We start from the raw sequence: 121,607 nt of genomic DNA, 5'->3' as shown, positions 1-121,607 counted from the left end.
CGTGAAGAACACACAAAAAAGTAAGAGAATGATAATTAATTGAAACACAAGCGCTAAAAATGAATTGCAATTTTTTCCCCTTGGCAGCCACTGTACATCATAGTCAACCCCTTGCATATAATTTTGATAAAGCGATACTATAGTTTACATCATATTCACTTCTATAAATTAGTCTTCAACATCCAGAGCAACAAAAATAACTTCCAGAAATGTATTGATAGCCCCAGAATCCCCACTTATCATCCAGTTTGGTGATTCTTGGAGCTGAGCCAGAGTTAGGAATTATAGGATATTTTGAATAAAACCCTTTTAAGCATAATTGTATGTAAGAAGAAAACAGCCTTATTTACACATTGCTTGGTGACCTACAAGGAAAACTATAATAATAAACAGATCTTTCGCTCATTTTAGTAGCACAGAAGACAAGCAGCTTCCACAAGGAAGCATAACCTCCTCCCCTGCCATCTTCTGCAGAGGTGTATGTACAGCAACAGGAACCTCAAAACTACAGAATAGTGCTGATAAAGAAAAATGAAAAGATCGATTCTTACTTCAATGTGGCTTTATATTCTATCCCAGTCTGGTATTAATTCAACAGTTCATTGCCTGTGTAATGTCTTCAATGTAACAAAAATGTGTACTTTCTCTTCAGGTACCCTTCCTGATATTTAATTCCATTGCACTCAAATATTTTCCACAACGCATTGTAGAAGTGCATCCATTGCTAAGACTCTACACGTTTCTCATTCAGTCAAAACAAAAGCAGTGAATGTATTTTAAACTTGCTGAAAGGAAAGTGTCGGTAAAGACCAGAAAAGGAGCTCTAATTAAAGAAAACAGTGTGAAGAAGGTCAAAACCATGCTTGTTTGTGTGATGTGTCTACATATGGCTTCTTGGGGATAATGATACATCTAATTGTCTTCAAATGTGTTTATTTTACAGGATATCCTTCTGTTTATGTGATAAATGTTTCTACTTCTGTGAAATCTTTTCTACATTATTTCTCAGATCCATATGGTTAATTTCTTTAGTGCTAGAATGTCTCCTGCTTTGGCAAGCCTCTCTAACAAGGAATGATGAGAAGGACAGGGCAGGGGCTGGGACTGATGGTGGGGAGAGAATTCCAAACCTTCCATCACTAAAACTTCAGACACAAACCCTTTCCCTGTTCATGGGCACTGCCAGCCCAGCTGCAAGCACAGAGCACACTGGCACTGCCCCCTCTGCTTTGGCACACTGAGCCTCCTGCTCCTCCTGGTGCCCTGGTGAGCTTGTGTGACATGTGACAGATCATACATAATCTCTGCTAATTATGACAAAATAGGTTTAATCCTTATTGAAGAATGGTTGGGTAAGAGTGCTGTATTTGTTTCTCATTACACCTGTTTCATTTGGCATCCTTTACATCATCTACTACTACACACTCCTCTGCAGTGCAGAGACAACACAGTGAAGAGCACAAGCTCTTCTATTTTGGATTCTGTTTTGGCTCATACACAATCAACCCATTTTCTATTCTGGAACTATTTCTTTCCAGTGATGTGAAATGAGCCAGAAAGAATACCACTTGCCTATCAGTTGCCAAAGAGAACTCAGAGGAATGACAATTAGAATGTTTCTTGATGTGTGAGAGCAGTTGATATGAAGCATAGAGAAATAACTGAAATGCAGCCTTTCAGTGTTATTTTTCCAATTGTTTTATAACCACACTTCAAAGTTTTTCCTCTAGCTGATGAAAAAAGAAGGCAGATGAAAGCAGGAAAAAGGCACAACAAGCCACCTTGCCAAGTTTATGCCTTGATGGTAGACTTTCCTTACTTCTGTGGATTTGCTTTTTCTACTTTATCTAATATAATGAAAATGATATACTAAATAACACAGTTATTAAAAGCTTAAAAGGAAAAAAAGTGTTGGAAGAATTACTGGTCATCTTTATGTAAGGCATTAGGTGTATCTATAATCATCTGGCAGTAAGTCATGTATTTTGCACATATCTGTGCACTGTGAATACTCCTTTTGATTTCAATGCAATCATCAACAATTAACCAAGCACAAGCCTGAGGGTTTGTACTCTATGAATTGTTTTACACACAGCATTTATTTATACACCACCTAAGGCAATGAGAAGGATTTAAGACTCTAGAACCATGAAAAATAAAATAAAAAAGTCAAAGCTAGAGTGTTTTGAGCATTTATCCAAGTTACATCAACTTTACCAGCAGCTTTTCCTATGCTTATTAAACTTACATTTTTGGTCACCAAAGCTTATGAGTTTTTCATGCTTCTACAGTGTAATGTGATGTTTTCACATGAGCAGTTCTTAACTGAGAATTTCTTAACCAACTCATTTTGTAAAGTGAACTTTAAAAACTACTTGCCCATATCTTTCATCTCAGCTTCACGGAAATACCCACTTTTAACACTTTTAAAAATAGTGATCTTTGTTTTTTCCTACTGAGATTTTCTCTTTTTCAGATAATAAATCAGTTTATAGCTTTGGAATCCAGCATGATTTTCTGTCTAGATGTATGTGGGAGATGGAGAGTTTCCACCTTTTAATTGGAAACACATTGCTTGGAAGGGATTATTTCAGTTTCTTCCCCACCCTTTCTAGAAAAACCCTCAAAATTACCTTTGAACTGAAATACAAGCTCCCTGGTGAAAACCTTCCCAGGGGGACAAAGCGCTACCAGGGTTGCAGGAATCACCTCAGGATCAGCCCTCTGGAAGCCTCTCAGCCACCACAGACCTCCTGATGTTCCCACCCGCAATTCAGGAATAGTATTTTTCATAATGGGAGGTTTAGATTGGACATTTGGAAGAATTTCTTCACAGAAAGGATTTTTAGATATTGGAATGGGCTGTCAGGGTGGTGAAGTCACCATCTCTGAAAGGGTTTAAGGAAAATTGGATGTAGCACTCAGTGTCTAGTTGACATGGTGGTGTTTGGTGAACTCAATGGTCTCTGAACCGAACCGCTTCCGTGCTAAGCGGCCACACGCTGCTCTTTCGAATCCCCCTGAAATGTCTTTGTTTCGAGATGCTGAAGGCAGGAGCCCCCTCCGGCCCGCTCGCTCAGGGCAGGGCTGCTGCGGACGGCTCCATACCCGCTCACTGCAGGCGCTGCCCTGCTCCGAACGCGGGGCTCCAGCTCCACCTCCCGGCCCAGCCGAGCCCGGGGCAGCGGCTCCGCCTCGCCCGGCTCTGCCGCCCCTCAGGGCCGGCCCCGCCTGCGGCCCCGCCCCGGAAAGGGCCGCCCGGGCCCGTCTCTTCCGGCAGCGCTGGGTCCGGCATGAGCGACGTGGTGGAGCGGACGCTCAGCGCCCTGCCCGGGCTGCTGGGGCAGCACGACCCGGGCGGCGCCGGCGGCCCCGGCAGGCTGTCCGCCTCCTCCCGGCTCGGGAGCCTCGTCCGGAGCATCACGGCGCTCACCTCCAAGCACGTACGGGCTGCGGGGCTGGGCTCCTCTCCCTTCCCGCTCCGGGGAAGCCGGCGCAGTGCTGGGCTGGGGGCCCGGGGCGCGGCGTCTCCCCTCGGCCGCGGGGCTGGGTCGGGCTGAGCTGGGGAGCCCAGGATAAACCCCCGATAAACTCGCCGTGTTTGTGGGTGGCCGCGTTCTGCCGCTCCGGGCCACGGGCTGGGCAAGCAGGGCCGCTGTGCTGGAGGCGAGCGGCCCCGCGGTGAGGTACACACTGCCTTACCGCCGCTTACTCCCCCGAGCCTTCTTTCACATGGTCCCTGTGAAATCTATGCCAGGTTAAAACAAGTTTAATTTTTCCAGGAAGAAGAAAAATTAATCCAGCAGGAACTAACCAGTTTGAAAGCAACAGTTTCAGCCCCCACCACAACACTTGTAAGTTCTGGTAGTGGCTGCAGGCTGTGGAGCAGCACACCGAAGGTGAAGGAAGCAGTGCTCTCACTCTTTATGACAGGTGGATGTGCAGGTTATCTGCATTGTAGATATTTAAAAATACCAATACACATGGTTTTGCAGCATAATTAAAGCAGTGAGACCACTGTGATTCTCTTTGATGTGAATAAGCTGTAACAATATAACCCTCCTGTCGTTCTGTAGTTTCTGAAATAATGCAGACAGCAAAGCTGAGTGATGAACTGCTGCCATCAAATAATGCTCTTTGCAGGCTGACATTTTTCTTACAATTAGTGTGTGCTCTTTAAGAAGCTGTGCTTCTTGTTGTATGCACTATTGTCATGTCTGAGTTTCAAGAGATGATGTATTCTGGTTTGAGTTAGTTAATACATATGTCAGTCCCAGTGAAGATTTTTGAAAGGGGAAAAATAAAGTTTTATCTTGCATGTAGTGAGAAACTATCCTAAGTCAGGGTAGTAAGTGGTAAAATAATCTGTATTAACAGTGTGATCATCATAATGCTTCAGATAAATAATATTTTCTATGTTGTCATAGTTAATCTACTGTTGATCACATGCATGCTAATCAAAATTAGAATGTTTTTAGGGGTGGAATAGGGGGAGTTCTGCCTTTTTAACAGAAATGTAATACTGCAGAAGAAGTTCATGGCAAAGAAAAATCTATGAATATTGAGATTTTAGAAAGTGTTTGAATAGATGTGTTTCTATTGTATTTCAGTGTGTTTTCTAGGTGTGTTTCTATGTGTTTTCCTCTATCAGAGAGATAAAGCTCTCTGTTCCAGTGGAGCAGTGAAGAAGAGCATAAAACATGTTGGACTTAAAATTTTTAATAATTTGTTTCTGGTATTTCAGAGATTGATGAAAGAGTGCATGGTGAGGCTCATCTATTGTGAAATGCTAGGCTATGAGTCTTCGTTTGGATACATCCATGCAATCAAACTTGCCCAGCAAGGGAATCTTCTGGAGAAGAGAGTTGGTATGTGCATGGAGCTGTAGGCTTTATAATGTTCTCAAACTCCCAGTTTTAAAGTTTTTTAGGATTTATAATTCATGTCAAATACAACCTACTCAAAATCTTCCTCTGCTTTCTTGATCTTGTTTCACAGTGTGTTTCTTTTTGAAATGATCTAAATCCTTGGCTTTTGAGGTGCTCTGTGTGTGCTTGCAGCACAAGGAAGGGGAAATGAATTTATTTTGAATCATTGGTTCTTTCATTGTTTTGAATTGTGACACCAGTAAACAAATAATTTAAGAGAATATTTGTTAACCACATCAAGCAGAAAATGAATTTCTGTCAAGATCTAATTTCTTTTCCAAGTACTGATGCAATATTAGACAAAGATGGTTCTGTCAGATAAATGTTTTCTGTTTTGGTGCTTGTAGGATTTTTGTCTTTATTTTAGAAAGAGTTGTAGGGAATAAGGCAAAGAGGGAGGCCCTTACAGCATAGGAGGCAGAAGTTCACAAAGAAGTCTTGGGGGCTGGTTCAGATTTATTTGAAATTTCATGGGATTGATTTGCTTTCCTGCTGGTGTGGCTATTACTTCAAACTACATCTGTTGGAAACAAGTTATCTGTCAGCCTATCTCATCCATAGAATTTCCTTGCAGTTGCTGATTCAGCTGCCTGGTGAAGACATTTCTTCTTGTTTGCAGAGAAAATGGTTTAACTCCAAGCAATACCATGTCTGCATGCACAGAAGGAAGGCAATATCTTGTGGGATATGATTGTTTGATATCCTTTGTTTGAATTTCATCTGGATCATCCACTCAAGTATTGGAGTTTCTGAAAGAATCCATTACAAGTGATGAATTAAAGTTGCTTTTCCCTGGGTAATGAAAGCCAGTGTGCAGATGCTGTGGTAGGGATTACAAAATCTTGTCTTCACCAAATCTGGGAAGGCAGGTGATCAGCTGTTCTGAAGAAAGCTTTGTGACTTCTGTAAGTGTCAAGAGCCAGTATGTCTTGTTATTAATCAGATTGAGACCTTTCCTTACTAGGGCTCTTTTTGAGAAAGGTTTGGTGAAGCAGCACTTTTTTGTTTTTGTTTTTAATGTAGGTTGCTAAAAGTTCTCTGGACACAAAGAGCCCTTAAGCTTTGATCTGATAAAAGGCTGTTATCAAGAGATGTGTGTGTGTGTTTTGGTTTCTTTTTTTGTTGTTGTTCTGCAATTATATGTGATACATGAGAGTGATCTTTTCAGTTCTTGGTGCAATATACCAGGATTTGTACTGAGGAATTGTCAGTTGAGCTGGTCAAGATGAGCAAGTCCTGTACCCAGTGTGAGGCTTGATTCAGGAGAGTGAGCTCTCCCTTTGTGTATGTGCTGAGCTGATCATGGCCATGAGCATAAGCAGATAGGTCAATCTGATAGCCCAGCCAATACAGTTATTTATTTTCAAGTTGTTCATTTTGATCCCCAAGCTCTGTATGAACCAAGAATTCTCTAAAATCTGTCTCTGAGGTACAGTTCTTGCTGTTTTAGCACACTCTCCCTACCCCCCAATTAAATCCCTTAGTTTAAAAGCAGAGAGGGGCCTTGGAGAAAAAAAGGTTTCTTTTCCTGGGTTCTGGAATGGTTTCCTCATTGTTAAGAAATAACAAAGGAGTTCTTTGCATAGGATGGTGGATTTACTTTTGTATATTCCAAGTTGAATATGAAGAGTAATTTTATTATTTGAAAAAGAAATAAAGTAACAGCTACAAGGAAGTGCACTTGAGTTGTGTAGTCTAAAAGTAATAGACTTTTCCTTGTTCAGAGAAGACATTAGTTTTCCAGGAAGTGATTTGTAATATAATGGTGCTCTTGACTGTTCTTTAGATGTAAAAGTATTATAATATCTCTTATTTCTCACAGCTTATGAATTCTTACCTGTTCCTTGTTGCAAGAGCTGTTATTATTTACTGCATGACTATATTATTAGATAATAATAATTATTATTAGCTGTTGCTATTTACTGCAACTTAAATGTAACTGATTTTCCTGGAAAAAGAGAGTCTTGATATTTCAAACGTGAGCAACTTATCCAACAAAGATTTTTCTGTTGGGTTTTTGTAACTGTTTGAGTTAACTCATGTGTTACAGACATTTCTTAAAGTTTCTGTCAGAAAGTTGTTATTGCTTGAAAACAGTAATGAAGGCTGCTTTCTTTTATAGGTTACTTGGCAGTTTCTCTATTTCTACATGAAAACCATGAATTGCTGCTGCTACTTGTGAACACAGTTGTGAAGGTATAGTGGTTTTGTAAAAAAAAAAAGAGATAAAATCTTACAGGCAGGAGAGGCTGTTTCCATGTGCCAGGAGATGAGCCAGTGGGGAAGAAAACCTGGTTGGACAGAGAGCTTTGGCTGGAACTTAGTGGCAGGGGCTGTGGGGTGAAGAACTTGGACCAATTTTTCCCATTTTGTCACGCAACATCTAATTCCTCCCTTAAAACTGCTGTTTCTCTCTCTTAGATATTCCTCTCTTAAATTTTCCTCTCTTAAAATTTATTCCTCTCTTAAAATTGCCGTTTCTTTGATTAGCAAAGACAATATGAAATGGTTTTCCCTGCCTTTTTAATTTTATCTTGATATTCTTGCTCTTGAAGCCATATTTTAAAAAGTTTTTTCAGAGGAGATATGCCATAAACTTCACTTTATAAATGTAATAATTGCATACATTCTCAACTCCAGGAGGAGCCATGCATGCATATTGCAGTGTTAGCTTTGGCTTTTAACTGATGACAAGTATCTGCTGCCATCTCTACGCTCATCTGATGACTTTGGCAGAAAGTGGAAATACATTTTGGAGTGCCAGTGAAAATCTATTACTGCTGTCTCTTACATGGAGCAATTTTGACTTACTATAACTCTTTCTGTATAATGTCTGCTTTTATATTGCAGTAGACCAAAGTCCCAGAAATTATAGATTGAAAATGATGCTTATTTTGTTGCTGTGACTGAAAACTGTTTTATGATATTTAAAAATATGGCTTGAAACTCACAAAGAACTAAGCCAAAATAAAGACTGAAACTTATCTGGGAGAGATGAACAAAGCAAGTTATATCAGCTGGATATCTCACACATATAATTAGTTTTGAAAAATAATTGTCGTCTTCATAAATTCATCCTTTTTTTTTGTTTAAAGTTACAGTGAGCTATACCTACTATATTTAGTTGTATTTAGGACAGACTGAGATTGTTAGTTTTGTAGAATGTTACTTGTAATGTGCATTTGCTTCTTAAGAAGTAGGTAGTATTTTAGTGTACAGATAGGTAATTGGCAGTATTATTGAGCTGCTCATTTTATTTTAAATTCTTTTGGCTAGATCAAAAGCAGTAGAGACAGTTCTGTAGAATTCTGTGGGAAGTGACTCATCTCCCTGATCCAGACAGGGACTCAACATATTTTTACAATCATTTCAATAAACAAAAATTGATTGTAGCTCTGCATGGAATGAAGTTCTGTAAGATGAGTGTGAGGAACTGCCTGTTCTCTCTTCCTGTGTAAGAGAAGAGCCTGATGAGCTCAGTGAGAGCTGGCTCCTCTCTAACACCAGCAGGATGCTGGCTGTGAGTGGGTTCTCTAGGGGACATAGGTCCAGCCTGCTTGTGAAAGATTTGGGGGATGTCTGTGCAGAATTTAAAAGTCTAAGAAAAAAAATTACTGTCTTTTATGTAACAGGACCTGCAGAGCACTAATCTTGTAGAGGTGTGCATGGCATTAACTGTTGTCAGCCAGATCTTCCCACGGGAAATGATTCCAGCTGTTCTGCCCCTAATAGAAGACAAGCTTCAGCATTCTAAGTATGTATTCATTGCAGAATTTCAAATGGCCTTGTGCAGCTGAATCACTTAATTTTGTAAATAGTTTTAGTAAACTAGTGTTTCTTCTCTCAGTTGGTCTTTTCTAATTATCACCTTTAGAAATTAATCCTCTCCTTGTGTTTTTTCTTGCATTCTTGTCTCATTTATTTGCAGCTTGACTGAGTATTGAATAGAGAGTTTTTTTCATAGCCAGTGTGGATAGGTAAATGTAATTGAATCTATTTGCTGGACTCCTTTTAACCAATATGCATGAAGAAATATTTGTAGAGTAGGTGGGGAAACAGATCCAGATCCTTGAATTTCACTGATACTTTTTTTCATAAAGCTCTTTAGAGAAAGTGATAAAGGTGTATCTGTGGATACCCTTGATTTGTTTAAATTGGAGTTTACTGTATCCTATAAATAGAGGAGAATCTGTAATTGTTGATTAGAAAGGGAGTTGCAGAATGAATTAATTCAGTAATTTTTAGACATGTAATTTCTGGAGCTGCATCTATGACCACAGCAGATGAGTCATGGCCCATCTCATTGTTTATTTGGTGGACATTTGTTTTAAATCATCACTCTGAATCCATTTGTCCTAGGCTTTAAAGTTGGCAAATCATGATATTCTGGGGTCTGGCAAGTTTTTTTGTAAAGTCAAGTACTTACAGTACACTTGTTTTGTTAAGTGTAAATCTCATTTCAGGGAAATTATCCGAAGAAAAGCTGTTCAAGCTTTGTATAAATTCTATCTCATTGCTCCTAATCAAGTTCAGCACATCCATGATAAGTTCCGGAAGGCTTTATGTGACAGGGATGCTGGAGTCATGGCTGCTTCTTTGCATATTTATCTGCAGATGATTAAGGTAGGCAAAGAATTAGAAGCACAACCAAATTTGGGAGATGTTTTTTATTTTCAATACACAGTGTGCTCTACAAAGGTTTTGCAGAAAGAACTCAATTGTAGTAGTTAGAAAAGTTAATTTATATGGTGATGGGTTACATTTGTTTCTGCCAGTTCTCTATTTAGCTGGAGAGATCCACTTGCAGGGCCTGAATGCTCAGAATTGCTGGGCCCTTGGCCAGAGGGTCTAACTCCTACAGGTGGTTAAAGGGAAATTTCCTTGTCAATGTGTTACACCCACTCCCTTTGCAGTTGTGTGAGAAGAGAGCATTGGCTTAAAGCAAAGAGTTTATGGCTGCTGAGGGTTGAGAGCAGAGGTCTTGATTTAAAGGAATGATGCCATCAGTGTAGGTATTTTGATCTTACTCAAGTTGTGGATTATTTTTACTTTCAAGTTGCTGTATTGAAATATTTGATTTGTATTTAATTTTGATTGTGTAGGAAAACTCATCTGGATACAAGGACTTGACTGGGAGTTTTGTAACCATCCTGAAGCAAGTAGTGGGAGGAAAGCTCTCTGCTGACTTCAACTATCACAGTGTGCCAGCACCATGGTTACAAATTCAGCTTTTAAGAATTTTGGGGCTGTTGGGAAAAGATGATCCAAGGTAACCAGATTTTTCTTTGTAATTAATAATTTGAGGGTACAAAGATTACAGTAACAACCTGCACCTCATAGACTGTAAGAGGCTTTCAGTGTCGAAATTCCTGCACATTTGTTTTTAACCAAGACAGTGAACAGATTAATTTCTGCAGAAGTAGTTTCTTAGCTTCTGGATTGTCTAAACAATTGATGGTTGTGGAATATGATTAAAATGTAATTTTACTGGGACTTCTATTACAATGTTACCAAATAGTAGTGAAAATCTGGAGTAAAGCTATTTTTAAAAAGTGCTGTCATTTTGTGAGGACTTAGTTGTCTGTTATCTTTTTCCTATTGACCATTTTATTTATGCAAGCAGCAAGGGAAGTGTTTTTTATTCTTATAATATGAAAAATGTTTCTTTTGCAAGCATCCTGTTAAATGCCATTTAGGATCATGTTACAGAACTCTGCTGTGTTAAAGCAAATTTATGGATATGAATAATGTTTTACAGATTTCAGTAATAGCTTTGAACTGCTTGGCAAAATAAGACTACATGCTTATTAGTGCTGCAATTAATTGTAAATATTTTCTTAAACAGGACAAGTGAACTGATGTATGATGTTCTAGATGAATCTTTAAGAAGAGCAGAGATTAATCATAACATTACATATGGTGGGTAAGGTTATTTAATGTAATTATCAATATTTGAAAAGTTGAAATAAGCAATAAAAGACAATCCTGCTGATGCATCTGTGTGTTAGAAATGCTTTGATCTTCTCTTCACTGCCCTGAGAAAGGCAGCAGTGTGTATGGACAGTGTCAGTTCTTTGCAGCTGTGTAGGGTTTCTCCTCTGGGCACAGTTAATAAACATTGCACCTCCAGAGTCCAGTGATAGTGAAAGGATGTCTTTGGCACATGTCTCAACTGAAAATTTCTAGAACATAGCAGAAGGTTCAATCTGGTAGAAGTTCATTATCTTTTTAGTAGAGAAAGCTACTTTTGTTGCTACTAGAAAGCAAAAGGAATAGTTGGATCGTTAATGTTTTTCCTACTAAAAAGTTGAGCAATTTGGTTTTTTAGTGTGTCTTCTTCTCCCTAGGTCCTAATATCTCCCCAAAATACCAGTTCTGATGCTCTAGAACCCTACTTTAAAAGCTGTTTCACTACTAAAAAAACCTACCACTCCAATTTCTTTATTATTAAATAAAGCCTTGCAGATGTGCCAAAGTCCCGGTGCTAATGGAATGGAAAGAAAATTGTGACTCTTAAAACAACAGTGAGGGGTAAAACAAAAAAGGAACATGGCCCAAAGCTGTAGATGTCTAACACCTACATCATACATATGTTACAGAGTATTGTGTAAGCTTCATTTCCATAAAAAGGGGAGCTTTGGGGAAGTATTTCCTCTTAGTAAATAATAAATGAGGAAACATCTGTCAGATGTTTAGAGTATTCAGCTGATTGCTTCTGTTCTTTTTTTATAAAAAGTCACTGTTTATGGCATGTTTCTTGCAGGCAGTTTTGTTGTGTGATATTTCTCAGATTTAGTTTGTAATGGCTAAGGAAGAGAGGGGTTGTCTATTGGACAGTTCAGTTAGTGACTGAATTACAAGAACAACTGAAAATTACATCATGATTTTAAGCCCTAATTAACTTGGGAGCATGACTTGGTCTGAATCTTTCCCAAATTGTTGCCATAAAGGAGTAATTGTATTGTTTTTGTATATTGTTCAGTTTACTTTTAGATTTTTCTCAAACTGTACAAAGCTGTTGGGTTTTTTTCTGGTTTTGTGTTTTGATTTTTTTTTTTTTTCTCAAGAGTGATCTTGGGATGAATTTGGCTGTTGGTAGTAGCTAAGAAATGTTATGAGTTATCAAAAATAATTTGTCTCAAATCCTTTATAGTTGCTTGTTGGCTTTCTGAAGACTGTCCCAGTCCAGTGCCTTGAGCAGCTGTAGGAGACTTCAAGGTTTGAAGAACTTTAAGGACAGAAAGTTGTATGCACAATGACAGGGGCTAATTAAAACAAGTATGTACTAAAGGAGATAGACTTTTACCTGCTTTTCCTTATGTCTGATGGTACTCTCTGGTTAGATTCAGTGGGAGTGGGCCAGCACTCCCAGTCCTTGAGGAACACTGAGCTCATTTGTTTGTTAAAAAATTTTGGATTATAGAAGTATTCAATACACATTAATTATGTGTCTTCTCTTCCTGCAGCCATCTTGTTTGAATGTGTCCAAACAATTTATACCATTTATCCCAAATCTGAATTACTTGAAAAAGCTGCCAAGTGCATTGGAAAATTTGTTTTGTCACCCAAAATTAACTTGAAATACTTGGGTAAGGATGCCTGATTTCATTACGCTGTCTTTAATTTGGCCATACTGGTAGCATTGCCTGATATCACTTGCAATCGTTTACATTCCAGGTTTAAAGGCTCTGACCTATGTTATCCAGCAGGATCCGAATCTGGCACTTCAGCACCAGATGACAATAATTGAATGTTTGGACCATCCAGATCCCATTATTAAAAGGGAGGTCAGTGAATTTCTAAATGTCAAAAATTAAGTTAATTGTTAAGGTGGGTGTTAAGTTTTGTAAAATGAGTAGTCTAAAAATGTTATGTTTCCATAATTGTGAGAGAGCAGTTACAGACAGTATTAATGTGACAAGCTGTGTAAATAAGCATTCTATTTCATTTAAGAATGGTTGCTCAGTTTGGTGTACTAAAGCTGCTGTTTGTCTGCTTCCTTTTTTGAGTCATCAGAACCAATTAATTTTTGTGCTTTCTCTTTCAGACTTTAGAGCTTCTCTATAGGATTACAAATGGGCAGAATGTAATTGTCATAGTCCAGAAGATGCTTGATTACTTAAAAGAAAGCAAAGAAGAATATGCTATCATCAACTTAGTTGGCAAAATAGCAGAACTAGCTGAGAAATATCCTTTTATTTTTCTGAAACTTTGAAGCCAGAGCTCAGGCACCTGTAGCATTGATACCTATCAAAGCATCTTTCCTGATCTTGTGAAGTAGGAAGTGTTAGGGCTGTGCTTTCCATCCTTTAAAATGAAAAGGAAGTATGCAAAAGGAAGCACATACAAAAATGACTACAGTGTTTCTTGTATTTCACTGACAGAAACTAATTGCACACAAATTTTGTCTTTGGAGTTTAGCGTTAAAACTTTGTGTTTTAAATTCAAACTTTGAAGCCTTATTCTACTGCATGGAGAGAGATGTCTCAGTGCTACTTGAAGTGCTGCTCTGTGCATGTGGGACTGATCTTCTCTGATAGAACTCTTCATTGGTATATGGATTTTAAAAGCAGCACATTTTGAGAGAAATAAAGAAAAAAAATGCCGTAAAAGATCAAAGTGATGATTAGGGATTTGGCTTATGATGGGGCATAACTGTTAGACCTTCCACTGCCTGATTTCTGTGTGTTTTTGTCCAACTCGAGTTGTAAGCTCTTGATAACAGAGAGCTGCCTCATCATCCTGTTTGTGCAGTGCTTGGCATGGAGTGATGTACTAAAAAAAGCACTTTTGTCCTGCAGCCCTGCATTATGCAAAAACTAATGCAATAATACTGAAATTTCTGTACTGTTAAAAACTTCCATACATTAACTCTGTGTTTTCAGGACTTGCCTGAGAGAAGGCAAAAGCCAACTTTCAAAGTTAGCAAAGGCTGATCAAAAGTTAAATATATTAAAAAAAAAGCAGTGAGGGTTTCTGTGGAGTGTTTTTGTAAAAGTGTTTTTGTAAATCAACAGCAAAGCATTGCTGAAAAGAACTATTTTTTTATCATTGATCAAGTGATGCTGATAAACAAATGATTATCTGAAAGCCTACCACAGGACAAGTGTGAGCTTAAAATAGAGTATGACAAATGTGGACATACCTGTTCCTAGTGAGTGAGGCCTGCATAAACTCAACTTTTTTAACAAAGCAGTAATTTAAGACTTTCCTAACTGAACACCAGTTTTCATGACATTTACAGGAAACACTTTCCAAAAGATACAGGAATATTTCATCTTTAGTTAGATGAAACTGATATTTGTCCATCGGATTCCCAACTTACTGAGGAGATCATGATGGGCATTCCTTAGGAAATTCTCTAAATAAGAAAGAAAGTTATGCCTTGGCATTTTATTCCTTAACATCTGGACACGTATGCCCCTAGCAATGAGTGGTTCATCCAGACAATGAATGCTGTGTTTTCAGTTGGAGGTGATGTTGTGCATTCTGATATCCCAAACAACTTTCTGAGGCTGTTGGCTGAAGGTAACTCCCCACATGCTCTGAAGAATTAGACATGTTCCTTAATAATCTGTGTTTGTTTTCTTTTCTTAAAACGTGCTTTGAAATATTTGGTAGGATATGTTATTTTTGTTTCAGAGAAACTGTGCTATTTTCTGTCTAGGATTTGATGATGGAAAAGAAGATTATCAGCTACGGATGTATGCAGTACAGTCTTATTTAGCATTACTTGAGGAGGAAGATAAATTATATCCACAGAAATTCCTTCAAGTTATGAGTTGGGTAAGGTAGACACGTGGTCAGAATTCCATACACAGATTTGAGGAAGCTGTCAAAGGTGATAATGTTTTTAATAAATATTTATTAAACTTTAATTTTTAGTCATTTTTACTTGAAGTCCAGCTGACATGCTGAAATCTATTTTAGTGACCTCTTTGGTGAGTGAGGACTATGAACTTGTGGTTTGTGGAAAAGCTTACTTGCTCCCTTTAAGGCAGGTGGATGTTGGAATGGCTTAGCAGGTACCTGAACCTGACTGCATTCTGAGAGCCTTTCTGTCTCCATCCAAATAAGCCAGATGTGGTTGTGAGCAGCTCTGGTAGCTCTGCAAATGACTGGCCAAGTGCTGTGCTGGTGTTATCTGGTGCCTGGGGAAGCTTCAGCTGCCACCCAAGGGAGAGGCTGCAGTTTGAGGAAATGGTGTTTTGTCAGAGCCTAGTTACGTTTAGCTTTCTTTTCAAGACAGTTATTTGATTTTTAAAAGGCCAAAAGTTGGAGTCTGTTGAGGTAAACACAAAGGTCACTTCAACCCTTTGACATATAAAACACAACATGGTAAAGAAATAACTTGGAATATGTTTAAGTAATAGTTTCTTGAATATGAGCTGGATTTTATTGTCTTGTTATTTAGTACTATATTGTAATTTCAAAACTGAAAGCAATGCTCTAAATGCATGTTTTGTCTGTTCTTTGTGCATAGGTGTTGGGAGAATATTTCAGTCTTGTTACAGATGTTGATCCAGAAGTTATTTTGATAAAGCTGCACAGCCTGCTGAAAAAGACTTTTGTTACTTCTGAAACTAAAGCGTGGATAATGGCTGCAGTCACCAAGATAGCATCACACACTTCCTGCTCGAAAACAGTGGATGAACTAATCCAAGAATTCAGCAGCTCTCTGGATACATGCCTGAGACAATATGCCTTTGAATTGAAGCATCTGTGTGAAGACAAAGCACTGATGAAAAGCTTGCTTCCATTTGATGCTAGTTGCAATGACCTGGTGGTAAGACACATGCCATGTGTGTTTTTCATGAACCTCTTTGTAGTTCAGGGGGATGATTGTTTTGGTGAAAAGGTGTTTTCAAAATTAATGGGGTTTGCAGTTCTTACTGGGTGCAAGTCTGTGCAAAGTGAGTTTTCAGGAACACTTTTTCAGACACAGTGTTCTGTGCTGAAAGATAAAGAACCATGGTGTTTTAGTTAAGCTGGAGTAGCTGTTAGCAAAATTATCATTTCATACACTGGTTTATTTTTAGTTGTCTTCTGTTTTTTCAAAGATGAGTTAGGCCTGCTTTAGTGATACAGTACAGCTTTTAAATTCAAAGGGTTTTCCTCCTATTTCAAAACTACTGATTTTGACCATGAAGTTTCAACAGTAAAGGATGGAAAAAATTCTGTCCGTGTAGCATCTTAATTGGTAGCTCTTGGAGATGTGAAGACCCTGATTTGTTGATAAGACACAATAGTCTTCTGGTAACATCAGGCTCACATAGAACAAATATTTTCTCTGCCTTTTCATTCTTTTCAATTCTATGTAGGTAGATGCTTCCTTATCTTTTCTGGATGGGTTTGTGGCTGAGGGACTTGGTCATGGTGCAGCACCATATAAGCCTCATCACCAGAGACAAGAGGAGAAACTTTCTCAGGAAAAAGGTGATGGTTTACTGCATTTATTTAATACTGGTAAATTACCTGATAAATATTGACAAATTAAGTGTACAGTTAATTTATCTTCTTAAAATAGTAGTATCTTAATGCAGCTCTTGTCTGTAGACAAGAGCTAAGTTCAACTTAAATTTTAGTTCCACCTCTGTCTAGTTGATGTATATAGATTGTTGTTCTGCAGGTGAGAAAGCCTTACTGTAATCATTGCTGGTCTTATTTGATTTGAAATTTACAGGGATTATTAAAGTGAAAGCCTGAGAAGTCCAGTAGTACAGGGATATCTATTTTCAGAAAATAGATTTCATTCTTACTTTTTTTTATGCCTGCTTGTAATTTTAAAATTGTCTGTCTTGCAGCTCTGAATTTTGAACCTTATGGATTGTCCTTTGCTTCAAGTGTGTCCTCATCCGGTGTCACAGGCAGACAGTCCCCCACGGGTTTATCTTTTGGCTCTGATACATCTGGGAATAGTCCTGAGATGGGGCACAAAGAGTGAGTTAATTTGTGTTTGAAGTGAACATTTAAGCTTCTGTTCTTGTCAGAACAGAACATGGGTCTTTGTTGCTTCATTTCATGAAGCTAAAAAGAATGCAGTTGAATTTGGAAACCTCTATTACATAAGAAGAAAATCAGGTGATGGCATCTGTATAGTAACTAGGAAAACAGCTGATGTGGCCCAACTCTTCCACTTTCTTCACAGTCTGCAGCTTAGGTGATAGTTAATGCAGTAAAATTGAGACAGGATTGCCTGATGATTACATTGTTTATTATTTTCCCTGCTTTCTTTTTCTCAAAGATAAAAGTGTAACATGCTCCTTTTATTTTTAGTGCACTACACATTAATTCCATATCCACGTTTCATACAAATTAATAATTTCATTTATACTCTGCTAAACAGGTATGCAGGAAACCTTTCCATAATCCTTATATTTTATGAGCATATATATCATCCATCAAAGTACCAAAGTAGTGTTTGAGTGTTGGCATGTTTCTATGAACATGTTCATATGGCTGATCCTGCTTTGTTTTGTTTGCCTTTTTAGGGCAAATACTCTGAAGCTTGAGGGAGTACGCAAGCTGTGGGGAAAAGAAGGTTACCTTCCAAAGAAAGAAAACAAAGTAGGGAAAGGAAACGAGCCAGAAGCAGCGCCCTGTGGCAGCTTATCAGCAGGGCAGGTGGGGGAGCCTCCTGCATTGCAGCCTGATCAAGGTGCCAGCCTGTCTGAGGAAGACAAAGAGAAGCAGCAGTTAGCATCAACCTTGTTCGTTGGGCTGGGATCAAGTGCTGGTGTCAGCCTGGTAAGTGATTCTTTTGAGGCTTAACAGGTTAAAGTTTACATATGATCTTTAAAATTACAGATACTTGTATGCAAATGGAGATCAAATTAGTGATAACACAAGCTCCCCCCCAAGTCATTGAAAAACTACTGAGAATTGCTTATGCAGTATGCTGTTTTATTGAAACCTGAAACAGCTTGATCAAGCAACCTGTGGGGCACATCTGGTTTGGTAACTAGAGCTTTCCTCTGTTTACATGTTGTGCTCTAAGTTTTAGTGTCAGTTTTCCTGAACCACTCTTCCTTGGGCTAGCCTTGCAGAGCTGTCACCATTCATTTGGATGTAAGGCTAGAACTGACACCCTATGGCAAGACCATTTTTTAATTTATGTATGGTAGTACATGGAACATTAAATAATTGAGTATGAGGTAGTATTTTTAAGACTGGCATCATATTAGCCAGCTCAAATCTTAGCACAGGTTAACTAGAAACTACCTTTGCTTAATCTTTAATAAGAGTTCTTAGTTTGTTACGAGAATCTAGTCATTCTTGCATTATAAGCTAATTTAGTACTCTGTAAGAGATACAGCAAACTCCTGGATCCATTAAAATGTTGGGAATCTTTGTATTTGTCATCTGTTTTGATTCCTTGGTCCTTCCTCACTGTTGCATGCTATTAATAGTAGCTCAGCTGGTTGCTAGGAACTTGTCCACCTTTTGTTTTTTTTCTCTTTTGTTTTCAGATGGGCAAAGCAGACACAGCTACTCAGAAGTTCAAAAGGAAATCAAAGATAAATGAAACTCAGCAGTTGAATGAGGAGGCATCAGACTTCCAAAACAGTGCTGCTTCAGATTTTGGTCCCTTACTTGATACAGTACCTATTAATATGGAAGACTCTGAAGGAAGTACGCACAGAAGTTTAAGGAAAGCCTCTCCTTGTTCTTCAGATATTGTAGAAGACAATTTAGCATTTGAAACACCTCAGTCCCTCAGAAAATCTGTGCTGGATGACAGACTTTCAGCTAACAGGCTGTCACAGTCATCTTTATTTGCTGATAGTAATATTGAAATTTTTCAGCCGTCTCCAAGTGCTCAATGTGACAGTGCCAGTGAAATACCATTGGTCCCTTCCTTATCAGAAGAACTTGAAGAGCTTCCTCACTCTGAAGTAGTGGGACTTTGTCAGAGTGATGCCTTAGCTCTGCATTTATGTAAGGTGTGGAGAGATGACTCTCTGTTGCTCATTATTTTTGTTTCAAATAAAACCACTTCTGCACTTCATGCTGTGAACTTAGTGTTTGAAGAGACAGAACACTTTCAGGTAAGAAACTTTGTTTCTATTGTATTTTAAATTCACTTGAACTTCTTGCTTTTTGCTTGCATTTAACTGTGCAGTGTTTGGTTTAATGGGATAGCCATGCCTTTTTCCAAAGTATTTCCTTAAAACCTATGGTGCAGCTGTTACACATATTTTTAAAAGGAGGTGAAAGAAATCTTACCATGAACTTACCGTCATTGGCTATAAAAGTTAGCCTCTCACTTTTTCAATTCACCTTGATTTTGTTTGCCTCTGTAAAACAAATATGTGTGATTTTTCCATTCTGAATACAAAGACTAAGCCAAGTGGAAACCTCTCTGGTCCTGCTTGGAGTGGTAAGACTTGAGTTCAGCTCAGTGTGTAGTTTTCTTTTGTCTGGTTGTGACTGTTGTGCTTGTGCATTCATTTGTATTTACCTGATAAGCAGCTGCAGTGCTTTCCTGACACCAAATTTGTGTAAGCTTCTTTCAATTAAAAAAAAAAAAAAAGTGAATGAACCAGTCATGGTTCACTGTCCTGCATTTAGTTGAGGTTGCAGAGGAGTTGATCGGTTTATTTTTGTACATTGGCTACATTAGGGATTTAAATATGATTGGTAAAAGCATGTTATAGTCATAATTAAAACTTCATTTAAATATTTGGAAACATACTTAGGATTTGCCAATTGGTATGACTGTCCACAGACTATGCTAAAAGAAGCATAGAATTATTATACAACTCAGCAAGTAATAATTGGATAAAAATAATTAAGCAGATTGTTTATTTTAGAATTGACTTAATCAAGGAACTGCTAATTGGTTATGGAGTCCTTTTCCTTTCCATTTCTGACTTGAATCAAACTCAACTTGCCATTGATAGAGAGTGACCATCTCCTGTCTAGATTTTTACTGTAATTCACTTAAATTCCCACCCAGACCACCACCACGGATAGAATTTCTGTTGCCAGTTTATTTGGAGAGCCAGGCACTGCTGAGTAATCTAGAAATCTTCCTTTTTATTACAGATGTTTTCTCAACTTCTTGCTTTTAGTGTATAGCTTGAGGTATGTTGTGATGCTTCTTGCTTGTGTATTAGTTTATGCTGGGACTGTGCTACAGAATTCAGGTTCTTGGTGCTGTTCTTTGGAGCTGGGAGAAGCCAGTTGTCAGAGATCAATTTCACTGGTGCTGTGCATCTCACAGAATGTTTGTAGGTGTTAATGATTGATTTATCCTTCAGGAGGGCTGAGAAATGGTAGCTCTGTTCACTTGTCAAACACTCCAGGAAACATCAACAGAAATAAAAGGCACTTACACAGTTTTATAGCTGTATCTGAATCACTTGCACAGCTTGACAGCAAGACTTATATTCTTTATTCCTTTTATGATATTATATAGATTTTGGAGAGTGCCACCTCCCAGTTTCCTGTAATTGAAGCTGAAAGCGTGGAACATTGCCAGAAATGCGTGAGGATGATCAAAGTCTGTACACAGGCAATTCTTCCTGGCTCTGTTGGTTACCAGTCAGAGATGGAAACTCGCCTTCAATTTTCAGTTACTTTATCATTGATGGACTTCATCAGGTAAATAAAATAAGCTGCAGTTTTTAAAAACACTTGAATTCAGCTCAGTATTAGACAAGGGTAGGATGATTTGAGTATTGACTAAGAAAATACAAAGCTTCACCTTAAAATCTGAGATGGCTGGTAAAGATAATAAAGGGTTATTTTACACTTGCAAAAATGGGGTAAAGTTCCAGCAAGGAGTACAAATGCAGGGAGAATGTTGACAGTAACTGTTTTTGAGGAGGCTAACAGAACAGAGAACAGAAGGACATGATGCTTTAAAACATGGCATAATGTAAACATGTCAAGAGGAAACAAGTGTTTTGAGTGCAGAGATGAGAACATTGTATGAAAAGGTTGACAGCTTTTGCAGAGAAAGAAGAAAGCTCATTCTTTTCATTTTTGAACACTGCATTTATTTTAGGAGTAGGAAAAAAAAAGTGTCATTTGTCCAACAGACTTTTCTTTTGAAGTGAAATCTGTTTTTTTTTTTTATTTAGAAATAAAAAGCAAGGAATAGATCTATTATTTAAATGTTATTCTGGAAAGAGGAGGGGTTTGATTAGACTAATATGTATTTATATATTGTGTGCTCTATTGTCCAGTTGCTTCCATGCGCAGGGTTTTTTTTTAAGACCAAAGATATTCTGATTTATATGTATATTATTTGGCTGAGAAATGTGGTGAACTTCCTTTCAGGCCAATGGAAATGACTACAGAAGACTTTGGGAAGCTATGGTTGTCCCTTTCCAATGATGTGAAACAGAATATAAAAATGTCATCTTGCCAAGATTCCCTTTCAGCAGCCCTGGATACACTGCAACAGAAGCTGAAACTCCACAGAGTTGACATTATAGGTAAGAGAAAGTATGTGTAGGGTTGCTCACAGGATAATTTGTCCCAGGAAAACAAGTGCATAGAAGAGAGTATCTTACAGGTTAAGGCAGGGAGTGTTTGGGAGCATGGTAAACAAGGGACTGGTGTCCCATGGACTTTGTTTGCTTCACTCAGGGATCTGTGGGAAGGTGATGTAAAGGTACAAGTGTTCAGCAAACAGTGGATTTTACAAGGAGGGAAACTTGCACTGTGAAGAGTTTTGGGTAAGACAAAAAGGGAATAAAGCTGTATGACAAATACAAAGCTGGGATTTTGGCATGATTTGTGGTGATGTGTTCTGTGAGTTAGGGGTGAGAGCAGGGGGAAACAGCACACATGGAGTGTGAAAGATGCATTTTCTGTGAGGTCTGCTATAGCAGTTGTTACTTGCTAATTGTTAGTTCATTTCTTCCTGTGGTCTCTTAGGTAATGAGGGAATCCTGGCCTGCCAGCTCCTTCCGTCTGTGCCCTGTTTGCTGCACTGCCGTACGCACTCAGGGCTGCTGGCCCTGTGGTTCAGATCCCCTTGTGCTGCTCTTCCAGATGGTTTGCTCTATCAGTGTCAGAAGGTGATGGAGGAATCCTAAGAACAATAGTGCCTGCCTTAATCTATTTGGTGTGTGAAAGTAAATCACAGATTTATACAGTTGCACAGATAATTACCAAAGCTAAACTAAGATACTGCTTCTTCAAGTATTAAAAGTTTCCTTCCAGCTGGCAATGTCCAAGTGGACTTGTGGGGGAAAACTGGTGACCTGAATTACCCCTACAAAAACATACTCAGGACTGTACAGTACATTAAAGTATTGTTACCTGTGTAAGTGAAATGTATATTAATTTTGTTGTAAATGACTGAAAGTATTTATTTTTATTACACAGCTTTTATAGATGCCAACACTTATTCTTCATGGCAACTACCTAAATATGATTTTGAAGAAAACATATTTCCATTATGAAGTCAGACTTGATCAGTTATCTAATTTTATTTTGATAATTTTTCTAAAGCTATTTTTAAGCACTGCTGGCAACAAGACCCATATTGGTGGTTATATAAAATAACTTATGTAGCAACAAATGCATGGTTTTGAAACAGTTAAAAGATTCTAGGGAGCAAAACACTTCCCAGGATCTTAGATATTCATGGAAGGGATAACATCTAAATAGGTTTTTGATAGGAGTCAGGCATGTGAAATTGTTTGGAAGCACCTCCTGGGGAATGTCTAAAGCCTTCAGGTTAGTTCCTGCCTGCAGTTCTTCCTGCCCCATATTTCAGTCTCATTCCCTTTGCACAGGTGTCTGTGACAGTCACTGAGTATTTGTGCATGTCTAAGATAAAGTTCCACGTGGATCAAGTCTGAGGTGACTGAGCTGTGGGTGCTTGGCTGTGGACATGTTGACTCCTTGATTGTTTGGTAGTGAACATGTTGTATTCATTGCTTTCCAGTCCACCCTATAAATTTAATCTGGCCAAAGTCCTTGTGCAAGAAAATTCACAAGGGGAAAACTTCCATTTATTTTTACTTCTAATTATTTATAGCCTCAGTGTGACTCATCAAACCTCTGATTTGCAGAGATGTGGCTGTGTTGTGTGTGCATGGCTGGGAACTGCAGCAAGGCATGAGGGATTAAATCAGAGCAGCAAACGTGGAAAATGTGTCTGAGCAGATTGTCTCCTCTTCCTGAAGTAACCTCACAATCTTGAAAATCCAGCAATCTTAATTTATTTAGATGCTAAATGAAAAATAGTACTGGTTGGTATTATTTATAGCTGGTCATGTTTTCTATTTAAGCATCCAAGATTGTACACAAAGTTCAGACACGGTATAAAGGGATTTTGTGGTGGAATTCTCTCCTTCATGTGTTAATTAGTAGCAAGGAAATTCTTCTATTTCAGCATTACTGATTCTCACCTGATAAGCACTGGTTGTAAAGGAAAATAAAATATTCTTTTACTTTGCTGATGTTTGGTAAATGTTCATGAAATTGTTGTAAAGAATGTTAATGTGCTGATAGCAAGTTTTTTTTATGTCAAGCTACTTGTGTTATCACAAGTATAATCATCCAAGCAAAGTTCTTTTTTTATTGTTTCAGTACCCTCTTACTGAGGAATTTAAAGTGCACTGAATCTGTAAATATATTTAATGTTCTGCATACCTTAATGTTTACTTGGCACTTCAAGACAGTTTATATAAATGAAAACTGATTTAGAGTGGAATAATTTCCAGCAGATGATTTCCCTGCTGGTAAATCAGACTTGTGTTATGCAATTGGACTTCTGTAATCATAGGAACTCTAATACAAATATATGTTTGTGGCCTATGCATTTAAACCATTTCAGCAAGGAGATGTTCAGTGTCCTGGTGTTTAAAGAACTGCAAAGACAACAATGCCTTCTGTTGTTAATGTAATGTTCTCTGTAACCTTTTTCACTGTATGAATAGTGTATGTTAAGGTGTCAGTATTCTGATTGCTTTATGGTAACATCACTTAAGAAGTTTGCAGGGAATTGTACCCGTGTCAGTCTTTATTTTTGGATTGCCCAACAAATACTGTTCTGAATCTATCACCATATTTGCATTTCTTGCAGTTTAATAAAATCCAGTTTTATTTAGAAAAATCAGTTTGATACCTGTTAAATGTTCTTTTCCATCACATATTGCAGTGTTTCTGCCTATTAAGAACTAATTTCTATTTCAATTGTTTCTCTTTGCATCTGAACAGTGATAAAAGACTGTAACATTAGAGAAGTCTTGAATCCATTAATAATTGAAATGTCCTGTTTCTCAGTTGGAGGTATCAAAACAGTGAAGGACTACACTTCTTAAGCAGCATTGTGTGCCAGCTCACATTATCCAGTCCTTTCTCTGGAATACTGCCAGAGTGTGATTTTGTTTTTAGGCATCAGAGGACATTTCAGTATCTCTTGTTATTCACAGCTGACAGGAATAGCATATTTTTAAGTTCAGTGCAAACATAAGCCATTGCTGTGGAGTTGGGAGCTTGGGAAGTGTGACAGTGGCTGCATGGAAGGTGGCTGCAGGCCTGAGCTGAGCCAGGAGGTTGTTTGGTGTAACAAAGCTGTCACTGTGTACCAGGAGTCCTGGCTGGGGTGGGAGCTCAGGCCCTGGAGAGCCTCAGCTTTTCAGTGCTGGCAACCCTGATCTTGATCCAGCATCCAGAAACAGAGCTGCAGAGGTAACTGCAAAGGAATGTTATTCCATCTAGTTCTGTATTGAAAATTCTGTCATGAGTATCCTCATATTCCATAGTGGATATCCATATTCCACAATTACTTTTCTTTGTGACTTGGTCAATTTTGAAGGATAAGCCTGTTTTCCAGGAAGGGAAATAAGGTGCAGAGAAGCAGGCTGGAAGGAGGAGAGCACATAACCAGTTTACATGAAGGAGCTGGCTCAAGAGGCAACCAGAGGCCAGTCAGTCTATGGAGAGTGTGCTGAACTGGCAGGTGAACAGAGACTGGACCAAGCCCTTAGGTAGCAGGAGACCTCACTGTTCTACTGCTGTGTGCCCTGTGAGTTCTGGACATTTGGGAGTCAGCAGGGAAGTGATTGTATTGGATCCAGATTTCAACTGTTTTGTCAGCTTCTACCTCCTTACCCAAGTATTTTCAGGTATTCTTATCGAAACGAACACGTTGGTAGGAAAACTGGAAGAAGTGCAACATGGCAATATGAGGCAGGACATTTTCTTAGATACATACTAAATCTGTTGGATTATGTTGCTTTCTGCTAAGTCTTCCCAAATTCTCCTCATTCTGTAAGGACCCAAAAGAATAAATTTGTGTAATGGATGGCACTATCTTGAGGTCTTCCTGTACTTGCACGTAGCTCATAAATGACATTGATGGTTTCTAGGTATCAGAAAAATATTTCTCCATTCCTATAGAGACCCGCCGGTAGTTTTTCAGCATAAAAAGCTGAATTATCTTTTTCTGTGTGGGTAAGACTGTGCATGGTCTTTTTCTGGATTTATGTAAAAACAAAAATAGACCTGCTTAAGTCATCCACTTAAAACCTGCTTTTCTGTTGCTGTGGTGAAACTTAATTGTGCTTTGTTGCTTGGTTCTCTTCAGGGCCAGCTATTTATGTTCCTGTCTCTGAGAAGGTTTCTCTTGCACAAATCAGATCACATCTTCAGTATGATGTGCAGCTCTGTGGCACAGGCACCATTTCATTAACATGTCAGAAGTGGTCACTCCCATGAGAGTTTCTTGAACATTAACATTCTTGTATTTATTATAGAAATTTGGCAGTGATGAAGGAAAGAATATTGTGTCCTGCCATGATACGATTCATAAAAGTAACCTGACAGCAATGTTTTACCAGCAGGAAAGTTCAGAGCACCACTTAAGAAGATTGCTTTAAACTTTGATTTTAAGGTAACTGTCAGTTTTCTCTTTGTGCCAGTATTTCATTGCTTTCAGTATAATTGCCATGTGAGTTGTTTGCAAATCCTGAGCTCTTTCAGCCAAAACAGTTTGGCTTTTCTGGGAATAAGGAGAGGAGAATAAATGCTTGCTGTTAAAATGTTCTGGTAGGTTCCAGCATCTCCATGTTTAGGACAGGCCTGTGAAATCTGTCAGGAATGTGTCTTCCATCTACCTTAAATCACATCAAGCTAAACTGGGCTGAATTCATCATGGGAAACGTGCAAGAAAGTCTGAAGAGAGAGATTTTGGCTTGTGGTATCTGCCTTTTGCTGCTGACATGTGCTTGTGATACAATGGAGGTGGTAGGATAAATAAATCTAAAGGAAACAAAAAGGGCAGTAATCACACATTTTTAATCCACAAATGTGATAATACATAATATATTTAAGGTGACCTGAACATTGCCCATATTTTAGCAATGTTGTTACATACCAAGCTACAAGTACAAAAGTAAACAATGAATATACAGGATATGCAAGTATGAGAAATACTTGAAAACATATCTTTCCTTAAGGCTACTCAGATTATTTTTAAATAAAACAACAGATGTTCAGCTGGTGTGTTTAAAATACCAGAATCTGAATATTGATACTTGAAACACACAAAAACTCACGAATACAGAATATCCCTTTCCTTTAGACATCTTGAATGTTGAATAATTTTTTCTGGCTTTAAAAGAAGAACTTAAATTTGTTTGCCACAAATGAAACACACAAAATCTGACATGTGCACTGGGACAGGAGCGTTGGATACAAGAAATACTGTTCAAAAGCATCAGTTGACAAGTACATGCCTGGAAGAAATGCAGGTAATGATGCAGGTAAATATGGCTCTGCAACTGGCTGCTTGCAACCCCAAATGTTGCTGTTTCATTTCTGCGTTGCAAAGGAGTTTTCCATTTTCATTTTGACTAAATCTACTTTTAATGGCTAAAGAAAATATGTAGGAGAAATTTACACCATTAAAAACTGTTCTGCTAATGTCTCATTTTTACTGTGCTTCAAATGAGTTCTCCTGGGGACAGGTAAAAATCCACCTAGGACAACCCAAGTGAATACATGACCTGGGTCTGTGTAGTCTCACCTGTATAAAGGTATGATAGTAAAAACTGTTGCAAGAGATAAAATATAGTTATTCTGGGGTGAGGAAAGACAAGGATAATAAGAATTTTGAACAGTTTTCTCTTAATACCATAGTATTCAAGAATTTATTTAAATGAGAAACATTTTTTTTTCTTTTCCTAAAGTAATGAGTGATCAATGTGTAAGCTTCCCTTAGAAAGGAATGGCTTTCAAATATATTTTCTTGTCTTTGTCAGCTTTCAGATACATGCATCTCTCTATTATAGCACACATGATATGGAAGGTATTACCCCCAGATGATGGCACTGTCTGCTCTCTATGTCAGCTGAAAGGAGAGGGCTCCTGATACTGCAGTGTCAGGAGATAGAGATGACTCTGGAGGATAAGATGGAGAGGACAAGAAGAGAGATTTCTGAACATGTTTTTCACTCTGGGTCACTCTGTACCTACCCAGGTTCTGCAAGTGGCAGGCAGAGAATCCACTCTGCTCCCACACTCCCTGTGTCCAGCCAAGACTGTACAAAACCTTCTTGGTAGAATGTTTTCATTTGAAGACATCACTATATTTTGTTTCAAAAAACCCTGGAAAATTCACTGAAAACATTCTGAGCAAAAACTCACTCCATAAACTCACCAGAGTCACTAAGGCTGTTCTCTTTTGACTACTGTGGATATGCTACACTCGGAGGCACTGCACAAATAGTGGATGGGGTTCCTTTGTATCCCACCTCTGATTTACTGTAGGCACAAATGTCATGGGTACATTAAACCAAGAGTATTATCTAGGCTGAGTATTTTGAGGATCAGGGATGTAAATGTTGGTGTCTCAGGCATGCTGCTCCTCACAAGGGCAATTTCAAAATCTTCACAGAGTGTTTTGTTCTGTCAGGCAGAACAGTAAGAGCAGCACAACCTTCAGTCTGAACTCACCTGATGTTACTCAATACACACGCCCTGAGAGCGGGGGAACTGCTGTACTACTTTATCTACCTTTGAGCTTGAACCACTGAGCTGCTTTTCAAATTAAATTTGTTGTTAGCAGGTATAAAACTAAACTGATGGTACTGTTGCTTCATAGAGCAGCTCTTTAGATTTTCTCCCGCTTCAGTTTGTATGATTTGTTACTCTCTTATTAAATTTATATACCACGTAAAATCAGAGATGTTTTCTCATATTGATTCCTGATCCTTTTGAAAGGAGTGAACTTAATCCATTACAGCCCTACTTTCTGTCAAAGCTTTTTCAGTTAGCATGGAAATAATAAAAATATATGCACCAAGGGCCTTGGGGGTAAATTCCATGCATTGCTCTTGCCTTCATCTGTCTATCTTTACGTAGCCATGCATCTGAGTTTACTTTCTGTTCACATGTTCAGCCTTGAACACAAAGCTAGCACGATCATGGTGAATAGCAATCTGTGTCTGAACAATATATATCAGCAGCCTTGTTCACTCTGCTCCTTGAAAAAGACTGAATTATCTGAACAAAACATTGAAATCGGTAGCTTTCTGATTTAAGTTTTCCACTTCATCATGGGCCTGGTGAGCACCTTCTGGGCCCTGCTGGGGACTGGAGTAAGACTGATGGGAAGGAAGCTTGCTTGCCTACCATGGCTTATGAAGGGTGGCCAGTTCTAGAGAGAGGATTTTGGTCGGTTTCTTGCCTTTGAGCGCGCTTTCAAAGAACCTTCTCATCAAGTAGTTTGTTGATGCCGTTGCAGATCTTTTTGAGGTATGGCCGACAATCCCCATCCAGGCTGTACAGGGCAGACAGAAACTCCACATCTGCAAAGTGGTTGAAGACGTGGTTGATGCGCCCGTGGGACCGCGCTGTCAGGTGTCGCCCTACGAGTTCATGCACGAGGTCTTTGCACTCATTCAGCAGTTCTGCGAGCACATTCCTGTCAAAAGTGTACTCCACCTCGTAGAAGCTGACGATTGTCATGGCAGTTTGGTTCAGCTTCTTCCTGAACTTGTCTACGATCTCCAGCTCTTCCTGGTTGAACTGATTATTTCGATAGAGGATGCCGATTTTTATTGCCACTTTGATCAGGTCTTTCATGATTTTATGGGCTTCCTTTTTGTTTCTGGTGTGTTCCTTTGTTACTTTGTAGAGCTCATCGAAGATTTCACTGCTTGTGTCGTCGATTAGCATGTTAGCCATGGTTTTGGTTGCCATTTTACTCAGGATCTTTTTCTGAGCTTGCAGTGCAAGATTCTTGGAGCTGAAATAATCGGGACCTGGTTTGGGGTAGAAAAAAGGGGAGATGTTAACTTAATTTGGTGAATTATTTTTGCAATCAGTTAAGAAAAGTTGTACCTGCATGCTTAACTGAGACCTTGCACGTGTCACTGACCAGATCAGTCACAACTGCAGGAACACTCCCAGCACACGACTGCCAGGTATCCTTGGGGTTCCACACATCCATGTTTCTGGTCTTGCTGCCACTGAGGGCTTTTGCTTGCAAATAAAGAACAGAGTATTCTGGCAGGGGATATATATGCTGATTCTGTGATAGTCTTTTAATTTTGTAGTTCAATATAAAAGCTTTCTTGGCAGAGAGATCTGCTGAGATGTTGTGGTTGAAATAATACGTGAAGTATCGGAGACAAGCAAAAAGATATAGTGACAAGCAATATAAGAACCTTCAGAGTTACACTCTGGTCATTGGGAGGCACTGCTGTTCCATGGTTAGGCTAAACAGATTCACAAGCATGGGTTTATTTTGCCTTAATCTGTAGTATCAATGCTTTCCCCTTTTGTTATCAATTTGCAAAATTATAGAATACAACTTATATACAATGTTGGTGCTTCAGTGCATACGGTTCCTGCCAGACAAAAATATCTGAGCTATTTGCTCTACATTTATCAAACCAGTATTTTGGATTTTTTATCTTTTACTCATATCTGCACATTTCACTCAGCAGAGCACCCGAACACATGGCTATTGCTGGGCTTTATCTCATGAGCTTCTGCGATTCTTGGTTGAGATTAATTTGACCTTCCTTTGTTCTTTACATTAATGTTTGCTTCTAACTGACCCTCTGTGGACAAAGCAAAGGAAATACGGATATGAAATAACATCCAGGTTAATACTGGGGGAGCAAAGCCTCTGTTGGATCAAAGGGCACTTTATCACTGTAACCAGGTGGTGATGAGGGTGTGCATCTAGGGAGGACAGCCAGTGAGCTCTGAGTGATAGCAGAGTGGGCTCTTTGTTCCCAGACACCTTCCTTGCCTTCCCCTCACATCTCCCCTCAGTCTGTGCCCCTGCAAAGGAGGTGTCCGTGTGTCCCTGCCAGCTGGGACCTCGCTCTGCTCACTGGGACACCAGAGCCTTGGCTGCTCCCAGGGGGATGGAGGGAACCACGTCCTTCACCAGCTGCTGGGAAATCAAACCACTAAGTGATTAAAAATGACAATAAAAATCAAATCTTCCAGCACTTATTTGATTGTGGAGTCTGAGTGAGTCTTTAAGCTGGTGGGGTAAGCTCCAAGGCCCTTTTCAGCCTTCAGCACACGAGTGTTGTCACTTCCCCTGCGCTCCTTACACCCTCACGCCAGGAAAAAGGGATGCTGGCTGCCAGTGCTCACTTGGAGTAAGTAACACTGAATTTAAAGTCCTCTTTTTAATTCTGATTTTCAAGTTGGCTGGAATATGAAAGTTGTCATCTTTATGTGCCACAGCTGTACTGCTGAGCAATGTTAAAGAGTGCCATTTAATTTCAACTGAACCACCACCTGGAAAAAATAATTCAATGTGCTTAAAAGAATTGCCTGTCATTTGGAGAGAAAATTGTGGGGCTGAGCTGCTGTCTGGAGGAAATAGGAAAACTGTGATTTAATCTAGAAATGATAAAACCAGGATGAAAGCATTCTTTCACTTAGCAGTACGTGGGTATATAAATAGTATCTGTGATGAGTAATTATGTGCATTTGACACACTGAAATGGTAGATTGTTAGTGTCTGTTTCTGTAGTAAGTGCTTGCTATTAATGAAGTGGATGTAGTTGATCAGTACCCTGTTTGATCAAAAACTGAAAATAATTGCTAGTAGATTTTTAGAATATTAATTTTACTGAAGTTCAGGACACTTCAGCCTCGTGTCCCTTTGCCCAGGTGAGAGCCCAGCTGAATCCTGGCTCTGCTGCAGGGACAGCTCTGCAGAGCTGCTGCAATTCAGTGGCCCGAAGCAAATCTAGCAGCTGGGGTGAGAGAAACATCCCATTCCCACCACACACCCTGGGCGGGTCTGGGACCAGCAGAGCCACCAGCACCTCAAATACAGACACAGGCAGCTGCCCTCCCACCCATGTGATCCCTGACACAAAGCTGGATGCTAAATTAGCACATAAAAGCTTCTAATGAACTTTTCAGAAGGGAGGGTTGTCTGGCACAGAAAAAAAAGTGTGATACATGTTCATGTGTCCAAAGTCCTGTCTCTTATCCACAAAACTGAGAGTGTGACATTTGAATGTGTGTCTCTTTCCCAGGACACTCCTGGGCTGGTAGCTCAGGCAATGATACCAGAGCTCCCCGTGAAAGGTGCAGGCTGTGAAAGGGGCAGCACAGCTGGAAACCATCAGGCCAAGTTTAACTGAATGTTAAGGCTGGAATGCTTTTCCATGGCGAGTCCCAAGTGTGGGATCTACTATTTAACAGCTTGAGACTGAGCTCCTCCTCATCTTTCAAAAAGTAAAATAAAGAAATGTATTACTGCATTGCTGCTGCGGCTCCCTGCCCCCTTTGTGCTCCTGCCTCTCCAGCCGATCCCTCTATGGCATCTGTGGCCCCCAGCCATGCCAGCCTCAGGAAGCAGGCAGACCCAAACCCCTTGTGCTCGCTCCTTTCCCCTGACTCCCTCCATGGCCTGTGCTGCTCTCTGAACTGCACAGTCTGTAGGAGCTGGTAATTAGTTTGGTAATTAGTTTCACCACCATGTGCTTTATCCCAGGCAGAAGAGGTTCCAGTGGGCACGGGCAGAGCCTGGTGGACACAGATTGTTGGGTATTGTGATGTCTGTTAAAGACAGAAGCTGCAGCTGCTGCCAGGGTCCCTCCACCATGTCAGGAAAGTGCTGCCAAGCTCAGGAGGAGGTGAAGGGCAGTGTTCCACCTGCCCAGCAAGCTGCCTGCCTGGGCCCTGGGACACGGCCCCCACTGCCGAGCTCCTGCTGCTGGAGCCAGCCAAGGTGTGTGGGATGGGAAGGAGGCAGACAGCAGCCATCAGCCCACTTGTGCATCCAGACAGTGGCGTGGGGGCTGCTCACAAAGCGCTGGGCTCGGCTCTGCTTTGATTCAGGGTGTGCACAGCCTTGCAGCAGCGTGTGCTGGAGAGAGATGTTTGGACTGATTGTTTGGATTCCTGCCTCCAAAATCACACTGTGCTCAGACACCCAGGTGACGCCTTGCCTTTCAAAGATCACAAGTGGTTAGCCACATGATTACATTCAGGCTTTCGTGGGGACAGGGTGTTTACCGTGGCAGCCTTTTCTTACTGCAGCACATTGCTCACTACACAAAATACATCTTCACCTCCTACATACAGCAATTCTATTTTCTGCTTTCTTTCATACAGCAAAACAAATCAGCAACGACATTTTAGATGCTATTAGCTTTCAGGAACATTTCACCAAGGCTAAAAGTGAAAAACCACCCTCTAAGCATACTGCTTTGTTGGGTGGTGATTAGCTTCCATTATAGAAAATCTGCCATCTTAGTTTTTACTAAAGAAAAGGGCCAGTTCTGCTTCAGATCTGCTCTCACCTTTTCTCTGTCATCTAGAGAGCCGTGTATGATAAAAGCTGCTTAAAAAGCTCCTTGTGATGGGATTGATCCCACAGCAATCTCCATCCTTCTGGAAGAGCAGCTCTCCAGCCCTGTCTCCCCAGCTGTGGTGCCCACGGAGGGGAGGCGAGTGCCCAGGGCAGGAGGATGGGCAGAGGCTCCCTGTGCCCAGGGAGTCCCATGGTCAGGGCAGGACATCCTTCCCCACCAGGGAGCACCCAGCTCCTGGCACGTGGTGCTGAACATGACAAAGATGTCTCACATCCGCTAAACTTAATAACACGATTGCTTAATAACAGACTGGCTTAATAACAGAAGTGCAGAAAAAGTTTGGCAACTCTAGCGAGCGGATGTAAGAGTTTTATATTTTAGGAGTTTTTGAGACTAAAATTCAAGAACATCTGTAATATTCTCCAAATATTTTGATTGCAGATGGCTGTACCAAGTACAAAATGGTCAGAACTAAATGCTCAGCAATACTATTTTTATGTAAATCCACATTCAGCTGCTCTGTACAAAACACATGGCAAATCCAGTCAACCAGAAGATGCTCCCACTACGGTGGGGAGGGAGAATGGTCAACATTTGCTGGAAGCAGTCATGAGGATATGGAAACCAGCCTCCTGAGCAATGAATCCATTTCCCTCCCAGTTAGCCACTTAGTCAAAGCCATAACACCATTTTGCAGCCAGGATATTTTCTCCTCTGGCTAATGGCTGAAAGTTGAGTTGAAGTGAACTCCGGAGGGAGCGTGGCTTCACCACAAAAATGGGGAGAGGAGGGGTTGATCTGAAGGGTTGCTGTGGAGGTTGTCCAGTGCATTTTAATTGTATCAGCAGGCTGGCTGGAATTTCACCTGACACTGGGAGCTGTCACCCCAGTGCCTGCTGCAGCTTGTCCTGGACAATCATTTACCTCAGCCACTGGCTCCACCTGCCCCAAAGTGAGACACACGTGGAGCCTTTGCCTGATTTGCCACTACACTGAGTGTAACCCCAGCTCCCAGCAGTCGGGCTGGCTGTGTTTTCCAGCCAAGGAGTGCACATGGTGGAGCTACTGAGTAGACTTGAGAGCATCCTGGAAAGGTGAGTTGAGCTGTTTTAAATTAAAGGTCTGAGCTAAGATCATGCAGAGGCCGCAGGTCTGAAGAGGGCTCTTGCAGCTTGGCAGGAATGGGAAGTGATGGGAACCAGAAAAGGTTCCCTGTATCTGTGTCCCAGCTGCACTGGAAGTAAGCAAAGGGCTGAGTCTTAACAAGATGGAAATGCATAAGAAAGTAATGATGAAGAGGGTGAAATATTTTTAATACTCCTGAATCTTCACTTTTAAAATGCAGCACAGCTTCTGCAGCAAAAGACAGGCTTTAAGGAGTCAGCAATGCTGCTGGAAACGTGGGCATTCCTCCAGCTGCTCACAGCTGTGGGAGATGGACCAAGCCAAGGGCCAGGCACACTCTCAGAGTCTGCTACAGTGTGAGATAGCTGGGGTGTGAAAATCATTGTAGAAATTGTGCTGGTGTGCTGTTTTAATGACTTGTGTGACCCAGTTTGAATGCATCTGTGTACTTTAACTTAGTGATATACCTGCCCCTGAGCCTGGAGAGTCTGGGAATGGCAGTGAGGCAGTTGGATTGTAAAGCTCTTGCAGTCAATATCTGAATGGTTAATCCAGAGTTATTGCTGGTGTTGATAATTTAGTGTGGCAGCTTGTTTCTTTATAACCTAAAGATTTGCCTGTAATGGCTCCTTTTCTTGACAGAAATACAGAAAATCTAGTTGCTTCATTTCCATCATACAGGCAAAATGTTACAGGAAATGAGCTGCAAACGCGTATGTTTTATTTATCCATAAAATATCACTTACATGTTATAGGATTGACTAGAAATGTGAACTGCAGGATTTAGGATTTCAAAGTAGCTTTAAAAGCAGACAGGAAAAAAAGTCCACTAAAGCCACTTGTCCTGCAGTGTTTTAGTCCTGAGCAGCCCAGGCACGAGCTCTGAGTGTGTGTATTACTCTTGGACAGCTACAGGATCACTGCAGAAGAAACATTCAGTGTTTCCAGTAACTTTAAGCCAAGAAATCCAATAGAGCAGATGGAATACATCAGCTTTCAGGGAGGGCCAATTTAAACACATGTAAGCACCAGGGGCCCAGTGCTCAAACTTTAACACTTCTAAATTGTTACTGTGAGCATAAAAGGGTTGCTCATATCCGCAGTGGAACAGGAGATTACAGACTGATAATTATATGATCCTGGGAGAATGTACCAGTACCCAAGTGTCTGAAAGCAGAACTTGGACATGCTGGAAAAAGCAGCACCAGCCCTGTACAGAGGAAATATGACTGAATGGAAAAAAAGACCATTTTTCCTTTCAGTGCTTTAGATGAGCAGCAACTGTGCCACAAAAAAAGCTCTGTCTGGGAACCTGGGGACTGGAGATTCCAATGGATAGTCTTATTTCTGCTGCTGATTTGTATCTGGCATTCATTTTTCTAGTACTGTATTGTTGCTACATACTGGAGTTGCATTTCAATACCTGGAGGAGGTGGTGGAAGGCTGGGGGGCCCTTCTGTGAAGAGGGGCAGTGCAGTGTGAGCAGGTAGAATGCTGTCCCCTGGGTAATGCCTCCAGGAGCCTGTCCAGGGGAGAGGAGCTCAGCTGCAGTTTCCATCAGCTCTGATGGAGGTGCCAAAATGGTGTCTGGCTGAGTTTTGCTCCTGCTGCCCCTGGTAGCTGGCTGGGAACTGAACTGCACCACTGCTCCTCTCCTGGGTCTGAAAGCAGGAGTGGCAAGGGCTGTGTGGATGACAGCACTGTCCCAGAGCTGAGCCTGGCTCACAGGGTGGAAACCCTCCCAGGCACTCCCTTGAATATATGGCACAGCTGACACCATGCTGGGATTTTGTATGGCTGCTATTTGACATTACAAATGAGACATTACGCTTGGTCATATCCTGCAAACTTCATCCAGCTTGTGGGAGAGGAAACCACTCCCTGCCAAAGGGCTCAGCGAGAATCATCTCTGCCACTGTGTCCCACAGCCCAAAGGTGCAGCAGGCAGCAGCTGCTTTGGTCAGGAGCTGGTCCAGCCTGCCAGGGACCAGCTGGGCACATGCAAGCAGCAGACACCTCCCTGAAAGTGGCCACTAAAGCTTTTGATTTTATTAACCTGATAACGTAAATCAGAACCAAAGCCTGAAGAGGCTGCAGCTCAGGGAATGGCATCTTTGCAGGGTGTTTCAAGAGTTCATTTTCAACTTTTCACCTTCTATTTTGTGGCATGGGGGAAGCTGTGCCGAGGCAGCAAACACATCTGGTCAGGTCCTGGCAGCGAGCAAAAGCGATGCAGAGCTTGCCGAGCCCCCTGAGCTACACCCAGAGTGTGAGCAAGGCTTTGCTCTTCAGTGAACTGCTCAGGAGTTAAAGTCTGTCTGCCAGGAATGACAGCAAAACACTGGGGTGTTTGGGTTTCTAAGCTTTACTGTACAACTAAGAGAGGTTTTGATAAACTGACCACTGTATTTTATAAACAGGTTTAAAGTCTCTTGATGTCAGTTTATGTTCATGGCAAAACACACTGAAAAGAGTGAACACCCCTATCCCAGAAAAAGCTGTTTAGCTCTGCCTGACACTGCCAGACAAAAAGGTTTCCCACTGACAGCAGAATTTTGACAAGGGAAGATTGGTTATTACCCCTTGCAATGACCTATTGACCCTGTTCTTGTATTTTGAGGCAGGTCTTTATGACTATATTAATGTGGGGATTTTTTAAAAGCTAGTTTTACTCTAAAAGACTCTTTTGACCAAAGAGGCATGGTGGCATACCCAAAACACTACAACCAGATCTTATTAAACATGGAAAGCTCACCAACCCCAGCAGCCCATCCCCTGGTGGCACTTGGGGACATCTTTAATTGGCAAGGAGTTTTTTGCCTTCAAATTGTCTGTCAAGTTTTTTTTCCCCAATATAAGCTCTACAGAAAATCTTGGGCAGGAATGATTGAAGAATTTAACTTCAGTCTGAAACATTTTGTGTTTCACATCCTTTGCCATTTCCACGATTACCACATTTAATACACTGTCCTTTCTAGAAGACATAGCAGGGAAAAAAGAAGCTATCATGGGAACTGTGTGGCAAAAATACCCAATTAGTCAAATAACTATTATCTCTATAGGAAAATTATGCTTGTTTTAATGTCTGGCCATGTAATTTTCACAACAGGATTGTAATGAGTTCTTTGATACGTGCTAAGGGGTTGTTTATTGCTTAGAAGGGACAGAGGCTTTTGGGAATATCAGGCATATAATGAATGATAAAAAATTATCTTGTTAAGGAATGAAGGCTTGTAGTCTTCTTTGAAAGGATTCAACCATCATGTTCTTCCACACTAAAGTAACAATTATCCAGGAACGAAAGGATCATCTTGCCAAAGTATTGTTTGTCACAAAGACTTAAAAGCCATGAGAAACCTTTGAAGATCCTGCAGCTGTCCTGTTTTATCCAGATGCAATTGTTGTAGCAGTTTCTCTTTGTCAATGATCTGTAGAACTTGCTTGCAGTGGTTCCAAACTGGTAGATTTGTTCTGAACAAAAACTTGAAAAGTTGTTTGAACCTTGTGACACTTACACAGGTCTTGGGGGCTTTCAGTCCAGTTCCATGAATGACTTGAATTCTTGATCAGGATGTGTAAGGTGTTCATGCATTCTTTTATCCTCTCCTCTGGCAGGGTGAGGGAGAGAGGAAGGCTGTGGAGGCATCTGTGCTTTTGTGGGCTTGGTGCTTGGCAGTTACCACAGGCAGCACTCCTGGTTAACGGGAGGGTCAGATTTCCCTGTGATTCTGCAGCTCAAATGCTTTCTATTCCTTCCAAAGAAGTCTCTTTAGCATGCAGGAGCTGGCTGTTCCCAGTAGGAACAAAATAATATGCTGTTAGTAAAGCGAGGCCCATCAATATCAGCCCTAAATATTAAACAAGGCCTCCGTGCAATGTGTGTGCTTTAAATAGTTAACGTGCAGCTATGAAACAGGCTACTGGGTACTGCTTCACCAATTTCTATTTTTTCCCCCACCCATTTCTCATCCTTTCAGGAAGAAAATTTTGAGGGTTTATTTTTGTGCCTTCAAATTGCTTGCTGTTGCACTACACTGCTCTTTCTCCAGAGATAAAATGTCCTTGCCTTTTACATAGAATAATTCTATTTTTGACTCTAATATATTAAGAATGGCATGAAAAATAACCATGTCTATGCTCTAGGGATGTACAAAATTCCATGAGAAAGCAAGCAATTGGGACCCCAAGAGTAACTGGTCTGAAGATGCTGTGAAACTGAGATGGAATTTCTCTGTAGGTTATCGTGAGGCTGAAGGAAATGGGAAGGGAGAACCAGGTCAAGGTGAATAAACTGGAAAGAACCCACACCAGGATGCAGCTGCAGCAGGTGTCCAGCTGCTGCTGACCAAGTGGCTGTGTGAGCTGAGCTCTGCCACGTCCAGAGGGAGAGGATGGGGCAGCAGCTCCATCCCTGCAGGGCTATCCCTGCTCCCCTCTGTGGGACAAGGCAGGCTGTTTGGGGTGTGAGAAGCACAACTGTAATTCACTCTGGTTGTGTAGTCTTGGGTTTTAAAAACAGGCAAACCCCCTGTCAGCAGCACTGTGTCCTCTCTCTTGCAGCGCTGCGAGTGCAGACACGGCGCTGGGTGACACCTGCCAGGGTGTGTGGAAATGGGAAGAGGCCAAGGGAAAGGGAGTGCAGGGGACAGACAGGCTGCTGGAGCCTGGTAGGAGTTAATGGCAGCAAAAGAGGGAGATACTTCTTTATGGACACCGTGTGCTGTTTTCCTAATTTGGTACTTGGTTGCTTGACCACTTGGTTTTGAATTAAGAAGGTGATGGAAGGAAGGGGAATAAAGCAATGCCAGATATGAGGTGCAGCTGGAAAACATATTGTTGGTCCCTAAATAAAAACACCAGAGGAGCTGTTAATTTCCACATTTAATTCCAGCCATGCTTCCAAACTTTGTTTATACCAGAGAACAAAGTCAAATGAGGGGAAGGTGAAGAGGACAATAATGGCGAGAAATGTCTGACAGCAGCTCACTTTCCTAAGTCAGGAGCAGACACTGTACACTGATCACAACATGTTTAAAACTATTAATGAAAGAAGGTTTCCTTAACCTTTTGCAGGGACTATTTATTGTCTAATTTTTATTCTCAGTGTATGTTTTGGGGGAGTCAATTCAAAAAAAGAAATAAAAATTGAAGATGCTGATTAGCACTCACAGCTCTGGAAGATGAGGGCTTACAGGTTATAACCCATTTGGAGCTGCTGTTTGACAGTGCACAGAGAGGCCCAGCTGTGGCCATCTTACAGCTGGAAGGGTGATGTGTTTGCTCACTGTGATGTGAGCAAACAAAGGGTGTCAAACCTGCTCCAACATGACAGCCTGGCAGGGGCATAAGGGAGCTTCAAGTGAGGCTTATCCTACGATGGACTGAAAAACACCCAAGAAAAACCCCAAACCCCAACCCCCACCTCAACAAAACAAACAAAAATCCTTAACCAAACAGAAAATCCCACTCAGAACCCCAACCCAAAGCTGCTGCTAGAAGAGGCTCTGCAGATGTGTATGACTATTACTAAAGGAATAGTTTTCTGAACCCTCCCTTTAGTTATATTGTCTATGTCACAGAATCATTACTTACAAGGTATGTGGGTGCACTTGTCTCTGTATTTATAACAGTTTTCACTCCCTCCATGAATGCAAAGGCCTGGATTTGTAACGGCATCTCATTTATCACTGACTGTCATCCAAAATTTTAGCTCCTATTCCAAGAATGTGCAGGAGGCAAAAAAGGACTTAAAAAGATCTGGAAGAGTTTTTGCAGCTTATGAAGTCTTTTGGGGTCAAGGAAATGCTCTGGATTAATTCATGCTCCCGCTGCCAGTGACCCTCCTCGTGCCTCCAGAGCATCCCTTGCTCCCTGTGCCCCCGTGCTGTGTCCCACTGCAGGTGGGAGCAGCATTTCGGAGCCAGGTGTTGAACTGCTGCACTTACAGCAGGTTTCAGGTGCAGATCTGAGCTCCAACGTGGCAGGGAGGGTTTTGCTGCTGCTCAAAGCAGTTTTGTTCCATCCAGCCCAATTAGTTGTTGATTGTGCTGCAGCTTTATGAGCCCAGCACAATACCAGATGGAAATGCAGCTTGTGCAAGTTCATAAAAGACCTAAGGGTACCCTTCCTTTCTGAGGAAGAGCTGCTGATAATATCAGTTTCTGAATAATGCTCTGGCTTCTTTTAACTTATTTGAAGTTTTTGTGGGTTTTTTTTAACCATTTCCTTACATACTTCTAACAGACAATCCCATTGTGGCCTTGCTGAAACAAACCCTGCTTGCTGTTTGATTATAACCATCAGGACTGATATTGTAGAATCCACCTACAGTGAGTTAGTTCAATGGGATAGTTATAAATGAACTAGTGGTGCTACAAATTTAAAAGAGAAAATTTATTTTTAAATGTCACTGACTTCTCCTTGCTGACAGGCAAATAAGTAAATTCCTTTTCCTTCTAGTTTAGGTCTTTTTCCCCTTCTTCAACAGAGAGGAGATTAAGCCTGTGCTATACTGAAACAGCTGCCCACATATGAGCACTGGAGCTCTGCACACCTTTACAAGAAAATCTGGCTTCAACATCTCAATATCCTCGATGCAGGGTGAAACCAATGCCTTGTTTTCTGTCTGAAAGTGCTAGAAAAGTATTTGTTAACAACATTAAAGCTGAAACTGAAAAGACAGAAGATGTGAATACTTAGAGGAAGAGTTTGCTGTTTAGTGTTGTTCCCCAAAGAGGACAACAAAACTAGAAGTCTCCATTTACTTATTGTTTTGAACAATGCTTTACTGTTTCCCTGGTTATTCAAAAGAAAAGGAAAGACATTTTTACAGTTGCAGAACATTAGGCTGTGTAAAATCCTTGAGTAACTTTATTTTCCTTTTTTTTTTTCCTTCTTCCCCCTGTCCCTGGAGAAGGATTAATTGCTGGGGAGAACGCCAACCCAGATTCTCCAGATTCTGAATGGAAAACTCTTGACCAAAGGAAAAATTAAAGCTGGTCAATGCAGCTGGGATTCATCACACTCTCCATCTTACAAGTTTTTGTGCATCTGATTGTAGATTTATTGGTAGGAACACGTTGCCTTATGCCTCAGATGTGATCTATAACTTTGTTTTCCTTTAAAATCAAGTCTGATTTGGACTTTAATGTATCCTTTGGGTGATCTGCTCTGCACTGTTTGTCTACAGTGTCAGGTCAAGAATCTGATCAAGATGCACAAAGCACTAGGAATGAATATGTGATGAATTCCATCCCTGTGGAAAAAAAAGACAGAGGTTAATATATCTATCTATCTATTTCACATGAACCAGACCACCTGCTCCATACTTGTCCTCTGCAACCCTGCCATAAGGAATGACCACTGAGGAAAACTTAGTCTAGGCTAATGTGAGCTGAGCCTTACAGTACAAGTGGAAAATTATTTCCTTTGGAAGGACAGAAAACCTGGGAAGGTAGAATTGCAGGTCAATTCTGTTCTTCCTTGGTTCAAAATCTGAATTAATATTATCTGCCAAAACTTACAGTGTCTTAGAGTCTTACACTAATGAATGAAAAAATCCTGAATTTATACTGGGAATAAAAAAGGAGGACAAACACAACTACTTATGATGGTTTCCTTGTTATGGGTTGAAACTAAACTGCTAAGCATGGTATCAGTATCTTCACAGTGAGGTAACTGACCCACGCAGCATAAATAACACCTGACAGTCAGAGCTCCTGCAGAGGATAAACACTAATGGAGATAATCTGGTTTTGCACTTTTACCTTGTTTGTTGTGTGTGTACATACTGCAGAGCACATCATGCCAGGAGGGGAATACTGATAACAGGGATGCTTTTGCTGTCATCAGTCTGTAATAACGCTGTAACAGCAGTGGCTGCAACCACCCATGGTGCTCAAGTTCACTCGGAGTACAACTCTTTATTTCAGGAAAGCAGAAATGGAGAAGATGCTGGAAAAGTACTGAAATGGTCAAGACAGTTCCTAGAAGGTCTGTTTCATTATTCTGAGGCATGTGAGTAACAGCAATGTGTTGTGTGGGGGTTTATATATATTTATATGTATGCACATGTATCCTCATTATATAACACTGCAGCTCCAAGGAGTCAGGGTAGAATTTGCATTGGGAAAAACCAAAAATCTCTGCCTTTGTATTATGCTTTTCTGTAAAAGCCTGACAGGACAAGCCTCAACAACACACACAGATAAACAGAATGTGCCATCCCTCATGGTTTCAATTCTGTGAAATCTCTGAGTACATACGCACAGAGCTGATTTGTGATGATGCCTACACGTGTACCGAGAGCATCCAGCTGGGGATGCAAAATGTAACCCCCGAATGCAGCAGTAACATCGGTCTCTGGAGAGAGGCTCCACGAGAACTGAATCTGGCCCAGCCTGATACTGAGAGAAAGAAGTGCAGCACAGCCCACACGCTGTTATCATCTCACTGCTCCAGCTGCCAGCAGAGCTGCTGCCTTTGGCTCTGCTAATGGAATAACAGACAGTCCCAGGGCTCTGAGGGAACGCTGTGCTCACCAACACAAACTCATCCCACCCAAACAGCTGACACTGCCGAAGGCTCTTGGGTCATTGTAGCCCTTTCTTGATCTCCAGCATGAATTTTTAGTGTCTGTGGTACCTGCTGGAGAAGCAGAGACAATGGCCTATCACTTCTCCTTCTGGAGCCATTCTAAGCGTAGGCAGCTTCTCAAGGCTGACCTAGGAAGCTTCCAAAAGTGAGTTTAGATCCATGTTATCTCTCCTGGAATTGACATGGCTTTCAAAGACTGAACACCCTGAACACAATGAAAGTGGAACTTTCTCAGACAGACCAGCAGCCACCTGAGGGAAAATACTGCTTACTTTCCTCTTGCTGCCTTGTAGGACTTGGTAAATCCTTCCTTCCTAGAGAACTAATCTTGCATAGTCCTGCCCGAGGACACTGGCTTCAAGGCTCTTTCTGCTTGAAGAAATGTGACAAAATCCACTTCTTGCTCCACTCTCATCAGTCTTGTAGGAAAAAACAGGGTTTTGTCTGATCCTATGTTTCCCATTCAACTTTTTATACAACGAAGAAAAGTGTTAATTCCTTTCATGAAGAGGGGTTTGAGCAGTTCTGGCGTGTACTGCAGCAGATGGGAAATCTCCAGAAAGGACTTTGTCAGGCAGGGATGGGCCAGATTGCTTGGAGCCCAGTTCTCATAACTGGTCCAATTCCCTTCAGTGAGGGGCTCTAACAACCCCTATCACACACTTGTCTAGGGAAATAAAATTCCCATGATCCTGCTTTTGTAGGGTTCAGATTTTCCTGCAACAAGGTCTATCTGTAGCTCCTGCTGGTGCTCCTGCCATTGCCATAGCATAACCAGGGACAGCCACATCTAAGAACACAAGGAATGAGCACGAAGCAGAGAGCCTTTGATCAAATGAGACATTTCTATGCTTTTAAAAGGAGCCTTAAAAAGGAATGTATATGTGTTATTCATTACTATTATTTCACAAATCAAAATAATCTTGAGATTCCTATGGGTTTGCACCAGAAAGCCTAGAGAGTGATAATCCAGTGTTTGTGCTCTGAATATAGGTATTGCTCATAGGGAATAAACTGCTGGCAGGAATGCTTCAATAAACTCTACCATCAAGCTGAACAATACTTTAAAATAATTGTTTAACTTTTACTAACAGTCATTATTAATTTAATGAAGTTTCCCAGGATGCTTTAAACCAAAAGAGAGAATGTTTGCAGTCCTCTGCATAGAGACATCACACATTAAATATTCAACAGGAAAGGTCTGGAAGAAGAGCCCTTTTGTTTATTCTTATTTCCTTTTAACCAATGCTAATCTCATGCTGCTAAGCCCTACACTTCAGTATAGCTGAAGCTTCCCTTGGCAAATAACTGAGCAGCAATTTAACCCAGTGGGCCTCACCTTAGTGAGCTGGATTGGCTGCCAAAGAGAGCTGGCCTGCTTTTCATTTTTAGTTTTTTTCCCCCTTTTCCCCACCCAAGTCTATTCAAATAGTTTCTTTTGCAGCAATCTGTTATCCTTCCCTGGGCCTGATGCTGTTGCTGAGATCCCCTTGGCATGGAGCTCTTCAGGCCTGCCTCTGCTCATCTGCATTTCCTCAGCTTCTGGCAGCGCTGCTCCCTCCCTGCCCACAGGTCTCTCAAGGTTTGTTCCAGGAGCAGCACCTCCCCATCAGTCAGCTGTCTGTCCCTTCTCCAAGCAGAAAGCCAGAAGCTGCTTCGCCACTTACCACTTTGCAGTATTTTCTCCCCAAATATCAAATACCCTCATGCTTACAGAGAAAGCTCATGCAGAAGCTTTACCCTTTTGGCTTGCTTAACAAATATGTCTGTGATAAAATTGCATTTTCTTACAGCAAATGGGCTCCCCAGTGAGCCTCTCAGACTCACTCCCCACTGTGTGAACTCTCACTAAGTGCAGCCCAGTGGTGGCAGGGTAATGTTGCTTCAGTGGACGCTTATTTGACTTTAATATACACCAAAATTGCTTGTGGAAAGCTTCTATCAAAGAAATAAAACTCCAGATAGCAGAAGACTGTCTCTTATCTAGTGAGAGATAGCCTATAAATCCAAGCAGCATGTTGAAGATTGCAAGATTTCTGACAAATGGAAAGAGAGGGGTAAAAATAAGAAAGTCAGCTGTCACTGTGTGTGTTCTGGTCCCATGTTGATGCTCGTGGCTGGCTGATGCATTTTCTTCTTGGAACTCACACAGAGGATTCATCCTAAGACAGCAGCTGAAGAGAGATTTGTATCCAGAGACTTTTGGTTAAGAGAGACCATTAATGCTCTGAACACAAGTCTATAAATGTGATGATATGTCACGATTTATTCAGGGAAGCTCTGAGTTTCTTAATCAAGATGGTTATAATAACAATACTGTTTTGTAGACTGGGAAAATAGAACCTGATGAATCTCCTTAACAATCTGATGGGAATGGTTTGTAAAATTCTAGAGATGCTTGATAATTGTACAGCAATCTGCTTTATTCCAGAATAAAACCGGTCCAACACTATAAAAAGAATGTAGCATACTTCAATATTCTAAAAGTGTACACTTGGATGTCTTTGTTTGGGTATTCCTGTAATGGCTTCTTCTAATATAGTTTAATTGCTTTCTTTTTTTACATTTACCCATAAAAGTTCTTTTATTTTACAATCAATGAAACGATACGCACTTGGAGGGAGCTTTTCTCCTTCATTTTCTTTCCAAAGAGAAATTTACAAAAATTGACATATATGGCCAAGATGCTGTGGTAAGAAAAAGTTATCCGCTCAGATAAGCTACAGAAAACAAACTATTTAAGGAAAATACTTGCCTTTTTTTTCTTCACGAAGGTGAAGAAATTACTGCCTTGTGGAGGAGCATTTGCTGTATGTGGATTTGCCTCTGAAATAGCTGGAGATCCCAAAGGTTGCGTATGAACAAGATTTAGGACTCCATTGTACTTCCTTTTGCATAGATAAGAATTATTTTGCTATATTCAGAGTTTTATGAAAGAAAGTCTTTACTGATATCAGTGGTAATGGCCTAAACTGGCCAGGTAAAATTATGATGTCATGTATGATGACACAGAGCTTTCTTTTTCCATGATGTAATTAGGTTTGACTCCAACCATTTTTCATCCAAAACTGTCTTCAGCTCCAGCAGGTCCTCTTTCCTAATTCTTTTAGAGGGAACTCACTGTTTAAAGGAGATGTATCCCAATCAACCATTGTATATTTCTGTGTGCATTTCACCACCTTTCTCAGGATGTGTTTTTGTACACGGTATTTGGTGTTATCGTTCTCATTTCCCACAGCCATCAGAGGATAACCCTGCATTGCACGATGGCTCCAGTCTGAATTAATGTCCTGAATTTAAACAGTAAATTTTGAGAGTCTCAGGCTTTCATCTTCCTCATGGGACTGAATCAGCAAATGAAGAGAAGGACTACTTTGAGTTCTTTTAGTTATGTTTATTTTTCACTACGATAACTTACTGTATCTGCTCTTGCCTTATTCTTCCTTTTTCTCACCACAAAATAACAGAAATCATCTGGAATATGGGGATATAAATTATTTATGTCAATAGCTAGATTTAGGAGTGACTTTTAATGGCATTGTCTTTGCTTCAGAAGTGAAGAGACCACATGCATAGGTCAGTAAAGCAGTAAATGAAATAAAGAGCTTCAGAGATAGGAATGGAGAAATGCGTGCAGTGGATGCTTTAAATCCCCCGGAGTTTTGAACTATTATAGGCTAATTCCACCAAACTCTAATGATTTTTAAGATCTCTGAAACTCTTAATTCTATGTCATTTCTTGGCTGTCATTTTTATCACGTAGGCTAGTTAATGTATTTTGGTTAAATATGGGCAACTATAATCTCACTCTATTCTTCCAGTCCTGCTTGTGTAGTCTTCCCCTTTCTTTCTTGTGCAAGGAAAATGGATTTTCATCTTCAAAGGTTCACGTGGGACCTTTAAAAGATTCCGTGAAGAAAGTTTGCCCCGATACCTTGCAGAGTTTGCAAGGTCCCATTGCAGCACTCATGATCAAGTTCCAGAGAGTAAAGCTGCTGGGTCTCCTTTCCCTAATCCAGATGTGCAGAAATGAAGTGGCACAAAGTAATCCTTTTGGGGTCCCACCACAGACTGCAAGGGGTTGGTAACACCAGCAAAGCCACCCCCGTGTAAAAATACAAAATCCCTATCCTTTGAACGGCTGCCACAAGGAGCCTTTTCTCCTCAGTTAGTCCTGACCAACCCAGTGAAGTGGGAAGGAGTGAATGAAAAGACATTTCATTCTCCTCTGCCAGAGAACAGCTCTCAGAACAGCGCTTTTCAGCAGTACCCTGATTAGAATGGCTGCAGGCTCAGGGGACTCCCTGTTGCCAGCCTTGGCACCTTGCTGATTCTCAGCACTATTTGTTACTTTTTTTAAACCCAAAGCCAGTTGAAACTAATGAAAACACGCTTCTTTAACAGCCAGAGATTTCACAGCCAAGCGCTGCTTAAACTTACTAATGTAAATAGCTTTGCCATTTTATAGGGTATGTTCTGAGTTAAATGAGCAGACCTTACTGGGAAATTGAATTTAAAGGTATTGATTTCCCCCCTTCCTCATATCTTTCCAAATATGTCCTAAATTTTTGCCAGTTCTAAGGTGACCCTGTTCATGCAATCTAATGTTTAATAGCTATATTGAATAATATCCCAAAGATGAGTCAGAGCATGGCTGAAATTTGCACTGAAGTCATAGAAAAACATAACCTCTGAATCAAAAATAATTTGTGGTCTTTCCTGTATCCTCTGTCCCAAGGTACAGAATCAGCCTCTGAAGCAGTTTGCTTTTCTTTAAAATAAGGTAAATCCTGTGGGGTACACCAGCACAGTTCCACCCGTGCTGGCAAACTGGTCCAGTTCTACACCCAGTGAGGGAGCACTCCCCTCACCAGATTTATTTTTCATAGGTTGACTGAAGAAAAATAACCACTCTGCACCTAATGAGACTTAAGACTGGACAAATACTATAGCTTTATCTACTTATGCAGTTGAGAAAAGGGAAAATCACAAGTTTTGGGCTGTCTCTAGCATTCATATAAGCTTGAAAGTTTAAGCTATTTTGTCAGAAAATGTTGGCTGGCTGAAATACTGATGGAAGTGCATGTATTTTTTCCAAAATTCCTAATGATTTCCTGTCAATCTCCCAGGTTTTCAGCCCTTTCTTCTTGAGTCTGCCATTTGAGTTAGCTTTGCTGCACCAATTTTGACTGAAAAAGTGAATTGTTCCCCCATGTAATAGGGAATTTAGCCCAGTGCTCCTCATCAGACTAACAGAGCTGATACTGACCTTGGTCATATAGACTTGGTGTTCTTGGAAAAAATCCCAAACAAAACCATCAAAACAAATAAAAAACCCCAGCAAATGTATATATATATATATATATATTTATGCAGAGATATGTTACACATATAAATATTTTTCTCAGGAAATTTTTCATTCTCAATGACAACACAGCACCACTAGATTTTGCAGTGCAAAGATTGCCTTTTAATCAAATCTAATCTTGCATACACTTATGTAGATCTCCCTAATGATAATTTCATCTCTGTGACACCATAGGACTGGTAATACTAATTGTTTCAGCATGTCATTATTGTTTCAGTTGTTATTGTTACCTACTGTCCAAAGCCTTTGTCACTTCATAGGACAGCAAATGCATTTATTGTGATATCCTACTTCTAAAATACACAACAGAAAAATTATTGTCATAAAATGTTCTGAATGTATGGAGCATGAAAGGAACAACCCTATTTCTCATAGGCATTGAAGGGTTAAATCACATACTTTGGGAGCACTGTTGCTTATTAAAAAATTATTTACGAGTTGAATTGTATCACTTCTAAATGTATGAAGAGTTGGGATGGCTTCCAATAATTACTAAAGAAGCCAGCCAAGTGATGCTTTCCAATTAAATCAGGCTGAGTTGCTGTTGTTTTTTTTTAACTTCCCAGTGTCCTGTGTTCTTGCTTCTGTTTTTTCACCATTCAAAGAGACAATGTATTAACCTCGTGCAAGTGAAGTCTCACACGTCTCCTCTTTGGTTTCCTTTCATGTGCTGGTGAGCAGTAGGAGTCTCTGTAGGTACTCACTACATGAAAGGTGTCTTTCTTGTCCATATAAGTGCTGCTGCTGGTGCTTCAGTCCTTGCTTTTATTTAGAGCCAGTTGTTATACAAAGCTTCAAAGCTTATAACATCTGGTAGCTTATTTATATTTGTAATGTTCAATCTTTGATAACAACTGTGTTAAAAAAACCTGAGGAAGGAGTGCAGAGCTGAAAGCATTGACTTCCATGGCTGTGTCTGTGCAGTTCAGGTTATACAAAGAGACAGATCAAAGTCCACTATGTCTAATTTATTAGCAGGGAAATAAAGAACAAATTAATTAAAAAAAAGAGCTGGAAAAAAATCATTAAGCCTTAAAGTACTCCCTTTCCTCCTTGAATTGGATGAAGCTCAGATGTTTACAGGGAGGTCATGCACCACTACTCACGTGTGCTATCGCACTGGTACCAGCTCTTGAGAGAGAAAAAAATCCACAATTCTCCAGAGGTTTATTTCCTGGATGAAGCATATTAATGAAAGTTACATTTTTATATCCAGGCTGAGTCCTAGACTGTAGACCTAGAGGATATCCCCAGACCCCAGCAGCCCATTAACTTTTCCGAGAGAGAGAGAAAGGTAATTATGAAAACCTCGTCAAGTCTTTATAAGCCTAAATTCACTGAAAGCACACTGGACTGAAAAATAGTTACATAATCTGCAAAATTAAATAGAACACTGAAAACACTGCAGTAGACTACTGAGTGCTTATTCCTTGGGAGTGCTTACTCCTTTCCATAACTAGCTATAGTCATCGCTGCTGCAGAGTTCACTTTGTTCTATGCTAAAGAAATATGTCAGCTCCAGAGTACATGGGGCCTGCCTTTATTGCTGGGACTGGAAGTTTGCCACTCAAAGATCTAATCAGAATTGTTTCTTTTTTTCAGCACTCTGGAGTAGATAAATTCATTTGTGTATCTGGCATATTTATTTAGCTCTGTTACAGGTTCATCTACTCACCCATGATGGTTTGCAAGATTTAAATAAAGGTTTCTCCTTGATTAGTGCTGGAAAATTAAACCAGCTTGTGTAACTTGGAAATATGATTTAAAATGATGGAAATTATTCTTCTACAAGGAAGACAGAAATAGCCCAACACAAGTGCATTCCACAGTTGCCAGTTGAAACAGCAGCCTATTTTTGCTGTGCCTTTTACTGATTCATTTCTAGGGTTGTTCTCTAAAAAGAATCTACAGTTAGTGGGGCTGAACTGCTGCTTTCTGTCAAGTGGAAACTGAGTGGCTGTTCCATTGCTTTTTTCCAAAAGCTTCCTTTGAAAGCTGAAACACTGGAGCACAGAGATCTGCCAGAGCCTGCCACTGGGAATGCAGGAATGCAGTCCTTGCCCAGGGTCTGTAGGTCCTGCCAGCTCCTCCCTTTCTGCTGTGACAATTCAGATGCTGCAAGAGTGGCTATTGCTGCCCATACCATACAGGAGCTTCAGCCAGAGGATTTGGGAAGCCAAATCCGTTTGTCACATGTCTGCATCTCCACCAGCCTCTGCAAGAGCATCCCTGCCCTTGTGCAGCAGCCCTGCAGGTAGAGCAGGGCTTGACACACTCTCCTTCCCAAGAGGGGAACTGCCCTGCCACACTGCCCATCGTTACAGGATGGGCACTTACAGACCTGCCTGCTGTTTTCAATAAAGATTTCTTTGAGCTGGTTTCAGGACCCCAAGTTTTCTGGGCACAGAAAACACCTATACCGATGCTGCAGCCATCTCTGTGTGGGAGACCCCACAATGGCAGTTCTTGCTGAGAATGTCTTCTGCTGACAGAATTCAGGTAGTGAGTGATGGGCCCTGGGCAGGATTCCTGACCATGTGCAGAATATCCCTGCTTTTCTTTTACACTGCACAGCTAGAACACCAGGGACTCCAGGGGAATGCAGTCCTGAGGAGCAAGCCAGAAGGGAGATGGTCTGAGAGGCATCAGCCAAAGAGCACTCACAAGACTGTGGATGAGTTTGTCCTTGCTGAAGTTGAGCTACTCCAACTTGTAGTTACTTTTACTCATAGACTAGTCCCAGTAAAAAAATGTAAATGCTAGGCCCAGGTAGGGCTGTCAGTCCCTCAAGTAACATGCCTTAAAATCAAATGATGCATCAGATTTGGGAATTGGCAACAAAACTCACCATCCCATTGAGTTGCACACCTCAGCACATTTTCACAATGACATTCAAAGAGTAACAAAATACTAAAATACTTATGTGCTTCAAACACAATGGCCTTAAACAGATTTCTGTGGAATGTCCCCTGTGCTTCTGAAAACTGTATTCTCACAACCAGCAAGCTTCTGTGAAACTCTTACCAGCCGTGATCCACCACAGACAATCTTTCACTGCTACAGTTGAAGAATTTTCTCAATACCATATTATCTGAGGGCAACAGGACAGATAATCCCTGAAGAGATCTTTAAATTGCTGAAGACCAACACAAGCCCCTAGCAACATACATTCTTTAGGTCCTTATTGAAGTGTATCTCATGGGTAACTTTTTACCCATATGAATTTCACAGTCTGAGCTGGGATCAACAGATGAAGGAGTGGGAGAAAGGGAAGTTTTATCCCACTTCCACCCCCAGTTCTGCTCAGTTCATTCATTTCATTATGTGCTCCTGCCTGCACAGTATATCCTCCTCTCCCGGGTCAGGCTGCATCCACCCCTGCTTTAACCTCTTTCTGCCCCAGTGACAATAGCTGGTTGTTCAGCACATATCCAAAATAGCACTGCGCTGCTCCAAAAATTACCATAGCTTCTCCTCTGAGGCACAGTCACTGTGGCCTCACTCAAACTATTTATTTACAATGCATCCTAAAAGCCCTCTGACATCCCAATCAGTAGGAAAATGAAATAAACGTTGATTTCTTACAAGATGTATGAATCTCTCTACCATCAGGAAGGGGAAAGAAAACAGAAGCTTTAGAGACAATCAGAGTAATAACTTTTGAATCCTAGTCTGGAAATAGAAACACACACAAAATAGACATATAAATATCGAAAACATATTTTCTATTTTTTTGCATTTTTTGTAATCTGAAAGCTCTCAAAACATAATGAACACAAGTATCTTTTTGTTTGCAGTGTATATCCTGCTTAACAAACCATCACACAAAGCATTTTGGCTCTTAAAAATAACTACTAAAATGAAGGCTGTCTAACAGAGCATAGATTGAGATGGTTATTAATGCTAACAGCACCTAGATAGTCTGTCAGAGTCTCTGCTCAGTAAGAACTGAGTTCATTGCACTTGGAAATGTCTCTCCATAACATCCATATTTGGAAAAGAAATAGGAAGAAACTGAAGCAAAATATAATTTTCCTCTCCAAGCAGCACTTAAGAAAATTGTGTATTATCTAAAATTGTACAAAGAAAAAAATGCTTTCACAGAAATCAGTTTCTGAGGTATTTAAAATTGTCTTACTTGACTTAGTTATAAAATGGTATCACTGATACCTCAAATTTGCTAGAAAGAGAATGACAGATCTGCCCCGAGTTTCAAGTATCAGGCACTTGTTCATTGTTCTTTCCTAACAAAGTAACAAAATTTCACTCCTGTTTGGAAATCAAATGACAAGATTGTCTGACTACAGCTATTTGCAACAAAGGCACTAATTAGAAAATTCCTTGGCAAATGACACAGCCAAGACTTATTTCTGCTCAAGACCACGATGTTTGCCCTTGTTTGGGTAAATGAGAAATACAGAAGACAAGGATAACCAGCTATTTTTCTGTGTCCTAAAAATTTTTAGTCACAAATAATTTCCACATAAAATTATACCTTCAATTCTAAAAAAATCCCAGTAGCATCTTTTACTTCCCACCTTCCCCTAAGCTGTAAACCTTGTCCTGCTGTATACGTTATCCATGTCAGAAAACAAATGCCTTTTATTTTAATTTATTCAATCACATCATCTTTGGTTTTGTACCTATTGGATTTCACACTCAAGCTGAGAATTTTCATTAAGGCCTGTGAAAGGACAGATTTTGGGACACAGCTGATCATGATTCCTTTATTCTACCCATGTATTACAAACCACTCCAGGAAATGTAAACTTTCCAAAGCTTTTTACCATTTGAACATTTTGATTGAGAACGAATCCTCAGCTTGTCGGTTGTGTTGGTTTTAAACATAAATGGTATCTCTTTCTTCTCATGGTAGGGATCCCACTTCACACATCAGCTAATTAACCACAATTTAGACTGAAGTACGAATGATTACTCTGCTGTAATGCTGCTGTTTCTTAGCAACCATGAAAGATACGGTAAAGGATGTGAGACAGAGACCCAAATAACATCATTTCCAGCTTGAGAACTTCCACCTAGACTAACCTATGAGTGGTACAGTAAATTAATTTTAAATTTCTCTTTCTCTACTTCAGTGCTATGTCCCTTGCAGGCTCTTGACAGTGTGATTTTCACAGTCCATGATGACACTTAAGCATTTAACTTCCCCAAAGCTGATGATACCTGCTAGCTACTCCAAAAAAACTTGTAAGGCTTAATTAGAAAAATATTTCCTGCATTCTTCCCACGTGATGACTTATGTCTAGTACTATTTCCTCACTTGATGGGAGTTCTACCAAATTAAAGCTGCAAGGTTAGGCCTTGCTTCAGTGTTACGCAATAAACAAAAATCTATTTTTTTAGTAGAAAACTGGCAATTATGCTTTTTCTCATAATCCTAGTAAGGTATTTTTAGCATTTAAATTGCCTTACTCTGATCTGAGGATACTTATTTTATGTATTAACCAAATTTATACTGCAAGACAATTCTGCCAATGCTTTTCAAAAATATTGACAGAATTAAAAAAGTCTGACCACTGAAAGTCCAATTAAAAATCAAATTCTTTTAATATTTGATGAATCTCTTTATGACTTGCTCTGTAGTTCTACTCTGTGATTGCTACTTGCGTATGACAGTGTCAATAGTGCAGATTTAATTTTTATTCTGGAAGAAATGGAAGATTGGTTTCTGTGATCCTATTTATATTCTGCTTTTGAACACAGGAACGACTGAAGTAGAAAACCAAAAAACAGACTTTGGAGTACCAAAATGAGGACAAAAGTTGATGGCTCAAAATCAGATGAGCCAGGTAGCCACATTTTGGATTATACATCTGAGGCACAGGGAACGTGCAGTCAGGGGAGACACACATGGTAACACGGCTTCTCCCAGCCCCTGGGAGCTGGGAAAGCTCCAGCTGGAAGGGAAGGAGCTTCATGTAAGTACTGGGGGTCTCATGGGACACCTGAGGGTCACAACCCCTACAGGATGCAAAACTTCAGCCAGGCAGTGCTGCAGCCTGTGATGGCAAATTCACCTGGCACCAAGGGCACAACAGGGGTGTCAGGAGACAACGTGGGCATCTGCCAGCCCTTCTGCAGTGGCACCTTCCTAGGAGAGAGCCTGGCCCAAGCAGGCTGGAGCTGCCTCCCCCAAGGCACCAGGTGCTCCTCAGCAGCAGAGCCAGGGCTGCACTGACCAGCTGCACCTGGGGCTTGGAATGTGGGAGAGAGAGAGGGGGTTACTCCTGCAGGGAAGGCTGGAGGAGAAGGTGGTTGTGGAAGGCTGGAACATGGCACTCATGACTTGCAAGGTGAGTGTGCAGCTCCTGTTGCTGCTGGCTCTTGGTATTCCTGCTTGGGGCTGTTTGTTGTGAGAAATTACTTTGCTGCTACCACAATGTACTCAGTTGTCTGGGGTTTTGCTGCTGTGGGACATCATGTGCTAGGCTGGAAGGAGCCCTGGTCCCACCTGGGGACTGCTCTGTCCAATAGTACTTGGGGCTTACAGGTGAAATCTCTGTGAGGGACGGTGCCTTTGTCACAGTGCCATGGGCCTGGGCAGGGGTTTGGGGTCCCTCTGCTGCTCTGGCAGCAGGTACAGGTGGAACCTGGGGCTGTCTGCACCGTTGCTGTAGTTTTGTTCCATTATCTCATAGAACTGAGAATGGATCCAACTACTTGTAGAAGTTTTTGATTGTTTTTGCTGAGAGAAGCTAAACATAAAAATCTGACATTACAGTTCTTTATTCATACTTTCATAGTGGTGTCTGGCAGGGCATTTGGCAAAGTTCTGCAGGATCCAAGGGGTCAATTCCATTGGCACTTTGTGTGGCACCACCTCCACCAGCCTGTCTGACTATGAGTTTAAAGGACACCTCTTCACTCTCTGTCTTTTAGTTTGGCAATCTTTGGACTTCTGCTTAGGTTGTGTGGTTTTCTTTTTTGTTGTGTTTGGTTTTGGCTTTTTGTTGGTGGTGGTTGGTTTGTTGCTTTTTAAAAGCAGAGATATTCATTAGCAGTCTGAAACAAAGAGAGGAAACTATTGCATTAATCAGTATAAATAAGTACATTCTCCATGCTCTAGAGGAGTTCACAGAAAGGGTATTTTTTTGTAGTTCAAGATTACATGGTCCATGGGAATACTGTTCTATTATAATTTTAGCTGCTTTCTGTTGAGGTATTTTATTTTCATTTAAAAGAGCAATGAATGTGTATCTCCTTTAATATTCAAATGAATATCATCAAGGCTTGGTAAGTTTATTTCTGGCAGCAGCATAGCTGAACATGATGCCAATCACTTTGTTATAGTAGTCTTGTTCGTGCATTGCACTTCAGTAATTTTGCTCTGATGTGCTTTTCTTGTACAGCTCAGAGCTGTAGCTCCCTCCCTGAGAGGAAAAACTACTTTCCCCCTTGTCTTCCCTCTAGGCAATAAAACTTAAGAAAACCATTTTTTTCTCCCCCTCTTTCAGTCTGTTTACATTTTCCAGGGGAAAGTTAGAGCACATTGAAAAAAGGACTAAGGCTAACTATAACTCATAGGTTCCAGCATTCCTTTTTATTTCTGGTTAAAAATCAGTTTCCTAAGACAGATGGTCTGTTTAGTCTATCTTAGGTCACTTCAGGAACAGTCCTACTTTAGTAAGACTCTTTTTTCCTGCTATATATAGCTTTGTTATAACAAGATTAAAATAAAAACTCCAGATGTTTCATGTTTGAAGTTACATTGTCCGGTCTGACAGAAAGTGTGTCTGCTCCTCAGCACCTACACTTGGTATTAATTTGTCTCCTGGCCTCCCTGCACTGCTGAGCTGTAAATCAATGTATAATCAGTTTGTAGGCTTGGAGTAGATGGTATATTTTTAATTAAAATCCACCTTCTTTTTTTTTTCCTGGTGTAACTTACACCCACAAAGTGTTTCTAGTAGGCATTAGTCAAGTTGCATCTACAGCTACCTATGGGTGATGCATTCTACTGTTAATTAAGAGGGGAAGTTTGTCATGAGGTGTCGAGAGTGGCTATAGGGCATGGAAGTATAAATATCATTGACAGACCACCAGGTATAATCTGCTGATGATTTGGACTGGCTCTTTTTCTGCTTCCAAAGCCTGCTGGCACAGAAGGTGGCTGCTCCTGGAGGAACACTGGTCTCCAGACAGGTGAGGCCAACCCAGTCTAGAGAGCAGTGCCTGCTGCAGCAATTAAGGGTCAGCAGTAGCAGAGGTGATGCTGGGAGGAACCAATCTGAGGTGAATCTGGGGAGATGAGAATGGACTGTTAAAGTGATCTGATAGCATGGGATACATGCAAGTGGTGCACCTGATCTTGTGGCTTAATGCAATCTTTGGTTTTTGGGCTTGCTGCGGGTTGGAAGATAAGAATATTCAATATGGTTTTTAAAATTTTTTTCAGCTGTCTTTATGAGTCTCTGCAATGAACTGTCTGCATTTACACCTTGGAAAGAAATGTTTGTGTTAAAAATCCCCTGCAATGTCTGATTAGGTAACTGATCAATGAACGAGGTGCAGCTGTTTGGCTGATAGGATGGGACGATGTACACAGGTATTAACTAAAGGAATTATACCCTCCATTGGAGGCTTTATCTAAAAGACTATCGGTGTTAGAATGAGATGGAATTAAGGACTGAGTTTTGGAGAAGGTTAGTCTGTCTGCTCACATGGAAAGAGGGTCAGGTTTGGTGTAATAAATGGTTGTGTACCTCACCAAGCTAAGCTTCGATCTGCTGTGTATTGTTTCAGTGCCATAGAAACCTGGGGCTGAAGGAAAAAAGCTTTCAGTCATCTAATCCATTCCTTTCTCTGAGATAAAACTAGCAAGCTGGAATAAGCCTGATCTGTTCCTAAAGACCAAGGTTCCTTCTCAGTGGTTGCAACTCTGATTTTCCTAATTTCAGGCTGAATCTCCTGGCTGCAAACATGCTGAGTGTCTCTTGTTGTCTTTCCAGCAGACATTGATCCCTCTGTGCATTAACAGGGTTCAGCATTCTTCCAGTATGTGTGAGTGTGGAAAATGTTGTCTTGCCACGATTTCATTTCTAGATTAAATAAACTGATCTTGAGAAGTGAGAGAATGAAAATAACATTATCCATTGCAGCTGTTTACTAGGAGGTCTTCAACCTGTGTTTCTACAGGCAAGGTGACTGTCAGAGCCCTATTAATTGAAAAGCTGTGTTTTGGCTGGACTTGATTTTGGAGTTTGCTGTATTTCAGGCCAGGTTTCATCTGTCTTTGTATAATTTGAGGGTTACCTGGTTACTAGACCTTGTCACCTTTCAACAGGATTTATTGTTTCTTCCACTAAGGCACTGCCTGAGATGAAGCAGTGCAGGGCAGATGGCTTTAAAGCACAAATTCACACCCTAGGAAGCCAGCTTCCTGCAGGGAAATCTTAACAGACAGGACTGGAAAATGTCCATATTCCTTGGCCTGTACACAAGTGAGCTTGGCAGCAAGCACCTCTTGAGCAGATTATGGTGTGGGTGGGTTATATATGTGAGGTCCACATAAACTCCTTTATGTGCAAGAACTGTCCAACCACCTGATCAGGATCTTTTTTTGCACTTGATCCCACCCTGCAGAAACTTGTATCAAAGAATATATCAGCAGTCATCAGCAGGTTAATTCTGCCAAACCCTTTCTGGTGAATTCTCTTTGGGTAAATGGCTTTCCTCATTTCAGTAAGAACATATTAAAGGGAAAAGCAAAACAAAGTAACACAGGATAATTTCAAACCGAGTGGTCTGTTTTGATTCCCTGCCAGAAAGGTAAACAGTTGGAATCAGAAACAAACGGAAAAATGGAGGAGAAAAATGTAATTGTGCTCTCTTTAGCTCAGTTGCTAAAAATATGAATTTTCTACTTTTGCTTGTAACATTCCTTTGTCTCATGATATGCAGTAGCACTGCTTGTTGAAAAAAATAATTTTAGTCATCTGATTAATGTGACAAAAAGTCAAGTGTGGTTAAGATAAAGTAGTGTAGGAACTGCAGTCTTTTTTTATGAAAAACTTCTGAAAGTCCTTATTGAATACATATGTTTCTTTCACATTTAAGATGATGTCTGAACTGAAGAAGTGCAGATTTTTTCTCTGGTATGGAAGCCCTCTGATAATATACCTAGAAAAGTACCATGAGGGACCATGCCCTGCATTGATATTAGTATTCACATGCTTTTCATAAAACACCTCAGGGTTCTCACAGCATAAGTGAAAGACATTCCTCACCTAAAAAGAGTGAAGGTAAAAACAGACAAAGACCAGGAATGGGAGGAGAAATAGATACAACTGAAAATCTTGCTTAAGGCTGTCATTAAGATCCTGCTGTCAGCCCAGTACTTTATCCACCAGATTTTGAAAAGTTATCATATGGGAGGTTGCACAAAGAAATCGGCCAGTATCCTTACAGTGTCCTTAAATTTTCAGTTTTATTTGTTTTCAGATTCAGGAAGGTGTTATTTAACAGAAATCTAAAGTTGTAAAGTGTATTTTGAAAGATATACAGATTACAGATGCCTTTTTCAATGTACTAAATTCGTTTAATATTAATAGTGTTCCCAGTGCACAAACCTAACTGGGACGTTGCACAAGGAAAGGATTCCTGCCACTGTAGTTTTTTGGTTTTATTTGTTTTTTTCTGGTTTTGTTTCTGTATGTATGTGGGTTTTTTTTATGAAGAAAAAACTTATTTGGATATTTTTTCCCCAATGAGCATGTGAAAACATGGCAAAGCTTCTTAAATACTGCTGTTCTCTGTTACCCTGCATGTCTGTCCCTGAGTACTGTTAGAACAGCTCTAAATTGCATAAACCCCAAATCAGCCTTCCATCTGTTGAAATCTGACACATCCTTGCACATCCTAGTCTCCTTCCTAAACCCTTTTAGTGCACCCATCTAACATTTCCACTGTGATGTCTGCTCTACCTAAATAACTGTGCTACTGCAGAATCAGCCTTCAATGGCTCAGGCAGCACTGTCCCAAGATTTTTATTTGCTGTAGAAAAGCTTCTGGTTCCCCCTTGTCATCATGAAAGCTGTGTGTCTGTGAGCCCAAGTATAAGTAACTTTAAATACCAGTTTTGTGTGTTTGTGTTCATATTAACACTTTTGTGGTGACTCTGCTAAAAAAAAAAATAGAGACAAGGCAAAAATCAAGCAAGAGGATCTAGTCCAACTCCTACCACAATCCAGGTCTGCCACCCTCAAGGTCTGAGAAAAAGCTGCAGGAGGTCTGCATGCAGGTTTTTTCCCCTTAGTAGCAGCAGCACTGTCCCCCTGGGGATGCAGTTTCATGACCATGGTGCTCCCTGGGCAGCTCTGGAGGGCACAGGCTGCTCTATCCCCACTGGCTCTGCCATTCTGATGGCACAATAATGCCCTGTAGCATTGTCTTCCCCAGAGCTGTTATAACACACTGTGCATCTCAAGAGCTGTGCAGGCTGCACCTTCTCTGGCTTATTCAGATTGTGCTATTTGTTAAAAATATTTAAAACTCAGTGTTACCTACTGATGTGTGTGCACCTCCCATTGATGGCAACAGAAAATGATGATTAGTAGAGTGAAAAATGTGAACCAACAGGAGAAATAACTTACACTCTGCACATCACTGTTCTCTTTACTAGGAGCTTCTGATCTGTATGTTCCTGTGAAGGAAATTGCTTTTTTATTGTTTGTCTTTCTGCCTCCCTGGGGATGGTGTTAACAAACCTACTGAAGTCTGTGACTTGAAAGTCTTCAGCGTTTCGTCTATATATAGCATTTCCTTACTTATGGAAAATCCTTTTTGTCCACTTTACATATGTATAGAAAAGCTTAGTTATATTCAATGACATGCTGTTTGTATAAAAAATGTTTTCAACTCAAAAAAATGCTAGACCAAGGCAAGTTTCAAGCCAAATGAATTCAAGTAGATAGCTGTAAAACTTCTTCAGCAACAAAATTACTGTAAGCTTTATGATCTCATATGTATTTTTATCACTTTATCATGGTAAAGAAACCACATTGCTTTAAAAGCAAGCTAAGTACTTATTTAAAGATTTGTTTTCAATCTCTTTAATGGCATATGAGCAGAGTTTGTATTTTAGTCAATGATGAAGTGACTAAGCACAGGCCTTAACTGTCCCTAAAATAATCCCCATTAAAAAGTGTAACTACTGCTTTAATGCCTGGAAAAGAGAGGAAAGAAGTGAGGTATTCCAGAATTGGTTGTTTAACATAATGGCACACATGCTATCTGAATTCCATCAGACAAGGCTACGAGGAAAAAGGAATTATAAATATAGAAAAGCTCCTTTGGTGACAAGTATGTAATTATTTTTTAAACAACCTCTTGCAGTCTGCATGGGTTATTTGGTATGTCTAGTCATGCTTTATTTCGGTGCTCAGCCAGAGGTATTTCACGTGCACACTTCTGCTTGTCATTGACTGCAGTAACTTCAAGGAAATTAAATTCTGTTACATGAAAATATGGAAAACACTGAATAATCTCTCCCCCACCATCGCCCTAAATTCTCTTCCTACACGTCACTTGTCTCCTCTTTAATACTACTCGGCTGTTGCTAGGGCAGCGCTTCCCTCCAAAGTTCTGAAAGGCAAATCCACAGAGCTCTGAGCAGTGAGGAGCAGCTGTTACTCATCCTCCCGATGTGGATGGGCAGGAGCAGACCCAGCTCCAGGGAATCTGGAGGATGCTGTGGCCGCAGAGCCGTGCAGCGGGAGCTGTCCTGCCGCACGGTGCCATGGCAGCGGAGCTGGACACGGCTGTGCTCCCCTGGCCGGGCAGGACCGCGTCCCCTCTCACAGCCAGGCTGGGCTCGTGCTGGTGCTGCTGGCCAGGGACACTGGGCTTGGCACATCAGCCACCCAGAGAGAGATGCTGGGGTGGAAAATGGGGACCCTGGCTCTGGGAACCTTGTTTCTCTTCCCCAGCGATGGAAGATGAAACCTGAGTGTCAGGGTGGCTGCTGACCCTCCAAAGGGCAGAATGGGCCCAATTTTGGGTTGATTCAGCTCAGGCCAGTCAGTAGCAGAGTGGGAGGGTGGATGTAGGCACTGTGCTGGTGTCCTGGTGAGTCTGTACCTACTTGGCAATTCCTGTGCTTAAAGCCTCCTTCCGTGAATTTCTGGCCTCTCATCCTTGCCTCATTGGCTGAAAAAAATTAAGAGACATTCTTGTCCCAGGTGAAGAAGAGTTTAATTTACAGAAGCATCTTTTGCCTTCACTGCCTTTTGAAGTTTAAAGCTTCTGATTGAATTCTAGAGGCATTTTCTGTGAATTCTCTTCTGATATTTTTTAACGGAAGTATATTGTCACTTTTTAGTAAATATATATTAGAAATTAATATATATTTAATAATAATAGATTTATAAAAATATTGATAATATGAAAATTAATAGAAATATTTTAAAATTAAATATATTAAATTGATATATTTAGTAAGTATATATGTGTGAGGGAGATCTGCATGCTGTGATTCAACACAATATTCTGGAAAATGGCAAGGCTCTGATTTTCTTTATTCCTTGTAGTTTAGCTATATCACTAGAAAACAGTGTCCTCCTCTGACCTTGTTTGATCAGGACAGTCACAGACTGCCATGTCTGGTGACAGATGCAATTCTCACCTGCATCTGCTATTCAAGCCCAATGATTTTAACTTATAGGGGTGAGGATATAGTGCTTCTTCAAGTAGTTGTTTGTTCAGGAATGCATTCTGCAAATAGCTGAGAAGCTCTTTTCATCTGTGAAGATGCTATTGTATTCTCACTTTCTGGCAAATATTGCATCTACCTGTTTCAGTATTTCAAAATCAAATAAGCTTTCCTGATCCCACTTGCAAGCCCACTGTCTGTATTTTTTGTTTGCCAGAGGAGGCAGGTTCGCTCCTGTCTCTAGAACCTTGAATTACAATGCCAAGTCAATATCTTACTTCCATCAATTTCTCCTTTCTTGAAATATAACCTAACAGCATTTACTCCCTTTTTTAGTGGTAGAAATCATAAACCCAAGAGCATTTGAGAAGAAATGAGTAAAGAAGAATCAGATCAGTACTGGAGGAACTGAGGCTGGAGGAGAACAGCACATTGGCTGGGGTACAGAGAAGTGAGATAATCAGTTAAATGCTAGAAAGAAGTGGGTATCTGGAGAAGGAACACAAATTATTAGTTTAAGATAGAACAGATAGGAAAAGAGAGACTTTAAAAGCGTTCTAGAGATCAGAAGACGGAGCCAAAATCTGGGTACCTGCCCTCTTGCAAGGGCCTCAGCCTCTTTGGTGGCGGGGCAGTCAAAGCAAGGGTGCAAGGAGACTTTAGACCTTCCTTGCCCTCTGCAGGTGCCTCTTCTCAAAGCAGGAGGAGTCTTCTGCCTGTCCCTGCAGGGTGCAGTGACACTGCTGCTGATGCAGTGCAGACATCCATTTATACCAGCACAAGGATGTGGCAACATAAAACTGAAAGTGGCTATTTTCTGGCTGTCCCCAGCTAGGCTTTCAAACACCTAGCACAGAGCAAAACCAACAAGTTCAAGAGAAAGTTGTTCAGAAGTGAGCGATACCAGCTAGTCAGGAGCCCCAGCTCACAGTTTGGCTTCAGAACTACAGGAGCTCTCCTGGTCTGGAGGATAACCGGATGGCAGCTGATTAACAGCTAAGTATCGGGACTGCTCTAAGCCCTGCAGCTTCTGATTTAATCCAAACTCTGAAGTTAAATCATGGAATTGTGGAAAACATTGGTATTCATCCATCCTTAAGACAATTTGTTCTTGGCTTTCCATCAGTTCTGTATGATTTCTGTAAGGGGAAGTGCTCTACAGAGAAATGCCACTGGTGACTGTTTCGGATGAGTGTACAGGTCTGAGTGTTTTGATGGTTGTTTTCCTTTCTTTGATGGTTGTTGCATTTGTGTTAGGTCGTGGGTTTTTGTTTTGGGGGAGAGGAATGGACAGGACTGCAGGCAAAAGTAAACTCTCAGCTATATCTGCCCCAAGGATGCAAAGTGTTATATCCTTCCTTCTTATGCAGGATAATCTGATACTGACCTTTAAGAACTGGTATAGAAATAGACTCTTAAAAACAAATGCAGGTAAGAGAGAAGCCAGAGAAACCTCAGCTGAGGTCAGGCTAGATTCATACAACAGAAGCTAGTTTCTGATACAGGTGAGGTTTAATCCCTGAACAGAAACTTCCTCTCTTAGTTATATAGGCCCTGGTGTATTTAAAGAGCACCAGTTGGTCCAGGGGGTAAGAAGGGCACGTATTGGCACTCTGCAAAGTTTGTGCAAGTGGTTTTTACATATACTTAGGTTTGAACTTTTTATCCCACTCTTAAACCTGTAATTCCAGTGAATATTTTTCCTCACCAATTCTTTATCACTTTCTAATGAATCCAGTAGCTGTGCATCATAATGATTGTACTGATTACTTTTGTATCTACTAGTAAACATTCTTCCTAGCAGTGGAGATGATTAATAATGTATAAAAATAGTAAGGAATCAACTATAACTTGCTTTGAAGTGAACATAAAGGTCACTCTTGATACCTTTAGCCTACTTCCTTCTCACTTCTGGGAGTTAGAGGGAAATGATGCACAAAAACACAAAGCTAAAATTAAATGCAAGTAAACAAGAGCTACAGACATTCACCTGGCATAACACTATATAGCACAGAGCTTTTGTTGAAAAAATCATCTGAAAGATGGTTATCTTAATTGAAAGAAAAAAATAAAAATACCCCTGACTTTGAAAAGTCTCTGAAACTTGTATTTGTTTGATCTGCATCTGTCAGTGATTTGACCATGTAAACTATAGGCTCTAAAAGTAAATGGAAAACTACTTGGAAAGGAAACGCTAACACAATATTGGTCTTAATACATTTCTTCAAAGAGAAAGAATTAGTTTTTCCTGCAGCACAAACTGCTTGGATAAACAAAGTTAATGCCAGGAATGAGATGGTGATAAGTGAGGTATTATGCTAACTTCTACTATTAGTTTTTATGCTAACTTCTACTATTAGTGTTTCAGAAGATTACCTTCCATATTAAACTAGCACTAGTGAGAAGACCTAAGAGAATGTCTCCATGGTGAGGTGTTTGTTTCATAGATGGCATAATCTTCCTGCCCTATTTTGTGCTGTTATATCAACAGATATCAGCCAGATCTACACCTGCACAGAGGGACTGGTCAGTCTGTTCCTCTGCAGGAAGGCTGAACAGAGCCAACTGCTAAAACTTGATATAAACCAGCATCTGTAACAAAGAGGGATTAGTGACCACTGAAAAGACATCATAGTGACTCTTGCTCTTTCTCAGCCTTTTTCGTTAAAGATGTCTGTGTTAAAGAGCAGAAAAACTCACTGGCCACCAGCCCATGTCTGAGCTCAGCTTGAGAAGCCAAGATGACGTTTGAGGCTTGGGTATAAAGTTGCAGTAACTGCAGCAAGTCTCAGCCTTCCATGAATCTCATCCAGCTGCACTTGTCAGCCCATGAAATGACCTCCCATAATTTAACTGGCAGAGAGTTTCTGCAGGCAAACAGCAAAGAACACACTTTTAACTGGGCAAGGCTCCAAACCCAGGTCTCAGCCCAGGGAAGCTGCCCTGAGTGGGGTCCCCAAGCAGCCCAACAGCCTGGACAGCCTTGAGCAGGCATCAGAAGCCACAGTAACAGTGGAGAACCTCTGCACCCTGCTCTGACCACAGGGTCTCTGTCTGTCAATAAACCACGACAGAACCTTCTGTCCGTGCATTGTGCTGCCATCTGGACACAGGCTCAATTCTTTCCCACACTCCAAATGTTGTTTAATTCATAGTGGCCACTGTTATCCTCCATCTCATGCCAGGATATTTAGTGGGAGGCTATCTGGCATGGGCTGAACCAGTGCCAGGAAGTGTATTAATAGATAAACAGTTTAGAGGATTGTGTACCACTGCTTGGGCTCACAGCCAGGTCCTGCTTAGTTTACCAGATAAAACAGTGAGGTCTCAAAAAATTACAGGGTTCTCCTACCTTCCTGGGAGGGGCTGCCACCCTAAGGCTGATGCTGTGGGCAGAATGCAAACACCAAGGTTTCTCAGGCCAGGTCTTCAGGTAAACTCTCTCATCTGTCTGGCCTACTGTTGTCCTTTTGACTGGGATTTATAGCTTGATTGTTCTACCAGCTAAATAAAGTGACTCTTCCCATCATGACTTTTTAGTCTATGCTGTAGAGGAGATGAAAGGCTAAAAGATTTATTTCTTCAAAGGGGAAGTGTGAGTGTTTTGAGGCAGTGCACTCGTTGCTTTGTACAGGTCATTCCTTACTGCCAAAATATCCCTTTAAATAGAACTCAGTCTCATCCCAGACCTTTGGAAAGGCAGACAGGAATGGCCAATAATTGCTGTGTGGCAGCAATTGCTTCATATTTCTACTTATGAATTTAATATGCCATCATAAATTCCTTGTCCATATCCACAGAGTAGAAAGAGTGGAGGCTTCCTGCTCACTGACTGCGGGCAGCATCACAATTTCAGGTGGGGGAACAGCTTGGTCATGATCTTGCACAGGCAGGTGAGTTTGGGCTTCCATCCAGTGCTTCGTGAAGTTCATATTTCCACTTGATTTTAAGAACAGGACCCTGAAAAAATTGACTTGTTCAACTAAATTATTGTTTGTCCAAAGTGTAGTCAATTTGACAAAAGTGGAATTATTTATGGTATTTATTATCCTTACAGAATTTTTTCCTTTAAAGTTTTTACTCTTTTCTCCCCTCTCTGGACAAGACTCCCTAGCTGACAGCTGTGTGCTAATGAGGGGGCTGCAGGCAAATCAGCAGCCCAGGTGATTCCTGCAGGGAACACTAAAACTAAAAACCCACCCAAGCAGGCTCTTGGCTCACATCCTTGGCCCGGCTGCTGCTGCCTGCTCATCCCCAAGTATCTCTTGCCCACTCTCTTGGCAGAGAGGCCTGGACCTGTGCTTGCCTCAGTTTGCAGCGTGATCCAGAGAGCCTGTAACAGTCTGGTGCACGGCTCCCACGGCATGTTGGTTCATGTCTGTTGTCTGTCCATCTCTTTTTTTTTTTTTAGCTAGCTTTGTTTTCCTTTGTTTTCCAGCAGAAAGGGAACGGAGAGCTCTTTATTTGACAGTTGCTAGAAAGAACTTCATAAAAATTCCTTGCTTTTAAAAATATTTTTCTAGTTTTCATACCTAGAACATGTTGTCTACTACTTCTTCTGGTTTGTCTGAAGTCTAATAAATATCATTCTCTATGTGATTTGGGAACTTTCTACATAGAATCAAAACAAGGCTTTGGTAAACCAAACCCCTCCTTCTTTACACAAGTATTCCTTGGGGAAAAGGATATGTTTTTCAAACGGTGTGATACTGCAAAAGGTTAAACAATGCCTACTTGCACTATATATCACATAAGCATGTTACTGATGCCTCAAATAATAATTCTTAACTGTCTTCATTATGCTTTCTAATTAATTTTGTATTTACAAGAATATATTAACTCTTGAGGCATTTAACTCTGTAAAACAGTGATTAAATATGTAACAGGCTTCAAAGATTAACATCACAAAACTACAGACAGTTCACATAACATGATAAATAATTTTCAGAAAAAATTACTTGCTAAGCATTGCAAATCAAATAATACTACAGTGCTAGAAAAAGATTAATGAATGTAGAGGTCATTTTACACCAGTAAATAATGTTTAAATACGTTGTTTTTTTTACTAAGTATATTATTTATTGTCCAGGGAAAAGCTCAGATAATTTATCAAATAATTTTAAATACTTTAGCATTTTTGTGCTAAGAGTTCCAGGGTAACATCTTGGCTCTGTTGAAAATATACTGAAGTCATAACGAGGCTCTGACTGCCCTTATGGCTACAAGCCTGGCCATAAGATCATCTTCATTTTGCTATCCCTGCCATTATACAAAGTTGTAAGCTTCACACTGTCAATTCTTAAAAAAACCCCAAAAATCAAAGCCCCTGTCACCAGTTTAGAGCTCTACTCGGAGAACAAGCTGCTCTTTCCTAGGCCAAACATCTTTTGACTTCTGTGGAAGGAAACCAAGAGAAGGGACCAGCAACAGCTGGTTCTCCACAGTGTGTTCAACTTCATGAGGATAATCTGTATTGTTTCAGAGACCATATAGGCAATTTAGCCTCTGGTTGTCATATGTTACTACTGTAACATAACAGTTCCATTAAAACAAACATGAAAATCTATGTTGTGACTTAGTGGCTTGTATAAAGGCTTAAATCAGTACACATAAAAGCTATGTGGCCGAATTCCTGCCTGTTTCAGCCATGGAACCTAGGACAAGGCACACCAAATTAAGGTCTCACTTTTTTTCTCCTACATGCAGAATTTCCAAACCCACTGTGAAATCATTTCTGTTGGTGATGACCTGAATTTTTGTGAAATGTTACTCTGAAAGATGACATGGAGGATCATTCTTTCATGTGGCAGGATGACTATGAAAGAGCTGAGGAAAAGGAGACCATCATTCTATTGAAAAGGGCTTTTTTAAAACCCAACCTCTCAATAGGTGGACATTAAAAAACCGAGAACAATGTTCTATTTTAAGATTACCTGTTCAGTTCTCAAAAGCTCTTCTGTAGGACAAGAAAAAGAATATGACTAGTTACCTCTAGAGTAAAACTAGAAATTTCACTAGTTAGTAAGCATGTAACTCTTCTTCTTTCGCACCACAATATATCATTTTTTCGGAATCATGAAGACCTGTTTAATACTCTTAATAGGAGTCTGTCTCATGAGTAACCTTTTTGGAAAACCAAAGCTTTTTGACCCAACAGACAGTCAAGTGCAAAGCAGTGTTAGATGGGCGTGGGAGACTTGTGGGAGCCAAGGCTGTAGAGCTGAGTGTTGTTAGAGGTGTGGTGGTTTTTGCTGTTTGTTTGCTTTAAAGTACAGCTAACATCTTGCACTGCTCACATACAAGGAGCTTTCTGTTTGTGCCAAAGGAATATGAAGATGCTATTGTGACAATGTGTTCGGAATAAATACAGAAAAAATATTTCTGCCTCCTTCGAGACTCAAGTTTGAAGTGGGCTATTAAAGCAAATGAGGCTGCTGGGATCCTGGAGCAGGATTCCAGCTGGTTCTTGGAAGCCACGTGTTATGGCAGATGTTGGGGGTGCACTAGGTAGCCTCCTGCACACCCATGTGAGTCCAGGAATGGCAGGGGTGCCACTCCCCTGGGGCAGAACAAAAGGCTGGGAGAGGATTGCACAGGTAATGCAATCCCTGAAACGGGCTATGCTTTAAACATCTGTGTTGTGTCAGCATTGTGGAGCCCTGGAGGTCCAGCAGACTGCACCCAGGGGCTGGAACACTGGCACGGCCTCGGCAGCAGGCAGTGGCTGCAGGGAGTTTGAACTGTGCCAGCCTGGGCAAGTGTGAGGACTGGCAATGAGGAGAGCAAGCGAAACCTTGGGGTTGCTATCAATTCCAGTGCACGATTGTAGCTGTACTAAAATCAATGTCCAAAATGAAACCATCACCAGGACTTCACCCCAAATTCTCCTCCAGGACACAGTGCTTGCCCCATGAGCTGTGGGTTGCTGGGATGTGTGGGGTGCACACTGCCCTGGGCAGGGTGGTGGCTGAATCCCAGTGCAGCCCCTCAGCTGCTGCCTGCAGCAGTGACTGACAGCCTGACTGCTGAACACCCACGTACACAGAGAGGCTGCACTATACATATGGCACAGTACAGAAAAAAGACCAAAGGAAATCTAGCAAAAAAAAAAAAAATCTATTTTCCAGAAGACGATGGGGAATACAAAGAACAAGTAATTCTTTAGTGCAGAACAAAGAATTGCAGCTGGGTAAGACAAAAAAAAAATCCAAGTTTTTCTCTCTATTCCAGTTTTATTCTACTGCATAGGCATCTGCCGTGTATGGCCAAAATACCAGATTTTTCTTCTCTTAAATAGTACAAAGAAGGAATAGAAAAGAGGAAAGAGACTGATAAACATCAACTCTTGGCAGCTAGCAAGTGATGACATGAAAAGCACTTATGGCAATCTCTTAAGCATGGTTATTTTAAATTTATTTAAGAGAAAATCCTATTCAGAACAAGAGTAAATTGTTGGCAGGAGCTCTATTATAATAATTTGTCTATAAATCTAATGTTTGTAACTTGCTCTTCATGCCTGGCTTGGAAGATTTGTTTGGATGAAAAATTATAGCTGTTGGTGGTCTTTGCAAGTAAGCTTAGCCTAACAGGGCTCTGTGAATATAAGGAGCTCTGTGACCTGTTGCTGGTCTTCTTTAATGCTCTAGATCTCAAGTAAGAAAATACAAAGCAAGATATCAAGAGTAAATACCCCTAGTATTTAAAACTGAATTAGATTTAAGGTTATGCTACAAAATGTTCTGCTGGGAGACTAGAAAACACATTTATCTTATGACTTCCTACTGTTGTTTATCACTGCTGTATTAATAGGACAGGTGAACCATTTCACAAAACATTAGGTGCTTTTCTGCCTTTGCAGTTAGAACATTGCTCGTTGTTCAGATCTTTCTGGGGATGCAGGAGGGTGGTAGCTGGGATGAAGTGTATGTTTAAATGGGACTGATTATGGTGAAAAGATTTTTCTCAAAGATCTAACAACATAACATGGCAACTTTCCATTTGAATTTATTTCGATCACTGGGACTATTTCAGGCTTCATTCCAATTGCACTTACTTGCATCTGATGCCAGTTAAATGGCTTCACAGAAAGATGTCTATGGCTTCCACTGTGGGAAGCTGGAGGTCAAACAGGTTCCCTTCTGCACCTGGTGTCAGTGACAGCCCAGCATCTGCCACATGCCAGCCGTATGTGACACCCCTGCAGCCCAGTCCCGTGTGTATCTGTGTGTGGCATCCCAGCTGCCCTGTCCTGTGTGTGTGTGTGTGACATCCCTGCTGCCCTGTCCTCTGTGTGTGTGTCTGACATCCCTGCTGCCCTGTCCTGTGTGTGTGTGACATCCCTGCTGCCCTGTCCTGTGTGTGTGTGTGTGACATCCCTGCTGCCCTGTCCTGTGTGTGTGTGACATCCCTGCTGCCCTGTCCTGTGTGTGTGTGTGTGACATCCCTGCTGCCCTGTCCTGTGTGTGTGTGACACCCTTGCAGCCCTGTCCTGTCCTATGTGTCCCCCCTGGTGACCCCTCCGCTGACCCAAGGGTCGGACACCCAGAGGTGTGGCCGTGCGGTGACAGCGCTTCTCTGCCACGTGCTGTGCCGGTACAGCGAACCTACCTCTGCGCCTTTCACACGAGTTTGCTGTCCCCGTTTTTACCGTGTGTGCAGGGCGGCCTCTGACTACGGCACAGCAGCCAGCATTTGCTTCGCATAAGACACGAGAACGTGAAGGTTTGGAAAGGGCAGGAGAGATTTTTATTTTTTTTTCCTTCTGTTTCATCCAAGAACTATGTGGGTTGCAGCAACCAGACAGCATGGTTCCTGGGGCCAAGTTAAGACTTGCAAACAAAAGCCCAGCAGCCCGGGGCTCTGCGTGCCCGCCCCGGAGCGGGCTCTCCCCTTCGGTACGCGCGCAGGAGCGGTGGTCCCGGAGCGACAGCGGAACAGCCACGACCTAAAACCCCAAAACTTTGTAGCCTCTCGGTATAAAGCATCGGCTTGCGCCAGCACTGCGATTTAAGGAGCTGTCACGTCACAGCCCTCGGGGCAGCTCTCCCGCAGCCCGGGCAGCAGCGGAGCGGGGCCGCACCCCCGAGCCCGCGGGCTCCGTCCCCGAGCGGGGCCGGGGCCGGTGCTCGGCTCTGCCGGGGCCGCGGGAGCGGGGACGGCGCTGCCCTGTGCCCGGAGCCGCCTCACAGCACGGGGACCCCACAGCAGGGGACGGGAAGGGACCCGACCCCTTCCTCGGCGCGGTCGCCCCGGACCCAGCGCCCGTCCGCCGCGCAGCCGCCGCTTACCTGCGGGCGAGACCAGCTCGCCTTCGCTGAGCTCGGCGGAGTCCGAGTCCATGCTGCAGGCAGCGGGGGCAGCTCGGGCCGCCGCTGGCAGGAGGAGCGGCGGAGCGCAGCCCGTGCCTTCCCCCGCGCTCGCCGCCGGGCGCCGGGGCCGCGCCACCACACGCGGCCGCCTCGCCGAGCGCCATTGGCTGCGGGGCCGGGCGGGAGCGCTGAGGGCGGAGGCAGCGGGGGCGCGGCCGAGGAGCCGCTCCTGCACAAGTTGGGCTGCACAAGTTGGGCTGCCCGGCCCCTCTGCCCCTCACGGATCGGGCCCGGCCCGAGGAAGCGCTGCCGAGCGCAGAAACACAGAAATGACAGTCCTGTACACCGCCGTCGCGTCTCCAGGCTGCCTTTTCTTCCGCTCTTCTTGCGGGCATCTCCCCTGAGCTTCAGTCGCCTTGTCTCTTTTTACCGGCTCCGTCTCCTTGATGATAAGCGTCCTCAAAGATTAGGAGAGAGGAGGCCAATGGAGAAGTGTCAGTTCTTATTGGGTGTTAGTGTCCAGAAGGGGCACTAATGAAGGTGTGAATTCTGTTGCGTCCCGGTTGTTTTTCTGAGGGAGACAGTGCACTATCTGGTAAATGGCCATGTCATTAGATTGTTTTGAAGTGAAAAATGTAGAAGTTAGATTCTGCAGCTTTTGCTTCTGTCCCATAAGCTACTACAGTCATGAGCCATCCCTTAATTCAGAGGGTTGAGGTCACTTACTCAGCTCTGCAGTTAAGTAGATCTCTCTTTTATTAGTTCTACCTTTTCTTGCTGTTATAGACCAAAAGGGATTTGGATTCTAGCACAAAAATCTCATGAAAGTAGTAGCAAAAAGTACTTTTCTAAGTGGGAGCCAAATGCCACCCTAAAACAGGCCTTGGAGGTCTGATGGATCCATGGATCTATCACATGTTAAAAGCCAGCCTTCAACGCTTTGCTGCAGCTTGCTGCAATCTCCAGCCAGGGGTTTATACCTGTAGCTGTAGAACACAGCTTTAGTCTGGAACTTCCTCCCCAAAACCATACACCCCTCTCGCTGGAAAAAGCAATGTCTGGTTACTGCTTTCAGGCTGCATATAACAAATTATGTATTGCATCAGATCAAGCTTGACACTCTTGACAAGCGTGAAGACTTTTTCTTAACATAGAGCATGAGATTAAAAAAAAAAAGTCTTTCTTTAACTCAGAGGGCTCTGTCAAATTATTTCCAGTGATGGCTTATTCTGTGAAATGCTACAATACTAAAAATTTGGCTTATATTCTAAGGTTCCTTCCCTGCTTTCAAACCAAGTTGAGCCTGAACAAAGAGAGAAAAGACCTCAAACTTTCTCACCCTGGAATGCACACATTGCTATGGTCAGTTTAGACACAAAAACCTTCAACCTCTGGAGTGAAAAGTTGGTTCTCAAGTAATTTGGGACATTGCTGTCAGAACATGAGCCCATACTGTTAAGACACTTACGGGTTTTATTCCATGAAAACAAATTCTGACTGTTGTTTGTAGATGTTTTCATTAATTTTAAAATGACATTCTAAATACTGCTGAATATAATCTCATAAATTTGCATAGTGTAAGGAAAAACATCTAAACCAAAGTGATTCTAGGATTCTGTTGTGAAAAGCCAATGCAAAATTTGACTGCAGAATATGTGGGGAATCTACAGTCGTGATATAAATAACGTAGCAACAGAAACAACGTAGCAACAGAGAAGTCCCAATATTAAGTTACAGAAATAATCCCAGATACCACGCCAAGTGGTAGAATCTGAGAGATGAAAGGATTTTAGGCTCTCTCTCATTCTGTTATTGTTGTTGTTTGCATTTATGCTTGTCAAAAGCAACCTAAATCACCTCCCTAATTAAGAGCACAATTTAGTAGGAAGAGCAAGTTTGCATTTGAGTACAATTAATTAATTTTGTGGACTGTCTTCAATTGCTAGAAACTAATGGTAATTTCTGATCTGGACAAATTCTGACTATTTAATGGCAAGGGCTGTAATCACACAAGCAAAGCAACATGATGGTTTTTTGAAGTGTCCAGCAGGACCCTTCCAGCTTCCTCAGTGGCAAAGAGGGCTGCCTCTGTGTTGAATTTTGGGTCATGGATGGGGCTGATACAATGCACCTTGGATGCCTCTCCAAGGTGTATTCTAGTCACTAGCCTTACCCTATTTTCTGTGTGCAGTTTTTTTCTTCTCTGAGTGTATAGCCTTTGCTATAATTGAAATTAAATGAAAGCTCTTGAATAGTACTCTGCTGATCATAGTTCAGTTAGTAGAAGGAAAAGTTATTTTTCATGATCCTCTGAAAAATGAAGGTCTTAGCATGGAATACTTAAAAGGAAAACCCAAGCCCCACTTATTTTAATTCCTGTCAGTGTTTTTATCCTTTTTATCCTATAACCACACTAATAAATATAATGATGGAAATGTTATAACTTAATCAATATTGAATTGCGTCATGCTTGCGATACATACATTGGGTATTCTCATTACTCTGCAGTAATTACTTGCTACTGACAGTAAATTCTGCCTCAAGATTACTTTCCCTTTTTTTTTATTGCTGCTAACCATAAAGCAGTTAGAAAAGTTTTCAGCTGTAATGAGCATATTGTTTAATTTCAAAACATATGGTTAGAATTCAGGATTTTTTTGCTCTCAATGTTCTCTGCCCAGCACAGTCCTGCACTTGGTTTAACATGTGACCTGGAAAATTCCATATGCTTAGAGCTCTGAACTTCATAGTTTCCACTCGTTACAATACTGGTGCAGAGAAAAGCACAAAAAGTTTATTAACAGCAATATATGCACTTATCTAGGTGCCTGTTAAATGAAACTCCACGTGAAGAAAGTTGGTATTTCATGATTTATTTTTTGCATTTGGTACAAATAGTGCAATTACATATTCATTGTTATAAACTGAATTTCTGTGACTGTAGCTCTGCAACTGTTTCCTTTATTCCTTCCTAAAGACTGGGATGTTTAGAATCTGGAATGTTTTTTCTCAAGCACCAGTTATTATATTTGTCTATAAATCTCTGCCAATAGGATGTAGCAGGGGAGCTGGTAACATTGGAACTGCCCCATGTAATTCCAGTTATAGCATGCTACATCTCTGTGTGGCTCCTCCATTCACATTTCGGCTGCATCTGGTCTTGATCTTCATTCCATATGGAACTTAGCTAAAACCCTCCTCTGCCCACTCATTGTGTGAGTGCTGGAGATCTGCCTATGACAGCTTCTAGGACTCAGAGCTTTGCAGTGTTCCATTGGCAAATCACGCCTGCGTGTTCACACAAATACAATTTCATTGTATTCTAAATGCTTAGGTAGCCCAGCTACCATTCCATCCCTGTCTTACATTCATCCTTACAGGCCTGCTGTGAAATCAAGATTGAAGTATTTCTCTGTTTTAGAGGGAAATGAGTTACTGAGAAGCTGCGATTTAAAGTCAAATGTGGAGCACAGAATTTGGCCTGAATCCCAAGAGCTGTACCTGAGCTGTTCAGTTATCCATTTCTGCTGAATAAAAGGCTGGTAAGCTGCCTCTGGTATGCTACTTGAGCTTCCCTCCTTGAAACTGAGCCTTCAAACCTCTAATGGAAAACAGTCTCTCTTTTCTTTCCATTGTTACATCTAACAGAACCCCCACTACCATCTTTGTGTTTGACTTGTCTCCTTTACACTGTCCAGGCAGGTAGGATTGTATCTTCCTCTCAGTTCTAAATGCAAAAAAGTAAGGTTATATCTTTTCCTCACAAATTATTTCTTTATTTAAATTCATCTACCCTAGGATTTACTGTTTCTAAACTTGTTGCATGATATTTTGTTACACTATTTATTTTATTATCTTACATATTTGTTAAGGAAACTTTCAAATCTGACCATTTATGAGGCTCTCTGGCAGTCACACTCTAGCCTAACAATACCAAGCATGATTGCTACTGAATATATTAAACAGAGCAGCATCTCCCACAGGCTGACAAACTCTTGAAATGTGCTGTAGCAGATTTTAGATTTTTTCCCCAATTTCTTTGTGGTGTATATGTATATATTTCATGAAGAAAACTACCATGCACCATTATTTCCAGGACATGAGTAATTGGTGTCAGTAGATTCTTTGTCAACAATTTTGTCATGTTGGCAACTTAGACTCTTGCTGGGGTTTGGAAGCCAATCAGCATGCATTGCATATGGACATTTTGTGTGCATTGCTAGGAGATTTTCATTGCAATAATGCATCTATTGTAATCTGAAAACAGATTTGATTTAGAGTTCAGATGATGAACAAGATGTCTTGTGTTACTTTAATTCTTTCTCATGGGCCAGTAGATATTCAAAGACTGAGATTTTTCTAACACATGATGTAGGCAGTGCTTGTACATCCTGTGTTGAGGGGATAAATATGGAAGAGTTCAGTATTTTCTGTTCCCTCCATTTTTAAGTAACTGTAAGAGACGGAGAGTATCAGTTCTGAATACCTACTGTAGCATGGACATATTTTTAGCCATTGGTCTTGCTGAATTATGTTCTGCCTTTGGTGCTGAGGAAGCAGTCACAGGCTGAGACTGTGGTGAACTGTCATGTTTGGAATACCAGATTTAAAGATTGAGGCTCAGTTTCAGTCCTATCACCTCAATGCCTTGTAAGCTGCTCTCAGGAGATTTTAATTCCAAGTGAAATAAAGTGAAAAAGCAAAGTAGTAACTTGTCCCATTTCCTCTTAGCTTGTAGAAACAAGGCTTCCATGGGAACTGAACAGCAAAAATGTTCATGTACACTTTTGGCCATGAGGATGTTGTTACTTTTCTGTGCAGTTTTAGTTTTAGGATTTTGCCTGTAGAATAAGGCTTTCTGTATTAAACTTCAAACTGGATTGCCTGGGCATTTCATTGTTTTCTACTACTTTAGTGATATTGGGTTTTATTTTCTTACAGATACTTTACCAGTCCTTTGTGTGAGATGGTGATTTGTCCTGTGCTTAGAAAGACATAACTCTTGTAAGTTATAGATGCAATTACCTGTATATTGGCAAACTCTTGAATACATAATCTTGCTTTCTAAGTGATTAAAGAAATGAAAGCTACTTTCCAAATTGAAAAAGCACCTGTTAATTCTGTTGGTGGGAAATTTCTTTTGAGGAATTTCTGCATGGAAATTTTATTTCTTAAATTATAACCTTTTCTTTCTTTTTCTTTTTTTATAAGGAGGAATTTAGGCATTATAAGTAACCATCAGGGCTTTAAAATAATTTTACTTGCTATTTAAATTTCATTACAGATGGGGTACTAATAATAGTAAAAGCTAAAACTGATTAGTAGAAATACATTTTTGCTTTCTCTGTTCTGGGGGTGGGTAAATAAATTTTAAGGGATTTTTCTCAAGGGAATCACTGTGAAATATAGGATAAACCAGGGGATTTTCTTCTGTTTTATTCTATTCTGATGCTGTTTAGGGAAAGCAAGGGGACAGCTGCCAGTCTAAACCTTTTTCCTTTCTGCCATTTTCTTTGGGAATTATTTTTAATTCTTGTGGTGTTCACTGAAGTTATTTTAAAATATGTCACATTCCTTACTTTTCACGTGTTATTGAGTTATGCCCTTCAATACAAGGGTTGATTACCCTATGGCTACACTTAAGCCTTTGACCTTGCCTAATATGCAAATTAAACACAGTTAATCCAGAAGTGCCTTTTACTGAGCTGCATTTCAGGATGGTTTGAGGCAGTTTTTATGCTTCCAGTCTGGAAGATGGGTCATCCTTGTTTTCATCCCTGATTTCAAATTGTGTGTAGGAGGATTCCACAACTTCACCATTCTCTGAGAAAGCAGAGAAAATTTTGTTGCTAGGAAACCATGGAGGACCTATACTGTACTGTCTTTCCAGAATGTTTATAGGTAGTATCAGTTATTTAATTAAGTTCTGTGCTCCTGTTCTTTATGCTAGCATCCACTTTTTTTATAACCACGGTGTTTTTACATGCTTCTGTATCCTAGAATGAATTTTCACTGTGGTTATTTCTGTGTAGCTTTATTCAGTACACAAAACCCAACTTCCCTAGCATTTCAAATTAGGTTGTGTTTGGAAAGCTGTTATTTATTCACATAATTGTGGTGCCTATGCATCCTGATTTATTAAAACAGGTAGGTCACGCTTTCTCACAAAAGACAAATGCTTTGATCCATAGACTTGCACATCTTGTGTAGAACTTCAATAAATTGGATATTATCAGGAAGAGTGTTAAGGAATTCAGTATTTTGCAGGTGACTGGGTCTGGATGCTTCTTTACATTTGGTGCTGTGACTCTGACTTTTACCTTTATAGTGCACAATTGGCAAGATGACAGAATCCATGATGTGGGTTTCAGCCCAGGAGTGGTACAGCTGTGACTGAAAGGGTGATGCAGCAGCTGGGATTGGTCTTGGGGTAGAGTTTCTGCCAAGAAGTATAGAATCCTTGGAACTAAAGAGAATCATGATCTCTGAGAGGCAATCAGAGAGACAGGAATCAATATTTTGTGGAGCAATTCACTAACATCCACAAATGGATTAGAATGCTCAAATGGCAGAATGTTAATATACTCATTTGTGGTTTCTGTAGAGCTTGAAGTGATTTTTGGAACAGCATGGAAACATCATCTTCATCTGACTGTGTGTGGGCATTACTTCATGACCAGCTCTAATAGCATGGCAAAAAGCACTCTGCTGCCCACCTATCTATAAATAACTAAATATCATCAACCCAGGAATAAAATTGCATTTTATGGGTAGTCTTGGGAACATGCAATGTGGGCAATTAGATTACATGTAGTCCTACAATAGTCCCACTAAAGGGAATGAAATTACTTAGAAACTTGCTGTCCAGGCCACTTTCAGGTGAACTATTTCTCTTGCACACATGGAGGGCATCAGAGTACCCATAAATACAATATATTAAGGACTTGAATTCAACTTGGACAATGCAAATTTGTCTTTAGATAAAGATCTAGAGCTTTTATTGTTTCTAACTAAATTTTTGGACTGTAGATCTTGGGTCCTTTTTACAGCTAAGACAAAAGACCATCTTCTATTAGTATTGCTGGGATCAGTACTGTGGGATGTGTCTGCCCAATATTATCTACTGAACAATTTTATGTGAATTCTACCTATTTCCAGTATAGAATCACAGAATCATTAAGACTGGAAAAGACCTCCAAGGCTGAGTCCAACCTTTGGTCAAACACCACCTTACAACTAAGCCTTAGCACTGTTTCCCTGCTGCTACAACTTTTTGTATGAGGGGTCACAGTTACTGTTTGTGCTCCTTCAGGAAAAAGAAATACTAATCTGAAGGAAGGAAAAAATACCTTGAATTTCTGACTTTCATTGCTGCTCCATGTCAAGGACCTAGAATAGAGTGGGGGTTTGGGATAGAGCTGTGGGGAGATGTAACATTGAAATGCTTGAAGTCTCAGATTGGCAAATAAAGCACTGGGAGAGCAAAGAGAGTCCATCGTGCAGTGAGAACAAAGATGTACAGAGAAAAGTAGCTGGAAAAAACAAGGTTATGCAATGCATAATGCAGTAGTGCTGCATTTGACTGGTGTAATGTGTATGGCTGCCAGTCAGGCTGTCAAAGTACTGGAGATCACAGGATAGCCCAGGCTGGAAGGCATCTTGGGGTGTTAACCAGTCTAACCTCAGAGGGTACAACACCAGTCTGCAGGGCACCTTCCCTCTTGGTTTGTTATGCACCTGTAAAATATGTGTAAGAATTAAAGAATTAAACCAAAAACTCTAGGCAAGAGAGAATCAAATCCATTCTCTGAAATCAGTTTAGAGCCAAAGACGATAGTCCAGCCATTCCTAAAACAACTGCTTCCAGCAAGGCTTTTGTTGTATTAAAATTGCAATGTCTGGTGTATTTGAAGAGAATGCCAAGTAAAGATCGAGTCATGAGGGAGGCTGAGCATTTCCCATTTTCAGACAAGCAGGTGGAAGTGGAGGCTCAGCCTCTCCCAGGAAGCACTGAGCACCACGAAGGATTGGAGAGTGACAGGGAAACTGAGAGCTGGTGTGAAGGGTGCTAGAGTGGGATGATCAGATCAGCAGCACGTGGTGCAGAACCTGAGGAGGAGACAGCACTAGGTGTTTTGGAATGTGAGAATCCAAACCCTCTGTGCATGGCTGAGAGGCCCAGTTCCTTCCTGAGAGCCAAAGTGAAGGAACAGATTTGTGATGGTGTCCATGGGTGGGTTGTGTAATGCCACTCAGCTCCCCATCAACAGTTCCAGGGAGCAGCTGAGTCACTGCAGAGACTCATTATGAGAGCACAAGCCCAAGGGCAGATCAGTGGCTGCAGCAGGTGTTATAATAAAAGAGTCTGAAGAAGCACAGAAAGTCATCCCAAAGTCAGTGAACTGAAATGCTGGAGATCATCAGGGCACTGAAGCAAGCATGCTTTCCTTCCTTAGATTAAAGTTTCCCACCGTTTTGAGGGACGATGAACCCTGACTGAACCCCGTAACTGACAAGAAATCACACCCAGCAAACACCAGTCTGACTAAATGAGACCACACAACCCTAAACAGACCTTTCAGAGCCTCATTAGAGCCAACCAGGTGCTGTGAAGTTATAAGTCTACTGAGAATTTAGAGAGAAGGATCTAAAGTAGTAGCTGATATCATTCTGGAGATAAAAATATCTTATCTGGGGTAAAACTGAGCCTGGCTACTCATGCTTTTACTGAAGGAGAGCATTCCTTGTTTTAATGAGCTCTAGGGATTTAAGAGGTCTGATAAATAAAGTTTAGCCCTGAAGGAGGCAAGGAGCCTGTGCTGTTGCTGTCATCTCAGAGCATTTGTACACTAGGAATGAGGGCTGAGTCAAATAGCCACAGCTGGGGTACAGTTGCAGCTAAATTTTGATATGAAGTACTGGAACTGTTAGGAGAGGAAATCCTTAGTTAACTGATTATGTAACTTGTAAAATTTTTTAAGTTATGCATAGATTTAAAAGGTAGAAATGAAAGTAAATGTAAGTAGTACAAAGATATCTACAATTATGGCTACAAAGTTGTAGTGTCCAGTATCACACTGACCACTAGGCAAACCTGCTTTGGGGTAACTGCCTCAGTTCAGAAATGGACTTTAATTGTTTAAAGTGAGATGCTGTTGATATTGAAAAGTACTATCTGAAAAGGCAATCTTACACAGCACTGGACAAAGCATATGTGGGTTGGATTTAAGCAGTCCATTTTTTGTGTCCCTCTAACATGCTATGATAAAATGAATCCTGAAATACCTTGTATTATGACTCATCTGATATTAAGATGTGTCAGTGTTCATAAACAATGCTGTTCATCTTCTGTGTGTGTGTGCATGTGTAAGAGGTGTAGGTGGAAGCTGAAGTTTTAGTTGTGATGACTCAGCCTTTATTCACTGTTTCTCTTATTTCTGATTTATGAAGAAATTCTCTTCTTTCCTGTGCACTTAGATGAGTGAGGTTCAAGGGCTCAATGAGGAATGCAATATGTTCATTTCCTGGAACAATCCTGAGATTTTCATGTCTCGGATATTTGTCTGTTAAAAATTCAATCTCCTGTCCCAAGCAGCGATTTGGATTTTTGGCCCTCATTTCTTCACTCCCTTTCTTTGTGATCCACTTGAGTTAATGGAGAAATTTCACCTACCCTCTTCTCTGTTGAATTCTATGTGTTACTGCTAAATTTGTTTTGTGGGTAAAGATTTTAAGAGAAACATGCCTTTTATGAATTTCATATTCTCAAAGCAATAATTCTCATTTTGCTGTCTTGCTGGACTATTTGATAAGCAGTGAGAAACTAGAATACAATGAGGAATTTTTATGCAAAAATTAGGGAAATAAAGTTTTGGTGGTGATTTAGGTCTTGGCTGGTACAGAAACAAAATAGTCTGTCCAACTTTCCACCATGCTGGGGTTTACTTGTTTTTGTTTTTAAATGAGAATTTGTATCATTATAAGTATTATATCCTGTAATTTGCATAATCCATCAGGTGATAAAATCTTGAATAAAGTATGAAAAAGGTGACTTGTAGCAGGACGAAGTTCAGGCAGTCTGGTTTGGTGCCAGTGCCTCGGGAGGCGCACGCACTCAGCGCAACCGGCAGATGGAGGGCTGGACCAGCTGCTTCAAACCCTTCTCACCTGACTGTGCCTGGCTGTGCCGTTCTTCAGACTGGAAAAAAGCTGTGGCACTCTCGATGCTTCGTATTTATTACAAAGCAAGAACCTGCGCTCCAAAAGATGGAGCCTATTATAATTATTGAAGCTATCTTTTATTCACACCTAGGATTTGCTCAATTTGTGACTTTTAAATCTTTGTGAATGGTGATGGCAAGTAGAAAGCAGGTGATCATTACAAAACCAGGACATAAATACATATATGGGTGTGTGTGTGGAGGGGTTGATAGCATTTCTTTTAGGCATCATGAGAACTCAAAGGTCCATAATAGAAATAGGCCCGCCAATGTCAATATATTGCAGTGATCTGTTAATGATAGGCTATGAGGCTGCAGGAGAGTTATAAGTACATAAATATACATGGTAGTTGCTGTTCTATGACTGTTGGGTGCATATGTTTTTCTGGAACCTCTCAAAATCTTGCTGCATCTGGTCAGATGGATGCAATATTGTTGATACAGTAATTCCTTTGTTTACCTCAGGTTCAACCTGAGACTTTCTCTTATACCTTTATTTTCTTACCTGCTTACTCCTTGGATGCCTAAAGCCATTTCAATACAAAACCTGATGGAAGCTGTGGTTCTTGTGGGAGTCACAAGAGCAGAAAGCAGAGAAGCAGTTGTGCCAGGGGGTTGGTATGGTATCACGTATTCTCTGCCAAGTTCTACTTCGTTCTGATCCCCTGCACTTCAGGGAATAGGGGCACCAGCAACAGAAGCAAGCTGTTTGTGATTCCCCCAAGTTTTGCCCTTGTCTGTTCCACAATGAGTTTGCTGGACCATCTTCCTCTGTTTCTTTTTAGCTGGTCAGCCAGCACAGCATGACTTTTCCCCGGCTGCCTACCATCTGCCTGTAGACTCTCTTCTCCTTTTGTTTCTCTTTAAAAGCTCACTCCTGTGAGGCACTGAGAGTCTGCCATGAAATCCTAAACAGTTGTGTTTCCTGCTGATGTTTAGGAAAAATCATTGCTGGCCATCAGTTAAGATGAGAGTTTAACATATTGAGAGAAGGGATGGTGACTTGTAAAGCCAGCAGTGGCAGCTCTGCTTGAGCCGTGTCTCTCTTAGCCTTGCAATGATGTCCTAATGAATATTTATCATTATTTGTGATACCCTATTTTCTGCAGTTGTGTATTATAGTAACAGCTGACAAAATGTTCGTTTTGGTTTGTAATGAAATTGTCTCTGCTTTAGCTGCTTATTATGGTGGGGTTGTCACTCCCCTACCATTGTGCCTGCCATTATAACCCAGCTGGATTATTGGCAGGCTAGCAAGGCTAAAGGCATATCTATCTGAGAAGTTTCTTGTCAGGATGAGGGTCTCTGAGTGGAAATGTTAACTCTTTGCACTGTGGGTTTTTGGGTTTTTTTTAGAAGTCTTCCAAAACTTCCCAAGCTTTTAAGTGGCAACCACTAGTATCAAACTCCTTCAGTAAGAAGCAACACAGAAGGGTTTGCTGATAAAGTGAATTAAATTGAGTTAGACTCTTAGCAATTTTGTGAGTTGAAGTTGTCAAAATTATAAGTATTACAGTAAGGAATGTTTGCTGGGTGTGTGCCACAAGAAAGCTGTGAATGCTGTTTGGCAAAGTGTAATTAGGTAGTGATTTATTTTGAACAATAACCAAGCCCTTGGCTCATGTGTCAGGCCTTGTACATCCTTTCCTGTATCTTTATTAATAGGCCAACACAGAAATCCAGGGACTGATTCCTGTAGCATGGACAAGGCATGTGGATGTGTTTTTGTGCATGTGTTCTTTCACTGCAAGCTGACACAGAAGCTGGGTATCTGAGTAATCCAAAGAAAGCCAGTTTGGAAGCCAGGACGTTCATTTTCTTTCCTGCCCAAGTCCCTTGACACGATGGTCCAAGTGATGCATTAATAATAAACCCTGAGCCTATTTAAAGTGGCACACTTTAAAACTTTGTGTTTCAGCTACCATGCAATTATTCCAGATCTCATAAGTGAAAATAATTTACAATTTTAACATTACATTTAGGAATCTGGTCCAAATGTTCCAAGTGTTTTTTTATTGTTTTCCCAGATTCCCAGTCTTAGAACAACTCATTTTGGTCTGGAAACCTTTTTTACACTGTCCTTTTTTCAGCTGTGAAACCTACGTGGAAATGCTCATTAGGCTGAAGAAAAACTTTTGCCAACAGAGAGAATGTATTTAAATAAACAGTATTTTGGGATTTCTTTTCTCTTTTCTCAAATAATGGTGCAGTCCTGAGGATGCTCAGTTGAGGCAAATTACTTTTTTGGATTAAAAATAACTTTATTAAAAATTGACATCCAGGTCTAACTTAATGCTGTATGATGGATTAAACCATAAGGTTGTCTTTGCACTGTTAATTTTGAAGATTTAGACAAATCTGGGCTTAGTCTTAATTACATAAACTGAAGTTCATTTACATTGGTGTGGAAAAGGAATCTGGATGATTGATTCTCCCTTTGGGAAATCTCCCTTCCACTAAAAATTGGTAACAAATGGGTCTGATTTTGTTGTAGAAAAGTGTTGGGTTTTCACTCTTATAAAGAAACTGGCATGATTTGGAGCTACATTGTTCACAAATTCCAAGGACTTAGCAGTAGAAAATATCTCCTCTTTGTACGGTGTAGCACAGACCATTAAGCAATAAGTTTGCCATGCAGTACATATCACACCACATCTGGTTTCTCCTTACATCCTCCACATGGAAATGGATGTTCAGCTGTTACCATAATGAGAGAGCTGTGCTGGAATTTTAATTTTTAAAATGCACATTCTAGAAGTCTTAAAGCAGGAACATCCTTTCAAGATTGTTGTCCAAGTTCTTGTAACAGAGTAGAAGGTGTTAATAATATAACACAGCACACAAGAACAGATGTCCCATGGCAAAGTTGAGATAAAATTGGAAGAAATGAGCACCCAGTTTGGTAATGCACAGCAATGGAAACTTTGTTCTGCATATAAGGGCTCAAGCTTAGATGCTTACAGCCCCTCCCCTTCATTATTGAACAAAGAGGAAAATAGGAACACAATAAAAATAGAAACTGATAAAAAAGCTCAATGCATTCATTTTTATCCTGTAGCAGAATTTAATTTGCTGATCCATTTTCTTCGCATAATTACCAATGAACTGAGCTCACCTTTAATCTCTGAAGCATAACTCTTAATTGCATAAATTCTGTCTATAAAATGCATGCAACTTTATCCCAGTTCCAGAACATTGTTTGATTTTTTCCTGAACCATCATGTCATGAAATTTTTACCCGTATGAAGCTGTTTGAATTCAACAAACTTGGAAATTTAAGGTGCTTAGATAAATGATTTCAGGTTTGACTTGTCAAATTTAAAGTGAAGATAAAGAAATACTGTGAATAAAGTTCACAGGATCCAGTTTCTGAAAAATTTTATGAGTGTTACATGTGGTAACTTTGTAAATTTACAGGTTTTTGTCTTCCTCACAGTTCAGAAATCTGTATACACATTTAATAGCCAAATCTCATTTTCCTTATTCAGTATTGAGCTCTTGGGACAGCAGTGTGTCAGGGCAATGCTCAAGAGAAGATGCCACAACCAGCCCCTTTTTATGCAGAGATCTTTGATAACTTTTTTTGTGGTTTGGTTTTGTTTTCTGGTTTCTTTTTGTTTTTTTATACTGTATATTATTCTGAAGAGATGATGAGCCAGTGACCACTTACAGGTGAGGACTGTCTGAAATGCATGAGAACTTTCTCACATAGCTGTTATTTAACCACATGAATGAACCCAATACATATTGCTGAATTATTCCCAACTCATTAAGCATTTTGCTGCCCAGTAAGGACTGACAGTTGAATTATAATTTTTGGCTTCTCTATCAGAATGGTTCATTCATTTTTAAAACGTAGAGAGGCAAGGAAGGGTGATTAGTAAACAAATTTACCTCTGACAGTCCAGGATATCAGAATTTTCTACTGTGATTCACAATTTATGGCTTGTCTGACTGTCTTGGTGTGAGAAGCTTTTCCACTGGGTTGGAAGATGGGAAGGAGCTGTGGTAACTCTATCATGATGACTGACCAGCAAAGCATTAGGGTTATTCAGAACAGAAAATACAGCTTTTACTACATTTAATTTATTTTTTTGAATATATTTTAGCAAGATTTGTCTTTCAAAAAACTTGTTAAAGTTTTACTATTCAGTCTCTCAAAAACTGATTCTTTTGTGAGTGCCAAGAATTAGCTATTGTTCGTTTTTATTCAGAACGTAATAGATCAATTTCATCAATCAATTCTATGCCTCGGTTTTTCCATTTCTGATAAAACTCAATTATCAAAAGATGCAATACTCCTCTACAGCAGTTGTATTAATTAGACTTTCTCCAGCATGTAATCATCCTGAGTACTTCAGTGCCTTCAGTTTGACAACTCACTACAGTCATGCAGAGATTGTGGAGCTATGTCAGCATCATTTTGCATTGTCTCAAGGAAGTTTCAAATTTTACCTTTTCAGCACTTCAGCAAATTTCACTGGGAAAAAAATATTCCCCATTATTGAAACTCTCTTTGATTGCAGGGCAAAATTCTTCAATATCACAGCAGAAATACATGGGCAGGTGATAAAGACAAACTCTGCTGGCTATACATGTGTTTCAGCAAGATTTTCTGTAGTCTAATCAATAAGTTTTGTGTATTTAACTGGTCTTGTCAACTGGTTTGTATAGAATTTTACATGGTTTGAGCAAGCCATACCTGAGATTTAAAATATAATTTAATAGAAAAGAAAGAAATATAATTTATCTCACATGCTGTTGTGGTGGGACAAGTGTCTGAGGTTTGATGTGAGACAGAAGATTTTTGAGCTGCCAAACAGCAGCTTTGCTGAAAAGCAGGAGGGAGTAGTTTGTGAAAACTCATGAAGAGACAGAGCAAAACCAGGCAGTCAGAAGGGTTTTTTTTTGTTTTGGTTTTTTTTTTTTTTTATCATTTCAATAGGACTAATAAAAGCTGTCTTTAATTTGATGAAATAACCTTTCCCAATTGGTGTGGTGATACAGTATGTCTGAGTGGCAGATGACTTTGGGATCTGTACATGTCCCATGCAATACCTAAGTCTACGAACTGAAATGTCTGAGCAGCAAAAGGGAGAACTTGGATAAGAGAAGAGAAAGAGCACTCCACAAGATTTCCTAGTGCCTGACCTGAACAAAGCTAAATAATGCATCATGTCCCAGCTTGAGACCCTTTGGATTTCTGTGTGTTGATAAGTGTTAAATAGGACAAGTTCCTGGTTTCTGAGATGGGAGGTGCGGAAGACAGAGAACCTCACACTTCCATGTAGAAAGGCAAGGACACTCCTGTAAGACTTTTTCATAGCAAAAAATGTAAGCTGCTACTTGGCTCCGTCACAGTGGACAGCTGAAAAATCAGTCTCATTTGATTAAGACAGCATTTCTCCTTTGTTTTTTACTATTGACAGGCATGGTGAAGCTGGAAAAACTTTAGAATAAAACTTTACTCTTTCCAAAGCACGTTAAAGCTTTATTGAGAATGGGCTGGCTTGTGAGGAGGGCCTGTGTGTCCTAGGGATGCAGAGATCAATGCATAACCATGTAATAACTCTTAATAAAGACCACCTTAGAGAAGTCAGCAGCCAGAGAGGAGATGGGAGTTGGACTGCTGGCTGTCAAAGCAAGAGATGAGCAGCAGCAGAGCTCCTGCAATGAGCTGTGCTGTTATCTGCTCCTGCAAGCAGCGTGGCAGCCGTGGTGGAACCTTGCTCAGCCTTCATGAGCAGCATTTGGCAGTGCAGCGAATGTCTGCAATCTGAGATGATGTTTCTCCACTCTTCCTTCACCCTGTCACTCATCAGTCTTCATATTTTTATAAAACATACAGAGCTTGAGCTAAAGTTTGCGAAAGGGGAATCTTCTTGTGCCTTCAGTGGGCTGTGTGAAACCCATGTTGTGATTTCCCTTTTTTTCCCAGCCTTGATCTCAAATCTTCATCTTCCACTCAGACCTGTATGGCAGGGTTGGATAATCCTGAGGACTTTTTTTGTCATAACCACTAGAAATATTGATTTAGGACGAAATTATTGCACTTAACATAGCCAGCAATACTAGACAGTATGCACCAAAAGAGAAATGGACATTAATTTAACTTTTCTTCTATACTGGCTGCAAAAGGATCCTACATGTGTTTCCTTGTGCACTGTGTCTGTATTAAATATTGTCAAATAAGGTTACCTTTTCTCTTTTAAAATGAATGTGCCTTTTTTTTCTTCAAAATCCATCTCAGCACACAACTCTACGTTCTCCTGGTGGTTAGATTTATGGGTTTGAGTTTGTATAGCTGTATTTACCACAATAAGTCTTGCCTCATGCATGCTGCACACAAAGAAAAAAAGCCCCAGACAAATCACCAAACAGTCAAAAAATCCGAGGTACAGCATGCATTATTACCCCATTGGAGAAATGCAAAATCAGTCTTGTTCTGTTTTCTTTCTGTTCCCTCTCACATATTCATCAAAACATTTTAAACTTCATATAGAACATTTTTACCTGCTTTGAGTTGTCTGTATCCACCTGGCTTGTATTTAAATTAGATTTTTAAGGAAGAGTAAAAACCTGGGTTTTGAGTGTGGTGGGGATTTGTTTTTGTTTTGTTTTTTTAAATGCTCTTTTAAAATGCTGTTGGCAACCTTCTTATTTGCACAACTCTAGAAATCAAGTCAAAATTTTAAAGTTAGAAAACTGGTGATGAATAAAACACATGATTAATAGTGATTAAATACTTGAATTAAAGATTTAGGGCTGGCATGAGTAAGGCCTCCTTTGGTTCTGGTACAGTTATAGTTTCTTCAGTATCTTCTTTTGAAGGCTGAAAACTGTAGAATTAGAGGAAATGAGTAGAGAGTTGCATTTGACTTGAATTCTAGGCATAAAAATATTAAAAAGGCACTTCACTGGTGTGAAGAAGAGGTCTGTAGGATGATTTACTTCTCTATCATGGATATGATGAGAAAATATTGCAGCAGAGTTGACTGAGAACAAAAGGCTTTCTAGTTGCAAAAGAGTAAATGTAGCATATCCTTAATAAAGGTAGTGACAATATCTCTTTTGGTTAAAATGGGAACAGGATAAAGTCTGGTTAGACTTTCATATTGCCTTTTACTTTCTTTAGAATTAGATACAGCCAAGATGTCTTAGATAATCTGCCTTATGTCGGGCAAAAATATTGCATCTTTTAATACATGTTCTGAGACCTTTGGATTTCTTTACTGGTGTTTTTATGCAAAATTGAATGGGATTTCTTTTTCCAAATAAATGTCTCACCAGTGATGGGGTATTGCCAATGGACAAATTTAAAGTGTTCAACTTTTTATATACATGCTTGTACTTGATATAATCACCCCCATAACAATCAGTCCTTTCACATTCTTTAATAACAGCCTGCCAGGATAGTTGTGATGGACAGCCCTGTTGCTTATCAGTTATTTATCTTGTACACAAGCACCAGTCTAATAAAAGATAATTATTTCTGGGAGTCATTGCTCTAGGCCCAAAAATGATATACCCACTTGGCAAAAAGATATTGCTATTAATGTATGACACCTGAAAAATAATTTAAGCCATTTTGCAATGAATGTTTCATTCTTGTTGTTTGTCTTGAAAATATATTTAATTCTAAAGAGATATTGGAGGTAACATATTCCCTAATTAATTTTAAAAAGTCTTGATGTAGCTTCTTTTGTACATTTAATTTTGAAAGCACAATAGACTCGGCTTTACATTCCAGAGTTATTAACTGGTATTTTTACTCCTGAGAGATAATTAAACTGGAAAATTTTTGGCAAGTGTATTGTCTAAGCATGACTTTTGATGTCTATATTTCATCCACATGGTGTTCTGTCATCTTCTAAGGGATAATATCAGACTTCAAGTGTTCATCCAGTTTGTTCTCAATAGAAGCAATTCTTTTTGCTCAAGAAGTTGAGTGGTTTAGATCCAGTGATCCTATTTCAGTCTTTGTGGTTTGTGGTTTACAAAGGCATTTCTCTTCCTGGTACATGATTCCCCAAGAGCTGGGAGGAAGACAAAAAAGTTCTGTTTGGTGAATAGGAATAGAGTTCTGTGCAACCAGGACTAGGAAAACTCAATTTATTTCTTGAGCTTTCTTTTGTTTAATGAGCTGTGAGCACAAAACTTGTGTCTTTGTAAGAAAACTCCACCACGTCTAATAAATTAGGAGCATGGGGTTTTTTTTTCTCAGATACAGTGGTTTTATATTGCTGCATGTTTTAGAAAATTGGTGGAATTGAAAATAGTTTTAAAATTTTCTTTCCTTCATCTTTTCATTACATTAAGTACAAAAACTTTTGGGATGAGAGCACACAAAAAGAATGCAACTTTGTATAATCCTTATTTTTGAGTGAATGGGATTAGCAATGTACAGTTGCTCTTTGATTTCTGCATGTATCTATGCATGGAGTAGGTGAAACAGTCCTGGTTCCTCCATTTCCATTCCAGGTTACATACAAAAGATGTGATGCATAAAACCTCTTTAATAATCCAGCAGAATCATCATTAGCGAGGGAAGGGCAATTATGTCTCTTCATTAAACTTCTCAGTGCTTATTTTAAGTAATCAGGAGGCCATATGTTCTGCAGTCTTTCATAGTTAATGCATATCTATTTCTGCGTATTCTGTAACACCAGATCCCAAAATTATGCTGAAGGTTAGGAAATACCTGTGGTCATATGGTAATTTTAGAAATGGCTCTCAAGAGGTGTTAATTAAATCTTTAGTTTTCCTCGATATATGTTTTAACTTTTATACATAAATTAATTCAGATGTCTAGCTACTGTAAGAACCTGTGAGCATTTGTTATTGAATGTAAACTGAAGTTAAATCTCTAAGAGTTGAAAAGGTTTTATTTTCTATCCACTGGAAATAGATTTGAAGACAATATCAGATATCAGTGCTTTTTTCTCCAAGGCAACTCAGAATCTGAACACATTTTGCATGTGAAAAACCAGATTGTGGCACAAAGTGTAACCTTAACATTTCAGATTTAAAATAACTATAAAAAATAATAGTGACAAAGCTCTGCAGGTGAGGTAAACTGTGCAGTATCTCAGAGGTGAGGCTGAAGGAAAAAAATCTAGAATTTGTTGTACATGGGTACTGCTGTTTATTGCTAATCAATTAGAAGAACATGGGGTCTTTGCTATTAAGTTTAAAATATGTTAAGATTAAATCTTCCTTGCTTTGAAGAGCAATCATAACACTTTTCTAAATCCCACTGACTTTACATGACATTTCATTAAACTTGCTCAGAATACTGAAATGAACCCCTATAAACCACACATTGTGAGTTCTCTAAAGGATTGGTGAATAAATGTCACACTTCAGTTTATTTTTTAACTTTTCAAACTGTGGACCAATATATAAATAGTCATTGGATTTGCAAAGGCCCTGCTCCAGTAATATTCATTAAGGGTTTTTACTCTGATCCAAGTCTAGTCTGTGGTACTTTGTTTGAGAGACTATGGTGTCACTGAAACACCATGCTAATTAATCAGCCTCTTCAGCAGCCAAACACAGAAGTGATGTTTTGGATTGATTTAATTTCCTATTTTTCTATTCATGTGCTGATCCTGCTTTCTGTTCTGTGGAGAGCTCCTTGAATTCTTGGAGGAGATTTGGGAATTTAATAATTTAATTACAAAAAATCAGTGTGGAAACAGATACACATTAGCAGACTTAAAAAGAAAATTTCCTAAGTCTTTTGAAATTTAAGTAGGTCCATTATTGTGCTTGAATCTGCTCAAAAATTTGCAATCCACAACTTGACAAATTTAAAGGGCATGGCAAAATTGAGTTTTCACTAGTTTATAAATTTGGACGCTATTCCTGCCTGTCAATACTGCACACTGCATCACTTCCCCTATTTCAGGAAATATGCTAGGTTGTTGCTTGGTGTAGTGGTGAGTTTGGGGTTTTTTTTACAAATACATGGACTTGGATTCTCCTTTTGGCAGTGTTAGCAAATTTCCAAGCCTTGGCCATCAGAAGCTCGAGCTCTTGCACAGGGCTTTTTGAGCACAGAGTCCAAGGCTCACAGAGAGAGCTGAGGAGGGAATGCTCACTAGGGAATACAACTTTTTTGTGTCATCTGCAAAAACTTCCTTGTCCCGTGAATCACAAACCCCACCAGCTTGTGCCAGTGTTTTGTACTAGAGTGCTGCATGAAAACCTTTAACCTTCTAGGATGCAGTTCTCCAAAACAATTTATCCTTTGTGGAGTCATGTCAGAGTTTCCATGGCATTTTCAGAACTGATTAGTGATAAGAGAATAATTTAAGAGAATTTTAACAGACTTCTGTGTTTGCCAGGTGACATACTGCTATTGTGACAGAGCTGTAGTGCATAGCAGGAACTGAAAGTGGGGCACTGTCATTCCTTGATATAATTTTAAGTAGCTGTTAAAAATACAACTAACCAAAATTTGGGGTTCTTTCTTGCACTTGTTATTTTAAGTGGGATACTTGCCTGCAACAAAGGGAAACACACAATATAGAACCAATAATTTACTGATGACCAAGTTAATAATGATAAAGAAGCAATAGCAAATCACAGCTGGCACATTTTAACAAGGTGCATAGATCCTTCTTGAAGTGTTCTTGCATCTCAGTTATGTAAGAGTATTACACATAATTGTTATTAAGGTCAATCCTGCTCCTTGCTAGGTGGGGTGTCACAACAAGACATGGTGTCCCAGTTCTGACCTCCTGATGGTGATGCCATCATCTTCACCTGTAGGTTCTCTCAGCCACAATTACAGTAGGAGCTGTCTCACCTCCTCATTTCCCTCTAGCCTGAAACTTTCTGCTGTCCAGGAGTTTTACTGGAGGTTGGAACCAAAGCATTGTCCGGGATAGTTCTCACTCTACAACCTTTGGTTAAACTGTTAATGGCATGATTTATATGGGCAAATGTTTACTGTGTGCATAATCTTGTTTACTTATACCATCCTCATAGATCCAGACTCAAATATATCCTGACATCTAAGAAAAGACATTTAAAATTGATTTTTTGTCCAATGTTTTGGGGTTTTGACCAAACCTCTGAGTGAGGGGGCCCACAAGTAATTAGGTCCAGATCTACATGGTTAGATTGTTTTTTTACTGTAGCCTTTCCTTGCAGCAGTTTACCAAATCAGCCTCATTGCAAAGATTAATTGTTACTCATAACATGCTTTGAGTTCTTTAGGTGAAGTAATACAACGGATTGAGAACATTTGTTTGGAATTAATATATCTTCTTTGCATTGTCCTTAACATTAGAAGGAAGGCAATGTATAGAATTTCATTTGGATTTATACATCTGAGCTGGTGATATTCCATTTGAAAACATTTAACATCAAACAGAGAAAGATCCATTTGCAGCTGCTTTAGAATTCATTCAGTAGCTGGACCGAATTCTTTTGCAATTTAATTATGTGCTTTCTGAAATGGCAGTAAGTGGCAATTTTCTTAATGCAGTTAGCACCATACTTAATATTATAATAATACTGATTTATACTCTTCTCATGTCTCTCTTGAACTATTGTTTAACACTGAAAAATATCTTCCAATATTTGTTGGAATTAAAAAAGGATGAATATAAATACAAATATGCATATAGGTGTTAGAAGGTGCAGTTTCTGAATATAATTATTATGAACTATAATTCCTTGCCAAGAATCTTTCAATGGTTGTTAAATGGAGAATGAAATTCAACTCCATCTACATATCATTACAAGATAAGGGTAAGCTTATAAGGCATTGAGTGAAATGTTAATTAGCCCTTCTAAAATTAAAGAGGAATTAAATGATTGAAATCCAATGGGAGGTATTTCAGCTCTAATCAGGTTGTTTAATAGAGTTGTGCACATTGTGCCAAATACATCCTATTTTGCATCTGACTTGATTTTGACCAGCAATTAATTAAAGTGTTATTATGAAGACCTGCTCAGTTCCTGGGCTGCTAAGTTGGTACCTTTTGTGGAAGCGTGGCGAGGCTCCATGAGGTGTTGGGCCCTGCATTACTCATAAAAATCTAACTTCAAAAACCAGAATGTTTCCTTTGTGATTTCTGTTCCACTATGGACTGTGGAATAATGCCATAAAGGCACTACATTAAATTAAGCCCCTAACAGGGAAAATATTGTATTAAGATGTCATATTGAGAGAGTGTGTTGGTACAAATACATCAAATTAATTGTTGGGTTGAACTGTACTTAAAATACCAGCAAGACCCTACAGTTTCTCAGAAATAATTTTGAGCCCTACCAAGTAAGGTTCTGCTGATCTTGATGCCAAATGATACATAAAGATTTGACGAGACTAGGAGAATACTTTTAGCAAAAGGTGATGCTGGAAAATATTCTATGCCACTGCTAATTGGAATAATAAATGGAATAATAAGTAAGTGAAATAATTTATTTCCAATAAGTTCTGTTCCCGGGCTGGTTTTCCTTCCATCTCTACACTTGGAATGACTCCACATCTTCCTAAAGCAATGTTTAAAGACTGAGTGAGACCAGGAGTCTCTTGGCTTCCAGCTCTGGTCCACCACCAGGGACTTGGCCAAAGCTGAGCTGTGCTTGTGGCAGGAGCAATTCGCCCTCTGCTGGGCCCTGTGGAGGTTCCCAGAGCTCCTGGGCTGTGCCTGAACAAAGTTATGGGCACCCAGAGAGCTGCGGCAAAAGCGCGGGGAGCGCAGCATCATCTCGGTGTGGGGCAGCAGTGGGGTGACTGTGGCTGACTGTGGGTTCCAGTGCATTGATGTATCCGAAGGGAATGAGTGCTACAGCAGGAGAGATTTGTAGAGACCACTGCTTGTCCATACTGTAAAATTAAAGATCTGTGTTTGAAAAAGGTACGATTGTAACAGTGTGCAAACCCAGCATTTTATAAATAGATATCATAAATTTTAAGGTTTACAATAACAGTAGATAGAACTCAACACAACATCATCTAACAGTCCCAGACTCTTAAGTCCTGGGTAACAGCCTGTTTAAAATTGTATGTCAGGAGCAAATTCTAGTTTTAAATTACAAAAGAATTTATTTCAAGCGGATTTGGCCTAAATTCTGAACTATTTTCCTCTATCAAGCAGTACTGTATTCCTTCCTGCTGGAAACTGTCTAGTGGAATTTTCTTTTGAGGTTAGAATTGTATTTAATGGGAGGAATTTAACTGAGGCTGTAATATTGGGTTGTCTTGGAGAATACAGAAAGTGAACAATCTATAAAATGAAAGTTGTTTATTAATGTCTAAATATTACTAATAAAGCTTTTAGAATTCCAGGATAAGTATTTTCATTGGGAACATTTCAAGATCAGATCACTGCCTGAAAAATCTATTTGAAGCTGTGTTAAAGAGTTCTTGTGATTTTTAAATTTTTTTTTTTTTTTTTAGTGTGCCATTTACTACCTTCCAGTTCCCTTTCACTTAGCTAGATGTAAGGTTTATCATTCTGAAAGCTTTTAATTTGACAGTGAAGTAAATTAGGCATTAGGATACAAATTGAATTTGTCATGCCATCTTTCTATGAGTAGAAGATGAGTTGAAATTTACTTTGACCTGTACAGTCAGTTTAATTACTTTCTCTTTATTTTTAAATTACTTTAGAGATTTTTCTCACTGATAGCTGAGTCTTTTATTTGTATCATTAAGCCAACTTTTTTGTTCTTATTCACAAATAGCTATTATCTTAAGAACCACCAAAACCTACCTATTCTCCTTTCTTATAAAGACTTGATAAAATGCATTCCTAGGCAAGTAGTATTGTATCAATTTAAATTATTTTAATTATGCTTTCTTACTATAATGAAAAATATCTTTGCAATGATACAGCCTCTAAAATCAGTGGAAATTTTGATTTTAGAATGTCAAAGATTTCATCCTTGTATCTAATACATTAATAATCTGTTCATGCATGTAGACACACCCATGCATTTTAATACTACCTTGTGATTCTCAAATTGGGAAAACATGATGAAACATGACTTTAAACTCTTTTGCGTACAACTTTTATTTGACTTTTATTTTATTTTCTAACAACATCCACGTCCATGTGCTGTGAGCAGCCCATAATCACAGTGATGTATAAAACACAGTCAAGTTTGTTGTGTGTCGATGCATTGAACAGCAATGGAACATTCCCCTGATCACTGTGGACTTGATGTGGTTTAAAAAGCCACATGAATTTGTACAGTACCTGGTAGTAAAACACTGTTTAGAATCAGAGCTCTGTTCTGTGCGGTGGAAGGGTTGAAACTCTTCATGCCCACATGGCAAAGTTCTGAAACGCTGCTTCCCCAGCTGCAGCTCTCAAGCACGTGTGAGATTTTGGGGTGGGGAAATGGACCTGGCAGTGCAAATATCCATGCAAACAGAACACTGAGGTACAGCCATAATAAAGTCAGAGAGAACAGGACTCAGATGAGCTGACAGCTCAGATTAATTACAGCTCTGCTGTCCAAATGTGGACAAAACTAAATACCGTAGAAACCAGAGGACCAGAAATGTTAAGTTCAAAACATATCAGAAGGAATTTACTTCAAACACAATGGGAAATAACTCTGTTGCCTTGCTGACAAAAAGTAAAAATGATACTGCTTTATTTTATCCATAGAATAATTATGGTAATCATGTTACTGAAGTTCCAACCTACAAATTCAACAATATAGAATACTATACAAGAAATCAGAGCAGCATGCATTTTTCGTCTATTTGATTTCATAAAATTTCTTCAAAATTTGAGTGATAATTTAATAATTTCAAGCTTGTGAAAAATTTTACTTGTAAGAGGCCTATAATTATGGGGTGGGAAAATCAGAGAGTAAATTACCACTACAAAATTGGTTTTGTGTGTGAAATAAGTAAAGATATGTATCCTGTATATAAAATAGTGGTTTATTACCAAGAAAAAAAGGCTTCAGTGGATTTCTTTTCAGAGTTCTTACGCAAGTAAGAAATTCTTGCCCACAGAACTGCTCTGGTGTTTTATGATACAGAATGAGTAAAAAGGTTTTAAACATGGTTGCATTTGTTGTTTTTTCTTCTTCTGACCGCTTTATCAATTTCCTTGTTTAAAGGGTACAAAGAATGTAGAAACCGAGGTTAAATTAGATAATCCACAGGTTCATACCACTGTGTCACTTCATGACCTAAAAAGTAGAAGTCCTAGAAACATAGCATCTTTCAATTTGAAAAAGACCATCAAGTCTTGCCATTAAATCCTATTTCTTGGTGTCTTCAACTGCCCAGTTTTTTCTGTATGTACAGGTGGTACAGGATTGCACTTCACTGTTGTAATTTTTGGCATAATGCAAATGTTATGGAGAATGTTTTAAAAGTAACCTAGCTGCAATAAATTCTTCAATAAATCCTTTCAAGCATGATTTTATTTAAAATTGCTATAGAAAAATTGTATGTTGTTTTGAGAATTACCTTAAATATGCAGCTCTTCTTTTTTGTCACCATTCCCAGTCTAATTCATTACCTTTGGGTGGGGCACATGATTATTTGTTGGGTTTCTGCGGTTTTGTTGTGCTACTGAATAAATCTTTCTCTGCTGGACTTGTGCCTGAGATCAGTGGTCTGAAGGAATAGATCAATTCATCCATTTTAATTTTGTTTTCAAAGTAAAGACACAATTTTTCTCTTTTTTCCTCTTTTTTTTCTTGCCTTCTATTATCATTTAAATGAGTTGGAAGGAAAAGGTTCATATAAAGCCTATTGTTCATTGGTTGGTTGTCTTTATCAACTCAAGGCACTTTATCTGGAAAACCCATTTCTTTGTGTTACACAGTATGAAAACTCAAGCTTAATGAAAATGGAAAGTCTCTGTCAAGGAATGTTGTCACTTAGCCAAGAGGATTGTTTTCTTCTTGACCAAGCTAGCAACTCCTCATTAGGCCAGTAGACATATCAATGTCCAGATTGTACAGAGCTCAAGATGGGTCACTTCTGAACAGAAAAAATTACAATTACTGAACCTTTCCTGTTAAGGATTAAGTATAAACCCTAGCCTGGTTTATAGTTAAAATAAAAACCTGTGTATGCAAAACATCTCGAAAAACGTCCTCTAGAAATCTGCTTGCTACTTCAGAACATTTCTCCTTTGTCACTACAAGCTGTGGGCATTTACCCAGCGAAATTTGTCTCTGGTGGGAGTGTTTATCTTCTAAAGCTCCAGAACCTCTCTAAATCAGTGGGCATGGAGCAAGATGCTGGAGAGCAGGACACTGGTCAGAGCTCTTACAGGAGAAGCACCAGGAGTTTTTGGGTCATTACTCTCCTGCTGTGATGTGGGAACATGGGCGACAACTCCGTATCTTACTCTCTAAAGTAGAATTGAGCAACTAAAATCAGGTCAAAAAAGGGTTTGGCACATCTTAGGCAACTTAAAGGGAATTAGACCTTCTTCACTCGAGGTGAGGTGGGAAATTTCTACAGTCAATCAGGTGAGGAGGTGGGGCTGGACGTTACCCTGCCCATGTAACGCTGGTGGTGATGTCTGGTGTTCTTTACCTCATTCTCACCCAGCCTTTATTAAGATGCTTACAGATCTTCTGCAGCAGGAGACTGGGTTTTAAAAACACAGAACAGTTATCTCAACTGCCATTATTACCTAGTACTCTGAAAATTACTGCTGTTGGTAAAATCTATGTGACGCTGGAAATCTTTGGTATTTGTTTAATAGGTCAGCAAAATATGGTAAAGGAAAATGTTTGAATGACTTCTTGTTCTAACATTTCTTTACAACTTATAGATGTCTTAAATATTTTAAATTGTTTCTTAGTCTTGAAATAAACTAATATTATTCAATCAGATGTTTTGAAAACAGATAATTAGAGCTTTTGCTGTAGTCAAATACTGCTAGGTCCAGCTTCAGGGAGGTGGGGGAAAAAGGACTCGTGTAGTCCTGGGATTAAACCAGGTATATTAATTTATTGACCCTCAAACCTCTGAACTGGCAGTGTTTGGAAGGGAAGGCATCATTTTATCTGAACTCTGTGGTTTTAAAATAATCAGGAATTGTATGGCATAGAATCATCTACAACAAAACTGTTCTGTTCTTTTAGTCTTTCTAATTACTGCCTGTTACTCTGTGTACAGGCAGAACAAGTTGTCACCAGAAGTCATTTAGGGGCAACAAAACGTTTTACTTTCCATATTTAACCAGGAATGATGACTATTTCTTAGTGGTTGTGAAAACCCTGTAACTTTAGTGCTGATCCATTCCATCACCCTGATTCTCATTTGCATTTCTTCTGGGTGTAAAAACCATCTCCAGCAGAGGCTGCCTTTCTATGGGGTGCATGGATAAGTCATTGTTTTTCTGGATGTTGTTCAGGCCTCTTCCTTTCATTGTCTGTACTCTGCACCGCCTCAGAAGAGTCACTAGGATTGCCTTCATCATTACCATGGCAATAAACTTCCCCACACAGCTCCGGGGGCCGAATCCAAACGGCTGGAAATAGCGTGAAGGAACCTGCAGAGGAGTAAACATGAGGAATAACTCAGAGACAGATTTTTCTCCATAAAAGCAGAGAAAATAATGATGGAAATTGGTAGTAGATATACACAGAAAAACTTGTGGAAATATTCTTTTAGGAGCAATTACTCATTTCACACTGGAAGTCCCACCCAAGTCAGGCCCAGCTGCAGACACTGGCAGAAGTATGGACCAGCCCTTGGAAATTCAGAGGCAGTAGGGATTGTGGAGTTAAACAATTGAATTCTGCTCAGGTATTTGTCTGTTTGTCCTGGGACTTACAGGGATATCACCACAAGCTGTGAAATGGAGTGAAGCTTCTGCTCTTCAAATGCATTAAAGCTCATTAAAAAGTTCTTCAGAAAATGTTCATTATGAAACTCATAAATATCTGAAATACAGGCTGCTGCCTTGTCTAAGGATAATCACTAAGCCATACACCTGCTCCATTTGTAGTGATAAAGCTAGTGTTTCTGAGAACTAATTTGTCAAAAAATGAAATGTTAGAATTTTTGATATCTAATAGAGAGATAAGATGTATAAAATTATTGCCTTTTGTCCTGTCAGCTGAAATATGAAATGTGGGATTCCCAGGACTACTGAAGAGTGAACAGCCAGTTCCTGCTACTTTTAGTGCCATTGAGTAGATCAGTTGAAAACATTAGGTTATAGGTTATATATATAAAAGGTTATAAATGTTTTTTTTTCTTCATCCGTGTAACTTCTTTTTAAAAAAGTCAGATATTAACCATGTTCTGATTTCCTATTTAACCAGAATAGAGTAGAAAATGTTGATTTATATCAAATCATCTGGGAAAAAAGCATACTGTCTTTTCTTATTTCAGACTGACAGAAGTGTTTTGTTTAATTTTTTTTTTAAGTAAACTGAGCTGTGCTTTTGGAAATATTATGTATAAATACATGTTTTTATAACGCAGAGCAAGTACAGCAGCTGTCAGTACAGCACAATGGCAAATGCACAGCCTGCGAAAATGGGAAAAATGTTTAGATTCTAACAATGGCATCTTAGCATAAATAATGCTGTGGATTGCTATTCACTTAGAGAACTGGAGGAAAATTGTGCCTGCCAGAATAATTATGTGGCAAACAGAATGCATCAAGTCAGATAGAAAATGTGTGGTTAAATATTTGGTCAAGGGGAAATATTTTTAGTAGCAAAATGTCCTTGTAAATTAAGCAAGATATCAATTTTTGATAGAAATACTTGGAATGTAAATAATGGGTGGCAAATTGGAATCTATTCACAGTGAATGGTAATTTTGATAAACTTCATCACTTACTCTCTTGAATTTTCTACTAAGACTTTTTTTTTGAGCTGTTGTTTTTAATGCTGTGTGCAGGGTTTGGGCTTGAACACTCATCTCTTTTTTTTTTTTTTTCCTTAGCTGTTTCTTCAGGTGTTTTTACTGGTGAGTCCATTTTTGGTGTATTGAATAGGCTGTTTCTTTCTTTAAAGCTAAAGTTGCTACTGTTGATGTTCATGTGTGCAGCTGCTAACAGATCAGTGCAGTTTTAATCTCTCCAGGTTATTGCTGCTGAACAAATACAGTTTCACAAAACCAATTGCCTCATCAGTAATCAGCAGAGCAGAGGTCTGAGTAAATAATCTGAAGGATGATTTGAATAGTAGGGGACTACAAGAAGAAAAGATGTTCACGTATTTCTTTTGATTATAGTTCTTCTGGTAGTTAGAATGTAACTTCATTTGAAATTCAGTGCTGAGTGGGAACTTAATTACTCAACATCTGCAGTATTAAGTTAGTTAAAGGTTAAAATTTTCATTATTGTCTATAAAATATTGTTAATCTAAAAAGAAAAGAAGGAATAACATGGACACTAGATCCCCAGTCTCTCAGAAGTCACTGCTACACCTCTCCAGAGAATCCTCAGGCAGCCTCAGCTCTGTGTCAGCTGCTGGCACGGCTCTAGCGCCCTAAATCCTCTTTATTTTGTCCAGTGTCTGGGGTTGTAATGGCAACCCTGTGTGTCTGATAAATTTAACCAGAAATTTTTAATCAAAATTATTATGTCTGGGAGAAACTGTTTTCTATATTATAATTATTTTTTTATTTAAAAGGCAGCTTGACAGGAAAATATCTGTCCAGCTCTAATAATAATAATAGTAATAATAATAATAGTAAGCAGCAGGTTATATAGCTAACTAGACACTTAGACAAAGGGAAAACAGTCTTACAGTCACAAAGTTCTTAAGCAAAGTAAGAAGAAGAGATGTTAACAATAAATAATATCCAAATTTCTGGAAGAAATAAGGTGGAAAACTTACATTTTTCTCAAAATTTTCAAGAGAAAACTCATTTGGCTTTGGGAAGAATTCGAGTTTGTGCATCCGTCCGATATTGAGGATAATGTTGGTGCCCTTTTTCACAGGGTAGCCGTCAATGACATCGTCCTGTAACGCTTTCCGCATGATCAAATCCACAACTGGCTGGTATCTCATGCTCTCATAGATAAAATTCTCCACAGTTTTCAGGTGTGGCATGTCATCACTCTGTATGTCTCTGTCGCCTTGTGGAATAAAGCAGATGGTGAAGAGATTAGTTGGTTAGGAGTTTAATTGCTTCACTGTACAAATATCAGAACATTTTGGGAAGATTCTCGGGGTCTGAAGTTGTAGGAAGGATCTGACAGCTTCTAAGGAGATTTTTGCAGCCTTACTTATTGGGGAAATCTGGTGTATTGTTCATTAGCATAAACCCTAGTTTATTAATTAACAATCTTCTCACCTTCTTCTTAACACTCTGAGTCTTTGTTCTTGTCAGCGAGAGCTCTGGGAGTCCTTCCCTGGCTTTTGCATGAGAGAGCAACAAGGCACAACAAATAAATCCCCGAGAGCTGACAGCGAAGGGAATCTGGGATAGTCTGGAGCTAATTCTGCAGGGCCCTTAAACATTCCCTGTGGGGTTGGGTTTGGCTGGGTGTCCCTCCAGGCCCTGCTGAGGCCTGACAGTTCCAGCTGGGATGAGGAAGATGCAGTGTCAGCGCTGGGATGTGCCCTGCAGGAGCTTCCCTGCTGTTTCCATCCCCAAGGGGCTCTGGGGCTGCGGGGCAGCCTTGGGGCAGACTAAAGGCACTTTGCCACCCTGCCTGGGCTCTTCCTCAGGGAAAAGACAAGGCTCTTGTACAGGGTAAGGCTTCAGAAAGAAGTGGGGAAAATGAGTGAGTCCTCTCATGAGGACAGTAGAATAAGGATTGTTAGAAGTACCTTAGAAAAAGACTAAAAGATTTGTGATACATTTTCCAGTGTTTAACAGATCAGAAGTAAATTTTAAATAATACTGGCTGACATTACTTTCTATATTGGTTCAGTGTCAGGCTTTGAATGAAGACTAGAGAAGGGGAAGAATGCAAATTTGGAATATCTTGATTGTGTTTTGAATAGTTAGTAATTAGTACTTAGAGGAGGCCAATTTGAGATAAAAATGGATGACAGCAGAATATATAATTTTAATTTTGTCTAGTCTTTCCCTTCTAGAGTCATAATGAAACTTAGAGAAGTTCTGTATTTTATCACAGAGAAATAATGGTGATTAGAAGTATTTGAAACAAGTGCCCCCTTTTGCTATTTCAGGGTAACTGGGAAATAATTTCAATTAAACTTGAGGTGAATGCTGATTTTACATTGTGGCTGCTGAGGAGAGAATATACCACATCATTTCTAATAGATTATCAGTTCTGATGATTCCTATTTTATTTTACGGATTTCTTACATTTTTTTCATTTGCTCTCAAATATAATCTTTTACATACAGTAGTAGTTCATATGTTTTACAGCAAACACTTCTATTAGGAGGAAATGCTTAAAATTTTCATGTTTAGATAAATTAAATTAGATCACTGCTGTAGCAAAATTATATTCCCACATCACTGACTTTGCAGCTCCTGCTTACCCACAACGGTTTCAATTTCTCTCATCATCTCCTCTTCCACTGTGGGGTGCTCTGCAATCAGGATTAGCATAAAGAAGAGAGTCACAGACAGAGTGTCAGGAGCAGCAATCATCATCTCCAGCACACACTGGTTCACATTCTCAGCAGTCAGATCCCCTCTGTTCTAATAAAAGGAAAAAAAAAAGGAAATTTTTGAGAAAATATTGATTGCTGGCTTCTGATGCTAACAATGGTCCTAGAAACTGCAAAATTTCTTGACAGTCTATCTTATGCTAAATAGCATTTCTTTTTTGTCTTTCAGACAAAGGCAGAAAGCTCATGTTCTGATCAGTGTGTATTGTCTAACAGAAAAACAGAAATGTGTGTTCTTAGCTCAGGTTCTTAGTTTATTGCATTTCCTCCCAGAGTTTGTGAGCTGTCAGAGTTTATACAAGATAGTAGTTGTATAGCATTTGAAACCTTTGCAAACAAAAGGCAATACATTAAATAATACACAGGGGTTAGGGAAAGGACTGAAGGACACTCAGGGATAGATGCAAGAGTTTTAGGGATGTTGTTTAAGCCATGAAATAAATATGACAAGCTCCTGATCCTGAAATACAAATATTCCTGTTTGAGTCACTGTCAGACACTCCACAGCACCAACTGCTCAGCATCCCTTTATGATGATGTGACTTTTAGAGAGGCATATGAAGTTTAAATTGCAAAGCCTGTGCTCAGGAGAATGTCAGAAAAACCAAAATTAGCCATATTTTGAGTAAATTCCCAATACCTGTGCAAAAATCAGCTGGGATGCAAAATCCATGTGTTCATCCAACTTCTCCACAGTGGAAAGCTTTTGTCGTTTCTGTTCTATTAGGATTTCCATTGCTCCTTTAAGATCCTTGCTGAAAACAGATGAAATCCAACACATTGATAAATATCTGCACCAGGGTATGACTAGAAATACAGAGATGTACCAAGAAAAGCATCTAAGGATGGCAGAAATTAGGTGTTCCTAAGAATGGTTAAATGGTTCTCTGCAGAAGTAGTAATACTTTGGCAAGGTGTACTTTCGTATTATTCTTAAATAATTGCTTGTCAGTCTGGAATGAAATCTTTCTCTCTTTTTATAGAATAGACTGAAAAGGAGAAAAATGGTGTCTATATACACTATTAAAGTTTTTAAAGATTTATTACCATTTCCAAAGAATTTGTTGATTTCCTTGTATTTTATACTGTATTCTATCAGTAAGTAAAATGAATTAGAGAACATAAGAGATGATTTTTAGAAAAATGTAGGCAAGTGTTAAAAAACTTGTATCTTGGAGGAAGAGCTAATTTAAACTTTTCATATTTAAACAGTAATACTATGTCAAAAGCTTGTTTCAGGGGTAGAAAAGACAGGGTTCAAAAGTTGTTATAAAATTTGGGGGAATTTTTAATTAATTATAGATTTGAAGGCAATTATTTTTAAAAAAGTGTTTTGAAAAGATTTTGAGTGAAATCTTCAGGCTTTTCAAATGTCAGTTTGTTACTGTTGAAATAGATAATTTGTGTTTGTAGGATAAATGTATTTAGAACTTCAATCCCATAAAGATCTCTATTTATAAATATTTTATGTATTAAAAACATCAAGTGATCCTTTTTGCAAAGTTTATCAGAAGAATATTAGAAGTCTTCATATCTTATGATGGTTATTTGCATTACTTTAAATCCAGAAATCTTATTTTTCTTTCTTTACGATAAAAAATATTAATAAATTATTTTTATGGGACTGCTTTTGAAATATCAATATCTGCTTGCATGGGCTTTCTGGTAATAACTGGGCCATAATAGTTTATTATCAGCATCACAGGATAAAGCAGTAATCAGTGCCACAACAAAACTAGCAAGCAAATATTAGAAAAGGTGAATCTTCTGTTTAGTCCTCAAGGGTCAATTAGTTTGGGTGAACCTGATCTTTTCCCTAAAGCCTTTATGTTATGTAGCACTATCAAAGCAATTTATTACATACCCTTCCTAAGGAGCAATTTCTCTCCCTAGGTGGAAAGCAAATCCAAAATGAAAAGAAGTGACTGCCAGTTCTTTTTAAAGCCAGCTCTCTTTTGGCAGAAGACAGAAAAAGAGGATCACAAAACAGGAAGAGGCATTTTGTATTTTTGCAAACAAGAAAATGGCAAAATGTGTTTGTTCCTTATTTAGGAAAAAAACCCTGACCTTGAAATGGATTATCACACTGAGCACCAAGTTTTATCTCATGAAAGAGTGGTTGACTCAAAAATGCCTGTTGAGGAAACCAATAAACAGGTACCTGCTCAAGGTTTACTCTTCAGGGACTGTGCCCTGAATACAGATGGGTTTCCTTGTTTGGATGAGCTCTAACTTACTCTGATTGTCCTCAACTGGATAGTAAATATAACTTCATCCATACAATGGCTTTTCCTTGTCTGGACTGAGCCAGTGATCTCAGTTTAGTTTCACATTTGAGTGTGCATGAACCGATATTTTGGTGAATAAATTGGACTGGACAGACAAAGCTTTAAACTGGTCCAGGAACTCAGCTACTTGTACCACCAGTGACAAATCTGGTTCTGTCTTGGCTCTGCAGACAGGGGACCTCAGCAGCCACCTTTGCAAGTGTCACAATTTAGTTTCTAAAAGGCAGAGGAAAGCCTCAAGGGAAATTCTCCTTCCTAAAATGAAAGAATCTTATGCAAACGCTTTGTAGAATGGTTCATACTCACACTGCGTCTTCGTATTTCTTGCACAGCCAAGAAATCTTAAAAAATATATCAGGCTTTAATAAAAGTGCTTGCCAGGCATCAAAGTAGTTTTGAATTTTAAGCACAATGGCATTTTCTGAAAAGAAATGTTAAAAAAAAGGTCAATTGTCAAGTAAGATAAATTCTTCAGACAAAATTAATAATAAGATTGCATTCTCTACTCCACTAGGTTCATGGGAATTTGATAAGCAACCAGTAGGTAACATTTGTAGCACTCTGTACAAAAGGTCTTTATAGAAACTCTTGGTAACTTGCTGCAAGGACACAGAGGTGTGTCAGGCAGACCAAAGTGTCTGCAGGAGACCAGCAGCAGAACTATTGCAGAACACTGAAATGGGCAGTTTAGATGTCCTTGATAATATTTTTTCTGTCATAGGCTGAAAAAATCGTAGAAAACATACATTTTTAGGTGAACTTTTCAGAGCAATCATTTAGTTTGGTGGAAATATTTCAGATTCTTGCATGAATATAATATAATATTTGAATTGTACCCAACTGGTACATAAAAATCTCTTTAAATGGTACAATCAGTTAAGGTGTGTGACAAGCTAATGTATACTTTTGGCCATATAAAACTCTCTTTTATAACTAACACTATAATAAATCAATTTCAGTCAATAATATGATGATTACAAGGGTATGTTCTCGCTCTGTTTTTTTGAGACAAAACTGCTGAGTGGTACCGATGAATTTTCCTTGGATATGCATTTCAGACCCATCTTAAGTGACCAAACTGAAAGTGTCGGTACCATCCAGAGGGACCCCGAGGAACAGCTTGTTGGACGTGTCGAGCATGATCCGCCTCATGAGGTTCAGCGCGTTGATGTTCCCGAGCTCCGTGGTGACCTCCTGCAGTTTGTCCAGGTGCTCAATGGTTGACTCCACACAAATCGCGATCATCCGCACCAGCCCGGGACCAGACAGAGCTGAAACATTCGTGCAAAATGAGCAAAAGGTTCATTAACTTCTGTACCTTCTTTAGAACATCTCAGTTGGTGATGATAGCGTCCATAGAATGGCAAATGTTGTGTCAGTGGCTGGTGTAAAACCGCTCCAGAGCTTAACTGGTTTGTCATGCTTTGAAAGGAAAATAGAGGGATTTCAGACAAACACAACAGCATTTTGGGAAAGATTGGCTGTGTGTGTCACAGTGATGCAGCCTGTCAGTGCACACCGAGTTACCTTTGGTGAAAAAGGGCCGAATTTCTTTCCAGTGTGCTGGGTTGTTGTTAAATATGATCCCGTTCTCGTACATGCCAATGCACTGTAGTCCAAGCTTGCTCCCAAATCGAGACACGTAGTGCCAGTGCTTCATCACATGGAACACGCTTGAGGATCTGGGAAAGGAAGGAGGAAAAAGCCCCAAATAAAAAACTGTTTCATAGACTGAATACAGCATTTGTATTCTGACATTTTACAGTTGCTCCCAAGTGCTTGGCTCGCATTCTTAATTTAGCAGGAAATATAATGCTTAGCACGAAATGTTGTTCCCTTTACATAATTAATAATCTTGATTAATGCCTTCAGAATTTATATTAAAGCAGTAATTTCTTCTGTTCGGATTTAAACTATTTTTCAATTACAATGCAAATGGTTAACGAGGGATTTTAAACTGAATAGCGTGTGTACATAGAAATGTGTAGATATATATGAAACACTTAGGCAGTGCCCAATGTCAGATATTTCAGAGGGTAAGGTAAATATTTGATGTGTACTAAATTACAGCTTTACTTTTGTATAGTCAATGCTATGTATTCCTTTGTAGCTCTTTGGTCATTCCCAGACACATCCTGAAAGCATAAAAATACATGCATCACTTAAATATGCATCATCATAAAACGATGGTACGTGTGGGATACACAATAAATATCCTTAAAGAGACACGTAAGGGAAGTCCATGATATGCATAATTATATTTACAGTCAGCAAGATTAATTTGCTGGTGCTGGCAGACAGCATTCTTGCTTCAAGATATAATTTCCTTTAGAGGGAGCCAGCTTTTCAGAAATGTGGATGTGATGAAACACGGATTGAAGAGAATCCAACCGAAAGAAACTCAGAACAAAGATCTGACATGAGACAATATGCTTCTTTCTTTACTGTGTGGCCTAGTCTATGGGCCAAACCCCAGACTGCTAATGTGGGTTTGGTTTATTTTTTCAGTCAGGTAATGTAAATGTGACTTTTGCTATTGACTGCAAATATTCTTGGCTTCATAGTTTTGCATGACCCAGAGGTAAAAATTAACATTAAAGTTTTTTCCCATGTCAGGGCACGCTATCTGTATTTCCCTGGGCATGAAAAGATGGTGTTGAATTCTGACAGCTGTCCCCAGAAAGGAGAAGGTGCAGCAGGTCATTTTTCTCCCTCCCATCCCATGTGTCTCTATGCAGGAGACACATCATAATATTTCAAGGAAGAATTTTGTCAAGTGACCTTGCAGAAGCAGATTTTCCTTATGAAACTATTTAATGAACTCCTCCAAATGACATCAGCTGTTGTAACCACGACTGCAAGTCCTTCTCTCTGTGCATTAATGCCTCAGTATTAGATTTGTTGCTAAAAGTTCAGATGACATTGGTGAAAAAAGATGACATTGATTTTCTTTTACAGAAGTTGGGTTATGTTTAGTTTTGCAGTGAATTTGTGATCCATTGAAGATTTTACTTTAGGTTCTTGCTTTTAAAAAAGTTAAATACTTGTTTTCTATGTACATTCATTGATTTAAAGCAAAAAATGTCTGAAGGAAAACAATGTGTTGACTGTAAATCTGACATTTTTCAGCAGCACTCCTGGTTGGTTTCTAATGAATTGATAGCACAGAGAGGGAAAGACAGCAATAAGAGTTTGCAGTATTTTCAACATTTTACTGTTGTAGTTGATATTTTCAACACCTTTGTTGCAAAGGTTTCCTTGTCATGATTACCTCTTTCTACAGTGGTTAAAATAGAGATGAAGCTGACTTGTACCATGTGGCAAAATCTGTGATTTTTCTCTATGCTGCTCTGTCTTTCAAAAGCTTTTTTTACTTAATGAAAGTATGAATTGATTGATATTGCTATTGAAAAGGTTCTGATTCTTCATCAATGGTAAACATTTTACTACTCTGTTTTTTTTCTTTTTCATGGCATGCCCTGTAATAATGCAATGTAAGAAGAAAGCAATCATCCACTGGTACTAATAAAATGATAGACTGAAGTTTAGCATTATGTTAAATACTGTGCATAATTGAAGCCTATGAATCCCATTAATTGAAGTGGAATTACTCCTAATACTATAATGCTGTATTTGCTTAGTTAAATCCCTGAATTGGAGCCATAACCTTCAAGCATTTACTTCCACTATAAGGAGAAACTTAAAAACACAGAAAACAAAAAATTGACTTAATCCCACATTGCAGTCAGCCTAGATCCCTAAACTGAATGTTGTCTTAATAACAAATGGAATAAGAAAATAGATGGTAAATTATTTTTAGGGTTAAACAACAATGCTTTCCTTTCCACAAAAAAATATTACGAGAATTCACCAAAACTTCAATAGCAGAGTCTTTAAACAAACACAAGGTTAGAAAAGGTGTGTGAATAGCAGAAAGTAAAAGGTTTTTGTTAGGACAATTTTTGAAAATAACTTCAATTCTACTTTAGAATAAAGCAGCAAAGAGGTTTTAAAGATATAAAGTTTTTCAAGTTATTAAGTATAGAAAATAAGGATTTACTTGCTAATTATAAATGTTTCTTCACCGCTGATCCAAACTCTCACAAATTCTCCGTATGTCTTGTTGTAGTAGTTGCAGGCATTCCCTACTCCCATCCAGAGGAATCTCCCGTGTGAAATGAGGGGGCCGATTCCCATACAGTATCCTGGCCCTGAAACAAGGTAAGAGAGGTTTGGTCTCACAGTGCTCACAGACAAGGAAACACCTCTGAGCATCTCTCTTTTGCAAGGAGGTTTTTAACGTGACAGGCGCAGTCTGTGCTGGGCAGTTCACACAAACAGTTCTGCTCTGAAACCTGCTCAGAAACCACAGCTGTGCTGGGGAACCCTCAGCGTCTGAGGAAGCCTTTAGTGCCCTCAGTGGTACCTACAACAACAGCTTTCACTGCTGCTCTGTACAACTTCCAGCTGCTGCTTGCTTCTGGAGGGACAGTGCCTCCATCCTGGAAATAGGAAATTCTCTTTTGGTCTTCTCCCAGAATTTCATTCAGGAGTCACCGTACTGGTTTAGGGTAATTCCTGTCCAACACCTGTGAGAGATCATGTGCTGCTCTCCTTCATGCAGCAGGGCATTGCATCTGGTGAAAAATAAGCTGAGCCATTAATGTCTAAACAAGACCCCAAAACATTACAGGAAGGAAAGGGAATTCGATGTTCTGTTCTAGAGGCTTTTCAGTGCTAAAGACAGAGAAAGATTGATAACCTACTAAAATCTGAACAGCTTCTATAGGTAACGGTTTAGAGGTAAGGCAGTTTAGAGAAACTTAAACTTTAAAATGTGAAATGTAATAAAAAGTAGTAAAAATATAAAAAGTGGTTTATAACACACATGGAAATGAAAACATCCTGAGTTAGTGAAATAGTATTATACCTTTCTACCATACACAAAATAAAGTTGAAAATGAAATGTCATAAGGCCAAGTCACAATTATTATGGAAGTTCTGAAGTTAAAATAAGACTGATTTCCTTTATCAGGAATTTTTAAAAATCTGTATTATTTAAACTGATTCATGATAAATTTTGTCATTATACCATGAGTATTCAGCATTACTTTGTCACTTTAAATTTAAGAATCAAAAATTACTATGAAAACTTTTATGTAGCCCAATAGCTAAAGTGAATTTACCTGGTATTGATGAAGTCTCTTCATGATTCCATATTAGAAAGAGAAAGCACATGAGGATGAGTATGGGCACTGTGGCCACGGGCATTGTGTCCGGTACCAGGCTGGTGATGTTGTAGTGCATTGGGTTCAGGGATTCCAGGACCATCCTTCCAAAGAGGTTCTGCTTTGCTTCAGAAGGAGAGAGAGAGAAGTGGGGAGAGAGGCAGAGGCTGTCAAAGCTCAGATGTGTTCAGCTTTGTTGGTACCTCTCACTGCCTTTGTAGCTCCTACAAATGAACAAATCAGCTCTGGACGTGGCTTTATAACGAGAGTGGCTGCCTGGGGAGCTTGCTGGGACAAGCTTCATCACAAGCCCAAAGAGACATGAAGCAGACACTTTTTTTTTGCTTGGGAATAACAAAGGTTGTCTGACCTTGATGTTGAGGCATAGTTTTGGATATTTTGGCTGACAGACCTTTTATCTCTGATATCGACTCGGCTGGCCAACACTGAGGTTTACTCCTTGCAAATCTCTAACCAAAACACAAGAAATTAAACTTTCAGCACATGTAGAAGCATTGAATGAGTTCACTTGCCAGCTTTTGCCTGTCTTACTTAGCTGTTCCCTTCCTGTATGCCTGTAGTGCCAGAGCTCCTGAATTTCCAGAATAACTGTGGTAGTTTTCAATGATATGATAAAGTACCCCAGTACCACAGTTTTTTGTTTGACACATGTATTATAGCTTTTTTTAACTGCCAGCCTTTGAGTGTAACAATGTAATATAATGTAGTGCATTTTTTAATGTCTTTTCTGTTAAAAACTTTGAAAAATGTAATATATACCATAGCAAACAGGATCATAGATTGTTGTTGCCATATTTTTACTCAGGTTGTAACCAGCACTCAGCACAGGAAAGAAAACCCAAGGACAGCCAACAAGTCTCTTATGCATAAAGGGAAAAGAAGGATTAATTCTAGTAATTAACCCTTCTATTCTAGCAAGTTTTTCTGCATGTTTTTGAACTAAATCATAAAATATAAGAAGTTGTACCTGAGAGGGAATATGTGTGAGAAGGAATGTGAATGAGAACTCATTTAACCACAGAAAGGACTTACTGAACCTGAACAATATTTTATTTATGAAACTTATTAATTCTGCTCTGGCAATAACTAAAAAGAGATTTTTTTTTTTTTTTTTTTTTTGTTTCTTCCTGCAACAATATTTCAAACTTGAAGGATATATTTACTTAGCAGGAAGCTTTTAGGTAGAGTTTCCTTTTAGCAAGTGCTTGTTTGTCTTGTGTTTTGGTCTCACATTGCAGAAAAACTGAGAGCTTGCTTTGTAGTGACTGTCAGTGCTGTAATTATGTTAAACTAAGCCTAGAATAGGATAGATGCTTTCCAGATAGTGAGATTCCTGCTGTTTATGGTCAAAGGAGGAAATGTATGGAGTGTAGGAAGGGAATATGGGGAAAGGGAGTAAGCAGTGGTTTAAAGGCTTGCAGGCGCATGCAATGTTCACTTTTGGATGTTTTCTGTGCCAGGCTTCTGGTGTTTTTATGATCCAAAGTGACCAATCTGCCAGGTGACCTTTTAGAAACAACCCTGCTATGGCAAAGGAGAGCAGCCCACCCCTCCTGAGTGTCCAGGGACTGGTCACATCCTGGACACATCCAGCTGCTGTGTTGTCTTGCATGTTGTGGAAAAATAAGTTTTGTAATCACAAGCATTTTTATAATGTAATGATATTTATTAGTTTAAATTTCCTTGAGTGCTAGTCCTTACCACAACAAAAGCATGCCTGTGTATGTGTAATATTTTATCAGCTTCTGTCCCTTTCGCTAATACGAGTTTATGGCATTATAAAGGGAAATAGCCACACTTGGGGTGTATAGTTCCATTTTTATGTTGCTTTCTCTCTGGATCTGCATGAACTTCATGTCTGTACTCCATTGCCAGAGATAGGCTCTGATGTGAATTGTGTTTTCTGTTTTTTCCGAGACATTCTGGTGTGTGTGAAGTAGTTTCACTGCCTCATATTCCCTGTGAAGAAAACTATGGAGCTGGTTGTGCATTTGGGTGCTGTGGAATAAACCAATTTCATAGCTCCCAATGTGAGCCCATGAGTATCAGATCTGCAGGGTGAGCCCTGGTAGAGTTGAAGGTTCTGATATGTTTGCACAGTGTACTTTGCAAGTATGAGTCTCCCCCTTTCATTTTCTAAAAATCAGCCCTGAGTTTTGATCTTGTTCAGCTCTTAAATACTCACAGCTGAAGCTTATCATTGTTTTGATAGTGGAATGCAGGCAGGTCTCTGGTTTTTCAAAATATGCAGTTAGCAATGGACTAGGTTTTAGATTCTTGATTGCCCCAGATTCATAATTTTATAGTTTTTAGTAAAATAAACTTTTTCTATGTCCAACACATCAGTGTGCACCTTGCTGTTACATTTATAATTTTAATATCCTGGATTGTGCTGTCATGTAGATAAAAGTATTAAAGGCAAAGTATTAAGCCTGAATCCTTTTTACACTCTTGACTTGATCTAAAACAGTCTTTAGTCAAAGTGGCTTCTCAAGATCTTAAACAGTTGACATTTCCTGCATTGAGGAGTTCTTTGCTTCATTTCAATGAGTGTGATTGAAGCAGACTTTCAAGGCTTGCATTTTTAACCCCTTTTTTTAATTGCAAAAGCCATCTGGGCCATGAAAAATTCACCTTAAAAATATGTCACCCCCACTGCTTATCCTAATTTTTTCCATGGCATCTTTTAAGAACTGCCACCAGTTAAGTCTCTCCTCATGAAAATTCAGCCAAACCCATTTAGATAGTAAGCAGTCACTGTGCAGATTGGAAAAGCTAGAAACAGAACAGAGTTAGAGTGCCCACTGCGCATGAAAGGTTTCTCTAGTCTTGCTCATTTCGTCTTGTCTGCTGTAATTTTCCTTTCCTGGAAAGGTTAAGGTGTCTCAAATCAGAGGGGTTTGTTGGTTCTGATTATTACTTACGTGGCAGAGGAAGAATGGGGCAAAAAAAAGCTTTTAAAATCCCACTATGTACTGGGGAAAAAGAGACTTATTATAGGAAAGTGCTTTTGTGGCAGAACAGATGGATGTGCACAGACTATCTGGCCTGACAGCAATTATGGATCTTGACCCCTGGGAAAGCAGCTGCCAGCAGAGGGCCCTTTAGATTACTGATTTCTGAGTCTTGGCTACAAAGTACTAGGAGAATATTCTCAGTTCTGTTAAACATTTTCTTGCCAAAGATAATGTGAGGAGTGATTGCAAGGTCCACAGTAAAGAGAAAAGCTCATATATCTAAAAGACAGCTGTATTGACACCTCTTATTCTGGTTACAGCTTTGTACTTAATGACTCTGTCATGAAAAGTGCAAATTCATGAAATCATATTATAGAATTGGAGCTGAAAATCTCTCTTAGTTTTGAGAAGGAGTTCATAAAAATGCCTGATAACTCTTGAAGAGCCATTCTTGTGTCCTGGAGTTGTTTCCTTTGGAGTGGTTCCTCTGTCAGGAGAGAAAAAAAATCTGCTACTTGTTATAAATTCCCAAGTATTAGAAAGCCATATTATCAGCATCTGAAGCAACTTATCTAGCTTTAAACAGTTTGGAAAAATAGACAGACTTATTTCACACAAACCCCTTTTTTTTACAGATCTGCTCCCATTGTAACACAATCTTTGCCAATGTTGATACTGAGTGAAGGAATACATACCTCTGAGAAATAAAATAGTAGTTTTTAATTGATTTGAAGTGGGTATTAATCACCAGATGTACAGCACATGTCACATCCTTGATAGAGGGATTGTCTTGTTTCCTTGAAAAGCTGTGGGATTTAAAGCTGAGAACAAGTCAGGAGACTTTTTAAACTCGAGAATGCTTTCCACTGCTTGTAAGGTGAGAGGTAAATTACTCTGTAAGCATCAGACTGCACATTTGTTTAGTGTCACCCTGGATTCTGTGGTCTCTTCTAATTCTTTAATTCTCTCAGGTTGCAATGGGGATGTCACTGAGAGTTTTCTGTCACAATTTATTTTTTATCTCATATTGCACTCCTCTTGTGAAATTTTTTTGTCTTTGATCCACAGTACTTTTTTCTTAATTACTTTTCATATGTTTTATTACTTAATTATTTTTATCACTTAATAACATTTCACAGTGTTTTAGTCACCTGATCCTTTGCATCTGTCAGACATCTCTCATTACAGATGGGTTTGCAGTCCCAATGTGCAGAGCAGACATTTTAAAGTTAGGTGTTTTCATTACTCTGCTTTTGAAGCACTCTGCCTTGTTTAGGACTATTTTCTACTTTTAACTCAATCCTCTGCATCTCAAAAGGAAGGTAAATATAGTAAAATGTGAAAATGAGGGAATAAACCCCTTTCTCAGTCATTTCTGGAATTTGTGTAGCTGTAGAGGTCTTTCCCATCTAATTACTATGGAAATGTATTCTAGCAGTGTTGAATGATTATTATAGCCTTGTAGAATAATCCTGTACCACTTGATTACTATGAAATCTAATCTAAATAGCACTTACAACTTCATCTGTTGTTTAGGTTAGAGGAGGAGGAGGAAGAGAGAAGGAAGAGATGACAGCTTTCAGCAGAAGCTTGGAAGTGGGAATTTAGTAATGATCATCCTGGCAATCTAAAGTGGCTCTTGACAAGTAAATGAGGAGGTAGGAGCCCAGTGTTGTGTCAGAGGGCAAGGGAAAGAGAAATGCAGAACACAGCCATGATTTTGTGGTGTTGAAAAAATGTCTGTACCATGAGATAAGAAAGATTTGTTACATTTTCTGCCTCTGTTATTATCTGGAATTCTATTTTTTAATTTTGATGAGTATTCTTATGACAAGGGGATTATGGCAAGGGTTACCTTGTTTTATACTGAATAGGATCTATCCCCAGAGCCTGATTCTCTGAGATTCTGTCAGCTGCTCTGAGAGCACTTGTTACAGTGCTGGTGGTGGCCACAACTGGATCTGCTCCAGTGTCCACAAAACTCCATTTCTTGTCACCCTTTCTACTCAAGGTGTACAATGAGTTCCAAGGTGCAGAGAAGTTTGGAATTGCAAACTTACAATTCCTGCTGTCTGGAGTCAGTTTGGTCAATCTGTTTTCTTAGCACCAGCGAGTACTGGCATGTGACTGGAAATTAACTGGCCACCAAACCCTTTGCCAGGGAAACAAATACATTAAAATACCTTCTACAGAGTAGGACTCCATTTGAATATTACTGTTTGTTTGGATCACTGTTGTAAGAGCAGAAACTCTTTTGTGTGCCTTTATGTGGTGCTGGAGGTGTGATTTGGAAAAATAACTTGCCAGTTTTAGCACTTTTCACAAAAGGATTTTTTACTTATGAACCACCACAGTGTCCATGAAAAGTATCATCCACATGAGGTGGTACAAGGGTTTCATCTGAAATAAAGCCTTTCCTGAAGCAGAATAGGTCTGCCAGTGCCTGTAAGCCATCAAAACAAGCTGTGGGGTTCTGCAAACTTCTGCGGTAGTGGCAGGACTGTCATTTTCTTCCTGTCAACCTCAATGCTCCATTACAGCACCACAAGCTCTAATGAACTCAAAACTATCCAGAAAAGGAGTTGTGGATGGCAACTGAAATCTCTCTAAGTGCTTTTTATCAGACTCCTTGTTATGACTTTGGCAAAGCAGACCTGTATGAGGAGGGCTTTCTGTAGGCAGCTGCTGTTGGTTTCTATTACTACAAGGAAGGTGTTTTGCTTCTAATTTCTCAAATGAGAACCAGTTCTCTCTGCCATAGTTGTGTTCCTGCTGTTGTACTTTTACTGCTAGCAAATACCTTGATCAATTTAAGCAAAAAGTTAGTTGACACAGAAGGCATGACTCTCTAAGAAACATCAATTAAATTTTGGACATTTTTTCCTTTGGCTATAAATATGATGTATTGTATCAAAGTATGTAAATTCATCCTGAAGAAAAGTTTTTCTGTGTATTTGAAAAAACAAGACTAAGAAAGAATGTGTGACAATTCTCAAACCATTATTTTTGCAAATTACTTTATTAATCAGATATCATTATTAACTGAGACACAGCAGCTAGAGGACAGCACTTTTCCACAGCAAGCACCAACTGAGATATATCAACATTGGTAGAATAAAAAAATTCCCAGGGTCAGATTCAGACTTGTTCTATCCGATTTTTATCCTCACTTTTTTTAACCTCACTTTTTAAACCTCACTTACAATCCATTTTTTCCATGCTGTGACAATGATACTTGGAAATGTCAGTTTCTCCAAAATTCACAACTTCCCAACTAATTCTGTTCTGCTATGCTGGAGCAGCTGGCAGTGTCTGTCCCATGCTGTGTATTCTGCCATAACTTTGTCGTGGTACACATGAAAAAAATCCACTTGAGAGTCAAAAGAATTAAATCAGACACCACAGAAACACTGGAACAGGTTTGGTTTTTTAATCTGGGGGGCCTAAATCTTTAAAAACTGAAATGATTTAATATTTTTTGATGTTATGTAAACAGCTTGAAAGGTTGCACAAAGTGAATACACTTTCTTAGGATAACTATTCTGCAAGAACACTGTGCTGTTTTTTTAAAAAAACTTTGTAGAGTACTTACAAAATATATAGCATATTACTGTTGTTTTACTACCAAGAATTTGGCCAAAGACCTGCATATTTTCTACTTAAAAGAAAAAAAAATCTGTTTAGATAGTGACAGCATATAATTTACACAAAGATAATTACAGTAGCAGATCAAAGCAGCTCCAGAAGGCATACTTCCCACTCAAAACAAAAATAAATCCCATTTATGTAATGTCCTACTCATACTGTTTGAAGAAAAATGCTGGAATATGAATTGAAAATTTACCTGTGTCTTCTTGTTACTTCTGGATTTTTGCCGGTGGAGAGTGCTATCCTGGCTCCTGATGTGCTCCTCTGAAAGGTCTGGATAGGTTTTCTGGTGATCATTCTCTGTAGCATCTTTTATGCAGGTGCTTCTTGTTGCTAAGAGATCAGTTGCTTGGAGATGGAAGTTTGTTTATTGTAATAGATCAGGGGCTGTTGCTTTGAAAAGAAAATTTTGTAATTTTACCTCTACAGCTCGGTGTATCTGCTGCAAAACAGCCAGTGACAGAGATACACATGCCTAGGGCTGATTGGAATTGTGACTGGAGAGTAAAACAGAGAAATAAACAAAGTTTATTGTGTGTTAGTGGCTCTGAACAAGGAAACAGATGTGTCATTTAGCTGGAGATACAACTAGCAGAAATTATATCAACTCTTTGCCAAGTGTATCTAAAGGTATTTTCAGTTTCCAACAGCAAGGAAGTCCAAAAGTTTTATTCTAAAATAAGAGGGTATGAAGTTGTCAATAACAATTCCGTAGGACACAATCCTTCAGTGGCATTGGAGAGGACAGACTGCTATCCTGTCTACTTTTGTATGTGCTGTTTGCTTTATGTTCCCAGTTGGGTTGATAACTCCTCAGAATGATTATACAAACTGAGGCTGGTTTCTCTGCTTTGTGGTTCTTCTCCTTTTCTGCTGTAGTTTAGGGCAACTCAAACTTAACTTCCAATTGTTTTGAAGAACTAACTGCATTATGTAATTACAGGAAACATCAAAGTAATCTATCCAAAGATCTACAGGAAAAGGTGTTGGTGATATTAATAGAGGAGACTAACACTGAAAAGTGAGCAAGGTACTTGTGCCTGTTACTGGTTTGAAGCAAGAGAAGTCCAAATTGTCTCAATGTCTGCAATGGGAAATCCTTAGCTGGCTCAGCTGCCTCTTCTGTAAGTTTACCCCACGAGTCCAAGCAGACGGTTTCGGGAAATAGGTCAAAATCATCTTTTTTTCCTTAGTACTCTCCAGTTTAGAAAATTCAATGACTCAATTCTGTTTGAGCAAGGCTGTGTTATATCCTGTGGCAGCAAGACACTGTGCATCCTTGTCTTCCACTGTCAGGCCACAAATGTAAAAGGTTCTCATAAAATGTTTTCATTCTTCTTTTTCTGAATTAACTCAAAGCTTTAGCATTAACATTTCTTTAATAAGAAAACTCATCTAAAGGGGAATGGAGTCTTACATTTAAGGAACTCTGTTCTCACTTGGAACAGAAGGTATTTAAGGATTATGTACAATAGTTCCAGTGATGGAATATTTTTAACTAGAGGAAGGATGAAAGAGACCTAGAATTTTTTTGAACCTAAAATCTCTTTTGAAAAGCCTGTCTTTAAGTAAGTAAGTAAGTAAATAAATAAATAATGCAGACAGTCTGGGGAGAATAAGGACTGAATTCATGCACAAATTCTTGTGGCATTGCTGGAACCCCATGGAAGAGACTGATACAACCAGAAACAAACATAATTTTAATTGGAGAACTGAATTCTTGTTCTTTTTCCATGTATACACACTCTTCCTTGTCTTTTTATTATGCAGAGAGTTGTTTACAGTACAAGCAGAAGTGGGCAGAACTTCAGTTCTATTGTGTTCTGTGTTTAGAGCTGGACACAAGAATGGTTACAACCTGTGGCAAAGTGTTTGATATTCTGAAAGTGTTAAAATTATTTTGTTTCATTTCAAAAAAACATGATAGCTGCTTGTAACTTTTGTGCCTACCTAAAAGTTTAAGGGAAACTCATTCATTAGTTTTATGTATTTATTTATTTATTATTTTTTTTTCTTTTACAAGACAACTGTATGTTCTTAGTGCTTGTAGACTAGGGATATTTATATTCTGGAGGAGCTGTGAGTTTTTGGGCTGGTTTTGGTCCATTGCATGATGTATTTCTTATAGATTGTTAATGTGGGCCAGCTAATAGAAGTGATCAGCTCTGAAGTAGATGGAGAATTATTTCAGAGACACCAAATTAAGAAAGCCTTGTATGTGAAAGCTATCATAGAAAGTTTCCAGCTCTTTCCCATGACTTGGAACTGGTTTGTGGCATTAAGTGCTGTTGTGGTTTCAGCTGCTGAGAAGAACAACAGCTTGTGTTGAGCTTTCTGTGCTGGTTTTCTGGTTGTGTTTTTCATTTGTGTTCCCCACGTGTTTTTTCAGAAGCCAAACTTGGTCCTTGTTGTCACTGCAAACACATCATTGCTTTTGTGCTCTGTTGAGGAAGGAGGCAAAGGGAGGTTCTGACACTCCCAATTCTGGTGTGGTTGCAGCCACCCATCAGTGATGATGTTTTTTTAATTGGTGATGGGTCAGGCTTGAGCATTAGAGAGTAACTTGGGTGCTGGTGAAGGAGCTCTTGGAGGCATTGGTCTCCTTAGTGATAAACTGAAATTAAAACAAATATTACCTTTATTTGGAAGCACATAAATCCTTATATATTCTTCACTAAATAAACTACTTAAGTACTCATTTTTAAAAGCTCATCAGAATAATGATTTAAATGAAATAAGAAGTTAATATAAGGAATGTGAAACAAATTCAGTATTTTTCTTTGTCAGCAAGTAGTGCTAGAAGTTTAGAAGAGTCCAAGAATGGTCAGTTTCTCACACAAGCACATTTTTATTCCTCGCTCCATGATAATTTATTTAATCATAAGTACATGTTAAAAAATGAAAAAAATCTGTTAAAGTTTCTGTTGGAGCTCCTTCTTCTGACAGCGCTATGTGTCTGCTTACTAATACAAGGAATTTGTGTATGAATTCAGGGGTAGGAAGCTGATTAAGATGGTCATGCAGTAATCTCAAAAGGGGTAAAATAGCATGAAAATGATTGTTTATATTTAAACTAGTTTTTTTCAAGACTGACTTCTGTGGGGTACAACTTTAAATCAAATAATATTTCCATATACCAGAGAAAATGTATCTTTCTCTAATGCCAAAGAATTCCTGGAACTTTGCATAATGCAACCAGAATGATTGGACTTTTTGTTCACTACAAAGGTCTATGTTGAATACTACAAATTCTTCAGAGCCTGAGTAGGCATTCACTGAATTAACAAAGTTGGATTTTATACTGTTTAACAAAAATAAAGCTGGATTTTTTTGGTTCTAAATATTTCACAATAGGCTGTTGAGGGAAGAGGATGCAAAATGCTCTTCATAGCTGAGCAGAAGGGTATGTAACCTTATGGAGACCCCGTGGCTCATATGATAACAATCATGAGAGCTGGGTTTTAGTAATAAGGGCTTGAATCTTCCCTAGTAACTATGTAGAAAGAAAAACGCTTATGTTAAATCAACACAGCACAGGCTTGTTATATGAGTAATTAATTTTTAGCCAGTTGGTGTAAATCATGAGCAAAAATGTTCTGAAATGTCTCACTTCTGACTTGCATTGATAAGAATCAGTATTATGAAACTGGTAAGGTGACATCAGGTCCAGATCTCAATTCTTTTTATGTCCTGGTGATTTCAATGCAGTCTCAAGGGTATGAGGGAAATGCTTGCTTTGCCCCAAGGATGGATAGCCCCGGGTGAAGCTGTCCCTGATGTGCTCCATGTTGTGTGAGCAAACAAAGGAAAGAGGAAGCAGAGACATCTCTGTGAGTGTGGGCTGTCAGCACAAGGTCATGCTGGAGATCCATGGAGATTGTTGCTCCATCCTGCACATTGGACAGAATCAGATGGCAGGTGGGGAGTTTAAACATGGGACAAATATGTCTCCTTTCCTCTCTGTGCCTTTTCTTCCCTATATAAAAGTAAAGGAATCTAAAGTGGTGCTCTTGGACATCCCTATGTTTTCAATAATGGCAGCCTGTCTTTCCTAGGAACTCAAAGAAAGGCATTGTAATTTAACTAGACATTCTATTCCTTCTTTTTCTTTCTTTAACTTCCCATATGTGGTACTTTCCAGTTACCCTTAACAAGTAAATTATCAAGTGCTGAGAGAGCTGAGACTACTGCAAGTGCCTGTCTTCAAATACCTCCAGTGCTACTTTATAATGTAGGTGTGTATCAGCCAGGGAAACAGGTCATGTCCAGCCTGTCAGGTTCTCTCACTGGCCAGCAAATTGTCCAACAAAACGTACACTCTGTGTATAAAAACTTATCAATTCCTTAAAATTGTGTCAGTGAATAGCTTGCAGATTTTGAGCCTGTTTCAGTCCACTGTTATTAAAGAGCTAGTAAAGCACAAAATGCTGCAGAATGTTTGCAGGCAGTCAGCTTTTAGCCATTGCCATCATTTCCAGCCACACTTCCAGCACTGCCTTGGGGGTGCCTGGGAGCTGCTTCTAAACAGTTCCTTCATTTTGCAGCATCCACTTCATCCTGAAACCTGTCCATATCCCCTCCATGACCATTTCTGTTCATTGTTATAAATGCACCCTTTCAAAGAACAGTGTGCACATAGGCTGGTGTATTTTGAGGGAGTTAGTAACAGACAATATTGGAAATCACTCATCTCACATTTTGTATGTGAATTTTTCTTGTGCAGTGTCTTGTAAGGAGCTGTCTTGTTTGGCCTTTCTTACATTATATTCAGCCTAGAGATGGACTTTTTTGGTGTCCCCAGCAAAATTTTCCTCGTGTAAACTGGATCTTGTCTTCCTTAGCTAATGCCATTTTAAAAAGATCACCTAAGTGATCTCATATCAATGTAGTTGGTTGAACCCATTTATACAACCCA

General features: G+C 39.7%; 3 protein-coding genes across 6 annotated transcripts; 1 reads left to right on the top strand and 2 right to left on the bottom strand.

Moving 5' to 3' along the window:
- The first annotated feature begins 3,279 nt into the window (after window positions 1-3,279).
- AP4E1 (adaptor related protein complex 4 subunit epsilon 1) lies at window positions 3,280-24,076 on the top strand. 4 transcript variants are annotated; one of them, XM_058847133.1, is made up of 21 exons: window positions 3,280-3,443; window positions 3,783-3,854; window positions 4,745-4,868; window positions 7,051-7,124; window positions 8,561-8,682; window positions 9,392-9,551; window positions 10,031-10,197; window positions 10,774-10,847; window positions 12,395-12,517; window positions 12,606-12,715; window positions 12,976-13,115; window positions 14,344-14,456; window positions 14,596-14,714; window positions 15,412-15,714; window positions 16,250-16,364; window positions 16,733-16,868; window positions 17,420-17,675; window positions 18,398-18,976; window positions 20,350-20,534; window positions 21,216-21,373; window positions 21,819-24,076. In XM_058847133.1, the coding sequence occupies exons 1-21, from the start codon at window positions 3,294-3,296 to the stop codon at window positions 21,977-21,979; spliced, it is 3,441 nt and encodes a 1,146-aa protein (XP_058703116.1). In that variant the 5' UTR covers window positions 3,280-3,293; the 3' UTR covers window positions 21,980-24,076. The 4 variants fall into 4 exon arrangements, with proteins under 4 accessions (XP_058703116.1, XP_058703119.1, XP_058703117.1 ...); XM_058847136.1 differs by having other exon boundaries at window positions 3,312-3,439; window positions 21,819-24,075; XM_058847134.1 differs by lacking the exon at window positions 3,280-3,443 and adding an exon at window positions 3,510-3,686 and having other exon boundaries at window positions 21,819-24,075.
- A 2,100-nt stretch (window positions 24,077-26,176) lies between these two features.
- TNFAIP8L3 (TNF alpha induced protein 8 like 3) lies at window positions 26,177-70,923 on the bottom strand. The gene is made up of 2 exons (XM_058847253.1): window positions 70,746-70,923; window positions 26,177-29,164 (listed from the first exon to the last, which is right to left on the bottom strand). Exons 1-2 carry the CDS (start codon window positions 70,795-70,797, stop codon window positions 28,602-28,604), a joined length of 615 nt encoding a protein of 204 aa, XP_058703236.1. The 5' UTR covers window positions 70,798-70,923; the 3' UTR covers window positions 26,177-28,601.
- Window positions 70,924-96,666: 25,743 nt separating this feature from the next.
- On the bottom strand, window positions 96,667-110,290 carry LOC131583097 (aromatase). Its single transcript, XM_058846902.1, has 9 exons — window positions 110,025-110,290; window positions 108,899-109,049; window positions 106,366-106,520; window positions 105,933-106,109; window positions 105,145-105,259; window positions 103,191-103,305; window positions 102,419-102,581; window positions 100,796-101,037; window positions 96,667-98,487 (listed from the first exon to the last, which is right to left on the bottom strand). The coding sequence occupies exons 1-9, from the start codon at window positions 110,167-110,169 to the stop codon at window positions 98,221-98,223; spliced, it is 1,530 nt and encodes a 509-aa protein (XP_058702885.1). The 5' UTR covers window positions 110,170-110,290; the 3' UTR covers window positions 96,667-98,220.
- Between the last annotated feature and the right edge of the window lie 11,317 nt (window positions 110,291-121,607).

The sequence above is a fragment of the Poecile atricapillus genome, chromosome 11 (assembly GCF_030490865.1).
Source record: "Poecile atricapillus isolate bPoeAtr1 chromosome 11, bPoeAtr1.hap1, whole genome shotgun sequence".
Taxonomy (NCBI): domain Eukaryota; kingdom Metazoa; phylum Chordata; class Aves; order Passeriformes; family Paridae; genus Poecile; species Poecile atricapillus.
Note: the sequence above shows the minus strand (reverse complement) of the source record. Positions and strands in the feature narration are given on the sequence as shown.

Excerpts from the sequence above, each read along its gene's own strand:
- AP4E1 (XM_058847133.1), top strand. The coding sequence starts at position 3,294 with ATGAGCGACGTGGTGGAGCGGACGCTCAGCGCCCTGCCCGGGCTGCTG. Across the intron at positions 12,518-12,605 it reads AATTAACTTGAAATACTTGG|GTTTAAAGGCTCTGACCTAT; the intron begins GTAAGGATGCCT and ends TTTACATTCCAG. Across the intron at positions 12,716-12,975 it reads ATCCCATTATTAAAAGGGAG|ACTTTAGAGCTTCTCTATAG; the intron begins GTCAGTGAATTT and ends TTTCTCTTTCAG.
- TNFAIP8L3 (XM_058847253.1), bottom strand. The coding sequence starts at position 70,797 with ATGGACTCGGACTCCGCCGAGCTCAGCGAAGGCGAGCTGGTCTCGCCC. Across the intron at positions 29,165-70,745 it reads CGAGCTGGTCTCGCCCGCAG|GTCCCGATTATTTCAGCTCC; the intron begins GTAAGCGGCGGC and ends ACCCCAAACCAG.
- LOC131583097 (XM_058846902.1), bottom strand. The coding sequence starts at position 110,169 with ATGGTCCTGGAATCCCTGAACCCAATGCACTACAACATCACCAGCCTG. Across the intron at positions 106,521-108,898 it reads GAAACATTTATAATTAGCAA|ATCCTCAAGCGTGTTCCATG; the intron begins GTAAATCCTTAT and ends TTCCTTTCCCAG. Across the intron at positions 101,038-102,418 it reads AGAAATTGAAACCGTTGTGG|GCGACAGAGACATACAGAGT; the intron begins GTAAGCAGGAGC and ends TTATTCCACAAG.